Here is a 144,179-nt window from a genome sequence, read left to right as displayed (position 1 = left end):
TCATTTCCAAAATGGATATGGTAATTACCCGCCTCTCTGGCAGCAGCAGGAGGAGAGGAGATACCTGCTCTGCTGCCATTGCCTCAACGGTGGCAGCACCACATCCCCTTCCCATTCCCCCTCTGCACCATGTGCCAGGCGATGCTGGCTACTCCATCAGCACCGACGATTGCGTCTGGAGACTTTGGGAGAGGAGAGAAATGCCAGCTCTGCATCTAGCCCTGTTTAAGGTGCTTTTCTGGGATGATGCTTCCTGACCATTACCTCAATATCTTCAGGCTTCTGCCTCAGGAAAACTTCAGGCTCCCCAGACTGGCAGCACATCTGATCGTTGTGTTTCACACACACAGCTGCTGGCAGGCACGACGGGCACTTGCCAGAAATACCATGGGGTCATGAGCATGCACTGCAGGGAAATGAAATCTGTGTGGGTGCCTTTTAAGGAAACCACAAGTCTCTGGGTGCCTCAGCACACAGAGTTTTCAGCTCAGGAGAATCAGTCCCCTGTGTGAATGTTTTTGCAGTGTATTTTTCCTGCATTGTCAGTCTTTTGTGCTTCCCCTTCATAGCTAAGCCATGTCTTCACCCATTCTTGGCAGTGATGACTTCTCACAGTAAGAGAATATCATCAAAACCTAAGAATAACAAACAGAAGTGCATTCTTGCCAATCAGCACAAAGCAATCTCAAATTGACCTTCTGGATAGCGCTTTATGTTCTACTTACTCAAACATAAAATCCTATTTTCCTTTATATAGGAAAGAGGGAAGTGTACAGACAAAGAGGTTTCACTTCAGGAACAGAGAATACCAAAGAGGGTTCACCAATTCAGTCTGCAGGCTGAACTCAGCAATTGAAATTATCACAACACAAGTAGGAATCTATATGTCAAATAAACACTTCAGCTGATCATCCACCTACTTCAGGCAGGCAATCCATCAGGTCTGGCCACTCTGACTTTTGAAAACTTGCGCAAATAAAAGCAGTGCAGCAAATTAGACCTTGAGGCAGGTGCACCTGCCGTGGGCAGAGCTACATACCTGACCTAAAAGCTCCCAGGCGAAAGAGGGAGCTGTCAAGTCTGAGCTCAGAGAGTAGCACATATGACGGGGCATAGTGTTAAACTCCAGGTGTGCAGGTGCTTCTAAACCTCTCAGACACAAAAGGTACCATCAAAGCAGCAATGCAGCAAGCAAGAGGATGCAGGTCCCCTTGGCTGCAGTAGATGCAGCTCATTCTGTACAGGCTCTCAGGGAGGTGCTGAGTGAGGGACACTAAATTAGCAGGAATGCTGCAGCACACTTATTAACACATCCTCTGAGCTGCTGGACTTACAGAAACTCCACAGAATGTGGTGGAAACAGACTCTCCTCAGCTGTAGATCTGTTTGCTTAGCCATTCCAGCTCTTATTTTTCATCCATGTCAGGCTTATCTTGTAATAGGAAGCACCATACAGTGATGGTGCAGTGGTCCTGAGTTTTTTTGCCACAAATGTAACAAAGAACAGCCCTGGAATTTTAACTCAGCCCATGGTGCTGCCTCTTGGGTGTCTGCTACCAGTGTTTTTTTCTCATCTGAGCACTCAAAAAATTGTTTGGTTATCTAACCATGCCAAGATACACAAAACCATGGGAAGATACTAACAGTGGAGAGAGGAGCTGTAGTGATTAATAAAGACACTAGATCCTTCAGACTTCCATTAGGAAATAAAGCAGAGACCTGAGTCACCGGCTGCTCACAGCGTTTGCTGCAGCAGTGGCACTCAGCAGCACCTTGCAACACCTCTGCTGGCTCAGCCACCTCATCTGCCTCAGTTTCACTACAGCCCATGAGAGTTATGCTCCGAATTGTGCTGGAGGATTGAAAAATTGCCCAAACCACTGTTTCTTGACTAGCAGACTGGTTTGTGGAGTATGTGCCTCGAATCTCATACCACGTGGAGAATGTCAGGGTACCCAGACCAGGGAGTCACAAGAAGAAAGCTACTGGTCATTAAAAAACCTCAGGGTTTACCTGCTAGGCAACATCCTTCTTCTCTCTGCACAGTGTTTGAAGCACCCCATGCTCATAAGCTCTGAAATTGCTGTGGTTTTGTCACTCAGAACTGCCATCCTGGCTCTGATAGGTCTTTCCTTCTGTAGCCTGCCTCAGGACTCAGCAGTGGGTGCTGATGGAAAGAGAGTGAGAAGCAAAGTATGCACTGCCCAGCCCCTCTCTTAGCAGGTCTTTTTTTCAGATTTTTTCTCCTTTTTCCTACAAGGTGTGCAAGGCATTGGTGCTCACAGATAGCTTATCTCTCCAGTTCATCCTCAGTCCTGGGCCCCCAGCTGCATGCACTGCCTGCTGGTCAGCAGCAAACCTGCAGGTTTCCTTGGGCAAAACATAAAGGGAAAAATAAAAGAACATCAGCCCTCAAGACTGTCAGCCCATCAGGGTGACTGAGGCCAAAGGGTCTCCCAGCAAAGAGGCAGCCTGCCCACTACCTGGCAACTCCCATTGCAAATATCCTTGCAGCAGAACCTGCTGTTCCTTAGCCAGCCACAGGAGCAGATGTGGGCCAGAGAAGCAAGTGACAATATCCCTGCTGATTTCAATGAGAAGCAGCAGGTCAAGCTCCAATGCTTCAGATATTCCCACCAGACACCAATGCAGATTTTTTTTCAGAGTTGGTTCCTGTTGTAGTAGAAGACACAGAGCATTTATCTGGATTCTTCTGGCATCCAGAGGACTCTCCTTAGAGAGAAAGGATAAGTAATTTGGTAGTTATTTGTGCAGCCTGGTCTTATGCTGCTCACTCCTCTCAAAAATGACAAGTGTGGTGGAGGTGGGCTAGGACAAAGGCAGAGTCCTGGGATGGGTCTGACTCAGCAAATGCTGCCTAAAACTTACCACAGTCCAGGTCTCAAACTTCTTCAACACCAGTCTCTCCACAGTGTCAGTTCCTGTTTTGCTGACAGCTGCAGCTGTGGAGAGCCTTTTGCTGATTCACAGGCTTTGCGAGGGTTATTATTAGCTTATTGAGATGAAATGGCTGTTGATTTGAAAAGATTTGGTGCAAAACCAGGGCAGGGTGACCTGAAACTGGGAGGATTTCATTTTCTTGATGGCAAATGTCAAGCCCATCATGCTTTGCCTGTATGCACATACAAGCTGATGTGGATTAATGCACAAGTAGTGAACTATTGCCACTATTAAAACAGCAGCACCCTCCCCCTGAAGAATAAATGAGGAAAGAGAGAAATCTTTTTACATGGATCCCCATTCCCCTAACAAACAGGGAGCCAGGACTTGGGGGTGACAGTTCTGGGGGATAAGGGAGTGGGGCTGATGGTCACTGACATGAGGTGTTCACCTGCTCTGGCTGGCTGTGTTTTATTATGCAATATTGTCTCCTAGCAAAAATGCCCAGTGTCTTTGCCCTCCATCTCCCACAGTCATCTTAATCCTTCAGAGCAAGTGCTCTTGCAGCAGTAGGTGGGAAATGGAGTCAGATGTTTCCTGTACTGTCCTGTAAAGTTTCTCTGCCCGAGGGTTCAAGCAGCACTGATGCTATGGGAGAAAGCAGGAGTGGCTACACAATCCTTCTACCACCACAGCAAAATGGTATAGGAAACCAAAGAGAATAATACGTCCTGTAACCATTTATTGCACAAATCATCCAACTCCAGAAGCAAATCCAATCACTTCCTTGGTGCCTAATAAAGGTGATTTGGTCTACCTGATACACATGGGAATAGGATTGGTTGTTGTCACAGCCTTGACAGACTTTTCAGGGCTCCAAACAGGTTCTCACTTGGCTCCCTGTGTGAGTATCAGAAGGAAAGGATTGCTTTTAGTAGCAGGTCATTGAGGAACACTCTTTGACCGGCCACTGCACCAAGAGGTCAGAGCTGAAGTCCCTGCTGGTGTGGCACCCCAGGGTCAGCATTTGGGCTAGTGTAATGCTGGGCTGTGCTTGACACACACCAATCCAGCTCTGCAGCCTCCTGCCGAGGGAAACAAGGGCGCTGCAGTGCTCCAGGCAGGCTCATGCTCAGCTGCATGCATCTGCCTGATGGATTCAGCCTGCGGAGCTACTCACACAGCTCTCCTGAATTTCTGCTCATCTCAGTGAAAGAAGAGAGATCAGCAACAGAACTGACAGCTGAAGCCAGACCTGTTCAGATCTGCTGCCACTGGAGAGCCTGATTCAGGAATCTCCCTCAGAATTTCCATTTGGACCCACAGAATTAGTTTGAGTACAAGAGGGCAGCAATAACGCACCTAATTTGTTTCACCCTGGAATACATCATCATTTAAAAGCCTGGAATATTTATCGTTGGCAAAGAGATATTGATTGCTTAGCCACAGGCAGAGTAAAAATCATTGAGGGGAAAAAAAAGAACAAGCAACAAAACAAACCAGAAAAATTGCTCCGGTGGCTTCCTGCCACGCTAGTGTGCGATGCGCTTGCCTCAGTTTTCACTGCCTTCCAGCATCCCTCAGCCCTCACAAGCTTCCAAGGCATAAAAAACGGCCTTTCCCTTTGAATTTATTGGAGAATGGTTTCCAGCAGCTCCCGGGCACTTTATCACCTTCCTGCAGGGGAACATAAAACAGGGCCCTTGTCTCTGCCTGTGCCGTAGGAACAAATAAATAAGGGCAGCTCCCCGCAGCTCCGCCACCAGCTCATCGCCACGCAGGAGCTGCTGCATTGTACGGGCGAGCTCAAGCTGCGCGCTTCACAGCCAGCCCGGCTCTCAACTCCCCGCCGCCCCTGGATGTTTGGAGCCGCTTATTTCCTTCTTAGGCTTTGCCCAACAGGAAGGCTGCTCCCCACCCCTAAAACCTGGTTAAAAGCTAATGGTCCATTGTGGCTCTTGTAGAAGATGGATTCCCCTGCTAATGGGGGCTGCCTGCTTTCTTGTGGTGGCGGCGAGTCCAGCAGGACGCTGCACTTGGGTGCGTGCGGCTGGAGCGGTTTCCTTAGAGCAAATTGTATTTTAATAGTGTGAGGGCAATGGTTCTCCTCACTGGGGTGCTGCAGTGGCCCTGTGGCAAGCCTCGCTGCTGCTCCATTTGCCGCAAAACCCCTCGCTGGCTTCCTCTGTGGCCGCTGCTCAGGCACGGTGGCACCAGCGCCTTCTGGGAGAACTCCAGGCCGGGACTCACCTGTGAAAGCATGGCTGATCCTGCGGGCAGAGGCCTGGCCATTCACTGGCACGTGGGCTGGGATAAAACCTCCTGGGCGAGTGGGCAATGGTGGAGGGCTCAGGGAATGGCCGTGAGGGCTGGCAAGCCGCACGCTGCTGGCCGGGGCCTGCTGCAGCCCCAGCGCAGCCATGGCCGCGCTCCCTCAGGCCCGGGACAGCTCTGCACGGTGGTGCCGCTCCGTGAGGCAAATGTGCGGCTGGCCCCCTGCTCCGGCGGCCAGGCCTCTGCCATCTGTCCCCTGTCCCCTGCCCGTGGCCATCCCAGCACAGCTGGGCACGGGGATTGGGCACAAGGACTGCGGCCATGCCAGGTGACTACGGCCATGCTCAAAGAGCGAGGCCGAGCGTGAGGATCGCGGTGCTGCAGCCGCTCCCACAAGCCCAGGCATGGCAGTGAGAGACTGAGATGTCAGCGAGGTTGTGCTGGCATCGAAGGGAGAGCAACACCTGGCACAGACGCGCTTCCGACTCGCAGCCGGCCTCTGCTCTTCCCAGTACTCTCCTTGCTGGAGTGAGGACCACGTAAGTTATTGCCTGCGTGGGTTTTTGCCACTCGCCTCTGGAGATCTGGTAGGCGTTCCTCAAGGTTTGGATTATTCTAATTTTTTTCTCGGTTTTAAAGGAGAAAAAAAATAACATAAGATGCCACCCATATCTCAAAAAGAAGAAAAGTGGACTAGCCTGTCAGTTCATTCACAAGGAACAATTTGTTGTGTTCTCATCAAGCCATACTATTCTTTCTTTTTGTAAAATTAAAGTACTGTCTTCTCTCAGCCTAACATTATTGATTATTCCTTCCTAAAAGCTTTAGATAATTATTTGGTTCAACATTTATCACTTAAAGAGTAATTCATGTGCTAATATGCATAACCCAACAGCACAGTGTAATTGCAAGATCTTAGCACTACAGTTGAACTGCGTTGTTGGGTTTAATTTCTCTTATTCTTTTACGGGCTCTAATTAGCCCCATGCAAATAACAGACTTTCTATATGTTAGCAGATCTGAAAGCCTTTAGCAAAAACTACTGGGGTCCAAATGTTTTGTTCTACTGAAAACACAGAGAGAACTTGAACGTGTAATTTCACTTACAAAGTGTAATTTCACTTACAAAAGTATTTCATAATGGAAAGTGGTTTGGAGTCAGGTTTTTTTAAAATAACTATTTCAGGAAGTTAAAGCATTTTACAAAACAAAAAGTCATCATCCTCCAAGTCTGTCTCTGCAGTGAAATCACCAGCTGCTGAAATATTTGTGCTGGTATTTTCAAAATTTGGGGGGAGTGTATGGATTTCTCTGCTTCCCTTAGCATCACTAAAAGGAACAGAAATTGAAAGTACGCAAAGTAAACATCTGCTTACGAAAGACCTGAGCAAGGGCTCCAGTGCCCCAGATCATGTCTGGGCTTTCCAGTCATGCCACGTGAGATGGCATCTCTGCTGGAGACATAAGACTTTTTTTCCCCAAACAGAATAGTAGCATTTTCAAGACAATCTCAGTCCTGTCTAAAACAAACAAACCTGCTTTAAGGTTCCTAAAGTCCATGCAAGATCAATCACTTGTCTAAAGTGCACAGAAGCTTGGAAGCACTTGGGAGTGCTGTTGATGCCTCTGGGCATTTTAAAAGCATCTAAGCGGCGTGAGAACATGGTGGTTTGTCCTTATGTCTTGTGAGACAATGAGATCCATGATACTTTTGTGATAATTCTGCAGACTGACAGCAGATCCTGGAGTTGGCTGTGACTTGGATGTGGTGCTTCCTTGCCCGGAGAGAGGACAATGAGGGAGGACAACTGAGCAATCTGGGACAAGATGGATTTACTCTCTGCTGAACTCTACAGCTCTTGCTTGCACCCAACACACTACAGACTCCTCATGAGCACCAAGACAACTTTTTTCTTTCATCCTCTCTGCTTCTGTCTGCGTGAGAAGCTGTGTACCAGAGAAGCACTGGCTGCATGCAGATCATAGAGGTCTCTCATTTCACCACCTGACACATAAAAGCAAAAAAAAATCAGAAGTCAGAAACATTATCACCATGGAACTGTTCTGGATGAACTTTGTCTGAGATTAAAACCAAACCAGGAGCATTTTCAGCATGGCAGGCATTTTCCTTAGCTTCCAGTAAAGAAAAACATGAGTCAACATGCTAAAGAAATCTCAGAAACAGGTGGTGAGAGACTCTGTATGGAGTTCAGTATTTGTGCAGTTGCTCTGGTTCTTACATAGGCTTGTTTTAAATGAACCAAAATACCACTCTGTGTTTATGGTTGACATATATATACTGCCTTACAGGCAATGGGCATCTACCATAGCTTTGCTGCAGTGATGTTTATTCATAAGACAGTCTCTTAAATCTCCTCTCTATAACCTTTAGGAAAATCAAAGTGTGACCAAATTAATCTCCTCTCTACAACTTTTAAGAAAATCCAAGTGGGACCAAATTAAGGAAAAAACACAAAACCCCACCACACTGTTTCAGGCTTGGTTGTTTTTTTTTCTGGTTCTTTTGGACATCAAAGAGAACAAAACTAGGAAAATCCTTGAGTCCAACTGCTTCTGTATCCCTCCTAATTGACCTGCACGGGAGTCTGTTTCTATATCACTTTCAAGTTGCTTTAGCTAAATTGCTTCAGGATACAAGAGGTTAAAGCACCCTGCTGGGCAGAAATCTTTTACTTTATAGGTCTAACAGCCTTTTCCTTAATCTGCAGAGTGGAGCTGTGTTCATACAACAGCTAAAGTCATGAGCTTGTTAATGCTAAAATGACAGATGTTATAACAACAGGATATTTATTAAGTTTCCCATTAGCCTGCTGGGTTGTCAGACCCTGATTTCTTTCTAAGACTGCTTTTTGCTTTTTAATAACCAAAAGTTAACTGAACTCTGTTTCCAGCCTTCTAATAAGAAGTCATGTGAAACAAAAAAAACGAAAGACATCTATAAGCTCTCTGTCTCAGCTTGACTTCTGTTAAAGGAGGAAGCAGTACTTGTAATTCTGTCTGTCTTTCTGCCTCATGTTATGGTACAGATTTGTTATAGAGTAGGTATAGTTCTAACCTTTTACCTAAACACTATACAGCATTGCATGAAAAGTCAGAGTCCATGTGATTCCGAAGTCCTGGAGACTTCAATATCTGTTAATTATTTAGTGAAGCACTGCAAATTCTCTCGTGGTGGGTGTTTTTCCTCATTGCCAGATTAGAAAGCAGCCAGCAGCCCTGCTTAGAGGATTCCTACCTCTGTGATCAGTGCTATGCTGGGAGGCAAAAACCCCTGCCCAAGCAGGGCCTGGAAGTTACTGTGGAAAAAGCAGACAGCTTAGAAAAGCCACATGCACAAGGAAACAAGAAATGACCAGCTTTAAGCAGTTATTTCTGGATAAATTGAGTTTCAAGACTCATTCACCAGTTCTAAACTCAGTAACAGTGTTAATCCCAGAACAACTGGGAGCGGCGGCCCAGTATCAGAGTTATCACACCACTGGTGGTGCCATTTCCACCAGCCATTGCTCCCTTTACTCATGCTCTGCATGTGGAGGCCTTTCCTATAGAGACAGGGGACGTTTCAAACATTGAGGGGCAGTGCTGTGCATGCATTTGTTGGTACATGGGTGTTCTATGACAGGAGGTGCTCAGAGCACAGATTACCTGGCCTGCAGGTAACTGCAGCTCATGGCAGTCATACCCTCACTTCTCCCCTGTGCTGTGGCCCTAAAATGAGTGCAGCACAGCCAGGACCAGCCAGGAGCAATCCAGACCTCTCTGAGGAAGACTGTTGGTTTTCCATTCCTCAGCTTGGGTCAGTTTGCAGTTCAGTTCAAGAGAGGATGCCTTCTTTCCTTAGCACAGCTATAGTCCTGCTGAATGCTTCTTGAGAGTTGTACAACCCACCCCCCACCTCTATTTCCAAGGTCATCCTTAAACTGAAATTTTAACTTTTGGGAGAAAATGAAGTCCATATGGAGATAAATGAAACCCCTCAGAGAACCACAGCTTCTACCATGGTCACATTTTCGAGTCTCAGCAAGAACTTTGTATTTCTCTAAGCACTATCTAGCAGAGTTTGAGGGATGAAGAGCATGACAGAGGCCAGAGCCCTGCATGTATTATGAAAAGAGAGCACTTTTCACCTGTTAAGAGTTCCCACTACAAGACAGGCTCTTATATTCATAATCTACTTATCAGAGATGAAAAGTGAGATGGAAAACATGTTGTAAGGGGTCCTGTAACAATCATTACCATCCTATTCAATTTACTTAGTAAACATCTTGGACATACCAAAACGCACCTCGGTGAAATTTCAATTAATAGTAAGTTTTCCTCCTCTACATATGAGTGGCTCTGTTTAGTGTTAGTCAAAGATGCAGAAAGAAAAAAAAATTAACCAAAAAACAAAACAAACAAAAAACCAAACCAAATTTTAAAAAAACCACAAACCACCAAAACGCAAGAGCCCAACTTTTCCTAACAAAGGCTTAAAGTGTTGAAAATTAATCCAGCCTTATCTTCAGCACTTTCTTCCACATTTCCAGGTCTTTAATAGCCTCCATCCAGCTTAGCTTGTTTCAGAGTCTTGCACTCCTACTGAGCACAGGAAAACACAGTGCCACTGCCCAGCACATGGCACCTGAAGGCAATGTCACATTGTCATTGTACCCTGAAGCCAACTCACTTAAGACATCCCCCTTCAAAAAGAATCAGAACAAAGTTTCTGTCAGAACCAAGTTGTTTGAAAAGTAGGATGGTCATATTTGGGTAAAACCCCCAACAAACTCTCACATTATTTAAAAGAAGGATCACATGTACTGGAAGGAGTAGGTGAATGATGTACAGTCCAGAATTGCATCTATCATACTTTCCACTCCTCCCCTACTATACTTTAACTGGCTGGATAAATCAGTGCATAGGACAGGATCTAATTTATGATATTTATGGAATAGTCACCATCACATCACCAGTATCTTGAAGGGTTAGTTTTTCAGAATGCTATGTATAGTACAAGCCAAAATGCAACTTAGGAACAGATGCATTTTCTTCTGTATCACTAAAGCAGCGTCTTCATAGTGAAGTTCAAGCAAACGTTTTTCCACCCTAATTTATTGCTGTGGTCCCTGTTTCCACAGCACATTCTACAGCTACTCAGAGCTCTGCAAAGTGCTGAAGTACTTGTTAGTGGTGAGTGACCTGCTACCAAAATCGTGTGGTTAGCTCCACATTTTATGAACTGACACTTCCTCTCTTTTTAGCTGATATTCAAGAAAAATAACATGTTAGCAAAAATTGGACAGTTTTTTAAAAATTTATTTCAAACATATATTTCTATGTTATGTGGATTAGAAACAAGGATGCAGACTAAGTAAATAATTCATTAAATATTTTATCAGAAGAATTAATTATTTAATTTGAAAATATCCTTAGTAAAATTAAAAAAATACTTGCATTTGAACTTTAAAAGCATATCAATACTTATGTTACCTAGAGAAAATTTCAGACCTTCATCATCATCAAAATAAGTAAGATATATTAAAAGACAGCTGGTTTCAGCAGTTGCAGACACACTGCAGTGCATTAACCTCAAATTTGCAGTGTAAGGTTAAGGTTTAGAGATAAAGGGGAAGGGAAAGATCACAGCAGTCCATCCAGTTTATCTTGTTTAATTTTTGTCCTAGCCCAGACCAATGTTTTTTTCTCTCCAAACCACTGTTTTGAAAGGGGAACTATCATGTTGCATAAGAGCCCTCTGTATTTCACTTTACCTTAAGTCATTTGGAGAAACACTGCTCTATCAGGATTGTGGCCACTGCCAGCAACAAACCCCCAAGCAAAGACATTCTTTTTCCCAAGCTGCAGTCTCCTGCAGAGAGAGGTTACTTCTCATATGCTCGGGTGTGAAACTAAACTGCTGTTACCTGATTTTCTACACCATTTCTCTAGAAGTGAGTTAAGCTTGGTACTTCACGTTAACCTTTCCTGATGGAACAGCTGAGGCTGTGCTGGCTACCTTCTGTCTCAGAAAGAATAAGGTCTCACCTTCAGCTGTGATCTGTTTAAACATGTTTTTCCATGTCTTTCACTAACTTGGATTTCCGTGGACTCAAGTGTAGGTCCCTCAGTAACAAGCTGTTAAGCACTGCAGAGCTATAGAGAAAAAACAAAGAAAACCATTACCCTCATTAAAGCAACCGCAGGAGGGGGAAAATATAACCACTCCAAAATCAAAAACCATACAGAATCCATTGCTCATCTTTCTCCACTGATGCCATAATTTCATTTGCTTCCTACTAAGCAGAGTAACCACCACAGGAGAAGTGACCTGCTTTTTGATACTAGCAGAGACGAAAGAAGTTTTGGCAAAAATCTTGTGGATCAGATTTTCTATTCTTAAAGAATAAATCTAAAGGACTCCAGTGTCTGCCCTACTGTTTTCCAAGCCACGTTAATTATTGCATGCACATGCAGTAATAGTAACTCGGATAAGTCTCTGGGAAGAAGACAGCAAAGAAGAGAATCACAGAAGGCTACTGCAGAAGCTGTAGTCTTGAGTACCTCCCCAGCTTTCAGTAGAGAAATGTTTTGACATTACCTTGTTTTTGTAGATACTTTTAGAAAGGGCACACCAAGTGCAGTGGCCTTCGAACCCTGGGTTCAATGGCACCTTTTTTTTCAGAGCAGCACACAGTGTTGCAAGGCAGCTGAGCTACACACTCTCCCCTTAGCTGTGTGGCTACACTCCTCAGTGTTAAGGAAATGGGAAAAGGGGAAAAAAAAAACATGCAAGTTTTCAATAAATGTTACTGAGGTTTTCAGTAAGACATAGAGCTTGGGTGATGCTCTGGGCTTTTCACATACGGCCCATGATGTCACGCTGCAGCTGTGACATCAGCACAGCTCTGAGACAGGAGCTCTGCCCACGCAGCTTGACTCAATATTTAGTTCTGCAGTTTTCCCACTCCTTCAGAAAAAGATAACTGGGACATTACGGTGCCAAGTGTCATTCCACTTCCAAGCTCAAGCATATGTACCAAACACCTCCTTTTTAGCAATAACTTGCCGACTAACTCGTCAGTGTCTCTACTGTGCTGCTGCTGCTGCATGCAGGGAGGTTTTCAACAAACTGGAAACACACCTACCAGGGCTGGGTAATAATTCTTGTGATAATCAAACACAGTTCTTTCCCTTTTTCTCTTTGAACAGCCAATGTGAAGAGAAAATCACTTCAAACTAGCATGACACAGAAGTCTAAGACCTCTACCAGCATGGATATTTAGGACAAAGTACTTGAGCCTAGATTTTACCTGGTACTTAAGCCCAACCCCTCCTGACACTCAGCTGGAAGCATGCAGAATCAACCCCATCCATTTGGGTCAGAACCTTCCCACATGCCCACAAAGATAGAAGTGAAAATCATCACCCACATTTTGCTAATTCACACAATCCCTTTCTCAAGGAAAAACATGCTTGTCTGCAACTGACTGGGGGAGAGCCCAAGGCAGCACAGGATAAAACAATGGGCTGAGTCTCCAGTCAGTGCTGCCTAATGAAAAAATCTTGAGGGTATAGCAATATGTGCAGCATTTATCTGTGGGAGTGTTGTTCACTCCTGAACTAGGGTATGAGCACCTAGCTCAGGTAAGCAGCAGTGACCCAGTTACCTGCAGACTCGCTGTGCTGTACTCGCTGCACCCTCAGCTGCAGGGATCACACGGTAACATCAAACCAAGCAGTGAAGCTTGAATCCAGGTCTGCAGCAGGCCAGCAGCATCCACTTACACTCAGCAGACACAGTCTGAAGCACCGAAGATTAAATATCTCCCTCGGCTGAGGTCTTGCCTATACTGCAGAATGCAGTTGCCTATAGCACAGAATGCAACTGGAACAAGTGTGGGCCAACCCACAGCAAACCTAATCCAAGAAATTAAATCTAACAAATTCACCTAGTGAGTCCAGGGAAAGATGAGGACAGGCTTCAGCCCAGGCCAGCAACACGAGTACAAATGCAGGAAGCCCAGCAGGTTGCACATCCTGTTCCACAGCATCACCAGGGCTATTCTTAGCTGCAGGAGCTGGTGCAGGAGGGAAACGCTGGGAAGCCGACCAATGCTGTAACTAGAAACAGAGCTTGGGTGATGGGGGATGGGGATTGCCATTTGGTCTCAGCAATACTTTAAGGTTTGTGTTGATTGTTAAAAAAAAAAAAAAAAAAGAAAGGATAAACCAAACCACAAATATATATATAAATGCTAGCCAAAGTTCAGTGGCAAGGCTTTCCTTCCTGCCAGGATTGGGATGCTAGCACAGATCAGCCTGAGAAGGTGCTGCTGAAAGTGCATGTCTGCCTGGACCATCCCACCGTTCTCCGGTGGCTTTAGCTCCTCCAATGAAAAAGCATCAAGGAGTTCTGGGAGCTGGATCTGGTTCTTGTGGTCAGGCAACTATCTGGGGTAGGAGGTCTAGGAATGACATGGGAGAAGGTAGCAAAGGTATAGACCTGAAGCTTCCCTTCCTGCTAATTTAAAATTCCCACACCAGCATGTCTCATGAAGGATGTTCATAGTAAGTTCAAATCACATCTTTTCATGAAGAGGTAGGAACTACTCTGGAAAATGGCAAAGCTCAAGCTCACATGCAGTGCTTACAGCACAAGCAAACACCCTCCTGCACATATAACTAATGATGTGGAATCGCTTTTCCCTCTTGAAGCAGAACTGGAGCTATGCAGAGCTCCAAAATGAACTAATCACTGAAAATTTATATTAACAGCTAAGGCAGGTATCGGTCACCATCCTGCCCTTCTCAGTACTAGCGCTGGCAGCTGCAGTCAGTCCTCTTCTCCCAAAAAAACTCTGCAAACTGCAGTGTTTCTGAATTTACAACAAATGAAGGCAAAAAGCACCAAAGCATCTTCTGCTCTAAAGCAGTTTTCTCCCAAAGACATTGAAAGAACAGTATAGAGTCGTATTAGGAACCCTACCTCATTGACCCTTATGTCAGATATTTAAGCACGACCAATTAACAGGTCAAAAAGATTTTATTATTTTCAAAAGCTGTTTTCCTTTGAGATAAAAAAAAATGTCTTTTGCATAATTAACTCTTCACAATACTAGAACTGAGCAACTACTTTAATTGCACCTTAAACCCAGAGAGTTGGAGGCCAGGAGTGTAAAACCCATTTACTAACCTCCACCTCCTCTATTTGAGTTCTTTTCATCTTTTTTTTGATATTCTGGGAGATGGTGATTTCTACTAGTTAGATTCCTTCCTGGGAGCTGATCTGAGAAATAAAATCCAACTAAAACTATTTGATAGTCAAGAGCTCCATTTGTTTTCTCAGCACTTCAATACTTAAAAAAAACAAAACAAAAAATCCCAAAAAATCCAAAAAACCCAAAAAACAAAAAGAAAAAAAAAAAGAAAAAGAAAAAAAGAAAGAAAAAAAATCTTTATTTTAAAAGAAGGCAAAAAGAAATATCATCAATGAACAAGCTAATTATATTTTAACATTGTTCAGAAACAGAATCCAGGACATGAAAAAAAAAAGAAGCCAAATTAATCCCATGTGCTTTTTGGAGACATACAGATGAAAGATATTTTTCAGCTTTGTGGTTTTGCTTTTCAACTACTTAGACAACACGGTGAGTGCAAAAAAATATAAATGTGAGCCTGCTAAAACATGGTGCTGTACCTCACAGGCAGCTAACCACACAAAGCAAAGGTCACAAGGAATAATCAGACCTTCTGTTATCAGCAAAGCTACGTTTGATTTGGAAAATTGTCAACTCTGGCTTTAGCTCAGGCAAATGGAGCATCCACCTCTTTCTGTCTAGCAGAGAAGAGAAAAGCCAAAGATACTGTGGACCAGAACCACTTAAATGCATACCTAAAAAGGGTGTAACTGATGCTATGCTATGGAACTAAAATAGTCAGAGCATATTTATATGCTTTTAAATATAGTTAGCAGTATTCCCCATTCCCTGCATGTGGAACTTGGAACATCTAGTTACAAAATTCACCCCCTCCATCCCCCCGGTCTCTCCATAGCTGAAGAGATTAGAAAGCGCAGTCAAAGCAGGGGGCAGGGGAAGGAGAATGGCAAGAATCTTTATCCCTCCTCCCCAAACTCCACCAGGCAGTGTTCAATAAATTCAGATGGCCTGACTTCAGAAGCTAACAGCAACATCAGTTTAGCTAAACCTATTAACAAGTCTCAGGACACTCAGTGGGCTTTTTTCCCTCTCTTTTTGGAGAACGGGGAAAAGGAATAAATCCTGGAATTATACCAAACTGACAGTATTTCTACAGCAAATTTAGAAACACCACAGCAGTCCTGATTTTAATACAACCATAAGATCTAGGTACTTTTTTCTTTAAAAGCCAGGCTACACCGGCAGAAGCTTTGGACTCGCTCCCACAAATAATTCCTGGCGTGCAAGTAAGTACTCGTCAGCCCGATGAAACTATTTAAGAATACAGAAATTTTCAGGACTGAGGCCTTGCCATGACTTTTGGGGAGTCACAAGTTGGAGCTGGTTCTTTTACATAACTCTGTGTATGTCCGTACCGCACACTGCGATGTGGCAACTACAGATATTACCAAAGCCCACACTGGGTGTTGAAAGTAATTGAGCTACAATTATTAGGGGTTCCACAGAAACAATTTACTCTGCTAAAAGGAAGACTGATGGTACTGTGGCTAGCCCACTGGGTGTCTGAATCAGTATCAGTTCTGCACTGCATCTCAGGTGCAGATATAATCTAGGAAGTGATTCTAAAATAGCATGTTCCTGGATGAGACATGTAGTAAGGGTAAATATTTCATCCAGTGATGTTCGGTACATCTCTGACACATTTAATCAGAAGCCTAAACAATTTAGACACTGAAGTACAAACTTAATTCTTCCTTAAAATGAGTGTTCCATAATTGTTTTTATTTTAAAAATTCAGGAATGTGATACACAATACAATTAGCTCCCCACCACTGCAGTGTTCATTTACATGAGTTTCACTAGTTTCATGCTTTGTGGAAAAAAAAATAGAGACTGTGCAGTGCTTTTTGAATGCTCTCAGTATTCTTAAACTACGATCTTCTGAACAAATCAAGTCTGTATAACCCCAGACATTTCAAAAAAATGAAGCTATTTCACAAGCTAGCAGGCTACAGTCAGGTCTCCTGCAGCCAGAATGGAGAAACTGTGTTCCTGCTGCTGCACAGCCACCACCTTGACCTCACTTTGTGCTTTCAGGGACATTACCATCAAGGGCTAAGGAGACTAAAGGGCCCTAGTAACACCAGCTGGTGCTGCACGTGCAACAGGGCGCATGACGGAGAGGCCATGCAACTTCCCCTTTTCCCCCCATCATCATCACCACCATCATATCACCTCTGCATCCTGTCCTGGTACTTAAAATAACGAGGGGGAGAGCTTTTTGTCTTTTTAGCTAGCCATTGCCTGCAATGGACACAGAAATAGAAAAATATGACTTCTGACAAAAAAAAATTAAATACTTTAAAATGGAATTAGTGACTACAACTCCCTCTATTCAGATGCATCTACTGAGACTATTAACCAACAATGGTAACTGTTATGACTTACTAGCTGCCCTATTTTTATAAGAGCAACAGGACAGAAGTCAGACTTCGCAGTGCTACCATGGTTTGATTTGTTAGTATTTTTTAAAATAAACTAAAGAACAGTAGTTCTGTGGTGCGTTAGTGATATACGGCAGAACCTCAACAATTCATGCTAATGACTGAGACGAATTTTAAACTAGTGATTAAAATAATTAGTGAAAGTTTACCATAGAAAGCAAGGATACACATAAAAAAAAGTACTTTGTTCATTTCAAAATTTACTTGGTTAATACTCTGTAGTATAATAGCAGTGGTAGCATACTCGGCAAACGTAGTCTCATACAAGATCTCATTTTAACAGTCAACTCTAGATCATATACAGGTAACAGAAAAAAGAGTTCAGATAATTCAGAAAAAACAAAACATATATAAATACTATATTAACATATTTAAGTTAGTTTGTGAGACTATACAACAAGCATAAACACAGAAGAAGGTGAGCAATGCTGGTGGCTGCAAAGCACCAACATCCCAAGCCAGCACAAAGCCGAGCCCACCCATCCACAGCCCACAGCTTCCTGCAGATGCATCTGAGCAGCCAAGGGGCAAAACCCTCAGGCAGTGCTGTGCTGCACCCTGGCAATGTGGCCTGTGATGGGCTCCCTGGAAGTGGAGCCAGCACCTCCACCTTTCCCATGCTTTGGCACCCAGCGCCTGGCCAGAGTGCGGAGTGAGACGGGGGCTGGACTTGGCTCTGCAGACTGCACAGGTAATGCACAACACTGGTAATCCACCCATGGACAATCAAGAGTTGACTGCAATGCTCTGCTGAGAGCTTGGGTAAGACCACTGACATGACTTGGGCCAATCCAAGCAGCAGGACTATTTTTTGTACTATTTAAGAGCAATTATGATGCAAGACACAAATTAGAAATGCAAACTAGGGAGGTGTTCTGTATCTGGAGGCAAAGCTACATTCCCTTCACTAACAAAACATTCTTTTTAAAAAAATCTATATTTAAATACTGTTAAAAACCTGAAAACCACAGCATCAAAGAATTTCATAAGGCCAAAACTATCCTCAATTCCCTCTGGTTGTGCCTACATATTGCAATACATTTGTAGAAGTAGTAAATGCCAGGTAATCTAGTATCTTATCCTCTTTCCAGTGCCTTCCAGTAACAGATCTCAGAACTCTTCACACAATAGTTAAGCCTCACAACACCCCTGTGAGGTAGGTATTATCCCCATTTGAAGATAGGGAAACCGAGGCAAAGTGTTTATCATGTCCAGAGTCATAGAGCAAAGAATGGAAGATCTGAGTTGTTTTCCAGTTTTGCACACAGGAGCAATCCGTTAATCACAAGACATTAGATCCCGTACATAACGTGAGAGTGGGTCAAAAGGGCCAGGGTTTTAGATTAGATTTCTTGCATGTTTTATCTTTCAACTCTCTTCTCATCTCTGCCAAACTCATGGAGTCCACAGAGCAGTTTCTCCTTTCCTAAAGTGTAAGCTGGCAGCACACTGTAACAGTTTCTTTAGAGCCAGTTGTCAATTAACTCAGTCAAGGTTTTAAACCATAGATTCAGATACCAAGTAAGTGAAATCATGTGATACATAAACATCTCAAAGTGTGAAATACAGTGAATGAAATCTTAGTCCCTACACCACTTCCTCAAAAGTCAGTGGAGGGCTCCTGAGGACACAGTGGGGGACCAGGACTGAAATCACTGCAAGCATTTACAGATATACTCAGCTAGAAGCAAAATGCACCCTTATATTACTTGTTGGGGAGCTGCTGTCTATGCTTGAAAGCAGGAGTTGGTGCTTGGCAGATCTTCCCCAACAGTGCACTTATTGGCAGAACTAATTGTTTTATCTTAGTAAACTCAGCATTCGCTAAATATTTATTCATAGCACTGCTGAGTTGAGGGTTCTTTAAACCTCAAAGACTTTCATGACCAGACCCAACTTGGAAGTAAGGGAAAAAAAACAGAAAATCCATAAAATGTACAAGTCTTTGTACATTTATGTGTATGAAGTATAACTTCATTGACCAGTCTCATGTCTTGAACTGCCATTCTGACAGGAAAAAAACCCTTTCACATCTGTTGTTTTCAATTACCTCACTACCTTACAGAAGGAGACAATTTCTGACAATCACACCATGTTGTCTTTAAAATATGCTGTGCGATCAGTTCATTAGAAATGTCTTCACATTTTTTATTATTATCACACAGCTTTAGGAAAAATACATGAAACTGCAAAGTGGTTTCCAGTTTTTAGTATATATTTTTTTAAATGTTCTATGAACTTTGGTTTTCTTAGGGCTTCTAAATAAACAATATATTAAGATATCTACAAATCAAATATTAAATGAAAAAGTAGGTCCAAGAAATCTGTAACACAAATTGAGTTCCTACATGCTTATCCCTCAAATACCTTTTCACTGGAAAAAAGTATCTTAATTTGAAGCACAGCAAGAAGTGTCTCTGCTGAAATGTTGAAACTGGTTTTCTGAAGTGTTACAGCATGGGTGCACTGTCTGTCTCAGTCAAACAAAGTCAACACAAACACATTGTATCATGACAGTGACATATTCTTTAAAACAAGCATTCTATATTTAGCAATATGACAAGAACAAGGACTTCAGCAATTACACTATTTGGCAAAATTGCATCTCAAACGTCCGTCTCTTCCTCTTGCAACACAGCTGTTGACAAAGTCTCCACAACTCAGGTAGCACCCTTCAGGGAGTTACAAAGATGACTCAAACTGCTCGTTCTGATCGGTGTTGGCCTCCAGCTTCACTGAAGGGATGCTCTCCGACTTAGTCCTCCTCGTTTTCGGAAATTCAATGACAACTTCTGAACAAGAAATACTAAGTGACGAGGATTTTTCTGTCTTCTTTGCAGTACTATCTTCTCCTGCTCCGCAACACTGCTTCAAAGCACACTGAGTCCTGCAAGGCAACTCGCATTTCCCTCTCCCTGACTCAGAGCCAACGCTGGCAAACTCAGGCTGGATGGTGGTTGCATGAATCCCTTCATCGTGAAAGATCTCTTTGATGCGCTTGGCCACCATCATGTAGGTGGAAGGGTCAGGACACTTGATGTGAGCAGTGCCAATGATCCTACTGCCTGCTAGCTGCCAAATGTGTAATTCATGGATTGCTTCGACTCCTTCGAGGGTACGTAACTTTGAGTTCAAAGAATGGACGTCTATTTGTTTGGGAACAGTCTGTAGAAGGATGAGGGCTGACTCCCTAAGTAACGGGTAAGTTGTGTAAAGGAGTATACAGACCATAATCAAACAGAGAACAGGATCTAAATATAACAGCCAGCAGGGACCAGCCACCGTAATGCTCTCTTGCTCAGATTTGTTAGCTCTGAAAAGTGCTCGGGCTAAAGTAGCATTTTCCATGCAATGATCATCGATACATGGATTAAAGCAAGGCCCATCTTCAGGGCATGGATTCCAGAAGCCATAAAAGAGCAAGGCATTCACTACCACAATTACTGAACCTAAGGCATCTCCAAAAACATGCAGAAAAACTCCACGCATGTTAAGCTGTGCACTAGAGTCTTCTTCAACTTCCTCTTCATCCAGAGGATAATGGCCAGCATTCCCATTCACTTGTACGTCACTCATGTCATCTTTCGTATCACCTGACAAGAAAATAATAAAACAATTAGGCATGAGCTATAATACAACATGTTACTGTATCTCCTTATAAAAATCATATCCAATGGTAAGCATGGCACACTGAGTATGAAACCAAAAAGCAACTCAACCCACACACTTAGCAACATCATCTCTGGCTGAGGAAAATTCCATTTTCCCAATAAGTGATCTAAATAATCTAGAAGGCAACTGTTTCTACATGGAGATTAAAGATGTAGAGTGGCAAAGAATGAAGATGATCACGTTTTAACTTACTCTACTGAAACATTACTTTCACCTTTTCCAGCTGTTTAACCATTTGCCTATTCACTGCTTGTTTCTTAACCAAAATGCAGAACTACAGAGGATATGTTAAAAAAGCTGGTTTAAGTAGCTCAGTTAGTTCCTTCTTTTGAAACACCAATAGATTGATCACATTGTTAAAATCCATCTTTAACCACAGGACTGCATTGCTGTTTCATATTAAAATTTGAAGCTAGAAGCTCAAAAGTTGTATGAATACAGCTGCGTAGCAGCTTCTTTACAGGTTTGCCAGTGCCTTTTCAAAAGGCTTCTGAATTAAAGGAAAAGGAAGTTCTTCCAAGATGGTGCATGGAGTTAGCAGGACTGTGAGATACAATCAGCTGAAATTTTAGGTCTAAAAAGCAGAATTTACCAGCAGAACTGACTCTAGGGCAGTGTAAGTTATCATTGAAACTGTCTGAGGATATGAACTACTGTTATTTATATTTCAGAATAAATAAATAAATAGTAAAATTATATTTTTAACGCAAGAGACATCTAGATGTTGAGTGATATACAGCTTGTGATGTCCAAAGTCATATGCCATGGACTGTGCAAAAATTAACATTTTAGTACCCTCCTTTATAACAACTGTCTCAAATATTTACCACTCCAACACAGCTAACCAACTATATAGGAATAAATACACACATTGTTACAAAGAAGAACCCTTTCTGAAAGAAAATCATCTCCCAGTGTTCACAATGGAGAGAACTGTACATGATTAACCTCCTGTTTTTACTCAGAAGTTCTTCTTTGGATACTTCCAGTGCTAAAGAAATGCAACAGGCGCTGGCCCCTGGCCTGACAAACTGAAACAAGGAGCTCTTACTGCTTCTGAGGTTATTGAGTTCAGGGCTTTGTAAACATTAACATGCTAATAAGACGTGCAGCTTCTGCTGTTCTGGCCTTGTGGCTGCAATTCTGCAATTGCAGAGTGCACACAAGTCCTCTCCTCTCTGAAGAGGGAGTGGGCTCCTACCAAGGCTGAGTTCCAAGCCCCAGCTCATTACCTCATCCAGTACGCTTCTGCCCTGAAGCTCCAGCTACATTTTCCACGCTAGCTCTGGGAGTTATGGAACATGGGATCTGTAACTTTCCAGAGAAGTAAATACATTAGAGGGAAATATCTCAGGTTACAGTGTTCAGATCTCAAGGTCCATGATGAGAGCAAGGAAAGAGGAACACTCTACTTTGTAACAAGTACTTGGAAGAATGGATATCTGAAATGTCAGTACAGCTATCTATAACAGGATGGGTAATGGGAAACATAGTTCCAGAAAGCTCTTGAACTTTTTTTTAAGGGCAAATGGTTAAAACATGTCGATTTGAAATAGGTTCATTGAAATCTAACAATGAACCAATTATTTTACATGAAGTGCATCCACAGAAATGCCTGTGCAGGACTAGCCTCTAAGGCTAATGCCTACTTTTCCACCTTAGGAAATCAGGACTACCCCACTCTGCCATTTCCAATAAAGGCACAGGACCACCGCTGTCTTCATCTCTGCATCTCACATCTTCTCCCAAGCCTCCAATCACCTTTACCTGTAACTTTTCCACAGGCAAACTATGGATAGCTCCATCCATTACATAATCATGACAGGGCACAGAAGGAAATACAAACTTATTTCAAAGTTTCACTGTGACCAAAATTATGCCCTATTACCACCTAAATACCCACAACAAATTATTTGTTATTGCCAGAAGCACATCCATGAGACATTCCAGACAAGTTAGCTCACAACAATATGCATTTTCATCCATGCTATAACCTTTTGCTCTAACTAGTCCAAAACTCGGCTAAAAGCACAACTTTTCACCATTAAAGAATAATTCCCAAGCCAAGATATGCACGAGACCAAGGGTTAAGAGAATTTTACATCGTTTGAGATTAATTATTGGGACACCTTTGCTGGAACTAAACCAACATTAAGAGCTTATTACATGGTCAAGAAAATGGTGCAGTACATTCAGAAGAACTATCCTATCCTTTTGAAAAACTTTCCAAAGCCAACATGGAGTTGGAGAAACAGAAACTAAGTTTCTCAAGTGTGTATTGGAACCTCTGACCACAGAAAACCTGAAACTGTAGTGAAGTTCACTCCAATCAAGTAAAGTTCCCTTTAAGCTAAAACAATGGTCTGCAGATGTCACCCTGAAAGAGAGAAATTGGTTTCAAAGCCCGAAGTCCATTCCTTCTGGTGACAAGGATGCCCTAGGAAAAGGGAATTGGCAGTCACACCTTTCACTCTGCTTAGCATGCAATACTTGGCTTTGACCAAGCAGCTTCAAAACGAACTATCCAGGCTTCTGGATCCACTAAAAAATAACCCAAGAAGTTCCTACCCATGAAACAGTTTAACCACAACTGGGAAGGGAAGATTTTAAATGTATGTCTGTGTGCAGGTGAGTGGGAAGGCGCATGCTTTAGAAAGCTAAAGAAATATTATTCCAAGACACCACACATGTGCCCTGACGCCAGCATGCTCCACATTCCGGCATCCACAGTTCTGACTGGCAATTTCCAAGACTTCTTCCTATTAGTACCTACGCTATGAAGAAGCACAACATTATTGCAGTGGAATAGACTTCATTTTGTTTGGTTTAGATGGAGAGCAGCTTCCCAAGAAGCTGATAACTGACCCAATGGAGCAACCCAGCTGCCGGGACCGAGGCACTGAGCCGCGCTCCATTTGATGTGCAGCCAGTTCGGATGGCATTAGGAGAGCGTCTTGTGACAGCCCGTGTCGCTAGGCAAGAAACGCTTGTCATGTGCCTTCCCAGAACCAACTTTTTTCCCAGGGCAAACTGCTTCTCTTTTACACTCTGACCTGTCTGCAGGACAAACATGCAGCTCAGGGCATCCGAAGGAAAGGCGTGAGGAAGAGGCGCGACAGCCATGTGCCCCAAGAGCAGCTAAGAAAGTTTCTCGCCTCTTTCCCAGGAGTGGGGACAGAGGTGCTCACAGAGCCCGCACCAGGTGCGACCAGGACGGCCACCGCCCCACTCGGGGAAAGGACCCCTGCCGCTTCTCCACGCGTGGATGGGGCAGCGGCGCTGGCCCGCGGGGCTTACCCAGCTTCTCCTGGCTGACTCCGTTGGAGCTGCTGCAGTTCTCCACCAAGGTGCTGGTCTCCTCGCGGTGCAGCGCAGCCTCCACGTCCCCGGGCGGCTGCTCGGGCTTGGGGCCGCCGCGGGGGTGCTGCTGCCGGCCGCCGTTCGAGCGCCCGGAGCCGTGGGCGTGCCCGTGGCCCCCGGCGCCGTGGTGGTTGAAGAGGCAGAGCCCCAGCAGGTTGATGATGAGTCCCGCCACCCCCACGGCGATGACCACCAGCGGCTGCTGGATCTCGTGGGGCTCCGTGAAGCGCTCGATGGCCTCCAGCAGGATGGTGAAGCAGAGGGCGGTGAGGAACACGGCGTTGACGAGGGCGCCCATCACCTCGGCCCGCACCCACCCGAACGTGTTCTTCTTGGTGGCGCGGGTGCGCTGGGCGAAGCGCACGGCCACCAGCGCCACGACCAGGGCCATCACGTCGGAGAGCATGTGGAAGGAGTCGGAGAGCATGGCCAGCGACGACGTGATGCGGCTCACCGCCACCTCCACCACGAAGAACAGGAAGGTGAGCGCCAGCATGCACACCAGCCGCGCCCGCCGGTTCTGCCAGCACCGCGGCCCGCCCGGACCCTGCGCCGCCATCCCCCCGCACATCGCGGCTGCCCCGGCGAGGGCGCGAGGAGCGCGGCGGGCGGTCGGAGCCCCGAGCGCTCGGGCGGCCGCTGCGCTCCGCTCCCCCCGCGCCGCCGCCGCCGCCGCTCCCTCCGCAAGCGCCGGGCGAGCAAACTTTGCACCCGAGCCCCCTCACTCTTTTCACACGGAACCCGAGCGCCGCCTCGGCCCCGCCCCCGCCCGCGCCCCATTGGCCGCCGCGCCCCGCCCGCTCGGCCATGCCCTCCCGCCCCCGCGCCCGGCCCCGCTCGCCATTGGCCCGCGCGCCCTCGCGACAGCAGGGCCCCGCCCCCGCCCGGTAACGCCCAGCGAGCCGCGGCCACCCCGCTCCGCCCGCCCGCGCCTGAAGGGCGGGGCCACGAGTGACGCGCCGGGGAAGAACGGGCTCCCATTGGCTCAGCCCGCCGGCTTTCCCCTCCCGCCCCGCCCCCGCAGGCCCCGCCCGCGGCGAGCGGGACTCGTGCAAAAGGTGCGCTTCACACGGCCCCGGCCCCGCGCGCGCCTGGGGGCGGGGCTCCCCCTGCGGGCCGCGGGGGCGGGGCCTGCGTGAGGGGCGCTGTGACGTCACGCGCCCGAGCGGGGAGTTCGGGTGGGATCTGCGCTTTTTCTGCGACTTTTCTCTTAATTCTTTAATTCTTCTCCTCTTCCACTGAGGGCAGCAAGATAAGCGCGGACGCGATCAATGACAACTGATGAGCGGCGAAAAAAAACTGGAAGAGAAGTTTTGCTTGGAGTTTTGAAAGGCTGTATCATACAATAACATTAATAAAATAATCATTTCATAATGGCTATAATATTAAATAATAATTATTAAATTTTATAATAATCGTTTTATAATAATGTAGAAAAAGAGATGTAAATGCTATGTTAAAATGCATATGGAAAATATGTAAAAGGTCAATCCCTGGACACTGTTTGGTTTGTTGTGCTTGTCAGGAAAGGGATACCAAGTGTTGTGGGACATCCAGAAAAATCACAGAGCGTAACCACAAAATAATAAAAAAAAATAGCCAAAGTTACAAAATGGCGGAGCTGACCTCTTACTTTGCCCACTGTGTTCCAGGGAACCAGCAAACACGGCAGCGAGAGAAAGAGCGTGCAGGAATATTCCAGGAGCAGGACACGGAGAGGAGCCCGCAGCCCCAGCTCTCTGCAGCTGTAGAGGTGTAGCCGTGCTGTGCCCATCGAGGCAGGAAGAGAAATGGTGCCTTGAGAAGGAAGGCCTGCCAGAATGCAAAATGCTGCTCCTGTACTTGGGGATTCCAAAGGGGTCTGGATTCAGGGTCTGTGTGAAGGTTCCTGACTTCTTTTCGGCAGTAAAATGATGGAAGATGCTCACATGTCCACAAGGAAAGCATTATCACTGAGAAACACTGAGAGCAGTGATTCAGGACAGGCTTTCCCCCTGCGCCCACACTTGGATACCAGACTTACCCATGTGTGCCATCCCCTCACCTTGCTTAACCTTCCTCCCATGGCAGAGCTGGCCGTGCTGACCTGTGACCCTGAACCCTGTTTTCTGTGAGACTATCCTTGTGCCAAAATCTCGGCGTGCTGTGTGCCGGACCTAGCGGTAGCAGCCCACACAGAATTCTTTATTGACCATTGTAAAGAGAGTCAGCAATTAGATTGCTGTAAACTTCTCCTTGCCTGCCTGGCTTCCCATATGCCCTAACGTCACTTGCTAAGAAGTAAATAACCAGGAAGCTGAATGGCAATCACGTGTTGTGTCGTCCTCACTCCCACACAAGGCCATTAGTTAACAAGGAAGAATTGCTCAAATTTAGGATATATGGGTCAAAGAAACTGGTACAGATCAAACCTCTTTTAATTCCTGCCAGTGAAGTGGGTCATCATTTTACAGGGATTGCTATTAATCCAATGGAATTCAGCTAGGAAGGAAGGGAGGACTACAAACTCGGTGTCTCTCATTGGCTCAGCTTCAGGAATTAGTGAAGCTGGGTTGTAGCTGGTTGCCACTGGGGTGTCATCAAGGTTTTCTTGATTAAAAGTACTCAGTTCCCTCCTGAGAGAAATAAACAGGATATCAATATCAGTAGAACCCTGATGAATAAAACTTCATTATAAACTGTGTCAAGAGCTTTCCTGATTAAAGGAGGAGAGTTAGGGCTTTTTGGACTTCTTTCTTGGTATGCAAACAACATCCAGATTAATTTGTGGTCCTTTTAGCATCTCTTCACTGTGAGATCTGATCTGCTCAAGGATAACCCATATCACTGGTCAGTGTTCTGCAGCCTTTCCCTTACAGGATGGCGTCTTGTTGAACCTTAGCCATGTCCAGGGACAGCTTTTTGTCCTGCTATTCCAGGCTGAGTGCTTAATTCTACTTGGGGCCAAAAGCCACAAGACATGGACCATATACCCCAGGAGAATGGGAGGGTGTGGTTTCTTCCCAGGCAGGGAAGAAAAATGGATCCTGAGGCCTTCCAGTGCTCCCTGATGAATAAGGCTGGGCGTATAGTTTTGACCCAGCCACTGTTGTCTCCATAGGCTTCAAACACAGGGACTTTGATGAATGATCCCCTGTTCCTGCAGCCCAGTCCTGCTGCCGGACGTGCCGGGCATGGACCGGCAGCTGGACCACACAGGAGTTCACACTGCTACCTCTTCCCCACACTCTTTCTTGTAAACCAGTGGGCTGTACGTTGTAGTTTCCAGGCTTTTCTATTGTGTTAGCATACACCAGCAGCCAAGAGGAACAGGGATGGTTCCTAAACTTAGGGCTGTCCATCTGGCAACATCATCAATTTTAAGATTAATGGGAAAGTGCCTAATACAGGTACCTAATGAAACCATAAATGGTGTTTTACAGGAGACACAATGTTCTTGCTTATGCTTTTAGGGAGAATACTCTGTCTTCAGAATAGGGAGGACTCTGGATTTTTTGTTGTTTTTTTGTTTTTGGTTTTTGATTTTTTTAGGCTTCCAGGCATTGTTCATGACTCAAAGAATTCTTTCTCAGCTCAGCTTCCGGTCCACAGATGTGGAAAGACCCACATCTAAAATCTGTTTACTTACCATAAATGCTCTGTGTTCTGAGGGGAGAAGTAGCTGTGGATGTCTGGCACACAGCTCCCTCCCCCCAGAGCCAGGGAGCCAGGTGACAGGCCTGAGCAGAGAGCTGCTGCTTGTCACCTGTCCTGCAGTGAAACGTTTTGTACCGGGTCCTGCTGGGCTCTCCTGAGCCAGCCGAGAGCTGTGTGAAGAACAGGACTTTGGCTGGGTATTTCGCTATTACTCAGCATGTTTGCTGAGTAAATAAAGTCACCTCTTTTTCCCTTTGAATTTCTGCGCAGGGCTGCAAGTGGAGAGATCTCCACCCCGGAGGGCTCTTCATCACTCTGTGCCTTTCCACTTGGAAAAGGTGAAACCCTGCCTATAAACCACGAGTGCAGTCACATATTACAGAGCACACTGCCTCCTTTTAACACCTAACTCTTCCCCTTTCTGTGCAGTCATCAGACCTGTCGGCTTTTAATGAGGGCTTGTGGGACTGTGGCAAACATGTCTCCATCTGTCTGTTCCACTTCAAGGCTGTCAGTGCTCATTTTAGGCTGCGTTTCTCACAGGCAGTGTCTCTCTCTCTCTGGTAGCTGTCCTTACAAGGTTTCTTCAAATCAGATGCAGTCGGCAACACCAAAGCCAACAGAAGTACTCACTGTCCAGCTCCCTGCATCAAAAAAAAGGTTGTTCCTTGTAATGAAAAACCACACAAATGAAAAGTGAGTGTTACTGTTCACACAGCTCTAGGTTGGATTCTCTGTCATGCACTGATTCAGGAAAGCAGCTTTATCAAGGAAAGGACATAAACGTGTGTTTGCAGTTAATTAAAAGCCCTTCTTTGAACAGAGGCAAGTTAGGCATGTGCTTACATGCTTTTGTTTGTGACATGTGAAGAAAGACTATAGCAGTAATTGGCAGGGATAGGAAATGAAGGGCACCTCGTGCTATAAAGAGATTTCTTCTTCTACCTGGTTACTGTGTCTGTGACATCTGGGCTTTTTGGAAGTCGGTGGCAGAACTCCAGGCAAGTTGAGGCTATATATATCATCTGCTATACTTCTCCTGAACATTGCAAAGCAGATTAAAAACATTTCCTCCCTAATGAAGAAACAGCTGATTTTTAAAATATGCCTCTCTTATGTCCAGTTTTGATCTTTCCTTTATTTTGCATTTTTACTTTTAAGCTGTTCACTTGATTCAATGGCATTCAGTATTCTGTAACTGCTCCAGAACTTTGGGCACAATTAACTGTGTGGCCAATCTGTAATTGTTTCTAATGAACAGGTGTGCCCTTTTTTGGTGAATTAAAGAGCATTTCCTGGCTGCCTTGATTACCAATTTGTTTGCTTATGATACAAATAGTATTTTCCTAAAATCCACGAGTATGCAGGCAAAATAGTTGCTCTAATCAGCTGTGAAATTAATACTGATAAGGTATTACAGTTAATGCCTTATTCAGCCAGTGCTTGAGTGGATCCAACTAGAAAAATCACCACCATATTAATCATTAAAGGAAAAAAGGCAGGAGAACTTGTGGTTACTCACTTTTGCACACAGTGTGGCTCTCTGGTGGAAAGAGCAACAATGATTCAGCAGAGATGGGAAAATTCTGTAAATAAGGAATTTTGGAATGAAAAAATGTCTTTGCATCTGATCGGTTCATAACATTTTTATTTATTACCGAAATAAATTATTGTCCTTTGTATGGCATTTTTAATAAATCATACTGTTAAGCTCTGCCTTTTATTATCTTTAGAAAGAACATGAGAACAAGCCAATTCTCTTGGAGACATGGTAATGAGTATCAACGAATCAATGGGTAATTGCTGAGGACAGACACTGAGAGAGATATGTGCTAATCACCGAGGTGCCTGCTACACCTATTTACAGTATCAGCTCCTTCCAGAGAGCTCACAGTACTTTCTGGTGCCCGAGCTGGTTAACTGGGGGCAGGGATTTCCTCTGTCACGGTAGGATGCTGGATTTCATTGGTGAAGGATCTCTGGATGGTCTCTTGTTGGAAGCAGATCACTCAGGTCCTTTGAGGTAAGTCCCTAGAGGAACAGTTAATACTGTAGGAACTCATAAACGTGCATGTACTGGCATTGGAAAAGGCAGTTCAAAACTAGTTCAGCAAGTGCAGCTCTGAGTCGTGGGAGGCTGCAGAGCATGCAGTGCTCCATGTAGTGCTGCAAGGAAGCAGTGCCCTTTGGTGGCACATTTTGCCCTGAGGAATGGAGCTATGCTGGTTTTATCTCCGTGTCTCCTGGGAGATCAGTGACATCAAGGGCACCCTGTGCAAAGACCTCAGTCCCAGCGACTGAGCTGGGCTCTGTAAGAACGTGGCAGCAGAAGAGGAAGATCCCCAGGCAGATTGGAAAGGAAGCCATCCCCCTGGCTCTGTATATGTGTATATCCAGGTTGCTTCCTGGAGCAGCCATGAGCACAGGATACAGCACATCCTATGGTGTCTGCTGTGGGAGGCAGGCTTGCCTGCAGCACGGCAAAGAGCGTGGTGGCACAGGATGTGCAGGGCATGCTCGGGCCCCTGTGCAGCACACCTTGACAGGCTCCTGCTCTGACCTGGCGCCAGCAGGTCTGGAGGGCAGCCTCAGGCTCACCTTCCCTGGCAGCCCAGGTACTCCTGGTGTTCCCAGCCAGCTCACCTACCCACACACTGCTCCTGCTGCCTCAACACACCAGGCAAGAGATGCAGCCTTCTGTCCTGACACAAAGTATGTAAAGTCACTCAAGTGGCTGAACAATAGCATACTCATCATTTTACCATTTATGTATTGGATATTTACTGTGTCAGCTTGAGGTGGATGAATTTGCCTTTATTACACAATAAATACTGATGCTTTGACTTGGAATGTGCTGCAATCCCAGAGTTTGCAATCTCAGATCCAATCTGAGACCTGCTGGACACTGCTGCTTTTCCCAGACACCACATGTGCCCTTCACATAAGGATGGAGACATGAAGGCCTCTTTTACAGGATCAATTATATTTGATGTTTGTCAAATCATATCCCAAGGCAGTAAACATAGACATGTTAAGTTTATGTTCTGTGACTGCGTCTATTAATTTTCTGAACTGCCTTGTACAGAGGCCATTTTGTTCTCAAGTTGAGCTGGTCCAGCTAAAAGCTGGTGCCAAAAGGGGCCACTGCAAGTCCCTTTCAGAAATTATATTCCTTCTCCCAACCAGGCCTCAGGTCTAGTAATTAGGGCATGTGATGCCATGAGGGCATCAGCTTTGTCTGCCAGTGCAACCAAAAACCAAATTATTTTTCATCTTCATTGCCTTTCAGCCAGTTCAGCAAGTTAATCCTATTTACCTAGGGCAGCAGGATTGCTACAGCTGACACACAGGACCGTGTGATTGGGGCAGGGAAAAGTGTGTGACTGTATACTGGCATCCACTGATGCTGGTCATGAAACCACAGCCTCAACTGGTCTATAAGGGAGGAATTCATGTTTGGGAATTGGTAGCTGATACACAAACATCTTGTGATCACCAGTCTCCCTTTAGAGTCAGCAGAGATCTAATCAGCTTTGTCAGTGGAGTCTGCAACATGGTTTATCTCCTCTTACAGTGCTGTGAGCTTGATTAGATGAGTTCCATCCTTAGAGTGCACATCTCTGTCCTGGATTATAAGGAAAGCCTGGTGTGAATTGCTTGGAGATTAGGTCAGTGGTTAATGAAGTGACTCCTGCCCCCACCTTTAGTTTTGCTCACTGTAAAACAAGGATTTTCCCTATTCTTACATTAAAGAGTGTGAGCTAAGTGAGTTCTTTAATGACACAAACTGAGTAATGCCAGCAGGAAGAGTAGAATCCAGTGGCCTGTCCTGCCAATACCAGTGGTTATACCAATATGCTAGAAATGTGATGTTCAAGGCTGTGTCTCCAAATTAAAATTCACAGGCACACAGGCACAGCAGAGGTGTTTTGATTTAATCAGTCCTGGGCAGTTGACAGTTCCCTCAGAGGCAAACATAAGGGGTGGCTGCTTTTGGAAAGCAGGTCATTTATGTAGGTGATTAAACATGGTGGAGCCTCACTTGGGGCATGAGTTTTCAAAACACCTTCACCCAGATCTCAGGAGCTAATTCCATACAGTTCATTATCCATGGCTATTTGCATAGCAAAGTAGTGACTGTGAACATTGCTTCTTGCAAGTTTTGTTTGTGTTAACCTGCTTTATATCTAGGCAGATGTTTTTGCCTTAATGTTTGGTGAAACAAGGGTTCAGATTGGCATGGGTGGATTAAATGATGTTCTACAGTAGCTGCAGAGCCAATGGAGGGAGCCCATCTCCATCACTGCTGAGATGACAAAGCAGTTATTAAATCCAGCAGTTACAGTGGCTGTCCCAGGGAGGACTTGTCAGTCAAGTTTCTAAGTAATCTGTTTGTGAAATACGTGTCCCGTCTCCCTTATTGACTAACAATGTATATTATCTGGTTAGTTAACTGTGGGGACAAAGGTCTTTTTTCCTGTCATTTGTCAAGCTCTTGTGTAAAAAGCTGCAGTTAAACTGTGTATAACCTTAGGATCCTGAACAGTGCCAACTCATGTTCTAGGAATATGCTTATTCAGTTTTTTATTAGCCACATAAAATAGATAAACTTTGTGCCTTTGCCAATTAAATAAACCAGGACTTATCTCTTTCTTGGAAATTCTGCTACAGAAAGATATAAAGGGGGAAGTACACAAATAAGCAAAATATGTATTTGAGGAGCAGTAGCACAGCATGCCAGTGTTGTTAAACCTCCAGTGTATGATTTTTTAGCACTGTAGTGATATAAAATCACCATAGGCATTATCAAAACACTTACAGATAGATACTAGCTGTTAAAAATCAACGAATTAGGAGATATTTTTCAAATTGGTCTTCAGAGCTTCTGTGTGGCTGATAATTATACCCAGCACCTTTGCCTCTAATCCTAAGTAGGAAAAATGTTTCATGAAGAAAGATTCACAGAGACTTGGCTACAGCCTGTAAGCACACAGAAAGTCAGCCAGTAGTGTCTGTGTGCTCACATACCCCCAAGGAGGTGCAGCACAGTCCTCCATGGGAGCCAACCATTCCAGTGGATTGCCCTCTAGGACACTGTGTGGGTGAACAAGGACTTGGGTGTGCACGAGTGGCCACTCCTGAGATCTCCTGTATGGCAACACACAGGCACTGTGTAGGCTGGGGAATGTTACAGGAGGCAGAGGAGGAGCTGCTTGATCTCTGGCATTATAATTTGCCATCGTCACACCTGATGGATTCCTGGCATTGGCTCTGGCCTGATCCAGCAGTGGGAGCAGCAAGAGCCCAGCACTTCCTAGCAGGGCGTGTAGCATGAGTGAGCCTTCGCTCTGCTGAGGTGATTCATCCTGAACCCACATACCACAGCATCCTCCTGACCTTCTCACTCCTCATGGTCTCCTTAGTCCCTCTCTGACCTGCTGTAACTGTGTCACACAGCCTGCTGGTGCTGGGTGGGATGGTGACACAGATCCCAACCTATGGATGTGGATCTCAGGCAGCCAAATCCCTGCGCCCGTGCTGCCCATGGCAGGGTACAAGCAGTTCCAGGAGCCCAGTGCTGTCCCCTCTGAGTGACAGCCCCAGCGTAGCCCCAAGCTTGGAGGCAGCTCAGTTTTGTGTTTCTGTCTTATCTGCTGCACCCAGCGAGGGAGCCCTCTGGGCCAGCAGGATAGCTCATGTGCCTGGGGACCCTCCCACCTGCAGCACTGCTGCCAGCTCCCCTTCCCCACTCCTGCCCTGCTGTTTATCTGGGACAGCTGGAGCCTTTCAAGGGGACTGGGCACCTCCAGCTCCTCCTTTCAAGGCTGCCTGTACAGCTTTTGGGTGTGCCTGAGTGCCATGATCTGCAAGGTCTCCACACAGCCTTTTGAAGCCACTAAGGTGCAAACCAGCTAATGATTAAACCTGCTTTCTCAGTTTTACTGCTGGAGAAATGCTTCTGTGGCAAACACCGAGGCGAGTACAATGCTCCTTTCACATCAAAAGAATATGCAGACACCCAAGGTAAATACTGGCCTGCACTGAGCACACTTATTTCTCTGCTGCTATCTATTTACCCTGATGGTTTCAGTGAACAGAGCTCCTCAGCCCTCTAAAGAATTCTCAGCACAGTGGTCAAACAAACAATGTAATTTTCTGGGTTTTATTTGTTCCAGTACAAAAAAGCAACAACAGTGTGACTGAAAAATACAAAGGAAATGGAGCAGACAGTCGAGAAGGAACAAAGACACCAAGAGGGAAAAGAAAATCAAAAGCAAGTAATTGGCAGAGTTAGAATTAGTTATTTCTGTTAATTCCAAAGTTCTTGCTTCTTTCTGCCAGCCTCATTTGATTGCTGGGCAACATGGGCAGTTTCTACAGGTTTCCCTTTAGTTAAAATTATTTGTTTATAAGACGTATTATTTGTAATAAACATAAGGGTATCACTTTGTAAAAACATTCTTCTTCAGGAAGTAATAAAACACTTGCTCAGTTTAAAGTGTGTCCTCAAGTGTTTTTGCTGGATGGGTGTTATATCCATGTGGCTTTTCTCCACTGAATCATCCCAAGAGAGAGTAGAAATGAGGGATCGTGGGGAAAGAGATTTGGAAACAAATAAACACTCTAAATCAAAAGGACAGGACTTTGTGTGCAGCCCAGGCCACAATAGCATCAATGGCTCCCACAGGGCCAGAATTCCTCCTGCATTTACCATCCAAGGACAAAACCTAATAATCTTGCCCTTGCTTTTCCTACTGCAGCAGTTTTCCCTGGTACTTTGCAAACCTCAGTTCATCAGTGTCTGACACAGGCAGATGTCTCCCAGAGCTGTAGAGTCCACACATTGTCATTCTTCTGATGTCACTCATGCCTCAAACTTAAAGGACTTACCAGCAGGGGATGGGGGAAATGCATTTGTCAATGCATTTTGCTACAATAGTTCTTAGTAGGGTTTATATTTTGTGAAAAAGGACAGGTTTTCTTAGGAGTTCCCCATCCTTTGCAGATGCTCTCTGGGAGATGAAAGAACATTTACAGAAAATCTCGAGGGCATGTTCTGAAATTATTGCTCAAAGGCTGATCATTAGGAGCTGTGGCTTTGATATCGCTTTAAACCCTGACCAGAGATTCTCACATCAGGGACTCCTGCCTAAATGGTGTGCTGTCTTCTTGAAATCTATCCAGCAGTGATGGAAAGGTTTTGGGCTGTGGGGAAGCCATCTCATTCCTCAGTATCTCAGCCCTGCAGTCAGGCTATCTCCTGGCTGCTGGTGTCTTCTGGCAAGGGCAGCCCCAATCACTCAGGTCCACACACTGGAAATGTTTCAGAAGTAGATAAATAATATATTAATGAGGATCAATATAAGAGAAAATCCAGAAATAATACACTGCAAAGAGATGACCCTAATAAACAGCTAAAGGGGTCAATCAACTTTTTATTATGATGTTAAGTCCAAATTTTTATAAAAAGTATCTCCATAATTCACAGAGGAAGATGTAATTGTGAAATGGGTACTAAATTAGAATTCCCAGTTACAACACATGCCTTGCAAAGGCAATTACATGGAAACCCTTTGCTTCCAATGGTGCTGAATTAGGGTTAATGTTTCCACTATCATAGGGAAATGACAGTGGAACCCCAAGTATCTGTAAATAAACTACTGTTGTGTGAGCAACCACTCTCCCTCCCATACCAAGGGACAATTAGCTTTGACAAAATTTTAAATATGGAATGCATATTAAATAGTATATAAAATCTTTTGATACCTCCTCAGTAATCTAGGTAAAATTACCTAAAATTATCCTTCCTCTTTCTTGAAGAAGTAAACATTTCATAAAACACATAAGCAAGAGTGACACTACTCTGAGCAACCTAGACTAGGAAGGAGAGCACTGAGTGCATGTACAGACAGGCTCACCCTGGTAATTCAGAGTGAAATTCCTCTCATCAGTTACTGGGCTTAACTTAAGTAATAAAATTAGGCGGTTGGATGTTGCCACAGAGAAATTTTCAGTTTACCTTGTGGCCTGTGTTGGTGTGCTGAGAGGGACCCAATAGCTGGCAAAGACAACATATCAGCATGGGGTTGTTTCTTCTGGCTACATGCTTAAAACAGACCAAAAACTCACTGCCAGGTAATGCAAGTCCTAAATAGGAATTTCCTTAGAATAACTCCCAGGCTGAGAAATGTCTAGCACATACATTTATTTAATTCTTTATTATATTACATGTTTACATTACTTACATGTATCTATTAGATAGACATTATATTTTGTATTTTAATATTTGCATGCATATTTTCTGTATTTATACACAAAATTTAATAGTATGTACTATATATACTCATGCTGATTAAATGCATTTATTATTACTTCTTACTTGCCAAGGACAGGAAGGGATCTCAGTGCTAATCGTGGTTCTTGATGCCGTTGGGGATATGTCCTGTTCCTCAGTGCTGCTGGGGCTGGCACAGCACAGGAGGATTTACAGCATGGCAGGGAGTCCTCCTGGCATTAAAGAAGTGAGCAGCTCCTATTCTTCCAGGCTGAGTCACCAGGGAGAATGAGCCTGTAAGTGGGGGAAGACGGTCATTGTTCTGTGTTTGGGTACTAACAAGGAGAGTTTACGTATAGTGAAAGCTGTCCTCACCACTGCAAGGACTCGATTTTTTTCAGTGCTTTCCTTGTCCATACTTCTGATGTTCTGTAAGAGAACAATTGGTGATTCTACTGTAAGATCACTAAATATATTAATTTGTAGCCCGATACTATGGGATACTGGATTAGGACTGAAGTTGGCAGCATATTTGGTAGTACACGTTTTTCTAATAATAATAACAGTAATAAATCATGCAAAACATGCACAGTTTTTCTCCAACTTGTACCAATTGTTTACATCTTATCCACTACTAACTAGGAAGAGTTAAATAGCAACATTCAGTGTGTACAGATCTCAAAGTTCTTCAGTTCAGCATAGCAATTTCTTCAATCCCACTTTCTAAAGGTGAAGGGTTTGAGGGGGGAGGGAGGTGGCTCTTTTTTAGTCAGTTGGGTTTTTTGTTTTGGATTTAGGTTGGTTTTGTTTGTTGGTTTTGAGGTTTTTTGGTTGGGATGTTTTGGAGTTTTTTTGAGAAAGTTGTGTTTTTCCAAGCAGAAGATGAGGAGAAAAAAGCTTGGTAAGGGATGCAGGGGCAGGACCTGCCTTTAGAATCAATTTCCATTTCTGACAGCGAGAGTTGCATGCAGCTGAGGCAATGCAAATATGGCAGGCCACGTGCAAATGCTGCAAATCACGGCAACAATGCTGAGCAGAACTGACCTAGGCAGCAAATGCTACTTCCAGGAAAGTGGCTTTGAAGATGGAATATAAACTGAAAAAAAAAAAAGAAAAAAAAAGTTTTAAAAAAGCAAGTGACCAATAGAGCATCAGCAGCATCAGCAGCAGGAGCGGTGACTCTCCTGAGCACAGAAGGATTTGGGCTGTTCTTCTCCCTTTTTCAGCTTTGGGCTATGATATTTGATGTCTTGGCCAATACAGGTGTAGGGGATAAGGGGATAAAGGCAGGGTTTTCCCCACTCAGCTGTCCTCTTCCAGCACCAGAGGCTTTCTTTCACAGCCCAAAGTATGCAAACAAGAGTCAGGTGCTGGTGAGAAGGCAGTGGGTGTGCCTTGTGGCCCCAGTGCAGTCCTCACATCCCCAGGGATGCCTGAACAAAGGATGGGCTGGCAGGGAGCAGCATCCACTTGATGAGCTCTGCCTGTGTCCCGCAGGAATGCCGAAGTACAGCCCTCCAGAGCGATCTGCTTCCACTGCTCCCATGGCCATTCAGGGATGATCCAGTCTCCCTGGAGTGCCAGCACCTCACTACATCAAAACATCACCACTCAGCCTGTGAGTTTGAAGGAAGGGTGTTAGGAGAAAGCACTTTTTATGAGGACAAAACACTTTATTCATGGTCAAAAAGAAACTTTATGCTTTTAGTCTCCTTTCTCCAAGGCAATCTTTTTGGGTCCTTGCTCACCAGCTTTATTGCAGTCAGGAGGGGGTTAAGCAACCCAAAGAATGAACCAACAGCCCCTGTTTCAAACTGCAGCAGCCACTCCAGTGACCCTGAACTGCCACCCAGGCACACGTGTGAATGTGAAAAGCAAGTGGGTTGCAGGGACAGAGGTCTCACCCTGTGGAAGCTGGGAGGAAATCAGAAGTGGCAAAAAACTGCCCAAATTGTTCATCTTCCACATGTAACTCCTGCAAAATGACCAGGCAGAGCTAGACTCGGGCGAGGTTCAGTTTGGAGTGCTTTGGTGCACCCTGGCATGAGAAAGTGAATCAGATAAACTATAGTGTGTGTTGATAGGAAAATGGATACCGAAGGAAGAAAAGGATCGTGGGACACAGGGAAGTCTCTTGCCTCTCCTTTCTATCCCCAGGAGCTCCTCAAGTAGAGAAATGCCTCCCCTGGGTTTACACCTGACACCTCCCCAGGCATCCACCCCTACTCTCACTCGTGTCTGATCCATTCTGTGGATTTCATTGGCTAAACTAAGAGGAGTCCCAGCATCAATCAACACAGACCACAAAGAGATGAACCCTGTACAGTGATTAGCAGATTATAAATCTCACTTCAGGGGGAGAATTTGAGAATTGTATCTTTCAGGAGTTTATAATTTACTCTAGCAAACCACAAGACACTAAATATAGGCAATGAATTTTAAATTAAAAAAGCAGGAGGCGTGAGAGCACAGGGATCGATAAACCACAGGCCCTGGACCACAGGGATACCCTGTAAGCCATAAACGCCTGGCAATCTGTGCCAAACACTGAAGGCTAAACCATCAGCCCTAAGCAATAACCACTAAAGCCAGGTGAAAACCTGGAAATGCTGCTACTGGTGTTTTACAACTTTTATTGGAGGTGGAGAACATGACAGAGACCAGTGGGTTCTGGCTGTCAGATAGTGTTTTTGAGAAGTTTTATATACTATTACACCTAGACTTTGTTAACACCCCATGAGGGAAGGGAGAGTACTGGATCTCTGGCACAGCATCAGCTCCACTGATGGCATCATGGTCCCCCCACATATTTTCCACATCCCTTTGTTGGAGTGGGTGATGAGCAACAGCCAAAGTTCTGCCACAGTTGGAGAAATGCAGATTTACCACCGTGAAGAAGACCCTTCTGGGGTGCAGGGGCCACACTTGCCACAGGGACCCAAAGAGACAGACACTCAGAAGTGGAATCTCCCACTTTTATGAAGAAGTTTGATGGTCATCTATATTTATGTCTGATTTTCATTCATATTTTTTATCTGCCCAGCACTTTCACACTGTTCAACTGGCTGCAGAGGGGACAGGGCCTGACTGCTGAAAGTCAGGAGACTGGTCTGCATTTTTCAAAGATGCAACTTCCCCTCCAGGCTCTCCTTGTTATTCTTCTGCATATAAGACTTCTGCAATTTCAGAGGTGCTGACAACTAATCATGTTATTAAAATTCCTGACATCTGTATTAAACATTAATTAATTTCTCTCACAACATTCCACAGTGTACACCATTATTATCATCCTATAAGGGTTAAGCTGTACGATATGCGTATGTACATACTTCCCTAAGACATTAGTATATCCATCAGCATGATGATGGAAGAAAATATTTTGGAAGCACTCCATAAGCAGTCACCATTCCCATAAATGTTGTATTTGTGAATATTCTATTCCCTGAATATGTTTGAAAATTGCATCCTGAGTGTGATTCCAATGCTACACACGTTCTATTGGAAAAACAATTATGTCCTTGTAGGAAAATGTGAATTTTGGGATTCCAAAGCAAAAATCCTGAGAGAGAATGAAAACCTTCTTCAGGATGCTTTTCACTATGTTTGACACATACTGGTAGGAAGTTCTTATTCTAAAAACCTCAAGAAATATTGCATTTATTATACTAGAGTGATAATACTTCAAGAAGACACTGTAAGCAACCCAGTCAAACAGCTTAATGCTACAGCTGTAACCTAAGCTGTTCTCATTTATTACTGCCATTGAGACTGATACAGTTTGCACTTTGTGGCATTTCAGATTCATAACAGTGTAGTTGTTAACCAGGACTTTGATTCAGCTATTTTTATAATGCATGCATAAAAGATGCAAAATGACAAATCTGAGATAATTATAATTAATTGCACCAGCAAGTACTAAAGCATCCGTAGCCAAAGAAAGTCAGCATCTTGCAGGAACGTGCTTAGAACAAAACAGGTAAAAATAAATGTAAATGAGATACTAGATTTTGGATGAATGTATAATAAAGTTCTAATAAATGACAAGGCAACAGTGCCATCTTGAGGTTACTAGAGAATTAAAGAAAGAGGAAAGCCATACAGTGCTCTCTCAAGGATTTTTAGTTTTAAATGCAGAAATGTGTGTTTCAAGAGAAAAAAACTACTCTCAAACAATTTTCTTACCTTGGTCGTGTTAGCAGCAAAGCATTTGTAAACACCAGGCCTTTCAAAAGACAATTAGAGGGATGGAGCATCTCCTCTATGAGGAAAGGTTAAGAGAGTTGGGATTGTTCAGCCTGGAGAAGAGAAGGCTTTGGGCTGACCTAACTCTGGCCTTCCAGAACCTGGATGGAGCCTACATGAAAGATGAGTCTGTTTACAAGAGTATGTTGTGACAAGGGAGAACGGCTTTTAATGGAAAGAGGGTAGATTTAGATTAGATTCTAGGAAGAGGTTCCTTGCTGTGAGGGTGGTGAGGCACTGGAACAGGTTGCCCAGAGAAGTTATGGGCATTTCCTGGAGGGTCCCTGGCAGTGTTCAAGGCCAGGCTGGATGGAGCTCAGAGCTGCCTGGTCTGGAGAAGTGTCCCTGTCCATGGCAGTGAGGTTGGAACCACATGATCTGTAAGGTCCATTCCAACCCAAACCAGTCTGTGACTCTATGAATATGGTCTTTCATGAATGAGTATTACTTTATTTCCTTGGCTGCTTGTTTTCCTCCTTTCTCTGATACCTGCATTTTACAGACAAAACATTGTTGAATCCTTTGTATTTTTCCACCTGTACTAACACCACTGCATATCTTACCCTTTGATGATTTATGGGTTAAGCCATGAAGATCCACATGAAGGTCAGAACTGCATTGCAGTGCAGTGCAGTGATTGAAGCACAGAACAGAAAAACCTGAGTGTGCAAACATGGTGAAAAAGTAGGGATTTCTCCTCCATGTAAGTGTGAAAAGCTTCAGAAATATGAAAGAATGCAGAGAAAAGCTGCACCAATCCACATGGCACGTTCCCACCACATCTAGTGCTGGGGAATGAGCACCAAAATGTTGGTAGTTTCAGGTTAGAAAATGAAATAGTCATGTCTAGTTCTTTTAAGCAACCAGCAACCACTCTGCAAGCTAATGCTAAATTCTGCTGGGTTGTTAAGAATCTGCTAGAGCAGACTTGTTGTTGGGTTACACAACAGATATTTGTCTGCAAATCATAGAATCATTTGGGTTGGAAGAGACTCTTAAGGTGATCTAGTATGTCAAATTAAATTGATATTTCAAAGAAGATTCTCTCTTATGAAGTAAAAACCATCTAGAATATATCCTTAGATAACATTCATAGCCCAGTAAGGAAACAAGCTATTTTCTAAGAATGTATGTTTTATGGCATTTCAATCCAGAGGGGAAAAAAAAAATCTTTATATAAAACATACGCCAGACAATACAGTTTCAAAGGATATCATAAAATTCATGAGTCTGAGTGCATGAAACTTACACTACCTTAAGTAAGCAACTTCTACACCAGCAGAGGATTGTTAAGGGTAAGATGGAATGCCTTCTAAGCTTCAAGAAAATACGGACTTCCTATTTAAAAGACAACTGCCCTGCCCCAAAGCACAGACACTGCTATGATGGAGAGTGTCTCATCTTGGCCAGCAGTCTCAGGGGCTCAGTTTATGACACATTTCCAAGGCAAGGCAAAGAAGGTGTTATTTCAAATGCCATGCAGGCCTTATAGGATGGATAAAGCATTCAGCTGCTCAGGCAAAAAGGTAATTCAGAAATTATGTTATTCTGACCCATCACACTCATTTAGTCAAAACATAACATTAAAAGTAACCTGCTTTGATAGGGCACTCACTTAGTAGGAAGAGATGCATAAAATCTTTGTGTTCTTTTGTTAAAAATATTTACAGGTGCAGAAAAGAAGGCACTGTTTTCCCACATATACAGAATATAAACACTTCCTTTATCAATAACTGCATTACATACAGCATAATTTTACCCTACAGACTGTGAATCTCTGCACATTTTTCATCTGAAAAATTTTTCACATCAGATTTTAAACAAATCATTTATATATATTCATTCTTTATATTTTCAGAAGTATGGTAAACAGCAGGACCAAAATATTTTTCTTTAATAATACAATTAATTAACTTTGTTTTATTTGGTATGAAAAGCACCTATTTTCATAATATAGCATATTATATCATAAACTACCTAAACTAAGAGTTTGTACAACTGTTAAAAAATAATTTTTCAGTAGGTTCTAGCTTAAGAGAGGGAGGCACAAGTATCTGCCTATACATTTAATCTTCTTTTCAAAGATAAATATGTTACAGTTTCAGCGCATGCCCAGGATTTGTCTGCTCTTTAGTTGATAGCTTTTTTCCAGTTCAGCCAGAGCTTGAGCCCGTAGATTTGCAGCATATAGACGACTTTTGAGATCAGAGTTTTTTCCTTTGGAAAGGAAATAGTTTTCCATATTATGAGGCACAGCTTTCTCTTCACTTCTATCAAGGAGTGAGCTCTTCTTGGTTGTAGAAAGGGGAAGCGGGAGTACGTTATCTTAAGAAATCAAAAAGTACTGCATTAGTGCATCTTCCAGCATTTCTTGCTTTTAACCCCGGTGCCCATTTTGTCATCTACCTATGGTTTTAAGTGATTTAATTAAATGCATCTAAGTTAATAGCAACAATTCTTTTCTATTTTTTTTAAATGATGGTGGTAAAAGGATATATGCCAGAGTAGTTTTTAGGGTGCACCTCCCAATACTTAGTATTACTTGATTAAGAAGACATGATGTTTCGTCTGAAGGACAGGAATTAAATAAACAGTAACATAATCCAGTTCCAAAAGAAAATGCAGAATGAATTTTCAGCTTTTCATTTTTTTTCAGCTACTGAAAAAAACCCTCTTTGCTTCACAGCAGGGGCAAACAACCTGTCCAGTGGTCTTTGTACTTTACCCCTATTGTTCCCACTCTATCCTAGTATTAAGTCACTGGGGTACAAATTAGGCTCTGACTTGAGGAGTAATGAGTTTAGGTGAATTAAAAATTAACAAACTACTTTCACTGCAGCATCCAGAACAGGAATTTTCATAGTGCATCCTATAGCATGCCACTATCAAAAGGCAGTTAATGACACAAGAGTAGAAAAAACTGCCAGCACAAGCTATTATAACCGCTAAGCTGCCTCATGTAAGAGCCAACTTCACAAGGCCAAACTTAAGGTGTGATTTTTATTTAATCAAAGGTCTAACTGTTCTAATCTTAACACTGAAGCTTTAATTGTCAAGTTATGAGGCTACAGCAAAAATGCAATAAGCACAAAGGAGCAAGAAGGAATTTTAAAAGCCAGCAAAGATTTCAGCATTTTTAGCTTCATTAGTGTAAGTCAGATCTGTTTTAACATTAAAAAATAGTTCACTAAGAATCAGACAATCCCTGTAAAAATAGGGCAGTGTCTAGGACACGGTCTTAAAACCCAGGATTTTTGGTATTCTATTTTACTGTCAAGTGAACCACCCAATAGACTTCTAGGAGAAGTTAGGGATCTAACAGATGTGTGAGACGCAATCCAGTTGTGAAAAATATAGCAATATTTGAGCAACTGACAATACAAGCAAGCAATCTTGGTACCACTATTGGAGAAACACTTGGTCCATTTGTATGAAAAGAGGCATAATTTTAGAAACAGTGTTACAAGAGCATCATGGAATGAAAGGGAAGAGCAGGAAAGCACATGCTCTACAGATATTGCAAGATTTGGTCAGTTTTGTAGTAACTAATGTTCACTTTGCTGCACACTCTAACTTGAGGTATTAACCACCCAAACTTATTTTGCCTATGCTCGAAAATTAGTAAGCCTGGTAAGGTCAAAATATCATGCAAAGGGGTGGGAAATGCAGAAAAGAACAGAAGTAAGAGCTGAAGCTCATATGCCTTCAGTCATCCAGTTTTAGATGCGACATCAGAAAGCCAAAAGCAAGTTTATTCTCAAATTCTTTAATGTGTCAATGTCAGACAAGATGTTGAAAGACGGGTGGAATTCTCAAAGTTGACAGAAATCTTACAAACAGCCCAAGGAGCCCTCACTGTCTAGGGGATTTAAACTTGTGTCCTTTTCTGCTTTGATAGTCACTTCTTGGAAAAAAAAAAAAAAAAAAAAAGCTGCTTTCAGTTTTATTTGCTTTGGAGGCAGTGACATGCTTATCTTGCTTTATCAGACCCAAAACTAAATGGAGAGTGTTAATGCATGTTAAAGAGTGTTCACATGTCTTTGCTCTAGAGTACTTACTACTTCTGACCCAGCCCTTCACTATTCCTACCACTATTTAAAAAGGCATTTCAATACTTGAATATTGTTTTTAATAATACAAGATAGGAGCAATTAACTGATGATACCCAAGATATCAACCAAGGGCAAAGTGAGTATAAAATACTACTAAAACAGATTGCACTAGAGGCAGTCAGGAAGTATTTTGATACATTTTCAAATATAAGTTTTTCTTTCTTCCTATAACAGCAGTGTATATTATTCATAGTTTATATAATGCACCCACCAGTCACAGCTGGGTCCTTTGCAACAAATAATACTTCCCATGTTGAAGCTTTTGGAAGTTTAATGAAAGCTGAATTTATTAGACATGTGCAACTTTATTAAAATTAACTAAATCAAAGGTCTTTAAAAAGACATCCATACATAAAAAAGTGCAGTTCTGAGAAAGGTTTGGGTTACAAAGAGGCACTTCCCTTAGCTCACCACAAGAGCCTAATTTCCTAGACAGCACAAGACTGCAGTGCAAACAGTGCTAACTCAGACTTAAGGCTGAGCATCACTCATTAAGTCCTTTTGCAAAGCAGAAAATCAAAAGTCTCTTCTCAAGCATGCAGGCATAACTGGACTGTGCCTTGCCCCAAGGGGACTGTGCCTTGCCCCAAGGGGACTGTGCCTTGCCCCAAGGGGACTGTGCAAAGCACACTGAGCACCAGGGGATCTCTTCTGGTCACAGCAGCCTACATTGACCCGTGCAAGCGCCTTCTTGACTATTTGCGTACCTGGTCCTTCTGCGCATGTTACCTCCTGCTTGCGGGCATTGTACCTCTTCATCAGGCTTTCCGCTCTGGTTTGGGAAGAGAAGTTTAAGCTTTTTGTGGTAAGACTGTAGAGTTTCTAATATAGACTATAATAGGTTAGTAAGATACCTAGCAAGTTTGTCCTCTGCCAGTCTCTCCCGAATACAGAGCTCCCGTTCTCTCTCTGGAAGTAGAAACACGGTAGTATGCAGTGTGAACATGCAAATGTTAGAGTGACTGTGCATGGTTGCCTTCTCTTACAGGGGAAAGACAGCCAGTCAGATGCACCCACACTTCTGATTCTACAGCTCTAAATAAAGGTAACTGCTGTGTAGATACACCTTTAGCAACGCACTAATAAAACACTGACAAGTACTCTGAAATGCCCAGCACACTTCTGTCCCAAACGCTGATGTGTCTGCAAGAATGAAGAGATAGCAACTTTCTATTCTGCACATTAACTCATGGCACACATGACACCAGATTTAAATATTTATATACCAGATTTATAATTCAGCTATGACTAAACACTCTGCTTACAGCAGTAGCAGCTGTTATTCAGGCACAGATAAAAAATACGTATGGTTAAAAACTGTATTGCAGAGCCTCCTGCATATGCAGGAAGATACTTTATGTGGGCAGGAAATGCCAACACCTGAGGACCAGCCACCTACAGACTCACAGGTAAGCTACCTGTGGAGTGAAGCTTTTATAAAAGCAGTTGACAGTTTACTTAAATAACTTTTTCTACAGCATCAGGGTCACCTTAGGTTACATGTTACTATAGACACTGTTTATTTACACAGTAGGTGAAAAGCAACCTACACTCCACAGTGCAGACCCTACGTTTCTCTATACTTTCCTAATTGCCACTCACATTTAATAATCTTCACAAACCATATCTAAACTGCCAAGTCTATCTTAGTAACTTAAAATAGAAGCTAGTACAGTGGAGTAAGCCCTGAGTGTTCTTGGTTTGGTCTTCAGACACATTCTAATGGTGAATGCAGGACTACAGTATCCTAGTGCACTAAAATGAGGGTTGTGAAAACTGTCTACTTTTTCCTCCTCCAACTGAATCAGAATCCCATTGCCACCCCCTTCCTAAAATGGAATAGCATACGCTCCAGACGTTGTTCTCTCTCTTTAATGGCTTGCTCTCGCTCCTGTAATTGTTGCTCCTTCCGTTTCAGCTCATTCATTGCAGCTTCTGAGTATTGCACTCTGTCTGACTCCCATGATTTCACGCCTCTTCTATCCAAATTTTGTTTTTGTTCTTCTGTCACCACGGCTTCTATCAAGGGGTGCTGCAGAATATCTTCAACAGAGGGTCGGCAGTAATCCTAAAGGAAAGACATTACCAACAGGCTGTAAGAAGAAACATTAAGGTCAGAGGTTCCCAAGCAAGAACAGCTGAGGTGCTACTAAATGAAGGAGAGACTGGAAGAAACTGGAGTTAGGAAGGAGTAGCACAACTGGATGATAAAAGCTAAGGGAGGAGGCTGCTACCAGCCTTCAGATCCAGAGCTGCAAGACTCTGTCTCCCAGCCCAGGGACCCTCTCCTTGCAGAAGAAGGGGGTGGATAGCCTGAAGAGGCAGCTGTCACCAGGTTTCTCAGCTAACACTTTGCTGAACAATCCATTCCTGCAGGAGGCTTGGCTGCTTGTTACAGCTTTGTTGTCCCACGTCACATTCTTCTCAACATCCCCACACCAGCCATGGGGAAACAAGCTATATATTAGCCATATAAAGCAAACCCCAAAATGAAGACAAAACAGCCCTTCCAGCCTCCAAACACACTGGAACCATTTTAACCCTGAAATTATAAGGCCTTAATAAGCATGCAGTCAGGAAATCCCATGTAAGCAATACTGGGGCAGCCTTTTGGCATCCTGTGACCCTGGCATGACACTTGAGCTGCTGCCTTTGTTTGAGGGACTCTGAGCACAACTCCTCCTTCCTTCTTCTGCAAGCAACAAGGTGATAACAACCACTTCTTCAGGTTGGTTCGCTTCATAATTGAGAAGAAAAAAATTAGTACTTCAGTACTAGCTGAAATTATAGGTGGAAAAGTTAGTCATTGGTTCTTACCTTTACATTCAGCATCTCCTTGAGAAGGTCGTTCAGCTCATCTGAGTAACGATATGGTATTCGCCTGTACCTCCCTTCCTTTATCTTTTCTGCCAGCTCCTTTTGGTTGGAAGCTGTAAATGGAGGCCTGAAGAAGAAAATTTTTCTTGGATTCTTCCACTAGTTTTACAGGATTTATTTTCAGAAAAAAAAAGAAATATCAGACTAGGAAAAAACCCTGCAGTCAAGGCTTGTTTTGACTAACTAATGTCAAGGCCAATAGAGAAATAAAAATCTAGGACTAGTCTCTGAAACCTTTAAGTTTTCATCTATACAAAAATATAATCACACCTACATTAGCAGTCATGTTTCCACATTTGTTATCACACTACCATACTTACGAGAGAGCACATAATTCATACATGAGGCATCCTAGTGACCAGATGTCAGATTTTTCATTGTATGACATGTAATTCATTTGTTCCTAAAGAAAGAGAACAATCTTAGGTTTATTAACAAACACAAGGTTCCACTATTGCAGGATAACCAGCTACTTCTCAAACCTGAAATAAACCATTGCATACTGGAGCAACTTCTAATATTCCATCTTAATATCTATATCTACTCTTACTAGAAGGATTTTAACTATTTGTGGCAGTACTACACTGTAGAAGACTGGAGTGTTGCATCAGTCTTTAATCGATGCAACTCTATTTCAGTCAACATTAATCTTTCCCACACAAAGTGCCCTGTATCAGGGAAGTAAGTAATTCCTGCTCATTTCCACTACAACTTAAAATCCTACCATTAGGAGATAATTTAACAAGCTCTTTACCTTAAGAGTATGAGGCATAAAAGCTCTCTAACTTCCCTGTTCCTTTTCAGGAACAATATATTCCAACATCTCCAACGTCCCAAGAACATAACAAAACTTATACAGTGAAGAGCAACTGTAATTAGAAGGAAGTTGATTGTATGGGGAAGGAGATGAAAATAACTGCAAAATAACCTTGTCTCCAGAATATACATACTCTGTTTAAAAAGTCATCTGCATTTAAGACCAATAAGGCTTCATTAAAATCTCCCAAGCATTCATGGACTCTGAGACCAACACAGCACACCTTGGAGGGGCAAAAGGGAAGATAATATCTAGAAGGCAGGTCTTACTGGAGACATGTAATATGGAGTGCCAACAAACGTTGTGGCAAAGCTGGTGTCATGGTGCAATATCCTAGCCAGTCCAAAATCTCCAAGTTTCACATTCTGCTTGCCATCTAGAAAGACATTTGCTGGTTTCAGGTCACGGTGCACAGTGACTCCACCATCGCTCCGTCTGTGACACTCCTTCAAGGCCAGTGTTAATTGAGCCAACACTTTGAGAACAAAGCTCTCGTCCAAGAAGTGCCTGAAAAAATGAACACATTGTTTAATGGATTTTCTGGGCACACATCAGTTTGATTAGTCACTGCCAGTTTTAGCTCCATAACTTTTTAATACTACTATCATAAAATACATCAGCAACAGGCATCTATGTATTCTACTTTTAAAATTGATTAAAAAAAAAAAATCACTGCAATTATATTAGAAGACATTGATGCTTTCATTGTAGAATCCCTGCAGTATTTCCTTCCTCCCGCAAATCACCTAACAAACACATAGCATTTTCATTATTTACAACACAAATATCAATTCGATGCTTTTGTGATAAGATCTGTCCCTTTGATCACTTAAGATACCTTGTCACCTGTTAATGATGAGCAACATACAGTAACAGCCAAAACAGGGCTGATTTTTAATACAAACGTTCTTAAATGAAAATACTGATGCTGGCAGGCAGCTGCAGAACTGTTTTAGACTACCCTCACAAAGTAAAAGAGGTGGTTCATGTACCTGTTTGACCCTAAGAATGTGAAAACTGACACTATACTTGACTAGGATGCTAAGTCTAAGATTAGACCAAGGGGAAGCCTTATTAACTTGATCTCTATCCAAGCTTTATATATAGGCAGATGAAACAGCTTTTCACAATGCGTTCAAAATCACTGTTCCCTTCCACACATTTTGGTGTTCTCATAAAACACAGGGTCCCAGGAATTTTACTCACGGGGAAGGCCAGCACCCACAGACCAAACTGCCTGTCAGAAAGAGCTGTGACCACCTGGCTTATTTTCTCAACCCCATTCATAGCCAGAAACCCCTTAACAGCTTCTGCCTCACAGGAGAGCTCTGCGTTTTTCACTGCTTCAGCACCAACATCCAATCCGAGGATGCATTCAACAGCCCAGTTTCCATGGCTGTTTTAACTTTGTACAAAACCTTCCACATTCCACAAGAGTTGTTGGGCCCGAAGGGCTAAACCCGAAATTGCTCAGAAATTACAAAATAAGTTTCCCTTCCTTCTGGGTTGCCTAAGACTCGTGCAAGACATTCCAAACGCGCCGCAAGCGCGCTCCACGTGCCTTTCCTTGGCGCACTTGGCGATCAGGCTGGCCAGGTCGCCCCCATCGCAGTACTCCATGACGATGTACAGCGTGGTGCTGCTCCTGTCGATGATGCGGTCGTAGTAGCGCACGATGTTCGGATGCCGCAGCTCCCTCAGCAAGTTCACCTCCGACACGAGCATCTGCTTCTCCGACTCCGTCATGGTGCCATAGTCCAGCTCCTTCCATACCAAGATCTGCGGAGGGAGAAACACCCTGGGCAGTGACTGTGGCCGCGCAGGGGGAACAGAGGCGGCCAGAGTCGCTCGCTCGCGTCTCGCGGGGAGCCGGCAGCACCGCGCAGGAACGCACGGCAGCCCCAAAGCTGCGCTGCCCCCGCTTCCTCCTCCTCACCTTGCCGTCGGCCTTGCGGCGCACCTTGCGGCACTTCCCGTAGGAGCCGGCGCCGATGGTGAGCAGCACCTCGTAGTCGTCGGGGCGGCTCGGCATGGCAAGCAGCGCACAGACCCCGCCGGGCCGCGCAGGCCGCCGCGCTCGCGCCGCGCCGTTCAAACGCACCGCCCCGCCCGCCCATTGGCCGCGCCGCCCGCGCGCTCCGCCCGCCCATTGGCTGCGCCGCCGTAAACAGCGCCCGCGAGGCCCGGCGGGTACGGCCGTTACCGCCGGGGGCGGGGCCTGCGCCCGCCGCGAGACAGGGGCCGCCCCGCCCCGCCCCGCCCCGCCCCGCCCCGCCCCGCCCCGCCCCGCCCCGCCCCGCCCCGGCCGGCGTGAGGGAGGTGCCCTCCGCCGCTTCTCCCTCTGCTTCCCTTCTGCTCTTTCCTGCGCCCTGGTTAGCCAAATCACCCGACGTGCAGGTGTCACATATTCATAGCTCCTCACGACAGGGCGGGATTTTTTCCCCCATTAAAAAGAACAGTAAATCGTCGCCTTTCCTGAAATGTTTACATCTGTTGTTTAGATAACGACAGAAAGTCGGGACGCCTTAGCACAATTTTTTACTATTCAGAAATGGTAAAAAAAAAAAAGAGCTTAAACTGTTTGAAAGAATGGAAATCCAGCCTGGATTTATTGCAGTGTACAGACGCTTCGTGAGGGGAGGAGGGGGGCGGGCGCTGATCTCTGCTCTGTGGTGACAGTGACAGGGCCGAGGGGACGGCCTGAGCTGTGTCAGGGCAGGTTTAAGGTGGGTGTTACAAAAAGGTTTTTCACCCAGAGGGTCCCAGCTGGGCGCTGGCACAGCTCTCCAGGGAATTGGTCACAGCACCAGCCCGACAGCTCAAGAACCATTTGAACAATTCCCTCAGGCACAGGGTGTGAATTTTGGGGTGTCCTGTGCAGGGCCGGGAGTTGGACTTGATGATCCTTGTGGGTCCCTTCCAGCTCAGCATGTTCTGTGAAAATTGTCCTTTAAAACTGGTGCAGAAAATGTCTCATAATTCTAAAAAAAATCAGTCATGAGCAACTACCAAAGGCATAGCAGCTCTCCTGTCCTGCCACATACGAACATCCATGCTACATCCTACACAAACCACCTGCTGAAAACAAACCAAAGAATGTCATGGCTTAAAACATAACATTTGGGTCCACATCCAAACAAATACTGTGGTTGCATTAAATGGCACTGAGTAACACCACAATATACTACTGGCATTATACAAATTTTAAGAAGAGTGTTGTGTATTGTTTAGCATCGTTTATGATAAGGAGTGATGGCAAGGTGCAGTTCTGGATTCAGTTTAGTCTCTGTGTGGTAGTAGCTGTGACTGGAACAGGAACTCCTTCTGCAAAGCAGTGTAACATACTCATAATAATACAAAATCATCAAAGTCTGGGCTGGAAGGGGCCCTGAAGATCATCTTGTTCCAACCCCCTGCCATGTGCAGGGACACCTTTCCTGAATCAAGTGTGAAAGGGAGCAGTTGTATGTCCTGACCTAGAAATTCAGCAACAGCACAGAGTAGTTCCTCATTTTGCATCTCCACATGGTCTCAATTATTTCCCAGTTTTGTTTCAGCTTTGAAATAGGTTTGAGTAGGTGTCATGCTATGACTGAATATTTATTAAATATTCTTCTATTAGTCTTTAGAAAAATTGAAACCTTTACTTTTATCATCAGGAGGCACAAAAACTCCTGCTGTCCATTATAAAAATTGTATAGACTTCTATCTGTAGAGAATGTATGGTCATCAAAGGAAAAAATGAGCAAATGAATTCTACAATGTAAAGACAGTTTTGTAATTAATGAGTAACAGAGTGATCTAAAGGGTTTGTGTTTATTACAGATTTCAATTACCTTGAAAGAAAATCCTCACATGCACCATTAGCATAGTGAATAAATTATGGCATTACACAATAAAAATGACAAGGAGTACAGTATGTATTATTCGGGCCGTAAGCTTCATTACTGGTTTCAAATATCTCCATTTCAAATTTCTGTACTTTCAAATTAGCAAAAGGTCATCGTACATTCCCACTGTTATCAATGGGAGCCTTTCTATTTATATTTCAAAAGAAATAGAGTAGGATTTCAATACTGTGTTTTGTCTAGGGACTATCTTAAAAGTTTCTTTAGAAATGTTGGTTTGAATCAGAGAAATGGCAAAATGTCATACTTCAAAAGCCAGCAGCAGAGTAATTTTACTTTTTATTATACTTATTAAGGGCTGGCTAATTTTGAGAAAAATGCATTTCTAGAAGTGGTTATTAAAATTTTTAACAGGCACTGAATTTTCTTTCTGATTTTCACACTTATAAAAAGTATAAGAATTTTTTCCTTTTATATTTGGACAAGTGAACCCAGACACGAATAATTCCGAATATATGTATGAAGTTTGAAACAGGGGCCTCTTTTGTCATGTCCTGTATTTTCAATTCTGGTCTCTAGTTCAGGAGCGACTCTCAGATTTCTAGTCCTGAAAATACATGTACTGACTTCAGGCTCTGGAAAACCACCAAATAGTTCTCAATAACATACTTATAATATTGCTTTAATCTTACATTCTACCTTTAAAAAAATCAAATTTCACAAATTATTTCCCAAAACTTAAGCAAATAAAAGTACTCTTTGGTAGTTGCCACCAAAGTTTTTCATTGTTGGTGATACCTCTCCTTTGTGCTGTAAGGAGTACATGTTCTTTTATTCCAGGACCTAGTTATCTGACAAATTTTAACTGCTGAAGATAACTAGTGTGATAGGCAGTTTGATATTTCTCTAAAGACACTTTCTTTATTTCACGTGGAAATAGGTGAAAATAAATGTGTAAACCTTTGCTGTGAAAGCCCAACACAATATAATTATACAGATTGATGGCAAAAAAAGTGTGGTAAACTGCTGAAGGAAATTAAGTTATATTTCTGGCAGCTTGTTTTGTTTTCCAATCAGAGAAGATTGCACAGGTTCAGAAAGTGAAAATAAGCTCAATAAGAAAAGTAATGAAAATAAACCCATGAAAATGATTAGTAATGAGAAATAAATGCACTTTATAAAAATAATTAGAAAAACAACTGAGAAAAATGTTGGTTTTTTCTTTTCAAAGAGGTGAAAGACATGTAAAGTCATGGTCCAGGATCTCAGAAATGTGCTGAAGTCTTCTAGCAAAAAAAGGAGGAGTTGAATATTCAGTATTAGACAGGTAAGAGATCTTAGAAATATTTTTGCAAGAGGACTTATAAATACTGGAGTGACTGAGAAAATGAGTGTATTATTTGAGTTCCATTTCACCACAGAAGTAGTCTGGGGTTTTTAATACTCAGTTGCATTTGTCCTTACATGTCTTTATGCACATTGGGTTTTTCCCCTTCACTTTCTCTCATCTGGTCCGTGCTCAGACATTTTACGTTTACCCAGGACTGTTGTACACAGATAACATAATTTTTTGGTAATTTTATGGTTACTGACTTTAATGACAAAAATCATACACAGGATCAACAAAAACATATAAAATACTGGGATATTAGAGAGAAACACTCTAAAAAGTACCAGAGGATAAAATTTCCCTCTGCTGCTTTGTGAGGGAAACAAAGAATACATTCAGCGAAGAAATTCTGCACAGCACAGCCATGGATGGGACAGCAAAGGGACAAAATTTAGCAGCATTAATTATAGTACTTGAGACCATGCTGTTTTCCATCTTGTGCAATGCTTGGATTCAAAGGTGAATGAGACTCCAAGAGCAATGGGTGCAGCAAGGCAGGCTCCAGTGAGGAGTTTGTTGCAGCAGCTGTACCTTGAAGGTTTTGAATTACAAACCATTCAGATGAGGAAAACATAAACCCCCATGAAATCAATTCAGCAGCAGGTCAAGTCTTTACACAAAGGGCTGTAAAATCGACAAGCTAAGAGGATGGGAATCAATGAGGAGGAGACTGAGGAGAAAAACCACATTTTTGCATTCAGAGAGGGGAGCATATGAATTCTACTAACTCCAGGTTTTTTATTATCCATTCCTTATGTTCTGTGAAGTAATATTTAAATACCATGCACAGCTGTACATTTTGAAAGTATGTAATTACTTACCTCTTTTTCTTGTAATGAAACTAACAGCCCTATATGTCTTCATATATATGCTAATTTTCAAAATAGTATTCATTAACCTTAAGAACAGAAAGTGCTTCAGTTGATCTTTAAGACCACTATTTAAACTGATTAAAAGACTGATTATTTGACGTGTATAGAACTTCAAAAGGGAAATTGTGGAGTGTCCTTAAATCTTTAATAAGTCAAAATGTAAAGAATTGGGATTGTCTCTAAGGAAGGATTCTAGTATGATAATCCATGATTTCTGTTGGTTTGCTTACTAAGTCATTCCTAGGAAAGCAGATAAGTTTAGGATCTGTCCCTCAATTTATCCTCTTTTGAAAGGGAAACTTTCCAGATTAAAATTTATATCTAGTTCTCAAAGTGCTCAAAAATGCTTTAAGTGATACAGTAAGTAAATTTTTTGCTAACTTGAGCTGCTTAATTTTTTAAAAAGCAACAGTATTAGAGTTTCTTATTGTGGAACATCCAGTCTCAAATGCTTTTTCCCATTACTTTATTTGTACTTACAGTCCCTTCAGATATATTGGAAGAAAGTTTTTGAAGTATAACCATCCCCAGATTTTTTTGCACCATTATTGTCACAGACATTTTCATTACGAGGTCAGTCACTATTTCTCTAACTCTCAATGTCTACAAATCCATTATATAATCCCAATAATAAGATTCCTCCCTCCCTTGTTTCTCCTGAGGGAGAAAAAATGCACAGAATTCACATTAAAGTCACATCATGAGCAATGATGGCAGAACCTCTTCCAGGTTCTCTCCCATGTCATCACACCTGCCAAATGTTGGCAGCTCCAGCTTTCCCTGAATGCAGCACCTTTCTGTACACTTGGAAGGGATGGTCCTAAGGCAGTGTGGTAGTGTGCAGAGCCTCTGATGGCAAATGTGGTCACCTGCCTTTGCTGGGAGCTCCAACGAGCTTCCTGGGGGCAAGAGGCCTTCATTTTCAATCACATTATGATAAAGTTGAAAATACTGACATAAAGAATTATTGGAAAAAAGAAGTGGCTTGAAATTGTGAAATATTTTTTGAAGGTTTGAAATGTTGTGCTTATTATCCTGTCACCAAAATTCTGAGATAAATTGTAGCTAGGGAAATGTTAGGAATTTGACAGCTTGGGAAAATCACTGACATTTTATGCACTATGTGCAGTGTTTTGCCTTTTATATTTTTAACAAAAATGTGTACTTAGCTAAGGACGATTCTCCTTGCTTCCACAAGTGGCAGAGCAGTGTTAGGGAGACTGTCATCAAGGTTTTATTTGTTTCCAGTAAACAAAGACTGATATTCATCCTTCTGTTAATCTCTTCTGCCTCCCAGAGTCCTGTAGTTAAAGAGTCTTTTCCACTATACTATATCTGTCATTAAGCTTTCAAATAAATTGTTTTATGCATCAGTGGAAAGCTTTGTAAATAAAAGAGAGAATTACAAGAGTAGGAGGAACAAAAAATGAAAGAAAGCTTTCTAGCATTTTAATGTTGACAACCTATGTTTTCAGGAAAGTACATAGTAAATGAAGCACTTACACTGCATAACATCCACGAATACTTTGTGGGTTTCTTGAATCAAAATGTTAAATCAAAAATTTGCCACATGCCTCAGCAGTGTGCGGAAAATCGCTGTGAAAGGTCAGTGCCCACAAAGGAGACGGTGGAGCCCTGCAAGAATCTGCCTTGCCTTGCCTTGCACTTGGAAAGGGTGAGCCACAGTCATACGAGTCAGATCGTGGGGCCACTTCACATGGCAAAGATTTATATCCACAGACTCGAAGTCACAGGGGAATCTGGGCTGCTCATTTCTTAAGTCTGAGGTTTTGCTGTTTTAAGGTGGGCGAAGAAAGAAGGATTTCTTACAGATTTTTTTTTTTGAGTGTATAAACAAGAACATTCTATATGTATGTCAATATTGGCGTTCTTTCTTCAGTTGTGTTGAGGACCTTGAGATCCATGACACAAGGGATTTTCTCTTAAAGTCAGGGACTAAGAAAATATAGGGACAAGACAAGGGAAAAGGGCTTTAAGCTGAAAGAGGGCAGGTTTAGATTAGCTATTGGGAGAAATTATTTACTGTGGCAGTGGTGAAGCACTAGAAAAGGTTGCCCAGAGAAGCTGTGGAAGCCCCATCCCTGGAAGTGTTAAAGGCCAGGATGGATGGATCTCTGAGCAACCTGATCTGGTGAAAGGTGTCCCTGCCCATGTCAGGGGGATTGGAACTGGGTGATCTTTAAGCCCCCTTCCAACTCAAACCATTCTGTGATTCTCTCAGGATTGTTTGGGTGAGCTCATGAGCCACAAGGTCAGCACCATCAGTACAGGGACATTTGGTCAGAGCTCTTGGTTACATTCCCTGCTTTCAGGTGAAATCTCCAAAGAGGCCTTGGCACCTCTATGATGAACTGAGCAAAAAGTATATCCTCTGACCTAGTCAATGGCAGTGGCACCACGTTTGTGTCCCTGTGTCTGCTGGCAAGAGAAACTGAAGTGCTTTAACAGTGCTGATACTCACAAGGCTTCTAGTCACCTGCAAGAGGAATGGGGCAGCTTGCCCCTCTCTGAGCGCCTGTGAACTCATAAAACCTTCCTACCATGGTGACACAATAGTTGAAATTCTGTTTTGCTGGTCTCTTTGTCAGAACATATTTTGTTTGATTTTTTTGTGCTTTCTGTGGAAATTGTTTGACAGTGGCAGCTGGCTAGGAAGTCTTCAAGTGGTCCATAGGGTCTTAGGGAGCAAAGTTTCAGTCTATGGCAAATGAGCGACATCAGTACATCAGAGCCTTCATGGAAGAGCTGTGGCTTCTGGGAATCAAGGAGACTTCCTCTTTTGCAGCTGTATTTGCTGCTTTTCAAGCTGGCTTCACAGTTAACCAGGATTTCTCTATCTCAAATCATTTTCATGACCTTTTTTCATACCTTTTTTTTTTTTTTTTTTTAATTTCAGTTTAATTGAAGTGTCTCTCAGTTTCTAAGACTTTCTGTTTTTTAAGATACTGAGAGACTTTCTGGGTCAGAAGGAATGGAAGTAACAGAAGGGAGATAACTTGGTTGCATGTAACTCTTTAAGGAGCTCATCACATCCCTTCTGTAAGGCAGGCCCCATCAATGCCTCTAGAACATTTACACTTGACAGATACATTCTAGATAATTTTGTTTTCCTGCTCATATATGTTTAAATATTTCCAACTGTCCTGATTTGAAACAATCAGCAAACACTGTGGTTAGACATAAGTATTTAAAGAGCAAGGTGGCTAAGGACATCAGAGATGGGGGAACTTCTGCAGTTTCTGTAGCCACAGGCATCAGACAGGTTCAGCACTAAGGTCACAGCACTGTGGCTCATGGTGCCTATCACAATGTGCCAAACACTGAGACTCAGCTGCTGGTGACAGCACAGGAAGTTCAAGGCTAATTTTCCAAGTAGAAGAGGAGAAACAGATCATGATTTTCCAGGTCACTGAAGCTGTTCCTGTCATGTTCAAAGGGGAGCTATTCTGGCACTCAGCAAATCCAGCAACAGAAAATGTCAAAAGCTACCTGGAAGTATCTGGGACCAGAGGGAGAATGTGCTGCATGGAAGATCTACTCAGGACTTCCCAGGGGAATTACCTGTCAGTTGGATTATTTGCCCTTAGTCCTGTGACAGCCCATAAGGGGTAGTTCTATACTTTTATCTGGCTATCTTTTGTCTGGCTTTCCTGGAAAGGCTGGACTACACTATCAGAAATTAGAGGCACCTCAGAGGGCTTAAGGAAAATGCCCAATAGGAACAGAACTCAGTTACAGGTTATAGCTGTGCTTCATTTGTCTGTGCACAGAGTGGACCCTCAAACAAAGCAAGGGCACCTATAAAATGAGCAGGACTGCCTAAAGAGGCTAAATTAATCAGGAATGACTGAATTTTGAGTGAGGACGTGCTCCTAACACAGCATCCTAAACCAACACCAGTCCTGGTCTTTCAAGGCTTAATGTTTGAGAGAGCATTATGTCAGAATCATATCTGATTGTTACACCACATTCCAAACCCACTGCTAAGGATGACTGGGAAATGTGAAAAGCAGTTCTGGTCTGGCTGACTGTGCCTTGAGCCAGCAGCACTCTGGGGTATGAGCAACCACTTGCTGATAGTTTTGTTCTCGTGGTGCTTGCCAAGGCTTTTCCTAAAGAACACCACAGATCTTCCTGTGTCCAACAAACTCCACAGTAGGCCCCTTCTGCAGTTTGCAGGGATACATGACTGGCACTCCATCAGAAGTTGGCTTGATGGGAGCTGTGGTTATTGTCACAACCCAAGCTCTTTCCTACAGGGTACTTCAGCTTATTCAGAGTGGGACACAGCAAAAAGCTTTGGCAACACACTTAAGACATTTCTATTTCCGAGGTAATAATTTGTGAAAGCTTCTGCAAAACACAGAGAAAGAAAGAAGGCAGGCAGGAGGGAAGGAGGGAAGGAGGGAAGGAAGGAAGGAAGGAAGGAAGGAAGGAAGGAAGGAAGGAAGGAAGGAAGGAAGGAAGGAAGGAAGGAAGGAAGGAAGGAAGGAAGGAAGGAAGGAAGGAAGGAAGGAAGGAAGGAAGGAAGGAAGGAAGGAAGGAAGGAAGGAAGGAAGGAAGGAAGGAAGGAAGGAAGGAAGGAAGGAAGGAAGGAAGGAAGGAAGGAAGGAAGGAAGGAAGATCCTGTCCTTTTGGGGAATTTCTTCTCATTTAAGTAGTTTTTATTGCTGGAAAAATTGGTAAGTTTCTCTTATCAGGATTATTTTGTGTTCTGGCAGAGTCCCTTTAAATGTTGGCAGAAATTTCATTGCCTTTGCTGTCTGCCACCTCCAAAATACTCATCAGCAACTGCAGCTACCTATCAGCTGTCACACAACCATCTGTGCAGCTTTTGATTGTTGTTTTTATTTTTTCTTCCACATTGCTATTATCCTTCTGGAAAAAGATAAAGGGACAAAATGTTACAGTGATGCTACACAATAGGGTGAGCCATTGTGAGTAGCTACAGTATACATGAAACAATTTAGGGTAATGGCTGCTGACGCCTCGGACAGTCCACAGTCCCCAAATATGCAAAATTAGGGTGAAAACAATTATTGTGGTATGTGACAAACAAATGCTTAAATCCATGGAGAACTGCTCTTTCTGGATGTGAATTCTGATTTCTGTGATACTTCATTCAGTTTTGGAGGGGCTGAAGCTCAGAATCTGAGACTATTTTGCTTCCATCTTGGTGATTTCAGTATTGTCTGAATTTATCGTGAAGCCTGGAAATCTGTGGTAAAAATCCAGATTTGAATGAATTTTGTGGATCACATTGATCTGTAATTGCCCTCTCTTTTTCTACTTAAAACCAGGAAGAAAACATTACTTGCATTGTTGGATAAAACTCATTTCAAACACCCTGATTACTTCTGTCTACCTTTCTGTTAGAAGCTTATCTCATCATTAAAAAAGATGAAGAGACATAGGCTCTGAGAATCAAAATTAAAGAGCAGTCATGCAGATCACTGATGAATTAAAGCAGAAGAAACAGGGGAATTTTGTAGAAAATAGATGCAGAATTTCAGGGAGAAAAGGATGCAAACTCTAGGTTTGCAATGTCAGCTAAAAATAGCATAACATTTTTGTGGTCAAATGCATGTTTAGTTAATTAGATAATTTGATTCACAGAATATTAGTTTGAATAAATAGAGGGCTCCAGAGCTCTCTGGAGCTCATTCCCTTTTGTCCTTAGGGAAGTATCCACATGGTGTAATCCTAGTGAAGACAGCAGCTTTGCCTGGGTCCCTGGGGCATGGTGCTCATCCCTCAGCGCACATGAGTGCATGAAGTCCCTTACTGCCTGCCATCCTGAGAATCTGCTAATTCAATTTCCCAGCGATTTCCAGCATTCTCTCTGATCCTGTAAGTCCTGAGAGTTCAAGGAGTTAATGTGTTCTCTGCAAGAGATAATTATTGTATTAATTAATCATGCTCCAAAGCTTTTTATGGATAAGACTGAAGCGTTTAAAAGTCAAGAGTTACAATACCACCTCCTAGAATTATGTGTAAGTGACCCCACAAATAAAATCTTAACTGGGATTGCTCAGGAAAAGCAATTCTTCCTCTGGCCACAGGGAGCCACACGGTCACCGCTGTGAGTCCAGGGAAGAAAGCAAGGGAGAGGGCACAATCTGTCGAGTCTGTAAAGTCCCTGCCAGAGGAGTTTGCAGCAGGGGTTGTTCTCTCCTTGAGATTACCCCACCACTTACACCTGTTTTCTCACCAGCACCTGCTGGGATCTTGCACTGTTGTTAGCCTGGCACACAGAATGCATGGATAGCAAAATACTTGTACACAAACAGAGTAATTAGTGCAGACTGTCATTGTAATTTCTGAGTTCCTTTTTAACTGCAATTTTAAGGTCACTTTGCAAGATGGAAAATGACCATTAATCTGTGAAGCCCTAAGTGACAACAGGAGAGAATAATTCAGGTTTTGTGTGACCACCCCAAGTATACGACTCTTAAACATTTAATTCTCTCTGTACCAGTAGCATTCTCATCAGTATCATCACAGATCAGAAGGCCTGATCTTTATTCCACACTCCAGAGATAGTTCTGGACTTCATGTACAGGTCTGGTAGCGCTCAGCCTCATTGTGTTTTCTAGACAAGAGGGTCACATTCAATTCCCTCAGCTCCTTCAGCTTCTTTCTCAAGATCTCTACCTGGCTTACAGAGACAGACTTGCCAATGTCTCCTTCAATGTATTTCCACAAAATTTCAATTTGGTAAGCCTGGAGATTCAAGAAGAGCTCCTGTAGATCTTTTCTTGTGAAGCAAAGAAAAAAAATTAAATGAACCAGCAACTTGACAAAAAAGCATCCAGTGAATTATTCAGGTCCACTGAGGGATCAGCTTCCCTTGTTTTAAGCCTGTCCTTTCCTTTTTCTTTCTCTAGACACAGTTCGATGCACTACAAAGATAGAAACAAACTTATTTGGGGATTTAAATTGTAACTAGGCATCTAAATAGATTATCTTTCGTTTATTCAGGTCCTTAACACTAATTTCATGCAGTCTCACTTACCAGTGTGTTGAGATATTGCCTAAGAGCTCAAACATTGAGATGGTTGGTTTGGACCAGAAGGTCTGCTGCACTGATTCTCACTGTGCCAGATTAGAGGAGGAGTGCTGGTAATGCCATGGACCTGCCTGGTGTCACATGCCAAGTTAATTGTTGGTCCAGAAACTGAGGCTGCTAATGCTGTATTTCTACTGTTCTTTGCTGCTTCAAATCAGAAGTTTAGCTGCTTGGAGGTGCAGATTCAGCCTGTAAAATGAAATTACATTGTCTCAGTCCAAACGTAGCCTCAACTCTAAATTTTGTCTGAAAGCTGATACTTCCTAAATGAAGAGCTCCCTCTGTTTCATATATCTAGTGGAGAGAAAGTGTATGCAGCAAGGACTATTCCTTGGAGGACTTAAAAAATGCTCTCTGACCAAATGATATTTGACATTTCCTTTGCCACTCTGCAAGGCTCCTCGGAGGGCTGAGCTACTCTCATTTCTGCCACGGAGGCAAAGCCACCACTTCACTTCCCTCAAGCTAAACAGTGTATGATGGGCAACAATTCAGAATTAATTTGACACTAATGGAGTTGACAACTATTCCTGTGAGGTATTTCTGCTATGAACATTGTCATCCTGTCCTCAATTCACACATACCTCACATCCCCCCTCAAATTTTGGTGTTACAAGGAATCTCTGAGCAGCAGACAACCCAATACACAACGTACACACATATACCCTGCTGTCCAGGCACAGCAGCAACTTTGGACTTGGCTTCTTTGGATACAGCAGCTGTATCTTGGAGGTACCAAACAGCCCCATCAGCAAGGGGCTTCAAAGTACATAAGACACACAGGTCCATGGGAAGGGGCAATTCCTCCGAAACAGGAGTCAAGCCTAAAATCATAAACTAATTTTGGTTGAAATTAATTTGTGGAGCTCATGTGGTGCAACACCTTTCTAAAATCATAGAATATCTTAGGCAAAAATGCCTATTATTTTCTTTCTGGCTCTCTTTGTAATTAAAATACCCAAAAGAAATTGGTGGTGGAAGGATGCATTCTGTGTACATGACTAGAAAAAACAGTGCAGGTTGAATTTAAAATATGTGCAGTTCCTTTCTTTCTAACACAGGTATCAGTGCAGAATGAATAGCACTGAGGACAATATAATTATAAAAACAGACACAACTGGCTACAATCACTACACAGCATCAGAGTGGATCCTCTCCCTGTGTGCAATGATTTGATGTATTAACACCCACATTGTAATTTGGGTCTTGAACGAAGGCAAAGTCCTGAAATAATGAATGGCATAGGGTGAAGTAAACTGAGCAGCAGTCTGTTTATACTGCACTCAAAACCACTTCACTTCCCTGGGACTTCTCTTCCCATTTCTCAAATGAAATGTGATTTCAACCTGCCTTGTGGGAGCTTGGTTCCTGCCATGCCGGATATCCCTGCTCAGCAGAGCTGCATTCCCCCAGCCTGCAGCACTTACCCACAGGAAGCACAGCACAGAACTGCTCCAGGCTCTCTGCCAGTGACTTGGACAAGGCTTCTCCTTCATCCCAACCTGCCACACATAATGACTTTGTGCCCTTCCTGTGGAGAGCCAGGCAAAAGACAGGTGCTGGAGCTGGTCACTGAAGAAACCCAAACATGGCAAAAATGCCAAGATGTGTGAGGACAGGCATTGCAAGCAAGGAGAGGTTCCCATCCAGCTGATGAAAGAAATTTACTTAACCTTTAATGTCCCAGCAGCTGAATTTGTAAAATTTGAACCTAAATATCTACTAAGGTATTAACACCAAGATAATTCAAGTCTATAGGAGCCTCATCTCTGACTTCACTCTGAAGAGCTGGTGTAGGCTTATTTTAGTAACTGGCCCGGTATCACAGCAACTATCATAAAAATATATCATGTGTAACAATCAGGTTTATGATTTTTATCAGCATGATATTTGGAAAGCTTCAGGAAACAAGATGATCCCAGGAGAGTTCTGTAAATGCAATTTCTACGAGAATAACACCACCACCTACTTGGTCTAATCTAATAAACAATGTTTGCCAGTTCCAGCTAGCAAATATCTCAGTAGGCTCAAACAGAACACAGTCAAGTCCTTCCTTTGCTTTAAACGCAGACAAGAAGAACATCAGTTTTCCCACATGCTGCTGATAAAAATGGGGTGGTTTGTTTTTACTGAAACCCTCCCTGCTGGTTTCCTGTGTGGCCATGGGCAAGGCAGGCACAGGGGCTGTGTGTCACTTCTGCTTCTCTGGAATGAAATGAGCTCTGCTACCAACTTCTCAGGAGACAGGTAATGATGAAGATTTTGATCTTTTGATGAGCTGGAGCATAGAGCAAGATGCTTTCATTATTAATACTCTCATACATTTATCCTGTAGTAATTTATCGCACAAGACAAGAATTATTCCTCAAAGAAGTGTAGAAGACAAATCCTCTCGAGCTGTTCTACAAGTGACAGAGCCAGGGAATGCTGGATTCCTACAAATTTGAGGTCTTTGTCTCCTGAACCCAGTTTCCTCCTCCCCTAATAGCAGCTCTGCTGCACGTTCCCTGCAACATGCACTGAGTGTGGAGAGCACACACTGCAGTCACCACAGCCATCACAGACTGGCCAGCTGACAAGGGTAAGGAAAATACCTCTATTCTGCCCACTTTTTTTCTCACATGGGGGTCGTTAAGCTGAGAAGTCTGCACATTATTGGTATTATTTTTTTCAGTAAAAAGCCCTCAGGATCACACTTGCAGGATTTAAATGAAGGCAAAGATGGACAATAGACCTGAGGTCTGTGGGGCAGAGTAACAACAGGTGAATCAACCAGAAAAATCTTCTCCTTTTAGGAAGCTGGGTATGTTTCTCCCACCCCTCATGTGTGGGATGGAAATGTAATATCAAGCCTCCCAGACAACCCTCTGTTTTATGGCAATGAAGTGCAATACAATTAGCTGAGGGCATTTTCATCTTTTGAAGATAGTTTCCCTATGTTGTCATGGCAGGGTTAAATCCCTTTTCATGTTCTAGATAAGCATTTGACAATCTTGTATCTTAATATAATCATTATAGATTTTCAAACTATATAAACTATATTTCCCCAAACTTCTTGTTGTGGGGATAATTCTTATAGCACATTTTATTGAAAATTGCTGGTGTGATGGAGTGAATAGAGACTGTAATTTTGTCTAAAATTTCATAAGGCAAAATGTCACATATAGATAAACTACATTTCTAATGCCACGAAAATAAAAAGTATTGAGCCTAATTCTAAAGCTGTCCTTTTTACAATTGAATTTAGCTTTTTGGCCTTCAGATCAGTATTCCATTTAGTCACAGGCTGATGAAAGTTGTCTAGGTAATAGGAGAAGCAGCAGCCTGTTCTTTGGCCTGCCTAACTGCAGACAGTCCAAACAATTATTTTAATACATCTTATTCTGCTAGGAGAATTACAGTGTCATTCATTTGTAGTTACAGCACTAGCAAGGTTGTAGGTAAGCTCAGTTTTTTGTTTGAGTGTGGTTTTACCTGAGCTAACAGGAGCACCCAGGAAAGCAGACAGGTGTGAGGACACCAACTATATTGCAACTACATGGATATGACTCAACCAAGATTGAATGAGGAGACTGTATCTTTTCTTGTTCAGTCCAGAAAATACAGTTCTTTTACCAAAAAGCCTTCCCTAATGTCTTTAATGGAAAAACATACTACATAATTATGTGACTCCTAACAAGAGCTGGCTCTGAATTCTTCTGTTTAAGATGTGCTGGCCTGCACAGCTCTAAACTGACAGGTTTAACTCAGTATCTTCAGTAAGGGTGTGACCATGTGCTCTGTGCTTCTCAGTGGTTGAGATCACTGACTCTGCACAATCCCTGTGATATCCATCAATCCTGTCTCCTGGTGGCTCACACAGACAGCTTAGTCAGCTCCATGAAAGGTTTCATTTTTTAAATGAAAAATTCAGATGAACACTGCTGCTGTCTGTGATTCAACTGCCTGTGAAAAATAGCAATGTCCTCTAATATTCATTGTTTGAATAGTGCTGGTGTACTGGAGTGATAATCAAAGTAAAATCAATTGTAATTTTGACTGCAAATAAGGTCTCTGTGATTAGATGATCTGAGGACACAATTTGTGGTGCATGGGACATCCAGAAGAAAAGAGGAAGCTTAGGAGACATACCACAAAGTGCAGAACCCCAATTTAAACCTCATTTGAAGCGGAGTTGTTACTCCTGTGTTTGTGAGGTTAAAGTCATGTTGGTCACATCCAGTGGGAAATGCTGATCCATTACCTAACCTCTGTAGTTTCACTTTAGACAGAATCACAGCATCTGGTGTCTCTTTGATCCCACCACAAGCTAATTCAGCACATCATGCTGGCAGAAAAGAGCTAGCTTTGGTGTGAATGGGCATAAGGTTTGTGTCAGTGCTATTCAGTGCAGAACACAAAAGCACAGGGAGGCAAAGTGACTTGGTAGGCCAGAGGGGAACGACTTCCAAAGTTTTTCCAATGCCAGTCCAGTAGAGTGACCACAAGGCTTCATGTGTTGCTTGAAATATTGAAATGGCCTCCAACATTTCAGTGTCAAAATCAATAGCATCCTGATGAATTGGGACATTCATTTTCTTCTCCCTCCCCCCATCCCACATTTTTAATCTGTTTCTCTCTGCTGGTATACTAAATTTGTTTTGAGGTTTCAGACAAATTTGGAACATTTTAGCTTTTAATTTTAATTAGCAGACATAAGAGGACCTGACCCCTTTTATAATAACTGGAAGGATTGAATAATCAAAGTGTGAGGAGTCAAGGTCAGAACATATTTCTTAATGTACATCTTACAGTTCTCTAATACCAACTCTATACACCACAAATGTTAATCTACAAAATCTTTAGAACCCAAATATTTGTTTTTTCTCTATGAACAAATTAAACAAGACACAGTTTTACAATTGAAAATTATTAATGTCACAGTTGCCTAACATTGCATGTAGCAGCAGTGCATCTGCTCGTATTTGGGTCTGTTCACATCAGCAATAATACTCAGGATAAAGCTGCTTCTGTCTTTAATACAGGATCTGTAATGTCACAGGAGGTTCAATGTCTGCACCACAAGCACAATTACATAATGATGCATCACCCACGGCATCTATTGGTGTGCATTTGTCAACAAGGACGAGAGGCATATGCTTAGAGGGATCAGTGTCCCTGTTAACACACTGCATCAGAGGGATGAGCAGACACCCCGTGGAAATGGATCCCAGGAGCAGGTCGCCTGGGTTTCTTCAGGCTTTGTTCTCATTCTTCCTGAAAGTAAGAATGAAATCGTCTCTGCTTGGTTATGCTAATCTGTTTCCAAAGCTTGATACAACTTGTCAGAACAGGCTATTTCACCATTATAAAAACTCTGAACTCAGGGTGCTGCTCCTGCAGCAATGGGTTAAAGGAGAGAAAAGGGGGAAATTGGCCTCCACACAGAGCTGCACAGCATCACCAGTTCATGGCAGTGCTTACAACACTACAGCTGGTGCACTTGGAGACCTAGGAAGAAGCTAAATGAGTGTGCTTGCACATGCCTGAGCCAATTAACTAAACCATGGCAAGCCTGTATGTAGGTACACAAGATCTTTTTCAGCCTTAATGATTCTATGACGATTATTTCTACCAAGCTGCTTCCTATGTCTAACATTCTAAATAACTGCTTCAGCCACTTAATTCTTCAGCTTTTGGACAGAACAACCTAAAAGTAAGGTGCTTTTATCAGAAAAGAGTAAAAGGCAGGAAGAGACAAATTGTAGTAAAATACTGAGTCCCCTAACAAGGAACGGTTCAAAAGAGGGCAGGTGGGGCATTTCATTGCTGCTGAATGTACCACCAACCCTCATCATGGTGAGTGCTGAGTGCTTGTCCCATTACTTCATTTTCAGTGGGAAGTGCACCAGACCCTTGTCCTGAAGTCTTTTTCTGTCATTGAACTTTCCTTCCCCTCCTCTAGCTCTGTTTGGAAACCTCCTGGAGCAGTCCTGTGAGAGCTAATGAGCGCTGTTAGTCAGCCCTCTGCTGCCTTGGTTCTTGGTCTGGTGTGTTCACAGAGACTGGAGTCAGAGCCTGTCCAAACCAATCAGCCACACTCTGGATGGAACATCTGAAGGCAGAACAGCTGCCTACACCTTTCGATGTAGTGGTCACCACTGGCAGAGAAACTGAGAGAAGGTAAGCTCTGCATCTGCCACAAATAAATCAGGAAATGACCATGAAGTAAGACCCCCAGTGCTCCCATCCTTTGGGAAGCCTGGGAGAGGCTGCTCCAGATACTGCAGTGGCAAAAAGTGTGAAAAGTTTTACTATAGTTTGTAAGGACAAGAGTCACACTTTATTTTTCTGAATCCAGTCCTGGACACTTTCAAGGGTAGGTGTAAAGCTGAAAAGTGAAAATGCTGTTCCTACCCACTTAACCTGAGTTGGTTGCAGGTTCCAGGCCAGGCTGCATTTAAAGAGAGCCCATGGGAGAAACAAGCTGGCTTTCTATCCACAGACTTTTCTGATTTAATGATGCTTTAAATGCCACGTGTCCCCTTTCCCATCTCCCAAGATGTATAAAGTTGTTTTGACTTTCCCACTGATTTGATTTTGTCTGCCTCCAGCTTTGCAGCAATGCAAATGTCTTCCTGGCAAGAAGGAAACCCCACCTCTGATGTTTGATTTAACTACCAGCAGCCAGTGCACAAGGCAGGAAAGAGAGTAAGCAAATCCCAGTGCAGAGCCTTTGCATACACAGAACATATGATTGACATAAGCATGCAAGTCAACTCCTTATGGAAAGGAGTTTTCCTTATGGAAACCCTGCCCCAACAGCTCCTTTTTGCTGGTTTGTTTTTTGTTTTGGTTTTTTTCTTTCTCCTTTTAACTGTTTTAGCCTTCTTAGCCTTCAATAGCAGATGATGCAGCAATTAGAAGAAATAAGTAGGGTTAAGCACTAGCAAAATGTATTTTCTCTCCCTCCTGACTTGCAAACACACTGAAGTTAAAAAAAGAACTAAATTTTGTCATACTAATTTCTGAGGTGGGTGCCATGCTTATACTTTACCTTGTCACTGCAATATGTACATGTAAGGGTTATTGCCCTAACCTGGAGACTTCCGTGCAGTCCTCTAAGTAAGGAATATTTTGTTCCTGCAGTTTTGATAATTTAGCTGCAGCTCTGGCCTGTCTTACAATGCAGCTTATTCCTGATTCATCTTCTGAGCTTACAAAATACCAGATAAAAATAGATTATTGTTCTATCTAAATTCCCATAATCCTTGTGCTCATTAAAAATAAAGTCATGTAACTGTTCTTAGTCAGGATTGCACTAATTAGTACAACTGGCACTTCTGACCTTGTGATTTCTACCCTTAATACACTCAGGTTGGCTGTGCTGCCTGCATTAACATACCCAGCATATATAATACCTCCTTACACAACAAAGTGCTGCAGAGAGAAATGCAAACCAGAAAATAAAGGTCAGGAGCCTGTATGGAGTTTCTCCACAACCTTATCCTTTGGTTTCATTGAATATTTTTGTATTTATTTCCATATAATAAATTAGAAATTTACAAATAAAAATCAGGGGCCAACTTTTCATAGATCCCTTAGGAGATAGGGCAGCTCCCCAAAGGGCTCTTGATCAGTGGTTCTGGTTCAGGTTAGCAGTTTGTTGGTTCTGTAACAGCTCCTAAGATCTCAAAAACTTCAGGGAGATACCAGCACAAGCTTATTAAACTTGATCTCATCTGACTGTTTTGTTCTTTCTTTTTAAAAGAAAAACAGATTAATATGAAGGAAGCAACTTCCCTGTTCTCACTTTACCTTAGGGAACAGCTTCATCTTTTTAAGTCTTCTCCACTGTGCAATAAAATTAAATGTGGGTATTTTTGTGTAGGAAATTAAAAACTGTTGGCAGCAAATTTTTGTTCTGTAGCTGCTAACATATTTATTGTTTGATTTATATGTGTCACTGGAGTCAGGAAATTACTAATCCGTTAATAAATCTAATCCTCTCACCATCAAGCTGTATGGATAAGTATTTAAATAAATTATACTGATAGGACAATCAATTCTCTGAATGTTGTAATAAAAGCAAAAGGAACTTACCTATGCAGGTGATGGATCTACGCCAATGAGAACAGAAATTTAAATAGTTCAGAGAAATAGTTGTAGTAGACCAACAGAGGATATAAAAGCAGGAAAGGTACAGGGGGAAAGCTACATCAGGGTTTTGGAGTTTTTAAAAATTTCTCATAACACAAGAGGAAAGCAAGAACCAATGCAAACCCAGAAGATTTATAAAGAATCTTTTCTGAAAAAAGTGGACTTCTGATAGATTTTCCAAGTGGCCCGCAGGACTCATTAACCTTCCCAAGGTCAAAAAGCATCAGGTCAACAAAATAAAACCAAAATCTCAACCAGCAAACCCTGAGGAGGAGGTAAACTAAAAGTAAAACAAAACAGGGATGTAAATCTCAGTGGGCCAGACCATAAGCCAGCTTCTAGTGGAAGGGTTAGGAAGAAAATTTCTATATATAGCAAGGTTATTTGATGCTTGTCCACTCCAGGGATCCTTACAATTTTCTCTGAGGCACTTGTCCTGGCTATTCTGGGTGCAAGGATAATGGCTCAGACATATCTGGAGCCTGATTCTCTATGCAGCTGCAATCTGTGCTTATATAAGAAAGGAAGACATTTTAATAGTTACTCCACAGATGCAAATTATTAATCTGAAAAATCAGCATTGTATCTATTGCTATTTCTTGCAGAATTGGGGTTTTGTAAGCCTGGAGCAGAAAACAGAAATGTTGCATTGAGAAGGTAAAAAGCATAGGAAAAAGAATTTGCCATCTAGCCGTTAATAAAATTCAGTTTCACAGACGTTTGGGCCAAAGCCCATGAATTATTTAGTGTTGTTACCTGCATAACGTAGGTCACAACCTCTCTCTGTAATTAGGCTAAACATTACCTACTTCTGTTTCAGCTCTGTAATAAAACATTTAAGGCAACAGTTCTGATTTCAGGACTCGAGGGATGGAGAACTGAACACATGCCCAAGCTGGGGCTTCCCCTCCCTTCCTCATCCTGACCTCAGCTCATTATATTCTGCATGGAACTGCTGCCTCTCCAGACTTCTTTTTTCCAGCCTGGAGTCCATGACTGACAGCACTTGAGTACTGTACATAACACAGTGGTATTTTACCTGACCCTTGGAGAAGCTAAGAAGACAAGATTCCCTTCTTTCTTTAAGTTTTTCCAGATTAACTTTGTAGCTTTAATTGTTTCTGCTCGGGGTCTTTTAGAGGTTGTGTTGGTACAGCTTCACTTTGTCTGTAAGGCTTACTCAATGACTCATGCTAAAAATCAATCTTGACCTAGATCCTTCTCTCAGCACCACAGAGACTTGGCTAAGGGCCTCACTGGAGCAGGTGTTAGAGGCAACCTTTGGTGACTGTTCTCACCTACAGGTGCTCCTGCCCACTTAGCAAATCCTAAACTGCCTGTTCTGAACTTCAGGGATCAGCTGTGGTGCAAACATGGAACATCAAACTGCATCTTGTGAGCATTTCCCTAGGAGAATGGCTGGAGTAAGAAAAGCCATCAGCTGCCACCTTAAGTGACAGTGGAATCAACACTTAGTATTGGAATAAACAGAAGTGAGAGAAAATTTTTTTGACAGAAATGAATCCAGTGCTACCTGAGCAACATTGCGTCAGCAAATACTACTCTAGGCCTGTGGGCAATTAACAGAGCTTAATTTTAAGACTCTACTAAATATGAAATATTATTCACACCTGTTTTTGTCATCACTTTTGGATTAGGAATTTCCTGGAAAAGCAACCCCACCCACCTTACAGGATACAAGGTTCAGTTCTGAAGGCTGTTGAAATTTCATGTTAGGAGAGGTCCTGTAAATCATTTGGCCATGGCTTAAGAGAGTAGAGCACGGCCCATAAAATGTTCCACTGGTTTTGCCAGCTGCAAGAGAGCATTTAGTCACAGCAGTGGCAAAAAACCAACCAACCAACCAAAATAAAAACTCCAAACAAAATCCCCAAACCAGAAACAAACCAAACCCAAAACCAAAAAGCAAACCAAACCATCAGCTCTGTTCTAAGATTCAAAGTTTGGCATTTTCAGTGCAGGAAAATTACCGTCTCATCCAGTGAAGGGAGTTTTCTCTTTCAGGATGCCTGACATCTTGTGCACTTCGAGGCAGAGGTGCAGGACAGCCCCTGCCTAACAGCCCTGGGTTTCTCCCCTTCAAATCCTTGCTGATGAGGAAGACTCAGTGTGTCTGCCTAGGGGAAATGCAGAGAAAAGGGAACACAAGAGCAATATCAGAAGCATCTTCAGTGTTGCCAAAAGCACAGAGGGAGTGGAAAACCCAACAGCTTCACTCTGGGGGAACGCAGTACCAGGCTCTTCCCTTCTATCTTGCCTTGCCATTTTGAGTCAATATTCAATAAATGGTCTCACTAATGTTGCAGAGGGAAGTCCTACTACTCTCTGCTCCTACTTGCTCCTTTTATTCACTTCTATGTATTTATTTACAGCAGAAATGCCGATGCAGCCCTCAGTTGCCAGAATCTCTCAATTCTTGTGTTTTCTGGGGTAATTTCTTTTCCTGGGAGACATGCATTGCTTGTGGCTAGATGATGTTCCTTTTGCTCAGAATGAAACATACACTGCACTGACTTGGACCATTCAGCAACTTGTCCTCATTAGTAACAAATTGGTTATAAAAAAAAAAGTATTTTATTTCATATAATTTATGAAAATATTGTACACAGTTGAACAGACCTGCAAATTATATTAGCCAACTGCAAATGAAAAATTTCCTCTTCAAAAGTAATTCAGTATAAACTGACCTTTTAAGTTTTTCTCCTTCAGGTTCTAAAGTGAGATTACAAAAAATCAACTCTTTTGTGGCATATAATGAACCACATTTGCCATCTGATTTAGTCCTGTAGTTTTGTTGAGCAAGACTAGTGTTGATTTTTCCCAAATCCACACAGGAGAGCTCTACTGAGGTTACCTTATTATTTACTCTTTGTATAGACCCAGAGTTTGATCTTATTGATCCCTTTCACAACATCCACTTTTTTGGAACTTCCAGTTTCCCAAGGTAAACTTAAAAATCTGCACATCACCATCCAGCAAGCTCCTTGCCACCTTTAATCCACTCTCTTATCTGTTCTTATCAGCCTTTAATACTTACAGTCATGCTATTTACAACGAACTAGATGATTCATTTTTAAGCAAAAATATTGGCAGTCTTTATCCAGCTGCACCAGGTCCCAACACTAGCTGCTCTGAAATTCCTGATGCACCACTACTCCAAGTCCACAAAACAAGATTGACATTAGAATGGACAACTGACCCAGGAGACTTCTTCCTTATTCCACTGAGAGCCCAAGGACATACAGGACCTTTAAGTTTAACAGCTTCTAGCGATAGAAAGCTATTAACAAGAAAACCTCTTTTTTTTTCTCCCCTAGGAGACACCTCTTCTTTGCTTTGATACTGCAGCATGTAACACCTGACCACCTCACCTGCTCGTTTTTTTACCTGTAGCCTTTCATTATTTGTCACAGGATGAATTTTTTTTCTGTTAAATCAAGACAAAAATGGGTTTTTGTAAACCAGAGCAAGTACATGTGACATCCACACACCTTTTTTATTTGCTGTTTCAGCTGAAATTAGCGCTCTTCAAAAATGAAGAGCATCCTTTCAGAAAAGCTGAGTTATCAGAACAGCAAAAATACAATCGAGTCCTGAGAGATAAAAATTTATTTATCTGATCAGCATGTCATGATATGGTCACAACTCATACAGCTGACATTCTCATAGCCAAGAGGGATGTTTTTTTCTTTTTAAAAATACATTTTTCTTTCCAGCAGGAAGGATTTTTTTTTAAACAAACATTTCATACTAGGCAGGAATTAAAAACAATGGCTTTTTCAATATGACAACACAGCTGGTAAGCACTGGATTCCCCACCAGTGTCTTAATATTCAGATTTCAAGTTTTCCCTCCCGCTCCCCGATTCTCCCCACCCCTCACAGAAAACCACCACACAGAAAAACAGGACAAAACCCAGATGGGAAACAGAGGTAGACGTCACTACAACCACGGTGCTGTTTTGGAAATTGTGGAGATGTCTCATGATACTCTGAGTTCCTTTTCTCTTCCTTAGACATTGCAGAACAGTTCACTGCAGGGCCTCAGCAGTGAACTCAAGAGGTGACAGGAGCCAAGAACCATCCCCAGCGAGAGGTGCCAGGGCCACAGAATGACTGGGGCTGTCCCACCTGGCATTGCTCTGCCAGCTGGAGCTGCTTTAAAACAGATCCCTCTTTAAAACCTCACAATGACGACAGCCTTGCTCCCAACAAGGCTGGAATCACGTCCTTCTAGGAGGCCAACCAGGGTCAGGGGGGCTCAGGTTCTGCTCCTGGCACGCCCTCAGCTCTCAGAAACTTCAAGAAGACTCACTGCTACAGTGACCTGCAGAGGAACTCTGCAGCCTGGGCACTGGCACAGCTTCTAGTGGTGCTGGAGCAATTGAGGGCTGCAGAAGCTGCTGTTCCCTTTCCCCCCACTGCTCCACTCCTCCTCTTGCCACTTCTGGCACTGAAACACTTGTCTCTGTGTCCTTCCTAATAAACCAAGTCATCTATCACAAATTAACACTGCAGCTGTACAGTGAACCAAAGCGCTATTTTACTATTTGTTGTGTTTATGGTAAACACAGTAAAGGTTGTGTAACCATTGGTTATAAGCACAATAAATACAACCATCAAAGAAAATCTCCTTGTCTGTTAAGGATCAGAAGCATATTAAATAGTTTTGAAAAAAAAAAGCAACTCTATTTTTGACATAGAAAAAAAAACAGGAACAAAAAAACCCAAAAACAGACCAGGGAAAAGATACAGAAATGCTGCTTCTGGTATCTGTCTACATTTCTGAAAGACATCTGGAAAGATTTTATTAAAAAAAACCCCAATGAAATAAATTCAGCAAAGTAATTCCAAACATGACCAGCCCTTCACAAAACCACTGACAGTCACTCCAGGCTTCCACATCCATTTTATCACACAGAACAAAAATGCAGGTAACAGGAAGGAAGGAGAAAACTGGAGGTGAACTGGTGTAAAAAAAACCCCTGTTCATTATACAACATGAACATCATGGTGAAGTAATTTTAAGGAACTAACTCATTTTAATAGGACAGTTGTTCAGTGAATAATTACTTCATTATCTCATTATAAAATAAAAGGTCTAACTTTAAAATGCATAGAATCCTTCCAATGACTTCTATCACAGCCAGGCAGTCTACAGCTCTTACAGAAAAAGCAGAGCTGCTCAGAAGCATTTCTAATGTATGCAGACCTTTTAAACCAGAATATGGTTTCCATTTTGCTCTTCCCATGGTTGCTTTGTATTTTTTAAAAGAACTGTAAAAACTATCAAATATGCAATTTTGCAAAATAACCCTTTATTTCATATGGCTCCATTATTTCCAAAAAATACAGAACCCCAGATGTATAATTATTTTGTGTGATTGTATCAGATCACCACAAAATCTCCAGCTGACTGTCAAGAGAATGCATCCAACCCTGGGCTCGTGATTTGGAAATCCCAGTTTTAGGTACCTTTGGTCCCAAAATTTATGTCAAGGCAAAGCGGAGCAGTTGAATCCTGTCACACACAGTGATCGGTATCTGTTATTATCTTGTACAAACAGGTGAGAAAAGTTAACAGCACTTTATGGCAGTGTCACACAAAGAAAAGTTACATCATCTGCAAACCAAGTGAACAAGGAACAGTACCACAGTGATCGCTTTATTTTTACTGCAAGAAGATGCACCTTATTTGTGACGCTGGGGGAGAAGGGAGAGGGAAGCTTTTATGTTCCAGGAAAGCAAGGTAAACTGAAATTTCACTTTTCAACAGCTGGTGACAGCAACTTAAAAAAAGGGGGATAAAAAAGAAGAAAAAGAGACACCACAGTTGCAGGACTCAACAGAACCACACGTGGAACCCAAGTGAGACTGAAATGACAGCATGCTCACCCCAGGGCACTGAAGAAGCTGCTTGGTGAGGAGGATGGGCAGGTGCTCTTCACATCATGGGATTCACAGAGCAGCAAAGCTAAACCGTGAGGGCTGACAAAGCTTCAACTGTAACAGCTTCTTTATGAACAATTAAACATAGAAACCTAGAGATGTTTTGTGGGCAATCCTGGCAGAGAACCATCTTTATTCTTACTATTCTTATTATTTGCAATGCACTCAAATTGCTCTGTTCTCATTTTTATGTGCAACAGCTTTCAGAATTTTTTTGGTGAATTTTTCATTTTTGATCATTTGACACATTTTTCCATTATTTTTCCCCAAATCTAAATTCAATGTGATAATAATTTGTGATCAACTGTATGGTTCATTAACATCACCTTCTATCAAAAGACATTTTGAACTCTCCAGAGGAGGCAACCCATGGACAGAGCAGCAAAATGCCCACTACATCCAGAACTGCCAGAAGGTAGAACCGAACTGCAGCCAACAGGAATTCATGTTTTACACACATTTTACATTTTTCCCTTCATGGCAAAACTTCTTTTATCCCATTTACTCTATCTCATGAAGCAACATCCAGGATCATGCTGGGAGGGTCCTTTGGAGCTGCTATCCAATGGTTTATATTCTGGTGTCACCCACAGCAACTTGGCCGTACGGAGCCGGTGTCAGGCGCTCCTCTCATTTCCCAGTGCAGGCAGGAGAAACCTGGGACCTGACACGATTTCTTCACCCTACTGAAACCACAACCAGTGCTTGGAAACAAACATCTTGCAAGAGTAAGAACTACAGAGGAACAAAGTGAAAATGAACAGGACCAGATCAATCGAACGCTTGTCTGAAACATTTTTGTGCAGTGTTAATTTCTTGAGGCAGCACGTGAACACTTGCTATTGACTGCAACCCACTGGGAAAAGAAAATAAAAATACTGCATTTAACAAAACAAGATGCTCTTACATGGAGTTCACAGGGTCTATAAGGAACAATCTCCTGATGTGAGTAACTGCTGTGCAATCTGCTTATACAAACTTCCCTTTTTGCATAAGTCCAGTCTGTCCTAGCTCAAAATAAAATGAGCTGTACTCTGGGCATCTCTGTGGTTCTGATCAAACTACATGGGGGAGGACAGCGGTGAGTAGCTTGCCACCTGCCTTTTGCAGTTGTAAGAGTCAGTCCCATGGGCAGCAGAAATAACCACTTAAACATAACAATGCTGGGCTGCCCCAACACCTCCCTGTCAAATGGCAGATTAAATACATTCATTCCATCAGCTGAACTTCAGCAAGAGCAACTTGAAACAACAAATAACTCCACAGGTTCCCTCTCTATCATGGCATACCTGCCTCTTTTTAATGGTTACACTAGAATTCAGGTGTAGAGATGGTATTTATAAACAGCATCTTGCTCAAACATGAAGCTATTGGCAACCACTGTACTTTGCCTCCAGCCTCCTGTGGAGTCAGGGAGGGAGCACACACTTCAGGGGACCTTACTGTGGTGCGTCATTTTGCATCCATCCCCACTGAGCAACCACTGCTGCATGGGGAGGGGCAGGGATGGCATATTTGACAAGGTATTTTTCCAGAAAGCCAGAGAAATTGGCACTGCCTCATGTTTTAGCATGGTCTTTGCTCTTCTCCCCCCCACCCCCCGAAAGGGAACACTGGCAAGGTTTTGTATTCTGCACACCACCTCCTGTGATTCATGTAGCAGCAGAGGGAGACAGAAGGGGAATCAATATTGCTAGCTCAGAGCCAAAACTACTGAGGGCTTACTTTGTTCTCAACAAAATTACTCTGTAAAAGGCAGTATGCCAACATCTGAAGTTCTGGCTACCCTGCCTGTATTTAGAGAGATTAGTTTTATTTTAGGAACAGTTCTCGCAAATCTGTGCATAATCACATAAACACAATGCCAACCAGACCTGCCAGAAGTGCAGCTGTACATCAACATCCTTCCAAAAGGATCCTGCCCTACACATCTGAAAGGGTCTTCTGTCCCCACCTGCCCTTCAGTTCAACCCACCCTTCTTCCACCAAGATTTTAGCAGTAAGATTTCAGTGGTGAGCTAATTAATACTGCCCTCCATGTAGTTATTCAGAATATTTACCATACTTATTTTTTCAGTAGTATCTTCCTACAGGCTTATGATAGCAACTATACCTATTTTTCCTTTTTACGAAACTAGTTTCTTCTATTGCTCCTTAGCAAAACGTTAAGATGGTTGGCATTGAATTTTAAACTCTCCCACAAGTATATTTAGCACTCTTTGCAACTAGCGGGGAGAAAAAGGCCTCTATAAACCACTCCAAGGTCACCTTGGTTGGACTGCAGTATACAAAATACAAAGGTGGCTAAAAATCACCAGCAGCACCAGCAGACCTTCAGAAACAGCTAGAATTGCTCTGCCTTCCAAGGCGTGACAAACAAAGCTTCCCTCTGTTCCCTAAGTTTTATGTCTTTCCTTCACTGACTTTTCACCTTTGAAAGTGCATTTTCAAAACTGATGATGAGGGTTGAGCTGCATTCTGAACAAAAAGGGAATTTAACCGAGTGACTTTGTATTTTCCAAGTTTTCCTATAACACGAGACACTGGTAGCACATGGAACTCGGAGAGCTGATGGCAAGACCACAGCAGGGATGGGCTGATTCATCCCCTGTGGATAGCTTTAAATCACACTGTGATGCTGCAATGCTTGTTTGAGGACCAGCTCCTCACAGGACAGACCTGACACTGGATCTTATTTGGGTGTTGGGTCTAGATCAATGTGTCTGGTACAACAACTGCTGACTGTGTAGCCACAAAGACACCTCCACCAGCTCTGTCGAGGATCTCTGACTCCAGCACAATGAGCTGCAATAAAGTACACGTTGTGCAAATGAGGAATCTCTACCACACCAATGCTGTACACACTACTGAAGAGACAAGTTGCTGAATTTTCTGAGCTCTAACTACAATGCCAAGAAATACTTGTGGTGACAAAGCTTTCTTGTCACAGACATTCTTCTACGGTGGTTGTACGATTGCACCTTTTGTCCAAATGCTGAATTTGCTTAAGTGTGGGTGAGAGTATACATTTTTAAAAATACAGACAATTCTTAAAATAATACATCATCAGGTCACTATGTTACTGATCTTCACTTTTAGTGGAGTTTAAAATTCCCCCAATGAGAGGTAAAAGTCCATCCAGTATTTTCCTTTACTCTTGAATATTCACATTTGCACATACAACATGATACTCATTTGCAAGAGCCTGGATTCCCATTGTGTCCTCAGGTCCCATTCCACTTTTAAAATAGGCAATGGTACAAATACTGAAAGAGGCAGTACCACATCCCTCCTGACAAAAATGCAAATGATTGTATGGCAACCAGCCACAGGTTACTGAGGGTCATCTCCCGAGAAATTGCTTTTGTCTGACCCTCGGGTGGTGGAAAAGCTCCTGCAAGAGAAAAGGAAACACATTTAATGCTTTGCACAGGAATGAGAGATTTAATGCACAATTCCTTACCACCACTGTTTGTCCCAGCAATGGTGCCCACACACAATTAACTGGGTGCTGCTCTATGCTCTAATGCTGTCAAATTTATGAAAGATTCTCCAGAATCCTTCAAGAAAATAAAAAACCGCAAACCAAAACACAACCCCTTATCTTAATTAATAAGAACAATTTTAATTTCCTTATAAACTTCAAGCATTGAAAGCATTCCTTACAAGCTGCTATCACTGTACTCAACCTTTGCAGAGAGATCCACCTGTCAACTAAGTTTTGTGTTATTTTGGAAGTTTTATTAGTATCTCCATGACCAAATTGAATGGATCCCACGTTAAACTCTACAGCTGTTTGGTGGTGATACTGTATACTGTGAAGAAGCAATACACATACATTCTTGAGGTTCTCTTCAAAATGCAAACACACACATACATTCTTTAAAGAACAGTTTCCACATATTGTTTGAACACTCAGTCATGCTGACTAAGGAAACATCATCATTTGCCATGGAGTTTTCCAGAAATTCTTTACTGGCATCCTTGCTTAGATGGGAAAGAGATTCATCTGACAATAACATTTGATTTTTCCATGCTTTGACTTCTTCTGACTTGCAACACTAAATTAAATGTGCCTGAATACATCAGAGCTTTATGATTACAGGCAAACTATTTGCATATATTTCCATCAGCATATTAAATCATCTGTGTTACACTGAACTGAGATGCACAATGACTCGATGACACGAAGCACTTTTGTTGCTGTTAATCCTGAACAGGGGATATGAAACTGAATATACCACAGAAGATGATGTACTTGCTGAAGCATTATGGAGTCTCAACTTCTCTTAGAAGAACATGAAATTAATGATTCAAAGAGTAAAGATGCAGCAATGTCGATTTTTAATCTTGGGAACCACACAATTTGGGCAATTAGATACCATCAGCAGCTTATCTCTGTGCAATCACTGGAGGAACTGCAATCAAGCATTTGAGACAAAGCTTTTCTTCCCGCATGAATGCTCTTAATTAAAAAAAAAAAAAAAAATCCTAAAAACACCCTGAGTCCCATCCACCTCTCCCTGATACGTATTTCACGCTTGGGCAGATTTGCCACATCATTATTCCCCAGTAACTCACAGCTAAGCTTCTATCTGTCCACACTACACTGGATTTGCTCTTCCATGGCCCATTTGTTTTTCTGTACCAACACTGACCTCTGGTTTAAATACCTTTTTCCCTGGTAGGTTCAGAGTGATGTCTCTTCCCCCTCTCCCAAGCCATCTTTGACCCTTCCTTCTCCCAGCTGAGACAAGCCAAGTACTTTTAGTTGTCCTTTTGCAGGAACAACTTCCCCTTAATCTTATCTCTGATTATCTGTCCCTCTTCCCAGTTCAACTTTTATTCCTTAACAGGGATGATCGACCTGTATGCAGGATTTCCACATGAGGTTTCAGATCTGCTACAACAAAGACTGCTTCCATAACATTAGGGATGTAATTCCTTACTTTTTCTGTCACCTCACACCACCTGGCTTCTGAGCACAGGGAATGAGAAGCACGATGAATTCAGTACAGCATCACTCATTTCCAACTGCTCTAGTTTGTGGTTGAGGTTTTTTCCTTAATTGGTCCCCGAGTGTTTTTGTCCTGCTAAATGTAATCTCACTTGTCTTACTGTGGGCTTCAAGGTTATCTTGCTGAAGAGTTCAGAGAAATCAAGAACTTGCCAATACAAGTTTTCCACTAACTGTCTAAAACAGGAGTCTGTTACCTACAGCTATTAACTTGAAGTGGTTTTAATTTTATAAATGAAGTGCATAAAATGCACTTGTAAAAAAATTACAATTTCATGTCAAATTTTAGGCATACTTTTCTTTTAGTTTGATTTCCAGAGGTCTAATATTACAGGTGATTTAAGTTCTTGACACTTAAGAATACAGCAAAATGGAGAAAGATGCTCTGGGCTTTGTTTCCTTCTCTTCCCAAATAAAAACAAGCCAAGAAAATGCATTCTTATCACCAATACTGTCAATGCAAACTTCTAAAGTTTCATGGAGCATTAAATATTACTCCAGCTTTATGAAGCAAGCTTTATTAAGAGAGAGAAGTTCCTATGCAGTGTGTATTGTAAAATAATATAATGGCAACAAGAATAGTAATGATTAATAATAAAGAAATGGCCCTGAGTCTTAAAACCACACCCACTTGTGATGATGAACCATGTGAGTACAAAGCTGGCTCTTGAGCAGCCTTGGGGATTCCCCTCACAGTCAGCCTCACGACCTTTCCAAGGGGTTTCCAAAAACTGTAGCAGCACTATTTCAGTAGGCCAACTAAAGCAATGCAAGCAAGTTCTCAAAAAGTATAAATGGCAGTAAGTAACTTTAAATTATGCTAATTTATGCCTAATAAGGTCCTATGTCAAAGCATTTACATTTAAAATATGTCTTTATTAATTCATACTGATTGCACTGGCAAATTATTACCAATTATCCTATTTTGGAAGTGCATTTTAATGAATAAATCTGATTATATTAATTAATACTCTCAGAAATTCTGGACTAGTTAGACTTTCTGGGGATGACATTTCAATAGCATAAAATAATGGCAGAAAATCAGGAATTCTTTACAATATACTTGCTACACTTGTATTTTTAAAGACATTCACAAAGTTATTTGTCTAATAAAGTCCAATATATGCACTTGGATGTGATTGATATAGCAGAGTATGAACTTTGCCATCAATGATGGCTGAGTGACAGCAACATTTCATAAAATGAAATACAACTCTGGCTTGTTAAAGAATTCTATTAATCTCTTTAAGCACTTGGATTGATAAATTAAGCACTCAAAACTAGATTAAAGCAGCCTTTACAATAAATCATTTCTCAGAAGAAGACCTTCATTTAACACAGTCACCCAGGAACACTAAACTCAGCTGATTTGAGACACTGAACACTTCCCACCAACAGCTGCGATGCACTGGGCTGCAGATCACAGCCCCAGAGACTGTGTGCCATGTAGTCCTCACAGGTCCTTCCAATCATACTTTCAATCATGGATCTTTGCCATGAAATCCCAGAGCAGCTCAACAGTGTGTTACTGTTTTCACAGCTTCCAAACACTACCCTAATTCTAATGTTGCCCAGGTAATTTACCTTTCCTAGATAATTCTTTAATCATACTTTTTGCCACATAAACAGCAGCAAAAATAGCAATAATTGTACCTCCTGTACCCATGTGAAGAATGCTTACACTTTCTTAAACCATTTTGAGATCCTTGTAAGGAAAGTCATTAGCAAAGCACAATTCTCTTTGCTGGGTATCATCCTACCTGTTTCATAGAAATGTGTCAAGAGATCCTCCTTTTCAATGAACCGTTGATAGAGCCAGTTTGTGAGAGCTTCAGGCTCTGCAGGTACATCCTTCACTGGAAAAATCCTATCAAAGAAACAAACACAAATTGAGCCTAGTAAATGTATTCTGCATGTGGAGAACAAAACTCTTCTGTCACAGCCCACCACAATACAGAGAGAACAAGACATCTGTATAAATCTAACTGCATGATTTGCACTCTCTCCAGCTCACAGATCACAGAGGCATTAAGCATACAAGACTGGGAAACTCTAGGCTGCCATCCAGAACCACACAGAACACAGCAGCATCATCTCCATCAAATGCTGTACTGCAGCTTTTGGTAAAAGCTACTAAGGAACTGGTTTCGGTTTTGGTTAAATAGAATACCATCACACTGCATTACTGTCCCTAAAAAGAATACAAACCAAGGAGGAATGAAAGAAATAAAAAATGAGAAAGTTCATTCACAGCTTTGAAGAAACAATTCAGCAGGCAGAAGCCACATAATGACATCACTAAGCATCAATAGCTCTTCCACATCCCAGAAAAAAAGCTCTCTGTGCTTTTCAAAGGATGCTGGCAGCTTTGTCTGAAATTTCCAAGGCACACTTTACACTGAAAACTGACCCTGTATTCAAATATTGCTGCCGTATTTTAAAAACACCAGTGGAAGAATTGCTAGTGTTTTGGTACTTCTATGCTGAATATTAGGTCTGCTTAGAAAAAACAGACACCCAAGGCAGAATTCACTGTGGTACACAGCCCCTGAAACTCCCAAATAACCCACCATACCTTATTTTCAAAATAGAATTTCCAATCTTACAGTAACTGTGAAACCTCCACAGCAGACCCTCAGTGCCTTTTGATACACACAAGACCTTACACAACCACTGTGTTGTACAGGCAGGCCAACGCAGAAGAGATTTGTGTACCAGGCTAACCTGAAAAATTCACACTCTCAAATGCAAGACCTTTACTATAGGTTTGTCTTTCCAGGTGAGCTCCCACTTAGCCTCTCATTCATACCATGCTTCTATTTTCATTAGTGGATTTTCATTTAATTTTTAATACAGTCTTAACTGATCATGCTGCAAAGAATTGGAAGTAACACCGCAATCATCTGGGCAGTCTCTGGACAAATATGGGAAAGTCAGAATAAGAAAATAAGGCACTTCTGAAAAATGGTTTTGTTGCTGTTACGGTTTTCAACATCTTTGCCAGCTTTTTTCATTTGTCCTTCCTCCTTTCAGTCTGATGCATGAAAAAATAAGCTGTAAGTGGCAGAATCAAGCAGCAAAGTATTGCTCTAAGGAGTGACTTACACATCACGGTGCTTTGGCATACAGAGACAACTTCAACACAAGGAGATGAGAGACTCTGTTTACACACTATGGTGTCAACATGAACACAGTTATCTCTCTGGCCTTTGGAGTAATTCCTCCTACATCTTCCTTGCACTGTGGAGTTCTCCATGCTCCAGTAAACCCAGTCTTGGTAACCAGAAATTAGCAACTGCTATCTCAGATAAAACAGAGTTTGAACCAAAGTCTTTGGCCAAAGACAAATGTTATGAAATGGTGCTTCAGTAAGCAGCTCAGGTTTCCAGCCTGAATATTAAGAACAAAGACAAACAATAAAGAACTCTTTTATCTTGAAGCCCAGATGCTGTACAGCAGGTTAAAATTAAACCACATAGCAGCAAGTAAAAAACACACCCACAGAGCAAGGACCATTTTGTTGAGAGTAGAACACTAAGAAAGACTTACTCTGTGTCCCCAAATGCAACTGAGCTGCCAAGCACTATTTTTACTCTCTTCTGCCTATCTGCTGTGAAGAGATAAAGGGCTCAGCAACTGAATATTGTGTTTCACAGAGTATTTCTGAAGGACAGATGCTTGCTTATGCAGGTTTTAAGAGGGTTCACAACTAAGAGAGCGTGTGCTGCCTCAGGACAGAAGTGTAGGGTTACCTGGCTTCACATGGTCTCCACTGTAGACGGTAAGATATTCTTCACCTCTGCCTTCACTTCTCCCTGACCTAATGGGTAGCAGTTCTGTTTTGCCAAGAACACTCCTCCTAGTCTGAAAACATCACAGGAACTTACAAGATACCCGTAAGAAACAACTTTTGAGCTGGCACTTTAAAATGGAGCAGTGAAGTAGCACAGGTGATATCTGCACTGGGAGAGACTAATGGAACCACTACAACACTCTCTGCTTGAATCCATCCAGGCTCTTGTGTGGATCAATAATACTGCCAGAACGCTCGAATCGCTGGATATAAACTGCTGCTTAGAAGTCTGAGAAGCAGCCACTGCTACACCCAGTTTGAACAAATATTAACAGAGTGAAAAACAACTGGTTTTCCAGTAACACTGCACTGGCTGCCACAACTTAGCAATGGTAAGTGCTAGTGTATTTAAAAGCATTTTCAAATGTATTTTTAGATTATCCAGAGTTATTTTTACCAGCATAACATTCTTACTAATGACTGATCTAAATTAGAGATTATATATTTTTTTTTAAATCCTCAAACTTTGGAAAGAAGCCCTTTCTGTACTTGATAAGGCAAAGCTAAACCCTCCTATATTTAAACAAACATACTGCTAATGCCATGGTTCTCTGCCCATCAGATGGCTCGGTTGGCATTTGTGTTTCAAAAGAACACCCTCTTGAAGGAGACTGGGTTCAGGAAGGTGAGTGCAAAGTCTACTATTACAAAACTCCCCACACAGGTGATCCAAAACAGCAGCAGAGAGTCATTGCTCCAATGGCATGAGCATCACCTTGGCTCTACTCCACCTTTGGGTATGCAGGATCAGGAACGCCTTTAGAGGCAAACAGTTTGCTCCTCTCCTCAGGAAAATAAAATACCATCACACAGAACTGCCAAGGCAAGGAATAAGATCAACATCTGAAGCTCCTGGAGTCTCTGGGGCACTTGGATCTTTCTACCTTTTGGGCAAAACTAACCTCACATTGCATTAAAATAAAAGTATCTTTGTTCCTGGTGTGGCAAACAAGGAATTTAATAGGACTGGATAAGAACTTGGCCAGAAAATTCAAGCAGAATGGAAATACCTTTTTTTGCTTCTCATCACAGGAACACCTGATATTCTGTCCCCAGGAAAAGCGGGGAAGGGGCTGAAAGCAGCGGCAGCACCAGCTGCACCTTGGGAAGTGAAATGCAGTGGTGGAAATAAGGACACAGCTCAGTGGAAATCCGGGAAGAATCATTTTCCAGTAATGAAGCATTGCCCTCCAGCTGGAGGTGCCCTCTGGCAGCTGCAAGGTGACAGCAGCTGCAGGACACTCCGGGTACCTGAGGGACAGCAACTTCTTAAACCACTGCACAGATTTGTGTCTATATCCCAAATCAGATTATATTAGAAGAAATGACAGTCCAGGAAAGAAGGAAGGATCTTAAAAAAGAGGAGATGTAACTGCCAAACACATGCTGGCATATGTGAGAATTGTGGAGAATAAGCCACTGATACTGTTTCTCAGAAGACACCAAAGGATTTTCAGAAATATAGCACATTTAGAAACTTTTATCTCTTTTAAGTGGTCCTCACTGGAGAAACAAACTCTCATTCTCTATTTAAATTCTGAAGTTCATGTCTACCACTTTAAGTACTAAATGCCTTTTATCACCTGTCTTACCCTGAACTGAAGTTCTGAATTACTTGCTACTCCATATAAGTCATATTATTTGCTGCTTCAATGGCTCTAAATAAATCCAGGACAGTGGAGGCTGTTAGTAGATGTCAGGCACGACCAAAAATAAGTTACTTGCGTAAAAAAGTACATTAAAATACACTGCCAAACGGGATGCCCTTCTGCAACATTCATTCAGCAACCACAATGCATTTCATCTTATTTATAGCTCGGAGCCTGGCTTATTTCAATAAATCTGTATCAATGCAGACACAAAAATAGAACTTGCTCAGCAGCTGAAAGCTCGTTTCAGCAGCAGCACAGCACGAAGCTGGGAGGGAGAAGAAAGGTGGCAGAGCTGGGAGCAGCCTGTGTGTCACTTCATGCACGGCCACCTCTGCGTCAGCGCTGACTCGGGCTGGCTCTGACGTCAGGGCTGCTGCACCACAGGCACTGTCACACAGCCCAGCATTCAAGGGCATCACCCTGCAAGGAAACCAAGGCAGAAAAGCCAGCCTCACACCATTCCTGACTGAGGGGATGCTAAGCACCGAGCCAACTTCATAGCCAGGCTGTTTTGCATTTACAAGTCTCAGGTTTTGCCAGCAGAACTGCAGCACCTGAGAAATTACTGCTGGAGAAATGTGGTGATCAGCTAAGAAACACCCAGCCAATCAGACTAAACAAGTGGTTGGTCTAAAAGAAAAGAAATAAACCCCAAACTTGACTCATGGCACAGAAATGCAGTGGGAGCTGAGAACAGCAGCCAATCCGTGGCCTTGCCACACGGACACCAAAGCACTCAGCTTATTTCTGCTGAGTGGAATTGTAGCTAGTCTGGATTTACAGTCAACACACACCCCACAATGACCTAAGCATAAAGCCAAACCATTCCAGAAGAGCAAACAAACCTTTCCAACAGACTCATTCATCACAAGGCAGGTCTTATCGTGATGCCTCTTGTCTGACATGCCTTGCACCAGATGGATTGACATCTCCCACAAAAATCCCAGTGCCAACTGCAGGAAGCTCATTAGATATTTTCCTTGAGTATTATATTTCAGAAAGCAAACTGAGTTTTGCAGCACTTTCCAGTAAGTTCTGAGACAAGTCAGTCAGGGCCAAAAAGCTATTCAATAGATGGGTAAAGTTCTCACACCTTGTGTTTTTAGATTCAAACTTGGTCATTGTTCTTTTTTCTAGGCAAGTTTCTTTTGACATTCTGAGGAAAATCAGGCCACAGTTTAGCCTAATTATGAACTTCTGAAAATTGTGTCATTTGTACTGAAAATTGAAGTTTGAAAAGCAAGGTTCAACTCATTATCAAAATTGAGCTTTCAGAAAAAAAAAAAAAAAATTACTGGATTAAACCAAGCTTTCTCTGCCATTTCCACCAGCTAGAAAAGCACCTAAAAATGATAACATAAGGCTCCTTGCTGTGTTCTCTTCTGTTGCTCCCTGAGCAGGATGAAAAAGAAATAATCCTGCAGCAAAGGCCCAGGCTATGAGAAAAGGAAATCACCAGATCTGGAAGTCTGTAAGGCAGAAAGAGACAGGTGGTGATCAAGGGGCACAGCAGAAGGGACTGACTGAGCCATCAGAACAAAAGCAGCTCTGCAGTCTCTTCTGCTCCAGTTTGAGTGGCACAAAAAATGTTCCTTTTTCCCCCACTGCTGTCATACATCAATACCTCTCTCTGGACTACTCTAAAAGGGAATAAGCATGTTTAAATCCTGGTTCTTCTTTCATACAGCACAGATGGCATCTGGAGAAAACTATTCTTTGCTTTTTCCAAAGGGGTGTTTTTTTCCTCCTATTAACTCAGTTAAAAGAAACTACATAAGAAACTATTGTATTCTCTTCCCAGTTATTTAAAAATTACCTTTAAAACGTATTTCAAATGTTATCTCCCAAGACATTCCAAATTACAAAAAAACCCCAAAAAACCAAAAAAAACAAAAAACAACAAAAAAAAAAACCAAGCAAGATTTTATTGCACTAAATGCAGGAGAAGTGAGGTGTAATACCAATGCAGGCAGACTTAATGTACATTGAAAGACAATTTCAGAGCACATCCATGTACCAACCTGCACCCACCTCACAGTGCAGGTGCCATGTGCCTCAAGAACTACCAGGACTGGAGGTCAGGCTGAGCTCCAGCCAAACCCAGCTCCCTGTGGTCTCATTTCAGAGCCATCACACCCCGTGCTCGGCCGGGGCGAGTTGTGGCGTGACTTTCCATTTGGGACACACTTCAACTGCTTTTACAGGTCAGCCATGACAAACAGAGGTTATCAAAAACATCCGTAAAGTAGTGAAATAGAGAAGCTTGCCCCTGTCTAAACCAGTGACTTAGACCCTCTGGAAGACAATAACAAACTTACACCCAAAAATAAAAAATTTCAAGTATTTTTCTTAGAATTTCAGCACCACAAGAACTTAAACATTCAAGTTCAATGCAAAAAAGGTTACATCATATTTATGCTTGTGATCAAAAATAGCTCTGAATATACATTTAGAAGCAGGAAATGAAATCAGCTTATGTTAACATACTGTTGTTTTTAAAGAAAGCATTTTTGGAAATACTTTTCAGAAGAATTCTAAATACATTCAGCTTGCAATTATCCCAGAGATCTGAGAAAGTACTAAGGTGACCTGAATAAAGCACAATGGATATAATGCTATCTTACATAAATCAGGGTGCAAGCATGTTCACCTTCAGGGAAACTTGGAAGGTAGCTTTCTATAAAAAGTAAGGACAGATTTAAACACGGCTGTGGAAAGGAGCTCCAGCGAGCAGCCTGTACTCTGCATCACACAACACTGACACTGATGATGGAGAAGGTCATTCCCACTTAAACTGCCACCCAAGGGATCCACACAAGGATACTTGAAAGCTTTCTGCAAAAGTCTAAAAGCTCTCCAAATAATCAAGAGGGAGTAAGACAAAGTAATGTCATCTGGGGATAAACTGCAACAACTTATTTAGTATAGGTAAAGTGTTAAAATACTCCTGGAGATTTCAGACTTGCAGTTCACCGTAAACTGAACGCAAAATGCAACTTCTCTCTCCATCAGTTTAGGTCTAGAGACAAAGAACTGCTGAGGAGAAAAGTTTTAACAGTCTCCCATCCTAGCTGTCAATGGGAGCTGCAATTTTTTCCAGCTGCTTGTTCCAGTTGCTTTGCTCAACCACCTAAAGTATTCTTTGAATGAAAAAGCTGGCATTTCTTTGTCAGAAAGTTAAATATAATATTTTATTAGGAAATCTGTTTATTTAACAATGGTGATTTTTAATTAGTCATTACCAAAAAAAAAAAAAAAAAAATTCAAGTTGGGTTTACCAGTACCTCAATATTAAAGTGAAAAAGATGACATAGCCTTCAGATGTATTCCCCACAACTGTATTCAACCACAGGACATTAGTCCAAAACTTAAATGTCCCAAGATACAGAAGAGTTACTGAACTTAAAAAAAAAATGTACTGTGTTTAAAAAATATGAGTTGCTCCCTGTGTGAGGCACAAAACACCCCACTGCTCCTGATCCCCCCTATCCTGAAATGACATAAGTAATTTGTGAATACCTGAGTTCACTGTAGGAGGAGCAGGTTTATTTCCTACCTGTAATGTACATGTGTCACTGTTGGTTGTCGGTAGCCAAGAATCCAGGTTTGGATGTCTATAGGTTCAGCTTTGGGATATGCAATGGTTGTATCTATCACCCACTGGAGGCCTTTGGATTTGCTCTCTAGGAACAAAAAGAAAATTCCAGAGTTATTAAATTTTTATATTACTTCATGAGTTGAGGCACAAATAAGACCATCAAAAATCAAATCTCGATTTCATTACAGAGCACTGAAATAATCTTACAAACTTCAGCTAGACCTAGATTTTATTTCATGGTTATTTCTGTTGTTCTTAGGTACCATGGTACACAGAATAGAACAAGTTCACTCACAGGACATCTTGGCCCCAAGGTCAGGTGCTTCCCCCAATTCACCAAAAAGAAAAATCCCAAAATAAACATCCAAGCTCCTTGGTCTGCACTTCAAGCACATTTACACCTGAATCTTTCTAAAAGTCCACTGATGGAGAAACAATCATGCAGATTCCTCAAAGGTTCTTAAAAATATGAGTTGCAAGATGAAGAGGAAAAATTCCACTTCCAGGATGTACTCAGAATAAGAAAGCAAGAAACAGAAGTTGGTCAGTTTTCACAGTGGGGAAGATACTGCACCCACAAGGTTCCAGGAGAGGCTGACACCAGTACATGCTCATAGGCTGTTCAGCTCACTTAGAAACTGAAAAAAGGATCAAAGGAGGTGAAAATATTTGCTATTAAGATGAATCAAGAGAATCAAATCTGTGGATCCTTTCCAACTCAGAATATTCCATGACTCTGTATAAAATCTGAATATAGGTTACAACCAGCAATAGTCCAGGTCATAAATCAACCTAGCCATGACCCCTCTCTGGCATGTCTTCAATTCACAGGTTTGCAGCAGATCTGTAGAGCAAACCAAGAAGGAAGGGCACACTGCCAAGATGGCACTTTGAGTTTAGCCTGTCCATTTTCTCTCTGTTCTGGAGCTGTCTTGTGTTTGAGGTCACATTATGCCCAGGCCAGCAGAGTAATGCTCACTTACTGCTTGAGACATCAGTACAACCATATGCTCACACCACATCAGGCAGTATCTTTAAGGATTAAAAAAGCTGACTATCAGAAACAGCCACCCATGGCCAAGAGCATGTAAGAAGTGTTAGCTTTCAGTACAAAGTACAATACTCTTCAAGCCTGCAGCTGAGAAAGCTACAAAAGAAATGTAACAGAGGTTCACAGGAACACTGTCAGAACCAAGAACATGTCTGGGGATTGACTGTTCACCATCCTTCCCAACACAAGAACAGACACTCAAAATTCAGCCAAGAGGAAAAGTTTTCATAGCAAACAGAAAAATGATTCTTTGTTCAAGGGGAGGGGAAACTATGGGGAATCTCTTGCTAAAGGATGCCAAAGGTGCCATGAGGATCAAGAGGAAACTGAGTAAGTACATGGAGGGTTAACTAACCAGGCAGAAACCCCCACCTGGCTTGGGAAACCCACCACACAGGAAACTACCAGAAGCTTGGAGAATCTGTGGGAGAAGTATGGTGCTTGTTTGCTGTGTTCACACTGTTCCTCTGTAATCCACGGATAAGATGTTGGGCTAGACAGATGTGTGGCCTTGCCCAGAGTGGCCACTCTAATTTTACAAAAGATTTACCACACACTTGAAGAAATCTGCAGCACTCAAGCCTGAGCAGCACTCTGAAAGCCACATTTACTGACTCCAGCCAGAATGTACATGCAAAGACTGGTTTGCAAGTTTCTACCTGCATTTAATTTCATTTAATTTGCATTTAATTTAATTAACTGTGAAAAGAAAATTACAGCAATGCTATCACATGTATCTATCAATTATTTTAACAAGCAGTGTTGTCTTGGTGTCTGATCATCAGTGGAGCTGTACTGCATCTTTACAAATGCACTTCTCCAACAGGGCTAGACAGCATCTCCTAAAATTCAGATTGTGACTTCTCAGCAGCATGCAACATGCTATTTCAAAATCTGACCCAGGGCAAGCTGCATAGGTCAAGCTGATTCAGTGTTACCTTCTGGAAATACAGTATTTTAAATCCCTAACAGATATGTGAAATGAGAACTGGAGGCTGCAGGTTTGCCAGCATCATGACAGAGTGCCTGTCAAGTCTCTCTTAAGAAAAGCACTAACTACAGAGTGCTTCATTTTAAAAGTAGCAATGAATCAGAGAAGAGCCAATATGAAATTAATATTAAATCAAAAGAAGTATTAATTTAGAAAAAGATTTTGAAACAGTCGTTCAAGTTATTATTTTCCCAGATGCAGAGGAGAATGGAAAAAGACAAGTAAATTGCCTAAGTTAAATTGCCTAAGTGAGTAAGCAACAAAGATCATTAATTGCAATTAAAAAGTGCCAGATGATTATGGGCACATTCTCTTATTATTTACAGTAAAGTGTTTCAAAATAATTTATTCAATATTTAGCTGTATTTAAAGCTGTTCTTTGGGAGGATAATGGTTTGCACTTCATTAAGGGAAGACTCCTGTAGTTCTCTGCTGTGCTAATCTCCTACCTTCTGCTTTTGTGGAGAGAGCTGCTGCAGCACTGGATTCCTCAGCCCAGTTCCACACTCATCTCCATCCCTTTTCAGGCAGGGTGGGGAAAAAAACCAGACAGCACACCAGAAACCCCAGGCCAGGAAAAAAAAATTCTGAAAGTAACATCAGCCTCTACAGACCTCTTTTAGAGCAAGCAGGTGTTAGTGCAGCTACCTCCACGTGCTCTCAAATCACAGTATTTGTGCATGCTCTGGTTTAAAATGAGCCTTATATAATCATCCAAGATATCTGACTGCCAAAAAAACCTACATCACCAAGGATTTAGGAAAATTAGTTTTGAAATACATCTTGGTAATTTTTTGGGGGGGGGGGGGGGGGGGGGAGGGGCAGCGGGGTTAGACTGTGTTGCAGCCTGCTCATAAGAAAATTTATTTTAAAACCAGGGTGCTCCGACAGATCCTGAAACTGGAAAAGAAACTGGCAACTGCACAAAACACAAAGCAGTGGCACCTAAATATGTCCAATGATGCTGCTTTCAGGTCTAAGCAGACCTTTGACCAATTTTTAAAATTGAACACATTAACAGGAGCTCAAACCAAAGACTGCTGCATTTTTTATAACATGGTGTGAATCTCAGGTCTGGCATTTGTACCTGAGAAATCAGGAAGCTGCACATACCTGTGCTCAAGAACTCCTCTCACCCAGCTTGGCTTGGCCAACTCAGCCACACCTTTCTGACAGCCAAACTCTTCCAACTTTCTACCCACCATTAAAAGACACTCTTATCTTTCATTTCTAGTACTTACTGGAAGACTGAGCAGCCTGACTGTCAGAGACTTCAGCAGAAGAAGCTGCTGCAGAAGCTGTACTAAAGCTAATCTCTCCAAGCACTGGTTTTTCTTCTGTGGTGTCAGTCTGCTTGCCACTTCCAGCACAGGTAGAAGATAAGGATTTCTCAAACTGCTTTAAAATGTTAACAGTCTGATTCTTTTTGAATAGCACTTAAACCTTCTGAACATGCCCACAGACACCTGCCCTACACAACAGCACCAAAACCATGCAGCAATGATGTACCTTAGTGTAAATGGTACACACTTGCCCTGTGAGTGCTAAGACAAAACTGAACAATCACATGGAACAGCAGCTTTCTGGACTAGACCGAAAAGAAAAAAAACCAAAAATAAAATTTCAACAGCTTCCTAACTCGTTCATTGTTTGGGGTTTTGGGTTTTTTTCCCAAATCATCAGCAGAGGCAAATCTTCACAACTGTCTTCTTCACTGTGGACTCAGTGATATAAAGCTGCTCCCTGTTTACTTCAGAAACAGCTCATGATCAGAGTCTTCAAGGCACTCGAGCTGTCTTCTCAGATGTCCTTTCACAGCAAATACTTGACTGTCTACAATCACAAGTTTATGAGGGTTCAGAGCTTCTCTTCATTCCCCCTCTTTGTCCTCCTTGGGGTTGCTGTTTCCTGAGGTCAACTCCTGCCAGACACCAGACCAGATGGTGTACAGAACCCCTCAAACTCACCAGCAGACTGTCAGTATTTGTTGCTGAGAAAAAGAACAAATCAAACCACTGAGGAAAAAAGACAGATTTCAGCAGGAAATCTGGATGGTGTCCCACTGCCAGACTGGATTCAGAGTGGGAAAGAATGCACCAGGCCAGGTGTGGAACTGAGGGCTGCAGTTTGCACTTGAAAAAGAAAGCATTTGCTCGTCTTCACCAGCACTCAGGTGTGTTTCCCTGAATACTTGCACCACTCTGAATGCAGCCAAAGAGGCTGTTGGCTCTCCCTGCATAGCAATCAGTTCTTGCAACTTGTCCCTCGTTCTCTACTTGTCCTTGTGTGATCAGTTGGATCACTGACCCCACAATTAAGTTTTTTCTCCAAAGATTAACTCTCAGATTGAACATCTTACTCATCATTCCAAGATCTGGACGCAACAAACCACCTGGAACAAAACAAGAATCCTTTTTTTCCAGGGGGAAAAAAAAACAACCATCAGAAGCTTTCTCATGAGTTTTTCAAGTCACATTCCTCACACAACAGTGAATCAAAAAGTTTGATTTAAAAAAATCAATTAGGAAGTTCAGTGTACAACCCTGCACAAGTGAAAATTGACTTTCTCTGAGAAACAGCATCAGAACTGAATGTACTCTGCTGCATTTGAAAACAGAAAGATAAGATTTCACTATGGCTCTAAGTAAGCTCATAGCAATCTCCTACCAGACAAAAAATTGCTGCATGATAAAATAAAACAATTTAAAAAACACACTAGAGCAAGTTTGATCAAAAATAAGCTCTGGACTGTGCATCTTTGAAGATCAATAGCTCCAAATTCCTTTGAATTGTCATGTTTTGGCACTTAGAACATTTTGATAGTTCTGAAACACACAAAATCAATTCTTATTTGCAACCATGTAAAAGACTAAGTGTTGTGGTAAAAAAATTCAAAAAACTGTAAAACAGTCCTGTGAACACACACCTGGGTCACTACAGGGTTAGGGTGATGATGGCTATTCTTCAAGTATTTTTATACTGCCTGTATTTCCATTCTGCTCTCAAATCTTGTTCTGGAATGCAGGTGCTGGCAGCAGTGCTGGCCCATCTGTCCCATCTGGAGGCTTTCATCAGACACCTGAAGTACCTTAAACTCTCTTTTCAGGGGCAGACACCACTTAGCTACATTCTGTACATTATTAGCTTCAACAGTGGTCATGCTATCGAATAATTGTACTTCCTTTCTTATGTTTTTCCATCCTTCTATTAATTTAGGAATACAGTTACATAATTTTGTTAAATAAAGCAAGAGTTTCAAAAGTTAGCCAAAGCAATAACCATTTCATTAGTGTTAATTTAGTATTTACCAGCAATAAGTTAAACTTCATTCCAATGAAGGCTGGTACTTGAGTTTTTAATATGAAAGAAAACTGTTAAGAGGGAAAAATCAAGACAAGAGAGGCTGCTTAGACTGGAAATGTCACTGACAAAGAACTGGTTAGTTTAATACAAGAATTATCAAACAGTAATTGTCTACCTCAGGAACATTTGTTCTTCCTGTCACTTTACAGAGGAAGAATCAGCTACTAAACTGTGGGAAGTTCATTACAACTATAAAAATAAATTGAAAAGGGGACTGGGTATTACGAATACTAGTATCATAACTAAGACAAATGAGTTTTTGGGGTTGTTACCGAACCTTGCACTTCTCAACATAAACCCACCTCTACCAATAAGATGCCATAAATCAGATTCAAGACCTTACAGCAGGACAGATGATGTAGCATTGAGCTACAATTAGCCCAATTCTTCAACTAGGACTTGAAGGCCACAGCTTCAGTGACATGTACATAAATGCCAGCTGGGCTGAGGAGCTGGGGTGTGACACAATCAAACAACTGTATCTGCTAGGTTTGTGTCCAACTGTGATAACAGTATATTAAGAATGAACCGTCTTTTATTATAGTTGCCTTTGTTATCTCTTCTTCTTTCACCCAGTTTTACACATCACTCCAGCTGAGAAAGCAGAATCAAATTTACATTGGTATAAAAGCCACAAGGATAATTTAAAATGAATTAAGTACTAATAAAATTACAGCAGTCCAGAACAGAACTGTGTATCATGACTCAACATTAAAATAGCTACCCAGGAAACTCAACAGGACATAATTTTTGATGAGAACTCTTAATCTGTAAAGCAATTTAACTAAAATCATGTAGGAGAGGAAGGTGAATTCCCATGAGCATCAATAAAGCTTGGTGAAAACAAAAAGACAGTGAGAATAATAAATAATGGAGAAGAAAGCCTATTATAGTAAGTTGAATAATTTGGCAACCCAGGACTCCAGGAACAGTGTTAAGACAGTACAGAGCATAAGAAGTGCTGCAGATGAAAAACGTGTCAAGCAAACCATGAAGTTCAAGTTGAAGTTCAGATGTTTCTGATAAAGAAACCACTTCCCAAGCAAAGGGGAAGAGTTATAATGTACAAAAAGTTTATAGGTAGTCTCTGTGCAAGACCCTGGCAAAACCTTTACTTTATACACTACACCTGGCTCTAGCACCCACAGCTCAACAATGGTCACCTGAAGAGGAGGGAAGCTTGATTTCACTGACACGGGTTTTTCATGTGATTAAAAAAAGGGAAAAGACAGAATAGTTAAAAGTAAAGATATTCACTAACTTTGTTAGACTTCTAACTTTACATTATAACCACAGCAATTTATATAACTGTATTTCATTCAACTGAACAAACATTTTCTGACATGGCAAGAGACCAGTAAAACCATTCAGAAGGCAACAGATTAGAGGAAAAATCTTTTATACAAGGTACAAATCAAGTCCTAATATTTATACATCTCTGAAAGGGAAGTTTTACAATGCTAGGAACAGTTTTGTGTGCTTAAAAGAGAGGACATAAAACACCTCAGTGCCACTATCTATCAAATACTACATTTTCCAAGCATATAAAATTTACTTTCACTTTTCTTTTCCTTCCTTTTTAGTACATTTTCAAGCCCATTACTATAGAAAGAGTGACAGCTAAACCCACGCATTTCATTCCTATTTTTGCCCAATTATCTTTCCTTGAGTAGGATGGACAATATGGTTTCATTTTATTTCAGAGAGAATTCCTTTATTTTAGTACCCACCTAGGTCAACTACTGTCAAATGCTCATTTCTCTACAGTCTGAATGATGCCACTCAAAGAGGGAAAATAAAAAAAAAGGAAGCGAGGTTGGATGTTCAGCTAAGCTGACAGCAACCTATGAATAGGAAAATATAAAACTGGTATTTGACAAGCACTTTTGGTCTCCCTCCAGAACCAGACAACTTAAAATTAATTTGGGGAACTTCTTATCTCCATACCTTTTTAAGACAGAAAGAAATAAAATGGGACAGGCCAAACTTTTCTCCTCAAAGAACCCCAAACTTTTAAACAATGACCAGGGTATTCAGTTTCTCTCTTTCAAACCTAAAATGGTTAATGACAACAAGAGCTTTCTTCAGCCTTTCTTTTCTGAATGTAGCCTGACAGGAAACACTCTGATACATTCCATAGCTTGACTTTTCAGCTCCTTTTGAAATCCTACCTTCACTTTTGCAAGAACATCATCTCAATTTATTTCCAATGTTGACAAGAATAACTTTAAAACTAAAAATCTTGAAGCAATTTCTGTACAAGGGTTCTTGCTAACCCTGAGACTTGAACTTCAGACAGAAAATAATCCAAAGTCCTCTGCACATGTGGTTTCATTAGTAATGATCTTTGTTTCAAATTGCGAAATGATTATCACAATTTGGCTGTGGAAACACCAGCACCACCCATCAATAAACTATGACAACTCCACAATCCATTGTTTCTATAATAAGTAACAGAAATCCACAAGGAAGTTAAGAAAGATCTAACCCTGCTCTTGACATGCCAAGAAGTTAATTTTACAAACTGAGAGATTAAAGCACCACATCCCATAACTACAGATACTATTTATATCCCAGCTATACCTCCCCTATAGCCCAGGCATCCCAGAACAATAACGCTGCAGGAATATTCTTATTCTCTCGTAACTCTTCTGACAAGACAGCCAAAACAATCCTTCAAATCTAGTGATCAATGACAGTTAACTCCAGCAACAATGGGGACAGGCAACACAAAGGCCTGTACAGAACAGAAGAACTTGAACTCAGTGGAAAATAGTTCAGGAAGGGGAATAGAGCATACAGCAGTGGATGCAAATAAACTTTTAAAGCCTGGAATAAAAATAAGAACATAGCTAGCATATTCCAGAAATACTTTTATTATAGCTCCATGCTGTCACTAACCAGTGCAAACCATCAATCTTGCTGAAAGGAGTAGATCACCTTCTTGTTCACCCTGAGAGCCTATTCCAGTATCTGCTTCTCCCACTACGTAAACCAAGCCAAGCACTCAGGCAGCTATATCATAGATTAAATCAAATTAAAACTAAGGTGTTTTTTTTTTCCTCAACATCAAAAATAAAGTTAGCAGAACTATAACTAATTATGAAAACATTAATATAGAATACATTATAAATGTACTTGAGATTTGAAGAGACCAATTCTACACAATGTTTCCCTTAACTCAAATTTCTGACACTTAATTTGCTTTACAGCCATATAGTGAAGTGACCTTTACCTTTTCTCACAGCATCTCCACCTGATGGAGTTCCATTTTCTTGTGGCGCTACAAGCGTTTTCAGAATTACTTGTGTTGCCCCAATTCTTGGCAGGGTGACATGTTTAAGAAATGGCAAATTGTTTTTCTTGGCAAATGCCTGGCTTGTTTCTCTTCTTTTCCTAAGAAAGCCACCCTCTGGAAATAAAACAATCCATTTCCGATTGCGGCTCCTGTAATATTTTTCTAGATGTTCTTTGAGTAACACAAGCTGCTGGTCACGGTGTGTTCTCCCCTGTAAGGATAAAACATTATCTAAATAAAATGATTGCTTAGAAGAGGTAACATCAGACATAATTATTCTGTTTCTAAGGTTTCTCTCTTTTCAGAGATAGAAGTAAGCCCCTGAGACCATAAAAGCAATGTTTTGCTTGGAGTACCTACTGCAGGCCTACAGACCAGGCTTCAGCTGGTTAACCACAGACCTTACTCAGATCTGCACTGCTCCAATGACTCACCCATTTCTCCTCTTTGATGCATTAGGACAACTTCTTCACTTAAGAACAGTAAGGTATGTCCTTAATTACTGCAGAAACATCTTCGGGAACAATCTTTCCTCTTCCCATCCCTGCATGCACCAAGCTACCCAAATTTTCAGAGGAATCTCTTTACATTAATTAGCATTTTTGAGAGCTCCAAAGTGTCTTTGTCAAATCACTCAAAAGACGCAGGAGGGTAAATTTAAAGGTCTCCTTAGCAGAGGTGATTTTAATTCTCTGAAATGTCTACAAAAATGCCACAGACATGGCACTGTTTGGTGGTTAGTTGGATCTTTTTATTTGTCAAAGGAAGGAAGAGGGAAAGGGTGGGGTTGAATGAAAGACTATTTTACTAAAGGTGAGTTTTGTGAAAGTGCTTCTCCTATGTTTAAGTCTCACTATTGCAATTACTTCCAACCTACCACATGAGCGGGAAGGAAAAGGCTCTGCCTGCTCATATTAGTGTAATTATAAAGCAATATAAAAGTCCTCAGTTAAGCCAGTCCTCTCTTATCAGACCACAGGACTACAGGACAGCATAGTTGTTAAGGAAAGAGCAGTGAACAATAACCATCCAAATATTACTAGAGCCTTTCTAGAGTAAGGCAAAGGACCATTACTCACTCAGATGAAGTATTCTGCCACACCCAAAGGCTAACAGCCCAGAAACATTTTATTTACAACTGGCTTATCTTTAGACTCACAATGACATTGTATCTGTGATGTAAATGTCAGCCACTTGAAAAAAATTAGGAAAAGCCTTAGTTTTTGCAGCTCAGCGGTGGTTTGGTTTTGTAACTGGAATTGCAACCCCACAACAAACAAGGTAACAGCCCTTGCCTACCTCAAAATGCGTATATGGTAAATTCTACCTATTGGAACAGATTTATATTTTACAAAGCATCCAACCCTGGTTCTTCCATCCATCCTCTCACAATACACAGTTGTGTGCCTCCAGAGACCTTTGTTTTATCTAATTTTGCCTGATGCTTTCTAACTATGCCTCAAGTGCTAGTCAGAAATCTCACTTTAGCTGTGTACTGATGTGATTAGGTATTTTTAAATTTCATTCTGAGTGAATTAACTTCTTTTCTGTAATGTGAAAATCCATTAATTCTCTCTGTCTCTCCACACATTTTGTGTCCAGACAAAGAAATAAGGAGAGGAAATAAACTGCACTTCACATAACTGGCAACAGGTTCATGCTTTTCAGTGGCCTCCTGAGTTTCTACTTCGAGAATGCAGTTTTATCAACAGCCACCAAACAACAAAAAACCCTACCCAAACTGTATGAAATAATCTGAGGGTCTCACTCTTTAATATTTGAGACGCTGAACTCAACACACATTCTTCCCTGCTGCTCAAATAATAATTAACTTTCAAGAATCAATTAATGACTATTTACACAGGTTCATCACCACCTTAAATTGATCCACTATTATGGCACCATCCTGCCTTTTCTAATTTGAAATTTTGCAATAAGAACAGTGACCTAACCAGAGAGACTCTCTGCATGGCTTCAAGGTCACTTAGGAAAGCTGAGAGATGTGCTCAGAAAGAGAGGTAAAAAGAAATGTCCATGTATTTTGCTTATACACTTCTCTCATAATAGGCTCCCTTCACAATTGGATTGCATAATCATTTGTGTCCATGCAAATAATAAAAATAGCTTGGAAAATAAAGTAGCTTCAGAACAAAGGCCTGCCCAAATAAATATACACTTTACAGCACTGTTATTTCATTGTGCAAACCAATGAGTAAGTCCCATAACACCACAATGTCCCAAACTCAAGGATAAATCAAAGCACTATTATTTGTTTCCATTTACCTGTCTTATAAAGAAGTCTCCATGGATTAGAGACACAATTCCAAAGTTTGTATACTTAAAAATATGATCCATCAGCCACATCATCTGACGGACAACCTGAAAGGTAAAAGTAAATTTTAAAAATGAGTGAATTATCAAGTGCAGAGAATTATGAATTATGTATATACCAGTCACATGCTTGTCACTCTTACAACAGCAATAAAACTAGCAAATAAATAGAATAAGGTCCTTTATGCCTAAAATATAAAGCAGCACAGGTGCAATGCTTCTCCCTCGAGAGTAGGATTAAATACCTGCCTTTTTGTTATGTAATGTACAGTTCTACAACATTAACCATGGCAGAGCAGCCACATGTATCCCTCAGAATTTAACCAAATCCTGCTGCTTGTCCCAGACAAGCAGCACAGTGGGAAGGCAAAAATAGGTTGAGCCCATCAATTCACTTGACCATCACTTCTTACAAGACAGTGAAGGCAGCTACTCCACCTGTTTAGTCCTTTGAGGTTTAAAATAGGAGAATTACTCCCAACAAAGTAAACAACAGAAGAGAAAAGCTTCTTTTCTCACAAAGTCTTTTTCCTCTATCTCTCCTACACGTTTTGAGAGGGGTAAGAAGTGGTTCTCCAATTTTCTAGTCCCTGTGTTATGAGGCCACATCACGACTGCTGCCAGTTCAGTGAACCTGAAGTCATGTAAGACAGTACTCTTCCATTCACCACTATCAAAAAAAGAATATGAAGGACTGTGACATTTCCCTGGTGATCAGATGATCATTCAAGCACCTTCTGCTTTGCATCTTTCTCACGCACTTTGAGGCAAACTAAAGAAAGCAGCCTAAGAAATAAAGGTAACATGCTAGGATAGCATCCCTTCCTGTCTGCCAGTGGTATTCCTTACTAGATGCTACACATCCAAAGGACCAAAGGCACACTAAGTATTTGTGAGTGACAAAAGAAAAATTAGTTCCTAGATACAATTTCTTACTTGAGACAGGTATTGGTGAAATCATTTATCCTACAGCTATCTCCAAGTTTGTGCTAAATAAAAGTGAGGATCTTAAAGCCAAATTATTCTCTGCAGACATTAACATTCTTTCCATTTCAGTAAATTAAAAAGCTTTATAGAAAAAAAACAAGAAAGAAAAGGTGTGCCCTAAGGACAAGAGCTAAAAAAAGCATCACTCAGAGCATCACTCTTGAGGCACTACAATGAGCTCATGCCCACGCAACACCCAAAGGTGACAGGCTGGTGTAGGGAACCACATCCTTTGATAAAAACACCACCAAAATTTCACTAATGATGACTTAGCCTGCAGCAGTACTCAGGCCTGCCAGTGTTCATCTACTGCTTTGGCATTTTGACAACTCTAGTTCTATTGTATCAAGCAGAAGTTAAACCAACATAATCTAGAGGAAGAGAAAAGCAAGTTTAATACCCTGCTTTGCTGGAAAGAAAATGTGTCTTTTGAGGAGTCAATACTGGTCCCAGATGTTCTACGGCAATCCAGGACGAGGAATTCTTGCCTAGCAGTGCTACAGCTTCACCCCTACCATACCACTTGATACTGACCTTTTCTTTAGTTGATCACTGCTCTTCAGAGTCTGACGTCCATCTCACCTTGTTTTAGGTGACACAGGGCTTCTAACTAGCATCCCTGAGCTTCCTCAGTCCTTGTGAGGAGTGATGAGATTTTATCAAAGCTAAGTGTGACACGCAAATTCTAACTAAGACACACACAGTCTGCTGTGTGTGGGCTGCAAAGAGAAACTTCAGAGCCCAGTGATCATACATCTGCCTGTAAGCCTAGGCAATGGTAAGAAGTACAAAGAGAAAGTATTTTTATGTATGAATTAATATATACTCATATTAACATACCAAATCAAAATAGCAGTTCAAAGAACAGGACACAGTTATCTTGTCTGCAATCAAAAGGCAAACAAGATTAAAGGATATTCATTTTATTTTGCTACCAAGGGCAGAATAGAGGACACTGCAAAATTTTGTTGGTAACTCTTCTATGTAGTGACTCTTCTATTTAGTACCCTCAGGAATGAAACAGCACTTACAATACGAGCCTCTTATCACTTGCATTTCAAGGAGGTTTAAACAAAGACATTCAGAAGTGTTTTGAACACAAATTCATAGTTGTTGATGGTTTCAAAGAACTTTTGGAAGCACTTCAGGTCCTTTTTCCTTCATGTTTCCTTGTTAAGTAAGTTTAGAAGCTAGAAAAAGCTTTCACCAACTATATTTGAAAAATCCAGGTGCCTCCTACTCACAGACTCCACTTCAGTCTACACAGATTTCATAAAGCAACATGGATAGACTGATTTTCATCTTTCAAGCACCTCTAACTTAACAATGAAACCTGAGAAAGCACGACTTGAAATCTGCAGGCAAACCACTGCAAGCTGCACTTGTGTCTCCACTGCACCCTTCCTGGTACCTCTTTCTGGTCCAAATCAGAAAAAAAAACCCATATTTATCAGTCCTAATCCAGTCAGAAAGCAGAAACTTACTGATTTTTTAACTCTTATTTTCACAAAGAAATTGGAACAATTTCTCAAACTTTAATAAAAGTGTAATTAGGTCACTTCTGGTTCACCCGAAACTTGGCTGTTTGGCTTATATTATGGTATAAAGTGTTAATCAAGCAATGCCAATCCAGTCCTTCCACTAAAATTCTAATTTTTAGCTAAAGTTCCACTTGTCTAATAAGAGATCATTCTTTTCTTATTCATGTAAGTGAATCTAAAAAATCAAAACACGTGTGCTGAGATATTTCTATATCTTACTGCTTCGTGAGATTAAATTTACTTAAAACAGATAGGCTACACTCTCACTGGTATATATAAGCATTTATAAAATGCTAGAAAAAAATACCATCATGGTTCCTGACACCACTCTTGGGAAACACTGCCAAATTGCAAGACTGTCTCATGAGTTGGCCTCACCACACAGAAAAATCCAGAACTCTAAACTGAACACTTCTGATGTTTAAATGAACTTTTTTTTTTTTAAAGCAGCATTAAACTCTAAGCACTTTCAGATTTTGGTCTTTCTGGTTTTGGTCTGTACTGGCTGGCAGAATCAAACAAAAGTTCTGGACTAGCACAAACTTAACCCTCCTAAGCAAAAAAAAAAAATTTGAAAATTACAATCTTGTTGACAGATGAGTAGCAAGCTTGTGAAGGACTCCATGTAAGGTATAAACTGGATATAAGGAAAGCTGACTAATTTAAGCATTTGCATACTGTATAATGATTATTTCTGGACAGGTAGGCTTATTTTTTTTCCTCCAGTACTTTCACAGTCACGCTAAGTAAAGACTCTTTAGAAATACAAAGTATGCTATTTAAAAGCACCTGATCCAGCAAGTTCTAGCAAAGATAAACTATCCTGATCTTTCTCATTTTCAGCCACTTGTACTACTTATGCTGCATTTTAAGCATGCATTGAAGCTCATACTGTTTTAATTCTTTATTAGCTAAAAACATCAAAGCCATACTAAGCTCTGGACATGTACATTCCAAAAGCAATGACTACAATTATTAAGAGAAAAAATAACGATTTTAGGAATTTTCTGCTTTTCTGAAAACAAGCAAACCTAATAATTTCCATGAAGATTATTTGTGATCTCTACCCTTTTCTCTATTTTTAGCATGACCTACATTCACTGAAACTTACTCTATCTTGACTGAAATGCTTAAGCTATGGGGTACAGGATAAACATGACTTAGATTTGTATCTATAAACTAGTGATCAAGATCATATGCCATACATATCCACAGGACTACACCCTCACAGTCATCTTTACCACAAGATTGACCAATGTACAATTTTGATGAAGGGAATTAAAAAAGTTTATTCTGTCATTCTACTCATTTGGGTAGAATACCATTTATACCCAATTCCCTCAATTCCAAAAGAAACAAATGCAATCAAAAGTACTTTTAAAACAGCCTGCTCTAGGCTAGAGTAGAAAGAAAGAAAGAAAAGTCTGTGCTCCATCTTGAGTAGCATTTTCATACTTTGTGAGGTTGGGTTGTTTAAAAGGTTCTTTTATTGTTTGTGGGTTTTTTAATCAGCTTTGTTGTCACAACCAAGATCTGGAAAACTTTCTTAAAAAATGGTAAATCACTGATAAAGGTAAGTGTACCTGTAACTATATTAATTTGCACTACAAAAAACAAAAAGTGCCAGTTGTGCAGATGGAACAAAAAGCAGTTCTTACTTCTTCAGGGTATGATGAAGGAAACAACACAAAGACTCTTCAAGAAAGAAGACAACACTAAGACACATACAGCTGATGCAATTTTTCAGCTTGACAGGTATGCCTCCCACCCTTTGTAGCCTAATCATGCACACATGTCCTTCTTCCTGATTTGAATATAAATTTTATCTCTTGTTTAGATCCTATGCTCTTGTTTCCACTCCTTCAATATGAATTTTCTGAACAGCAATGCATGAAACAATTAACAGTAGTTACACTTCTCAACAAGTGCTTATGGGCTTGTGAAATAAGAGCTCAAGGAATTTTGACCTTAGCTGATGGCTTAACTTTGGCATGCCCTCACTCCTACCAAAATCCTATACTATACATGGCTTGCTCTAACTTTGAGAAGAATTCCATGCTGGAATAAAGTCATAACCAAAAAGCTAGAGCTGTGTTGGTCTGAGCAAATTTGGCTTGAGTTGCACAAGAGCATGAAGTGAGAGGAAAAACTCAAGTGCACGATTCCTGAGAGGAGATTTGCTTCCCCGTGCGTTAACCCTGAGCGGATGTACAGTGACTCAGCTCACACCTGACCTTCTCCAAGGACAACACTCAGGGTCTGTACCTGCTCTAAACTACTGGTGTCACACTGGTCCAAACCCAAACAGAAAGCTCCCAACTGAGATGACCTGGTGGGTTGACAGCCCAAAGTGAGCCATTAGGGCCAATCAGTCCCGAGGGAACCCAGCACACACAGCAGCCACCCCCTGCCCCGGGTGTAGCCTACCGTGCCTTTATCCTGAAGGCACATCATCAGCGTGCAGACGTCACCCGTCGCTTGGTGGTTCACCAGCACCATGGCTTCATCTTCTGACACTGCTTTAACATCATCACCCCATTCCACTACTATTAAAAATAAAAAAAATAAAAGGTACATTTAACAACGAGCACATGAAAATTTTTCTATCAACAAAAAAACCCAAAACGACCCCACACCCAGACTATAATCATAAAGAAACCTACACCCTACATGTCAATTTAAATTGGCACATAGCACCAGGCAGGAATATTAGCAAGACTGTTTTTCCAAGCAGGGGGTATCCAGCTTAGTTTGAAATTGCATGCACAGAATAAGTACAAAACAAAAATACTCTACCAGAACATGTGCAGAGAGATTGATCTTTTTGTGTAATTATACCGTTCTATATTTAGGCTCTGAAAATTACATAAGCATTTTGACCCAGCTTTCGTATTCATCTATCTCACCTCATTAGATTAAAAAGAAAATTATATTATCAACAGTGGGTTTTGTTGGCCAGGCTTGTTTGTTTTTTTTAAACTTAGCAAGTCTTTTTCATTTCTACACTCACTGTTATTATTCTACTGCAGTAAAAGCAAAACAAAAAAATCTGTATTTGGATCATTAGGTTTAAAATGCTACATTAAACAAACTCATTCATTCAAATCTAAACAAGTTAGCTATAGGCAAGGACGTGGGTTCAGAAAATGCTGCTCAGATGACAGAATCTATTAGTTAATATTTTGTAGACCAAAGACCAGATGCTCCAGCGGCAAGAATGATCTCAGAAGGAAGATACAGTTGTTTATCATCCAACACACTGACTACCAAAGCCATACTGAGATAAGAAGAGGGTTTAAAATTGATAGTTCCATCATCATAAAGTAACTAAGTGGAGAAAGGCAAGATTGCCTCCCAAAGAAGATAGGATGGGAAACTAGGAAATATGTGCTGTAAACTAAAGACCAGAGTATGTCTAATGCTGCTGGGGCAAAGAGACAGGTGAGTAGAGTCTGTCTTTCTTCAGTGAGAGGGATGGGCACTGCAGTGCAGGGTAAAGGAAAAAGGCAGAGGAGCTCTACGAAGTTCCAAAAGAAAAATAAGATGCATTGCCTGTGCATGTAGGATATAACTTTTCTGTGTTTGTTCCATACCGTAAGTGGTTCCTACTGGCTGTTGTTTTCAGTTCTGACAACAAAGGAAGTATTTCACCTGCACTACTGACTCTTTTGTACTGTTAGAAGTGCTTCAGGCAGTGAAAAACTCTTGGCACAGGCCAACTACTTCACTATCTGTCTTTTAATAGATGGTTTAACTGATGCAAAGGTAATAGGCTACGCACTGAAGACAAGAAGCAATAACCCATGCATAGCTTCCCTGTCCTTGAAGAAATCAATTGGTATCACACTTTAGAAAATTGCCACTTTATTACTTCCTAACAGTTCCAAAATTAGTACTGAATTGAGACTTCAACACAAAATAAAAAAATAAAATGCTGTATTTGGTCACAAGTAAATAAAATCAAACTAGAGATATGAAGGTGAAGAGGACTACTCATTCCATTATGTTTAATCTACTTTCCTTTCTCCAGGAAAGCTAAGCACGGATATTTCCTTATTTTTCCTCATCATGAATTTGGAAAATCTCCTTTATCCCTCCTCCTCACTACGCAAATTCCCTGCAATGCCCTCTCTACCTCCACGAAAGTTGGGAAATGTTTGGCCATGGCATCATAGTTGACTGCACACCTTCCTTATCAAGTATTTCACATATCTCACTATGGCAGCATCCCACAGAGCAAGACACTAAGATGAAATGAGAATTGTTTTAAATGGAAATGAATCAACCACATACTGACTTGGAAATTTTTACTGCAGTGTTTTTATTAAGCAGCTAATATACAGTAGTCTTACTGAACTGTGGTTTTCTAAAAGTAATAAAAACTAAGCACTAAATATATCAAGTATCTACAAAATCACATTTCTCACAAGTAGCTCTAATTGTTTCCAAATAAAACTACTTTATTTCTAGATCATCAGAGAAAATAAATGCATTCCTTTACTACAGATATTTCCCTGGAACTTAGCAATTTAATGCTAATAATTTAAACTGTAGAACAGTTTAAAATGAAGCTCCTCAAAAATGATTCACAGATCTAACTTTACAATGGATTAAAATAAAGTTCATGACTGAAAGATACAAGCCATGAGAAGCAGCATACAATTGAAAACAACTAAAGAGCACTTAAGAAGCTTAATTTGCTATTAAAAAGGTACACTTTTAACATACATGACTTTGAAACTTTGAGATAGGCCCAGTCAAAGAGATACAGGGGAAAAAAAAAACCCTTATCTTGTTACTGATTTTACCTACTGCTGTCAAATACAAGAGGATATAAAACAAACAAGTAGCTCACAATGCACTAAAACGCTTCAGCTGAGAAGTAAGAAAAAGGTTAGCTCTGTGATCCTACTCCAAATGCAAGGCAAAGAAAAATGAAGTTGGATTTAATTCTTCAACTGATTTACTCCACTCATTTTACCTATCAACCAGCCAGGCTAACAGGTCAACTTCTGCAACTCAGCTGACAGGTAGAGGGTTATTTAATCCCAGTGTATCAGCTCAAGCTTCTTCTATTCTTCCCCGTGTGTCATTCCTCCTGAGGCAATCAGGCTGTCTCTTGTGCTTAATAACGCTTTATGGTCAATTGATTGACCTGATTATCAAGGAGAAAAGAATCACTTTGTGCAAGTCCTTCACAGAGCATTTCTGGATTGAAAAGAGAACAGCAGACCACAAAAGTGTGCAGAAAAAACACTGCCCTCACTGCAGTTTTTTTAAGAAGAAAAACCCAAACCCTCAAGTCTCTAGAATCTGAAGATCACGGTGTCCCTTGAAATTCAGTAGGGGGAACAAATGCTTCTCTTCAGTTCTCTCCCCACACAAAGGACAACCTTTTGCTTTAAGAAATACCTGCACTATTACATTCCTCCACTGCAGTTGAAACACTGAAATCAAAACCTCAGCTGCATGGCAGCAGAACCAACAACACTGCTTTGCTCCACTGTAAGACAAAAAACAGCCCAAAGACAAGTATTTGTCACTCGGGGACCTGAGATCCAGCAAACTTTCCTCCACAGCTCCTTTCTATTGCCAGAGCACATTTTCTAAAGACAGCAATTCTGTCTACAGCCTGAAAATAGTCAGATTTCTGCAAATGCAGTTTAACATAGTAAAATAACATAAAGGGAGGAAAGACAGAGAAATTATTTTAATGTTAGCTGTAAGAGAGACTTCACTTGTGACTTCAGGTTATGAGCAAAAGGCTTCACCAGGAAAGGGTGAAGAGAAGTTTACTTGTAATTACATGAGCCCCAAGACAGAAATATTTATCCTTCTCTCATAAAAAAGAGTCCAAGATGTAGAACATCAAGAAAACGTTTCATCTAATGAGCTGCAGACTTAGCTTTTTATGAGCTAGTCCTTATAGAGCTTCAAGAAAAGAACAAAAGTAATAAAAAATTTTCCATCATTTTACTGAACTATTACTAGCTGTTGAGAGTTCTCAGAACACTTGGCTACTTTGCAATCATGTCCTTAATGTAACTGTCTGCATGCAAGTAATGCTATGAATAAATACTCAAGCATTTCAATTACAGTATGTTACTAGGCTGAGCAAAGGACTATTAAGCTAACTAAAAATTCATTAGATTTACTTTATTTATTTCATAGTTCTGAATATACCTGGAAGAATGGTAGTCTACTGGTCTGTGCAACTGCTCAGACATTAATATGAACAACTACATTTTGCATACTGTATTTTAAAGCTTTAAAAATGCTCTGAAATTTTCAGCATCTCTTCTTTGTTACAGTCAGTAGTTTCACCACAGTGTGTGCCCTATGAATTGGCATAGATCTCCTTGGACTCATAGCAACTTAAGTCCTAATTTATTATTTAAAAAGGCACAGAGTTTTTTAAAACTGATATTTTATAGCAAGGTCAGGGAATTGACCTTAAGCATTCTAATTACAATTGAAATCTACTGAAATACAAATCACCTAAAAGTTGAGTATATGTAAACGTGACTGATTTCAATATCCACTTTTTTTGCTATCTAGACTTGAGTCCACACAATATTCACAACTTTCTCTTGAAATTGGGAGAAGTTAAGAACTTCCACTCTGGAACTTTCCACAGAATCACAAAATGGGTGAGGTTGGAAGGCACCACAGTGGCTCATGCAGCCCAACCTCCCTGCTCAAGCAGGGCCATCCCAGAGCACACAGCACAGGATTGCATCCACACAGTTCTTGAGTATCTCCAGTGAGGGAGACTCCACAACTTCCCTGGTCAATCTGTTCCAGTGCTTGGTCACTGCAAAGTAATGAAATTCTTCCTCATATTTGAGTGGAAATTCCTGTCCATCATTTTCTGCCCACTGCCTCTTGTCCTATTGGTCAGCAGCACTGAGCAGAGCCTGGTCCATCCTCCATCATCTCCCTTCAGACACCTAAGTAGATTGATGAAGTCCCCTCTCAGCCACCTCTCTCATTTTCCCTCCTCAGAGAGATGCTCCAAGTCCCTGCATCATCTTTGTAGACCTCCACTGGACCAGCTCCAGTAGCTCCACATCTCTCTTGTACTGAGGAGCCCAGAACTGTACACAGCACTCCAGATGTGAGCACAACTGAGGGGCAGAATCATCACCCTCAACCCCTGGTAATGCTTTCCCTAATGCACCCCTGGACACTGCTGGCCTTATTGGTACAAGGCACTGCTGGCTCAAGGACAATTGTCGTCCGTCAGGACCTCCAGGTCATTCTCATCAGAGCTGCTTTCCAGCAGGTCAGCTCCCAGACTGTGCTGCTGGTACACAGGGTTACTCCTCCCCAGGTACAGGGCCCTTCCTTTTCAGACCCAACCTTAGTTTATTTTCCCTTCTGATCACTTGCATCCATGTCACAAGACCTCATGAAAACTTGTTTCAAGAAGCTGCAGACTGGCAACTCTTAGAACTGAACAGAATCACCTTCATTGACTGCCTGGAAACCTTTAGCAACAAATAAAGAGCATTACTGAGGAACAGCCTTCCTCAAAAGTCACCCTGCTATCTAGCAGAAAGAATGTTATTGTTAGGTATTCAGCAGTGACTAATGCCTGACAACCAGGTCTCTATGTTTTAAACATTTCCCCTCTTACTCAAGCATTCATGTCTGGCAAGTTGCAACCCTGCTTTACTGTTATTCATAAGTGACTCGTCAAAGCATGCTTCAACTGGAGTAACCATGTAGAAGTTGTTCAATTCATTTGTCTCTCCTCAATAGATGAGATTCTTTGATAGCTGACATTACGAAATGCCAAAATCATGCCAGAGGTTAAACACTACTTAGATGTTTTTAACCTTTCATTAAAAGGTTAAGGTATTTATCTCTGGGAATTGGTTGTGTACAGTGAAAAAAACAAAAACAAACAATAGACTAAGCTAATTATCATACAGTTAGTCTTTTACACTTATTAAGTATGTATTTTAGGGTCAGAAGATATTCAAAAACACCTACATAAAATCAGACATGTACTACTGGAAAGAGAAAAATAGCTCCTCCTATCCCACCCATTCCTTCCAAAATTCCTACTGCCAAGGAAGACTTCATATCTTGTTTTTAATAGCTAACAAGAGGTACAGATGATGAATAAAAACACAGCACAGAAAAGGAGGGAAACAACATACATACAATATCATTAAACATGCCTTCACTTAACATACTGTCCTTCTCCTATTAAAGAATGCACCATTCCCTAAAGGAAGTGTTGTTGATTTCAAGGCTATCACAATATCCGTATCTTTAGGTTGTAAACATGTAATTTCAAACCAGATTTTGCCAACAAAAAGAGCATCCTTTACAGATAACTTGATTCAGAATTTTATTATGATAAAGGGGAAAACTGCCAGCACAGTCAGTTTATTTCTATGAAGAAAAACACTTGAAATAGAAAATTCGGAGTAGGAGCAGCACCTGGGGAAGGGAAGGTTCCAAATAAAGAGAGGCTATTCCTACAACATACGTTAATAGACCAGGGCTGGGTTTAAGATGTCCCAGTTACCATCCTGTTTTTTGTGATCAACTGTTTTGCACATCTCTACACTTCATTGTACCAAACAACACAAATTTCTTCTTTTGCTCTCAGTTCTTCTTAGCTTCCATTCCTTCCTTCTGCAATTTAAAGCCAGATCTGCTTTGTGGACAAGAGCATTTTAGTAGTATTTATCCCGTAAGTCAACTCACCCTCTTACTTCATTTAACCAACAGTGAGAAGAGTTAAAAACAGGAGACAATTACAACAGAGATGCCCTGGCTCTGTCACCTTTCTAACCAACCCAAGAACCATGTTTTTCCTAAAGCACAGCAGTTCCTATTGTATAGGCTCCAGCAATGACTGCTTTTGAAGACTGACATAATTTTCCTGGAGTGCACGTTCAAGACCTCATGGGTACAGTTTACTTGAGTTCTATAATTCACTGGCACAAGAGATGACGCTCGTGGCTGAAGAGAGGGCTCCATTTACCCATATGTGAATGAGAATCAATAATCAGCAAAACCTTAGCTCACCTTCAAGGAAGCAAACTTCTTTCACTGACCTCAGTACTGGCAAGAACTTCAGCATTTCACAGTTGTATTAGGCAAGCAGTTGATATGATGAGAAAACTTAAAATCAACAAATACTGTCAGAATACACAAGCTATGAGCACAGCAGATATTTAAGGAAGAGTTCCAATGTATCTTAAGCGTTACAAGGACACATCTTGCATAGGACATACTCCCCACATTTTCTGGAGGTCTCAGTGATTTTATGCTGCTCCCACAACACTGCTTGAAATGTAGAGACACCCAAGCCCCACAGCTATTAGTTTGGATCATCCAAATTGGAAGCCCAGCTGTAGATGGTGGTTCCTGCTCCCAAGGAGTAGTACAAGCTATAATGTTTGTAGCCACACAGGTAAATGGGAACTGTGAGATGTGAAGATTACCACTGATGTCAGCTTTCATGACTACAGTGGTGATGAACTGTAGCAGCTGAAAAGGAACTCCGCTCTCTGTTTTGCTGCTTCTATTCTTAGAAAAGCAACTGCAAGACTGAAGAAGGAGATGGAGTGCTGAAATCCTTTTGAAGTAGCTCACGCTCATGAGTCAGAGCACTTGAAGAAGGAGCAGGCTGAACAGCACATTCCTCCCCAGTGACAGATAAAATACATTAACCACCCAGAAGAACATCAATGCATTCATGAACTAATATCCTGATGCTCTAAAACCGTACATACTGCAGATGTTATAATGGCCAGGAGAAAAAAAAAAAGTCTGTTTGAAGTCTAGAAGGAGAAGCAAAACAGTCGGGTAGTCTGGCAAGTTTTTCTCACCATTAAAGACTATTTCAAAATTAAAAATCAGCACAAGTAAAGGTTATTAAGGGACACTGCAATCAAATGATCAGGCCTAAAAGTTGAAAATTGTCGTGACAAGTTTAGAAGTATGCACATAAGAAATTACCTGTTTAGAAGCACACTATCACCAAGCTCCTAAAAAGGCAGGTGAACCTGAGCCAAGAGTAAATACCCTTCGGATTAACTGCCACCACTTCAGTTTATGTGCAAAGCTGCCATCCTGTACCATTCTGGTCATTCCCAGTTACAGTGTGGAAAGAAATAATGCCAACCTATGTTCAAAAATGTCTATTTCCAACATGAAATAAAGATGAAATTTACAGGACAGTCTTTAAGATTACCATAGGAAAAAAAAAGGATGTAAGCTAAAGATGAACTTTTGCCTTTTCCTGGTCAAACGCCACTGGGGATGATCAAAAAGTTTTAACGCCGTAAGTGACAGAGGCAAAGAATCATATTTTCATAAAACAAATATCTAAGAGATGCTAAATAGAATGCACAATGGAAAGAAACCTCATTTGACAATTACTGACCACAAGACCTTTTGTATGAAAAAAATGTCCCATGGAATTTTGATCCAGAGATGTTTTAGTTCTCCTTAAAGAGAGAGTATGAATTTGAAAATTCTAAGTGACAACCAAGACATACAATTTTTTTTACCACTCTGCACTCTGTGATTCAAGGCCAAGGGCAGAGACTATGATGGAAACACCTCAGACTATCTCTCATCACAGAAGTCAGCAGTTTAACTAGACTTGTTGTCAGACAGGCTGTGGGTCCTGTATTTTGGTCTCTTTATCCATAAGAATAATTTTTACAAGTGAAAAAGGATTCTCACCAATTAAGCACATGACTTTAAATACGGAATTTGCATAATACTTTCCCATTGTTTTAAAATGCAAGAGTCAAAATTTCAGGGTTTCACCCATAACACTGATGTCTACTTTTAACAAGAGGCAGATTTGATGTTGGACTACCCTAAGTTGGTATCTTAGAAGTCCTTTTCTCTAGTGTACTCTATATTGAAACTACAGTAATTTAACTATGGTTACAATGCAAAACATATCCTGATTGAAAAGAAAAACCCTATCTGTAAGACTGCTTTATGAAAAACAGCCTGGCTTTTCTAGAATTAAAAAGAAAAGTTACTTTGAAAGCAGCAATTCTGGAATACACCACCACCACATTTCCACCATGCTTTTTTGCAAAAGGTTAAGTACTACAGAGGAGCACGAGAGGAGGAAAGAGTGTTGTTTTTCTCTAGTTAAAAAAACATACCAGTGCTGCTGGGTAAGGAAAACGTGCTACAAATACAAAGCCTCCTATTATTGTTACCCTTATCACCCTTTCAAGCAAATAACAGTTGGCTGAGGCTCTGTATTTTTAATAACTTAAACCCAGCAGGTTGCTACAATACTTTACCCATACTCATCTGGCCCATCACTACTGCTGTGCCACTAAGCAAGCAGGAACAGAGCTGACAAACAAGGTCTGACTCAGCAAACACCAACAGGCAGGAATACAAGTGCTACGGTGCTTTTGTCTTTATTTTCCCTTTAAAAACTACTGTTATTTTATAAAAAAATACCCATCTGCTGCATGAAGAGGAGAACTTGTTCCCTCCTGGATTCAAGTCAGAAAATACCATACGACTTCATGCTGTGTGTATAAAGTGGGGGGAAGAGGGAAGAAGCAGGATGTTTGGAGTGATGGTGTTTGTCTCCCCAAGCAAACACTTGTGTGATGGAGCCCTGTTTTCCCAGGGATGGCTGAACACCTGCCTGTCATGTGGAAGTGGAGAAAGACTTCCTTGCTTTGCTTTGCTCGTGTGCCCAGCTTTTGCTTTCCCTCTTAAACTGCCTTTCCTTCAACCCATGGGTTTTTTCACTTTTACTTTCAATTCTCTGCCAGATCCTGCTCAGGGGAGGGCGACCCAGCAGCTGTGTGGGGCTTGGGGGTTGGCTGGGGTTAAACCACAACAAAGGGCCACTGAGATGATCAGGGGACCAGAACATCTTTCACAGGAGGAGAGGCTGAGGGAGCCTGGACTGTTCAGCCTGAAGAACAAAAGGCTTCAGAAGGAAAACCATACCCATGTGTCAGTACCTGGCAGGGGCACAGAAAGAGGTGTAAAGATGACTTAGCCAGCCTCTTCCCTGCAGGGTCCAGTGACAGCTTGAGAGGTAATAGGGACAAATTAAAAAAAAAAAGGATATCCCACTTCAACACAGGACAAGAAAACCCCCCCAACAACCAAAACATTTTTACTACACTATGTTTCTAGGTTGCACAATGAGGTTGTGAAATGTCCATCCTTGGAGTTGTTCAAACCCTGATAGGACATGAACCTGTGCAACTTGTTCTAACTGACCTTGCTTTGAGCTATATGATCCTCAGAAGTACTTTCCAACCTAAACAATTCTGACAGCCTGATACCAGGAGGAAAAACAGTGTTAACAGAACTCTTAGTGGATATGTACAGCTACAACAAAACCTACAACTTCATCCTGCAGCAGGAGAAGGAACAGCCTTTACAATCACAAAGCATATGCTCAAATAAAAACTGGCAATGTTTTTCTGTCTTACTGCTGCAGAACTGCAGTAAAGACATAAATCTGAAAGATAGTTCAAATCTTAATATGAAAGAATCATCAAACTCAGGTAAAAAAGTAGGACCAACCCCAGAAGCTTGAGGCAACAATACATTTAGCCAGAATAAGCCATCGTGTTCACAACTAGGAAATCTTGGTATCTTCATCTGAAGATCTTCATTTACATATTTTTATCTTTTCATTTACATATTTTTATCTTTAGTTATATTATGGAACAGTGAACTCCTCTACTGAGACTTCTGTTTCTGCATGACAAACATAACACACATAAGCAGTGAAAGTGAAACTGAGCTACTTTAAGTTACTCAAACACCAAGATATTCAAATTACTAATTAATACTCAGATACAGCTAGTGACACCTACTCAAACACAAACTTAGAGTAATAACAAGTAAACAAAAAACCCCAACAGGTAAAGTAGGAAGGCCCTAATTATCTCCTTTATCTTTATCCAAGATAAATACCTAAAATAGTTACCTAAGTTGCTCTTACACTCGAGAAGCAGAAGAGAGTCATGGGACAATCTGTGTTGGTAAAAAAAACAAAAACAAAAACAAACAACTGGAAGGAATAAGCCAGCACAATCAGGGCTATCAGAAGATGGCATGATGGGGCAGCAAGCACCAGTTGAACCAGGATGAATCCTTACAGAACTGTGGTTTGCTACGCCGGAAGACCTGCTGGGCAAGTCTGGTCGGCCCAACAAGAAAAGCATAACCAGTACGAGTCACCCAGGTTACCTTCAAAATTGCTGTGAATTTTTTTTTTGAAACAAACTTGTTAGGCATGTTGTGGTCTCTAATGCACAGCAAGTGTAGAGTTTTGTTCTTTTGAAGAATATGTTTAGAACATGCTAAATACCTGCAACCTCCCCACTCTTTTTTGTAAGCTTTATTGTACAAGAGAACGTTAAACATCCTTGGTACAAAATTTTTGTAGCCATGTGTCACAGACTACAGAGACACTATTTAGGCAGGGACAGGGTGACAGCTGCTTAAATTTTAGTGGGCTTTGGACTTGTTTGGGGAAAGCAAATCAAATAAAAGTTTTTCTCCCTAAGAGAGCAGTCTGAAAGCACGCACTGTCACAGTTTAAGTACTGCATCCAAGCCATAACCTGAGCTGTCTTTACAGAATCAACGGACTAGACAGCAGAAATTACCCAGAGGCAGTACCAAAAACTACAATACCATTACTACAGTTTCCTTTTGAGTCACTAGCAATGGTATGCATTACTAATTTGATCCTGCTGCTTGTCTTTCCAGATGTGAAACTCCCCGTGATGCCAAAAAGACTCATTCATAAAGTACTTCACTTGCCTCAGCTGTTAAGGTGGCACAAAAAGTACAGCTAACACATCATACAGACTTCAAAAATAACAAACACAGGACTAAAGCAGTCAGACAAAACCCAGTCAGGCTCCAGGGGAGACCATGCCCAGAAAAGAAAGCCAAGGTTTTTGGCCCTAAAGTAAAGGATACATTTCAGATTGTGTGACTGACACCAAAAAACAGTATATCCAAACCAAATGCGTGAGAAATCCCATTAGGATAATGGTCTGTGCAGAACAAATGACTTGTGAAATTGCAGGTCTGTTTCCTCCAGAGAGAGAACTCTCTCTTTCACAGTGGTAGAAAGCTGAAACCTGCTCTGCAGCCTGACCTGTTCACTCTGAGAATCCTGATTTAAACTGATCAGTCTAGAACAAGCTGGCCAAAACCAATAATCAACAAGTCACCATACAGGAACACAGCATTCCCACAGCTCCCATTCAGCTGTACAGCTGGTTCTGCAGAGGTGCACACTGCAGGACTCTGTTAGGGATCAAATTTTCTTCTTTATATAACAGAAATAGGGTCTGCACTGTGTAGACCAGAATAATATAAATAATGGGGAAAGTGGACAAAGAATCACTGCACTTGCAAAGCAAAAGCAAGGCTTTAAACAAATCATTGGAAAAAATCTGTAATGCGGTTTCAAGAAGAAAATAAAACATGAGCAGAGTCTGATGGCTAAAAAGAAATAAAGATAAGAATCATCTATTACCATAGATAGGTAAATAGGTGGATGCAATCCACCTATTTTTCTGCTTTTGAAGTGGACAGATTCAAGTCCTGGTTGCTTCACGTAAGACTTGAGGGAATTTACTAGAGAAATTTTAAGTATATTCACTGATAACTGTTGAAGTGCTCAAAATCAAATCTTGATAAAGACTACATAAAATTGTCATTGTTACTTAAGAGGGAGGAACCTCAACCACAGGAACCTCAACCACTACAAAGTTCTGCAAAACCTGCTGCTCTTAAGGGGTGGGGGGGAGAAATGGACGTATTTTGAAATATTCCAGCCATACAGAAAATTCTGCTCTCAATTAATCTAGATCCTCCCAGCTCAAAGAAGGGTTTTAAAGAGCAAGTAACTGGTGGCAGATATCAATGAACCTGCCCAGGAAGAGACAGCCATTTCCTCTTCTTTTACAATTTGCAGATTGCAAGCTTCCAATATAATAACCAAAGACACCAGGGCATCTTAAAGCTTCTCAGATGTTTTTCCCAAAAAACAGAGCTACAGAAATGACATGACATATGCAGCAATTTTCCAACAAATATCCCAAGCCATGCTATACCAAGTCTTTCTGGGGACAGCAGAACTCAGCCAAATTTATTTATTACTTATTGCATGAGGGACTGGAGGGTGGCCAGCAGCGAAAAGACACTCGCTGTCTCACTCACATTTTTCACAGAAAGTTTTAAGTTACTGTATGATTTGAAACCACAAACTTTTCAGAGCATTACACAAGAGTCACTTTGAGGTAAATGGAAAAATGCAGAAAACTGTCACTGGGTTGCAAGAAGAGAGAAAGTAATTTCTCATAGCAAACTGATAAAACACAGCTATTGTAGTGCAACTATATAATAGTTAGAGGTAACTCATCAAGGGTTTTCTGGTACCCATGAAAATCTCTGAAGTGCCTTAAAGTTTATGAAATAAGGGAACCAGAAAACTGCAATCAGACTGGAAGTGAGCAAACACTGTTTTTAATTTATGCAAGATGTGGAACTCGCCTGAAACTCCAAGTGAGAGTTTGCATTCATCTCACTCCACATACAAGCCCTAATTAACAGCATGGTGAAATGGCCTGATCAGCCCTCGAGCATTCAACTAGCAATGAACTGTGCCTCTGGAATCAGGTGCAGGCAAGGGTTACAGCAAGAGGGTTCACATCAAGAAAAGCTGCCAGAGTGAAAACAGTTAAAGACTAGACTTTTCAAAATCTAACCTATGTTAAAAAAACCTAACTACACTACTAAGTAAGGAAACCATTTTCTCAGTGTTCAAATCAGCTGGGCTCAGAAAAACTTGGTATTTCATACATCCTTTAAATAAATCATATTGATTAAATACAAACAAATGAAACAGGATCTTAATTTGCTTTTCCTCCTCAGGAAGCAAACTGAATGGCTTTAATCACTGGCTGAAGGTTCAAATCAAGAAAACAATACTATTACTGGAAGTCAAGATTCTAACTGTGGTAAGATCACCCTTATATCCCAGCTCTGATCATTACCTTCTGTTTACCTAAACCAAGTTGACACCTTGCAGTTACCTCTTTATATTCTTCAGTTCTTGCCTAAGTCAGCACAACAAGACCTGATGATGCCTCATTATACAGCTAATGTTTTTTCAGCCCAGCTCATTGTCCAGTACAAATAATCACCACACAAAAGTAGTGCCAGATGTATTTGGAAAACCCTTTACTTTTAAATTACCTTGGTTAAATAGCCTACATGGGAAAGGCAAAAGGCCTTTCTGTGCATTTATTTGTTGTCTCCTTACAGTGACCTCAGAACTGAGGAGCTTGTCTCCACTTGAAGGACTGACCACTTACATCTTTTCAACTTAGTCAAGTCTGGACAGAACAAACAGCTACTGAGTGCCTGAATCATCACATGAGCAGACGTAGCATAATCTGAAAATCAATATCCTCAAGCCATAAAACTGGCTACTAATAACAGCTGCAGCATTACTCTCTTCTCCACCCACACGCCTCTGTGCCATCCTCCAGCGGGGCCATATAGCACAGAACACACCCAGGCACTGGACATTCTCATCCATGCTAAAAATTACAGTCTTTACAACAAGGAAGTTGTAACATGAACAAGAACTGTGAAAACACTGCCCCTTGGACTTGTTAGATACCAGGATAATTTTTTCCAAATAGCGGATTTTATAAAGGCTGGGAAAAATGATGTTCAGTTGCCACAAATGTAATGAAATAATCTAATCATAAACCAATCAGAAGCTAACAATGCAAATAAATATAATAGCAAATTCCTGTATTTAGTTTTATGTTTCTGTTTATGCAAATTCCCTTATTAAAACAAGAGGCCACGGTAAGATTGAAAAGCATGCTGGAATGTGTATGACACCAATTCTAGCTGAGAACTTAAGTATACTTTTGTTGGTATGACACAACAAATGATTCAAGAGAACAAAACCTCTTATTAAATTTGCCCCAGGTTATCCTACACCAGTTCAGTGACTTTAAAGAATTAAGTGTGTGGCCAGGTTTCAGGTTGACAGTAAGCAGAAGCCCATCATAACATCAGAATTAACACCTTTAATGGCATAGTAGGTTATGACAAATTAAGTAATTAGTAGGAAAAAACAGCCTCTCTCATTATATTGTTCTACCTGATGTACCTCAAAGCAGCAGCAGAAAGTTTACTGTTCCTAATTTTACAAAAAGTTTAGCTCTCTGGTATCTGTTATTATTACAAAACAAATAATCCTCTTACACCTGATGACAACTGCAAGAAGTACCTTGGATTTGCGGCAAACACTACTTGGAACTTCAGCAGTACTTTTTACTAACATAAAATGGTCACTCTCTAGAAACAAATTGATTCAAAATTTCTGAGTTGATGATTCCAATACCTATCCTTCATCCTTGTTGCACAGAACAGTACCGAATGCACCTTTCAATGAAATACCCAGGCTCAGATTGTGAAATATGTTGCTGCAATGACAGCAATTGAAGCTTCCCTCTCTTTTCTTTCCTTACATTAAAAAAGAACTCCACAGCTCAAATAAAAAGCAAGTTTCTATAGATTTGGAACAAATGGTGAAAGTGACAGCAGAAAAATGTTGGGGAATAAAAAAAGAAAAAGAACAGACTTCAGAGTACTTCAATTAAAAACTACTCCAGTGCAGAGCAGATTCTCTGCAGAGCACCCATGAACAACAGAGTTGTGAAAGAGACTGTGGAAATGGGCTTCTCCATTTCAAATACAGAAGGGTGCCACAAATGAAAGGACATATGATGACTCTCAAACTTCTACTTTACAATTAAATGATTAATGTGAATACTCCTAAGTCTGTTGCAGCAATGGGCACTGTAAGCGCTTTAAATGCAACTTGTTATGATCTGTGGCTACCAGTGCTTTGGCTTACTCTACTCCTGAAACTCTTGCCAAAAGTCTTACAAATGGCTTTTTCTTCAGACAGAAAGAAAACTAGGTAAAAAAAAAAAAAGCTACATAAGTCTAGCACTCCCACAGAGTACAAGCTTTGGTCAATACCATTCAAACATGGAATTCTACCTATCCAACCAAATCCTCCATACTTCACTCAAAGAAACAGCCTCAGATCAAAACCAGTGAGTGACCAGGCAGCCACATTTACCACACAGTTCTTGAAACTATCAGGAAAGGGTGGTAATGGGACAGGAAAAGAAGACAGGAGGCCACCTGCTAGGGTTCTTTCCCACAGCAGCCACCCAAAATAACCCATTGCCTTCCTAGAGTGACGTACAGTGGCACCACTTGTGGTTACATGAACTCAGCTCTGCATTTTAGCTTTTAAAGTTCAGTAGAATCTTAAAACAAATCAGGGAATGTAAGTAACAAAGGGAGAAAAAAGGTGTATCTCAGTATTTTCTCCCTTTGAAAGAGATGAGGAACAGAAGTGCTCCTCCAGCCTACAGGAATCTTGTCAAACTCCAGAAGCCCAAGATAGGCAAATGATCATGAGTGTTTCAAGACGTGTTAACCAAGACAACAGATTTATCTGGGCAAAGACCTTGCTGTTGTCCCATTCCCTTCCTCTGTTACTATTCTAGAAGACCAAAATATTAGGTTTGATAATACAAATGGAAGAGCTCCAAATACAAAAAATATTCATCTGTTCATTTTTATGTCATCCACTCCATGCAAGAGGTTTAACAGACATTTATACTAACCATGTCTGCATCTGGAAACATTTTTACAAATGTAAACTGAGCCTCAGAGGTCCTTCACTCTCTATTAAGGTATACACAGGCTATGGTTCTATTTATTTCCAAGTAATGCTGTTGACAGGAGCAACAACAACTGAATTTCATGCCAGAGACAACCACAGGAAATAAAAACGGGTAAGAAAGAAGAATGCATTTGGAAAGCAAACTGGCAGCTATCGGAGTTGGAGATTTGCCAGGCCATCCATATATATTTATGCATATCAAAACAGGACAGGTTCAGATACAAAACTCAAGAGGCCACACTTCTAACGCGATACCTTCGAGGGTGGAGCAACAGTGGTACAGAACCCTTCTTGACAGACTCTCAAGCTGCTTACAGCCCACACCATTGCCCTCTCCCAAGTTTTCCCAAGTATTATCAAATACACCTTGACTGTCATGTTTCTGCATGTCCCTGGGTCAGATTCAGATTCACAACTGATTTTTTCTTTGACTCTGAACTGTCTACAGTAATCTGAGCACCACTGCTCTTTCTTGAGAGCTTGATGTAGTTTCAAGAGGAAAATTGACACTATCCTAGCCAAAATCAGGATGGAGTTTCAGTCAGGTTATGTCCTTCCAGTCCTCTTTTTAGGAGGCTACATGAACTTCTGTTTAATATAGAGCAGAAGGTATTGAAAGCTCAATATATTAAGTTCTTTTACCAGTTAGCCTTTACCCTAATATTAAGAGTAAAGAGTTTTCTGCACATGCCTTTTGGATCCAAAAGACTATGATAAGCAAGGTTTACTAAACCCCACAGGAAAGAATGCTGCTTCCAGCACCATCTGCCACTGCCAGGTTAATGTGTTGCTCCAGAAGCACAAGTAACAAATGCTGATTTCCAAAAAACCCACTGTCTAACCTCCTTCTCCCAACAGGACGGACAAGATATGCTGGCACTGTGGCAAACCCTGAATCACTGATGCACTGTTTGAACAAGCAGCAGATGTCAAACAAGACATACAATGGCTGAGTCTGCTGCACTGCCCTCAGCTGAGGCACAAACTTGGGTCTCTCTCCTCCACTCAGCTGTCAACTTTCACACAACTCATGAGAACACAATTATGCCTGAAATCAGAACCATCTGGTCAACTGCAGACAGATTTGCAAGAAAGCAAATCAGAAGTGTGGGAGAGGTGAGAGAAAGAATAGCTGTTAAACAAGTAACTTAATCTCATCAGGAAACTATACTTAAACATGGTCACATTTATCTACATGGGTAATAAATACCTAAGTCATAAAATTACACTAAAATAGTGTTTGATGGCCCACCTTAAACACCACACTCAAACATAACTGATGCTTAAATTAACCAAAAGTATGTGTTCTTAATACTGATGGGGTTTTCTCTCCCCCAGTTCTGGCAAGCAAACACAGACACTTTGGACTTTCACAGAAACTCCACATGCTTGTAAGTACAGGATGTTAGAAAACGAATTAAACTAAATTTTAAGAGAAGTCAGACAAACTCCTCCCTTTTGCTACCAAAAAACCCCCAGATCCACAAGCACTTATGTCACTGTCCTAAAGAGTCAACTTTTCTGAACCCATGTCCTCCCAAACAGCAGCAGCTCTGTCCCTTGCTCTTAGAACACCATTTCTAATTTTAGTACCACAAAAGTGAGAAGCAGTAATAAAGCTATGAATCTTTCCTCCTTTACTTAAATTACAAAACTGAGGCGAGTCTCTAAGCTATGAACTATTAAATTCCTTAAAAAGGGACAATTCCTTATCCTTTAGAACTGTAACATTTAAACAAGAAGTTTCATGGTTATGTTGTATGAATCAAAAGAAGTAACACCATTGGCATTATCTGGTAAAGCATTTGTGAAAAGGTATAATGGAAGTATTTAAGAAAAAAATTAAACACAACCTCCAGGTATTGCTGTCTTATTAAATCTCATAGACTTGCAATGTTCTACCTTTTAATGGAGACACTACAAATTCCCTTCTCCTTTACACAAGAGTCAAGGAGATTGAATCTTTTCTATTCTGCCCAGGAAACAGGGTCACTGATTTGTCCAATTTGGTTCTACTTTGAGTTCAGATATGAGTGGAATGGTTCTGGTTTGATTTCAACCTGGACTACTGAGGCTGATGACCCTCTTAGAGAGAGGTCTTAATTCTTCAATAGCTTTAGAACCACTGTGACAAAACTACTGAACTGTGAAGGTGAACCACTGATTTTTTTTTTAGCATTATTCTCCATTCTGTTCTTTACATATCTTATAACAGAAGGTATAGTTGTTCATTAGGACAAAACTTTCCCTAAGCTCTCCACCATGATACTCATCTATTTCCTAAACTGCTACTTTACTTTAATGTTTATTACTTTATATTGTTCAACACCAAACAACTTCTGCATTGTGTTGGCTATTCATGCAGCTTAAGTACTTTTGAGTTTTCTACAATTGTCTCTAGCTGACAAATTCAAATAGTACACATACAAAACTTTAGAGAAACCCCACTGCTGAGCTTGCAACAGAACCACTGGTCTCCTTATTTCTTTATGAACTAAAATTTTAGTTTTCGGTTTATCCTAGTCATTTGTTCTCACCCTAAACTTAGTGTTCTTCTCTAAAAGAATTTGCTAGAAGGCACTTTTCCAGTCTAAACTACATCAACCAGTTAAGAAAACAGTAAGAAAAGATGAAGAAGTCTACTTCAGTAACATTCACATACTAAAGCCCTATCCTGCATAGGACTGCTCTCTTGAACTGAGGTCATAAGCGGTAGCTAAAAACTACACCAAAGCTGGTGCTGCCACCGAAAGACGCACTTCCTTCCTCTTTGTCTTCTCTCACCACACCCACAAACGGAACTGGGTTAGGGACTTCTACATCACCCAGCAAAAAAAGGGGTGGATGGGTAGTTTCAGCATGGGCCAGAGCTGGCTGTGATCCAGATCACCACACATCATTAAATATTTGGCCAGTAAAACTGAAGCAGTGGTAGGATGAGTCTGAAAGGCTGGGACTGGCTTTCTTCTGTGGCACTCCCTACTCAAAATGCTTTGTGGGGGGAGAGGAAAAATACAAAACAGCCTCATACACAGAATCCCTCACTGCTGTCATGGAACATTTTTGGGAATTCAAACATATTAGCCTTATTTATTTCAGTGAGTGCAAACACAAGTGGTTGGACTATTATCTGAGCTGTGCTGGCTGCAAGAGCAGTGCAATTCCATGCCTGTGCAATCATGCATTTGACATGTCATTCCCAGCATCAGAGTTTACATCCCACTCCAACAAACACGAGCAGATTACATATCTTGGAGCTGTACTTTGGCTCAGTTCACACTGGAGAGTTACACCACTAAGATTGTATTCCATAAAGGATTTACTAACTACCCTGTCTAATTAAGGTTGCACAAGTCTTCCATTTTTCAGCACCTTAGAACCTTGCCAAACTAACCTTTGGCAAGACTTTTCTGTCCCTCTCACACAGGACAGAAAAAGGGAAAGTGATGTATTCTGTTAATCTGTTTGAGCCTCATTCTAAATGAGTAATTTTCCCAGAACAAAACTTCAGAGAAAATAAGTTTTCTTCTCCAAATTAAACATTCAATTTTTTTCTCCAGCTTTCTTGAAAATCTCTAAAAGTTCCATGTTTTAGAACAGTTACATTAAATGAGAGTTAGAAATTACATCTTTGACATAAAGGCATCATCTCTGACATGTTCCAATACACACAATGACACTGTTCAAGTGCAAAAAAAAAAAATTCACTGCAAAGAATCTGTGGACAAAGTATTTAACTCTGAGATTCTGCTTGTCCAAATTAGAGCTGGACAAAAGTTTTCCTGCAATTATTTCACAGGGTTCCTAAAAGCCTCCCATCAAGGAAAAGAACAGGAAAAGAGAACAGAGACACATCTCTCAGGTATTCTTAGTTATATCCCTTCAGTAATAAAGGGAGAAGTAAGAAGACTAATGTGAACAGATATGCTAAAAACAAAGGCCCAGATGAACTAAAGGGGGGATAAAAACACATGCTAAAAAGAGCAAATTCAGCCATAAGAAGGAATGGAACCCAGAATCTCTAAAACTCTGTTTTCCTTCGCCTATGAGCATATGAGCTAATTTAGAAACATTCCACAGCCATTGCTGGACTTAAAATTATAGAATCACACCCTTCTGTATATGTATTCATCAATAATTTCAACTTTACTATGCTTTGGTAGGCTTGCAATAGTTCTTGTATTATCTGGAGTAGGTGAAACAGGAACAGAGACTAACCTGCTCTAAAAAAAGGAAAAAAAAAATAAAAGGAAAAAAAACCCAAACAAACAAAATTTTAGAAATACTTAAATAGCAACAGACAACAAAAACAATAGTGTATGCTTTTACTCTAAGCTTTGTGCCAGAAGGCAGCAGCTTTCTGAAAAAAAAAAAACAACTCAGAGAATATTTCATTATCTAATCTTTTGGAATAACCCTTTACAGCGAAATGATACAATAAAAATGAATTATAAACTTTACTGCTTTTGACATGTTAGATTACATTTGCTGGCATCAGAGGAACTACAAAGAAGTACAGTAGTTGTAACCCATGCCCCCAAAAGGAGATATGGGGATTTCCTGATGTGATTTCTCATGCTATTAGAAAAGGACAAGGGTCTTTGGACAGCACTCTTCACAAACACATCACAAGCACAGAGAAGTTGACACCAAGTTCACTGCACACCTTCCCTCCTCTTACGTAAAGCTGCACTGGCACTTTGCTCTGAGGCCATGGTGGAAACGGCTCCAGTGTCCCCAGCTCGCTCAACTCTCTGACCTTTTCTTATCGAGACAGCTCAAAAGGTAAACAAAAACTTCCTCTTACAAGCAGCAAAATGAATGCCAAGAGTCCTGCTTGATCTCAGCATAACCTACACATCAGGGAAAGCTTCATTTAAGTCAGAGATTGCCTAGGAACTCAGCGCACGCCCACAGCATAAACTAGAAGTTCATGTGCAGTACACTGCTACCCAAATCTACTGAGTCACATCAGATACTTTTGCACATTCTAAGGAAATGTTAACAAGAACAATTTTCCTTCTCTATTTCACATGCTGCCTGACCTCAAAACCAGAAGTTGTTTCCCTGTGTGTCTCCCTACCTAGTCCTGAGTAGTGACCAGACCGAAAAGCAAAATACTGCCAGTGAAAAATCACGCTGTAGGAACTGAGGAGAGTAGAACCAATGGCAGGGTTAGAGGCATAGACAGGTCTCCTGAAATAACAACGCCTGCCTTATATGGGACAAAGAATTTACTTTATCTCATCTGCTGTCCTTCAGCTTCTGCTGCACTTCCTGCCTGAGGAGAGGGGCCAACCTGTCACCAGAAGTAGCACAGACAGCAAATGTTGTCTGCACCAAGGAAGTGTTGTCACAGCAACTCCACCTGTATCTTTTAAAGCTCTGGAAGACAAAAATATTTGCATTCTTAGGAGATTAGACGAATTAAGGCTGTTGACTGGTAAAACGAAAAAAAGATTTTGCATTAGAAGGGGAAAAAAAGGTATGGCTGCTGAAAAAATATAGAGTGGTCACATCCTAATCACATGTATAAATCAGCCAGTAAAAGCTAAATCACTTTAAAGGGGAAGAGATGGGGACAATTAAAAACCAAAATCTCCATCTCAACTTTTCTTTACTTGGTTGAACAGAAGGAAAGAGAAATTCTCCTCACTTGACAAAACCTGACAATTCTTACAGACACTCTTTAAAATGAGTCACCATTCTGGCTGACATATAAGAGTAACACCATAGGACTGGTTCACTTTAATTAAGCACTGCATCATTATACCAGCAAGCATAGTCACAGCCCTAAGAGCTTTCAGTGCAACATGTGTATTACTCTCTTCCACTGCTGACAGCCCACTGGCCTACTCAACACTAGTGCAAGACTCTGCGTGTCACTGAGAGGCTGAAACACAAGGTTTTGTCAAGGTGTCCTCTTTGCTGCTGCAGTATGAAATACTCCAGGCCCAGTTCTGAAGAAATCCCCTCCCCAGTTGCACATAAGCCTGCAGAGCTCAGGGCCTGTCTCCCCTGGTGCTGAGAGCAGAGCTGATGATTGCTGCAGCCACAGGACAATCACTCTCCACAGCCAGAGGCACAGGCTGGGCACACGGTGGGACCAAGCTGCCAGGAGTACATCACTAGCATCCTGAGTGTCAGCACTGCACTGCCAGATGATCACTGTGCTGGCCTAGGGACTCCTCACTGCAATACTGCAACAACCCCATCACAGGCTCCCACTGCATCCAGACAGCAGGAGAGGCAACACAACAGTTTGTTTATACGCAATTAACTAAGCAAGCTTCTCTCTGGCAGTCCTATTTTTGGTGATTTGATTAGGTACAAGGATATTACACGTAGTCTGCAATACTTGAGAAAGAAGATGAAATCTGCAAGATGATTGCTTTAAAATTAGTTTTGTAGGTGAGCAAAAGGTCATCAGAAATTCACCACCACAGATATGCTCCATCTCCCTGCCATCTACTGCACTATTTAGTGCTATCTGGTGTACTCATATGCTAAATGACAAATTATAGCACAGGGGAAAAAGGTACTTGCCAACAAAGGATCAAGCACCCTTGAGTCTGCTTTTTTTAGAATGCATCTTCCAACAAATGCAGGAAAATATTTAGAAGTATTATTCAAAGGTGCCTTTCAAATCACACTAATATGTAGATTCCAAGTGACCTGGCTGAACAACTCCTACAAGAGCAATGAATTTATTTCAAAAGTCTTTAAAAAAAGAAAATTTAAAAGAGTTATAAGAAAGCCTTTCTGAAATCATATAAAAATAAAATAACATTACTAGACTGTATGTAGGCTCTTCATAAAAAGATACTCAGTTTTCATTTTTGTAAGAAACCCTATGGAGCTCAAGAGAACAACAGAGATATTTATCATACTCTGCCCTTTAAAAATCAAAGTAAACCAATTATGCACAAGTTCTCTCTCATACTTGCATCTTAAGAAGAAAAAGATTAGGGAGAGAAGAGTGACCTTTACAATTTCTTTTCCCAGTCCTTTCTTTATTTTGCTTGTCCCATCATATGCTATCTCTTTACATAATATCAAGTGCATCTGCAAACAGAAACACCTACATTTATTAAAAAGCACAGACTGGAGCTACTGATACAGACACAGATCAGATAATTTCTGTGGAAAATCCTCTATGATCCTAGCAAAAACCCCCAGGTTTAGACAGAGGAGAAGAAGAGAAGGGCAGAGTAGTGCAGGAGTTCTTCCTCAGCTCTTCCAGCTATATTCAATAAAATATACCAGCAATTATGCAACAGCAGCAAAGCCCAGAAGGATAAGCTAGCACTCACCATATTCTCTTCATTTGGTGTCGAGCTTTCTCCTACACATTACACACAAATTACGGGAGCAAAAAAAGTCCGCCCTGAATCTATTTTGCAGGCTGAGTTTAAGTCACTAATTACGTAGCTTCTTACCCAAGAAATGACCCAAGTTTGGAAAGGGAAAAAATAAATAAACTAAAGAACTAAAACATACTTGCAACACAACCAAAGCAGAGTACTCCCTTCAATTAAAAGGCAAGTAAACTTATTTATCTGGTTACCCTCTTAGAGATGAACAACGAAAAAACCTCTCACCAGCTACTCTGCTACTCAAAGAAAAAAACTTTAATCTTTTCAATGAACCCATGCGTACCTACTATCTTGTATTTACTTTTGCAAAGATAGAACATACTGAAGCCTACCTTTGACTTAGTTTTTTGGAATTTAAAACAGAAGAATTCCGGAGCAATGTCTCTTTCAGACGAACCACTGCAAGTCTTGGACAACAACTCTAATAAAGCAGTATTTCAGTTCTGAGTTAGTTACGTCTTTCTGTATAAAAAACAGGGGACCTAGTAGCAGCTTTTTTATAAATCTGCTAATCTGAAAAGAGACACACAGATTACCCTGTCTGCTTATGCTGAAGCCGGACTGAGACACTTTTCAGGTTTGTTCTGCAAGTGGTAGTGAGCAGTGATGAGGTTAAAGAAAGGACAAAGAAATAAGCTGCTCTTGCTAATTCATATAATTTCAGTAAAAAACACATTAACACCTTCACAGCAAATAAAATGCATTTAAACTAAACTTTCACACAAGCATTTGCTCAAAATCCTCCCCAAAAGCCATGCTTCATAGTGAAAAGCAAAAAGAAGGGCTTTCTTACCCGTACACCATCCCATAAAACACTACTGAATAGCAGTTTGTAAATACTTCAAACAAATATACTAAGACATTTCAAGACTGTAAAAGAAATTATTTCAACGTGTCAAGATACATCAGCAACACCAACCAACAGAGGCTTCAGGAAGACTCTAGGATATGCAGATCATGCTAAGACCACCTTCCAAGCAATAGGCAAAAGAAACCACACAGTTCTGCAGTCAGCAGTAAAACTACCCTGAGGAAATAGCTTTCAAAAATTGTCATGGGACAATGAATTTTAACCAGCACATTCAGTACACATAGTGAATCCTCGGGGTCATGAGCTGCATGACTTTAACATCACTATTACGTCCATAAACTTTCCCATTTCCAATTAATAATACACAAGACACCTTGAAAGTCAATCCTTCCTTCTGGAAGGCCTTTGTACTTTATGACATAAAGCAGACTTGTACAAGTGTACCTGCCACTGCAAACACTATGTGGACTTCTTTTAATGAGCAAACACATAAAAAGGTTTTTAAACAGCGTATCTGGATAAGCTTGAGCTGTACCAGGCAAGGCAGTTTTGAAGCAGTGCAACGTTGCGACAGTTCTAGCCCAACAGATCAGAGTCTAGCTTGCTGCTGCTGCTGCCACCATCTCCTTAAGAAGAACAGGAAGCTCACCTAGAGTATCCACAGAAAGTTTGTGCATCTTGGAAAGGCACACGACAGGGTACCAAAAGCCACACTGGCACAGAGGCGTCAGCTCTCGTTGCCTAACAAGACTCCGTCTGGGTCAACACTGACTTTCTGACTAATCAGGAGTCTGACCAGACTCCAGAGCTGTGTGCTGCCATTCCTTGTTTTTCCTGTTTACACAAGACCTGCAGATGCAGCCTGGGCAGAAGAGAAGGAAAGAATTTTAGGAGGGCTGCTCATACTTTGCACTCAGTAGATTCATTTCTTCCCTTTCCAAAGCACATACAAAGAACTGATGGCTGCTTTTTTGCACGAAGTGCAGCAGCCAAGATGAAAATCAGTGCATTCGAGGACAAGACCAGAGCCTTCCTTAATATTTCAGTTCAGTCCATCACCTTGATGAGCCTATGAATACTAAACGAGCAAAAACAAGTTCAGTAATAACCACAAAGCAAGCATGCAGAGGGGAAAAACCCTACAGATACTGTAATTAGCTCTGCTAACAGTAAATGAAGAGTCACACGGTTGAGAAATATTCCGTATCACTACTTGAATGAAAGAGGTTCCCTCTGTTTCCCTCCCTTCGGAGACGGCAGAAAAGACAGTCGCTGTTGCAAGGAATAGAAGACCTACTCTTCCAACAAGAGCTTTGTGTCAAACTTCTTAGCCTTGTCTCCTGATATTTCTAAGGGGATATGATTTAAGGATGCACACACTTAATATAAGAAATGTTTAGTTCTACCAGCTACATGCACAGTACGAATCAACTCCCTTTAGAAGAAACGTATCTTTTTCATGAAACGTGATCAAGATACTAAGGAGAAGTCATATTTCCCATTTTACTAGGACAAAATACTGACTGCAAAACACTTGAAACATACAAAGTTTCTAGCTATGACTTAAAAAATGTTTCAGTACACAGCATCACAACCCAGAAATACATCCGTGTAAGACACCTGAAAGAAGAACATCCTGTATATCTACTACATTCAGATATTCCCCTATACCACCCCTTATGAAAACAGTCTTTCAACATATTAGTACGTTTTAAATTAATAAGACTTTCTTACCTGTGTATCCTGCCCACCAGCCCCAGGAAGACACCATAGCTAAAAGCCATTTAAACAACACTCCTTCGATATACCAGAAGCTTTTACTGTCCAATATTCGGAGAGGCTGCAGCGCAATTAAATACAAGACGTAGGACGGAATAGCAACCAGGTTATTGGCGACCATAAAAGCGAACCTGAGGAGTGCTTTTAGGCAGGTATAGCCCACCCTCTGGGCCTGCTCTAGAGTCACGGCCATGCTCTTCGCAGCGGAGGGCTCGGGACCGTCCTGCGGGCAGAGGGAGAACAAGGTGGCACAGGTAGCGCTGCCCGAGCGGGGACAGCCCAAACGAGGTGGCACAGGTAGCGCTGCCCGAGCGGGCGAGGCGCCGGCACAGACCCAGCCCCAGCCCCAGCCCGCCCCAGCCGCGAGTCACCGGGCAGGCAGCGACCCCCGCCCCGGGACAGGAGGGCTCCGGCCGGCGCCGGCTCCGTGCCCGGGCACCGAGGGACGCAGCCCGCGCGCCGGCGGGGCACACACGCGTGCTCCCGGCCGCTCTCCATCTCCCCCTCCCCGCAAAGGCGGCGGGCGCTACGGCGGCTGCCGGCGGCCTCTCCCCCGCCCCGGCGCGGCTGACAGGAGCCCGGGCCCGCGGGGCGGGCAGGCGGCGGCGGCCCGGCCGCGGGACTCACCTCCGGCGGGGCGGCGGAGCGGCGGCGGAAGCGGCGGGGCTGGGGGAGCTGGGCCCGGCGGCGGCGGTCTCGGCTGGCGGCGGCGGCTGGCGGCGGCTCATGGACCCGGAGGTGGCTGGCCCGGCCGCGGCAGCGCTGCTCGCCCTGCGGCTCCCTGCGGAGCGAGAGAGGGGGGCGGGCGGCGTGAGCGCGGGGGAGGCGGGAGCGGCGGGCCGGGCGGGCAGGCGCAGACCGCGGGTTCACCTCGGTTCTCCCGCGCCCGCGGCCGGGCCTGGCACGCTTCGCTTTCCCTTCCCCTCCCCTCTCTTACCCGTCCCCTCCCTGCCGGCTCGGCGCTCCGCGGGCAGGACCGCGCCGAGCCCCGGCCCCGCAAGGACAGGCGGTGCCGCGGGCGGGGGGAGGACCCTGCACCTGCCGGGGGCGGGGGTTCGTACCTCGGCACGGCCGCCGCCTCCGAGCCCCCTCCGCGGGTTCATGCCGGGCGCTGGGGCCGCGCTCCCAGCCCCCGCCCCCGCCGCGTCCGCCGTGACCGCCCGGCAGCGGGGCTGGCGCTGCAGCGAGCGCCGCCCCCCCGGGCAGCGCGCAGCCCGCAGCCTCCCGCTCCCACACACAGAGACAGACCGATAGATAGATAGACAGACAGACACGCAGGGACACCGGGACAGATGCCAGAGCGCATCCCGGGCCGGCCCGCGGCCACCCGCGCCCTGCGGGAGAGGCACAAGCAGGGGCTGCCCTCAGGGATCCTGCACCCGTCCCGGAGCCGGGCGGGCCGACGCTGGCCTCAAGTTGTGTCAAGGGAGGTTTAATAGGGATATTAGGAAAAGGTTCTACACCCAGAGGGTGGTTGGGCACTGGAACAGGCTCCTCAGGGAAGAGGTCACAGCACCAGCCTGGCAGAACTCAAGAAGCGTTCGGACAGTGCTCTCAGGCACAGGGTGTGATTGCTGGGGTGTCCTGTGCAGGGCTGAGAATTGGATTCGGTGGCTCCTGGGCGTCCCGTAGGACGGTGGTTCCGTGGCCAGGGAGCAGCATAGCTCAGCCCCACGACTCCCCCTCGCCCTTGTTTTTTGGTTAAAGTTGGGCAGTCGGGGAAGGTAGGAGAGGATGCTGCCACAGTTCCCTCAGCACCCCCAGAAAGACCCTTTGGGCCCAGACAGCAGCAGTGCATTTTGTCTTGTCCTTGCAGTCATAAGTCCCTTGTGTGTGCTTTTTATAGATTAACTTCTCCAGTTTTCTTCTTTCTGTCTCATCCCACCTCAGCAACCACAAACATCATCACCTCCAAACCAACTCTGTGGTGGTCTCCAGCCTACAGAGACCCCTGGCCCCGGCACAGAAGCAGCTCAGGGCAGAGACTTCACAGCCCCATCCAGAGAACTTGAACCTTCACAAAACCACTCCAGGGTGAGGATTCTTTGCCTTCCGTGTAACTGCATTGTCCCTTGTGGCAATACAGGACTGTTGCCTCTTGTCTGTTCACTGTGCCTGTCAGACACAGGTGTGCTCCTGTCTTCCCTGGAGCTGCTGAAGTGGCAATGGAGGAGCACTGCCAGACCTTCAGCTCTCTCTGGCCTGACCAGGCTGTTCTCTCTGCTTACTCAAACTCTTAAAACACTTACCCTGAGCAGAATGGCTTTGCAAGTGATTTTAACTGTGCTTGTGTTCTTAAGGAAGAGCAGCAGCTGAAACCACCTTAACAAGAAGATATGCTGGAAGGTCTTTTGTGCTGAAAAAAGAAAAAAAATTCAAATTGTAATATGTGGACTGAAATACATATCGCTTTCACAAACTAACCATGCCATGTGTAAAGCTAGTCTACCGTTTCCTAGACAATGAGGCTTCAGAGATGACTGCACCATCAACAAAATTAAATCCCAACCTCTATTCCAGGAAGCAAACAAAGTTGTTATTGCAGATAAATTTAATTTGAGAACTTAAAAATGCAACCAACCAAATAATACCATCATGTTCTATTTGAGCAAAACAAAACAACACTAAACTTCTGACCTTTTTGACAAAAAGGCCACATCTTGCGTAAGTGTTCTCAAGTCTGGGTGGTTTTTTTGCCTGTGTTATTTTTATTCCTAGGTTACACCTGCCAGTTGTGCTCAGTAGTCATTATGCAGTTAGCCAGAGCCTTTCTGAAGTGCTACCAGCATCAGTAGAACTTGAGTTTTATGTTGGTTTTGGGTTTTTTTCCCCATATTTCTCATACAAACAATTCTGGGTATACACTTGAAGTTATTCCCAGCAAAATTTTGCTCCAAAATCCTCAGGCAGGAGGACAATTTTTAGGCCATAATTAAGGATACATTTCAATTTTTTACATCCAGCCGCAAAATGAAGCTTAATTTATGTATCATGCCAAGATTAAAAATATTAATTATAATTATTTTTTAGAAAATTTTATGTATCTTAATTTAATTTACAATGCAGAGTTTGGAACACTATTCTCAAATCTGATGCATCCAGTGAGGGACTGCAGAAATGATGTTAGACAAGTAATGAATTAGGCAATTTATCCTGCAGAAAGGAATTGCACATGGGGAAGCAGCTGTACAAAGCATTCATTCTTTGTCAGTGACTGCCTTGGAGCTTAGGAAGCTGTGGTTTAGCATTCTGCTGAATGAGCTCGTAGCAAAGACCCACCCCTATTCCTCATTTCCTGGCCTTGCCATGGACAACCCAGGTCCAAGGAAGTGTGCACAATGAAATAACCCTGCTGCTCCTGAGAAGCCAGCTGTGCCACCCAGTCAGAGCCTCTGAAGAATCCTTTCTAGTACAAAGTTGTATATGTGCCATTACTGCAAACAAAAGGAAGGAGACAACTAAAAATAGCAGTTTTTTATTAGGTCAATAGCCCTAAGCCCAGAAGCATCACAAATTATTTTTGGTTTTGATTTTAAGAAAACAAATTCTGATTTCTGGAAACCATTCCTCAATCTCTGAGCTTCATGAGCTTTCATTAGGTACAGTTTGTCTTTTTGCTACTATAAATGCAAAAAAAGGACAAAGTGTTAATATAAGCAGCTCTTACTGTTTCATAATTCATGGCCTTTTTCATAATTTCTCTAAAGTTTACATGTTTTTTGACTGTATACCTCCCCTATAACTTCCTCTTTTCAGCCTCACAGAAATGCTGACAGGGATGTCACTATTGATCATCATAAAATACATTTTAATATGGTTATTAACTGGTAGCTACAGAGATGAACATTGGTAAAATTAGGTGATTAACCAATGTCAGTGATTGCTGGAGCAGATAAATAGGTATTGGAGTTGTCTCCCACTTACCTTCATAAAAACCTACACACCAAAAACACAGAAGAAGGTTAGGCTTATTCCTGCCAGTAAGAAGGGAAAATATGTTATAGGTGTGAATGTGACAGTAATAAACAAACATCTGTTTTATTTGGTTACTTTAACAAGTTATCCTGAAGTGTACACAGGTTACTGCACAGGCTGGATCTAAACACTGCATCTGGCTGCACAGTCAGGAGTCAGTCGCAAATTCCTCAAAAGCCTTTTGAGGAAGTAACGTTCCTCATGCCTGGGTGCACTTCCAGAAGTGATTAAGCCACTGTCATTGTCATACTCGGCCCTTCAATGGCACATCTTTGCATCCCTGCTTTGCATCCCAGCAGTTAGAGCTGCCTGCAAGCAAAGCTGTGAGGAGGAAATGCAGCGCAGACATCCAAGCAGTCCAGGAGTCACAGCCACAGTGCAATCCAGGCCTGCAGCTGTAAACACTAGCTAGCTGAAGGATTGGTTTCTGGAGTTAGGAAACAGCAAGTTTTGGAATGTTTTTGAACCTCAGTCTGGGTCAAAGATTGGCAAATCAACAGCTGCTCATTTGTCACGACCAGATTCAATCAGCTCTCCCTGCTTTGCTTTCATTGTAGCAAACTGAAGCTGCCAATGCCATATGGTTGGAGAAAAAAGGGTTAGGAGGATGCACTCGTGTGCTGATGACAGTAAAAACAAAATGGCCTTTACAAATCATAAGCTCTGTCCTGCAGACAGCAAGAACAAGAAAATAAATTTTCTGAGAAATCTTGGAAATTCTACAGAGCAGAAAACAACTCCTGCTTCCAGCCTCTCAGAAAAAACAACTGGCTACTTGGGGAATTACATGAAATTTTATTTTATAAAAAAAAAGCATGATAGAAAACATGAAAGTAGACTAAACTGCCATGAGGAACTAAATAGATGGGAATGTGCAGAGCACAGGCTGCTGGAAGATGTATCATATGAAATAGGGAATATACTCAGGGGAGCATAAATACAGAAAGCATCTCGAGTTAAGTAGTTAGCATCAGATTTGGAAAAGTCACAGTGTAAAGAAGCATCAAGAACATATGTCTTCTATAATCTGCAATAAAGAAAGGGGGGAAAAATATAAACCCACACCAAAACGCAAAAGGAAGGAAGTTTTAGGATCTGAAAAAAAATAAATTACATTTAACCTTCAATTCTGAGCTGCTTTACAGTGTCAGATACCCGAGTGTGAAGAATTTTTGCATTACTGTCTTCAAAACATTTAACATTTTCATTACAACTAAGCCTTCCAAAATACTCTGTAACAGTAGCTTCTACTGAAACCTCTGTAAGAGAGACAAAATAATTTCAATTCTCCAAGTAAATTTTTAAATTTAAAGGACACTATCAGTTACTCCATCTCCACCAGCTGCACCTCAGGAGGAACCATGCTTGTCAAAATCCCTTGAAGTTAGTGCCAAGCTGATCTCATGTTCTTTCCCATAGTCATCCAACAGCAGACATGCTCTTACAAAGATCTATTTTCAGTAATCTTTCAGACACACGAGTTCCTTTTGGAGGCTCACCTTCATTTATCACACACAAAATGTAAAACCAAGGCCACTTGCCTCTTGTCATTTTTCTCCAGGAAGTAAATGTTATCAGCCTATTTGACCTTCTGGTCAAAGATGCTTTTGCTTGCAACTTTAGTTCTTTTAAGGACACTTCAGGGTAACATGAAGCAGAAGCTAAAAAGGAAGTAGATTGTGGCATTGACTTTAACACTTGTCACATTCCTGAATTTATGTGAAAAGGCTTTAACTGAGCTGCTGAATGTCAGCCCCCTGACAAGTTCCTTTCCCTTGCTTGCACCTCCAGATCCCTTCACCAAGATCAGCCAGCTGCAGCCTTGTCAGTTCCCTTGGCTCTAGCATAGAGGGTTGTCATTTTTGCTTGTTTTCTCTAGTACTTAAACCCTTGGATGAAAGGCTAAGTTTTTTCACATTAAAGAAATTATAGGCCTCAGAGAAAATGTCACAAGCATAACCAAAAATTTCAGGTTCACAATAAATGCACACTTTTCTTCACCCTTCGACTAGCTTGAGTTGGCATCAAATCTTAGACAGGGCTTGTTTAACAAGACTGCAGGATGCCAGGTTAAGGGCTTGAGTTGTTTTAGGGCCATTTTTTAATCACTACTGTAAGAGAGACTAAACAAAATATATTTTTTCCTGAGTGAATAAAAAATAGGATTTAAGTAGCAGCATTTGACCTGAAATAGGTTTTGGTTGCTGTTTGTTTTGGTTTTTGTTGTGGTTTTTTTTTTTTTTTAAATCAGGAATCGTTAAATATTATGCAAGTTGGGTTGTTAAACAGCTCTTTAAGTTAATCTTTCATGCCAAAAATTTTGTAAGCCTAAATGCAACCAAGTAAACATTTTATAACCAGGCATTATTGTATTTGTAATTTTGCCCAAGGGACTTTTATACAGTTAGACACAGACAGAAGAAGAAACTCTGGCTCCAGTGAGGCAACTCCAGTGCAATGCTTGAAGTTCTGTGCAACATAAATGAAAAAATAAAGTTTGACACACAGCTTCTGGGGTGTTCTCAGAGCAAACCAAGGCATAGCTGAGAAGGCCATGCAACAGGGAAGACACAGCTACCAAAATCAGTGCACAAAAATATCAGTGTACATAAATATTGGGGAAGGGAGAAGACAGCTCATGTCTAATGCTGGGGCTGGCTGTGGTCCCATCACTCCATCTACTAGGTCCTGCATCAAATTAGGTCTTTATGCAGTGAGATTTTCAAGAACGTGTTCTGCATCCTCCCTGCTCTCCATCTCAGATGGAGCCCAGCTGGTGGATTGCAGCTTCTCAATTTATGTAATTGGCCAGCACAGTTGGGCTTTCTCTATGGGAAGATATTTTTGTCCCATTCAATACCTGATTTTTATTTATCATGTGCTTTCCAATTGTTTGCTGAGTCCAAGGCAGTGTCAAAATAGATGTACTGGTAATGGTCACATAAAACTTTCTCAGGTGGAGATTATGCTCTAATATTTAGAAGTACTCAGTTATTTAGGATTTGTCAATGGTTGTTTGTAACTATTTTTGAATGCATTTACTTCCTTTGTGGCACAAGAGCAGTGTGATAACCAGCATCTGTACTACTGCCACCACAAAGAACCTAAAGAGACTCTAAGTGTAAGCTACAGAGGGGTACAAAGCCATGATGCTTCAGTGAAGGGTATATTAATCTCCCAAAAGAATTTGGGTACATTAACATGTGAATGTACTTATTCTTTCTACAGCATAACAGAAGCAAATCCAGGAATTTTGGAGCTGATTAAGAACAGTACAGTCATCTTGTTCATGACCTTCACTATTTGTAAGACAGGCAAAACTCAGAATATATCACATTTGAACAACTTGCCAGCTAGTCAAGCCTAGCAGAAGGTAAGGCAGCTGTAGCCATCACTCCCTTTCTCTACCAGCTGTATGCAAATTTCATAATTTTCCACTTAGGCAGAGCTTGTTAACCTTCACACAAGGCCACTCTTGGATTTTCCATTTCAATCTGTTTTACATAAGATGTACGCATCATATTTATAATTTTTTGGGTTACTCTTGGTCCAGCGTATGGGGAATACAAGACCTCTTATTGCAGCTACATGCTCTGTAACCCGTATGCAGACCTGGTAAGGTTACTCATAATGTATTTCACAGTTGGCCAAATCAATGTAATCTTAAAAACCAGAGAGGTTGTTCCTGCTATTACAATGCCTTTTCATACCGTAATAAAGCCTCCATTCCAATCCCTGTAATTGTGAGCTGAATAATTCAGGTGTTTTGAGGTGTCTGATTTCTCATTAAAGCTAAACTGAGGACTTTGACAGAGGCCTCTTATCAAAGACAGGTAACAGATACAGCACAATGAAACCAGGTGGTCAGTGAGCAACATTTGCTTCCATTTGCTGCTGTATGGAATGTGTTCCTGCCATGCTCCCTGTGTCAGTCAATGGGCAGCTTAGGTAGAGGACAGCAAAGCTGGGTTCTTATCTCAGTTACGTGGGTGCTTTTTTCACCCCACTGACACTACGGTCACCAAGGTAAGTTTGAGCTGAGGGTTTGCTATTGGTTTTTGTGGCATCTTGTTTTGTGTTGGTTTGTTGGCTTTTTTGAAAGAAAGGAGCTCTAGAGTTACTCCAGCTAATTAATCTTTAACGTCTTTGTTAGCTTGGTTATGAAATCTTCTTTCCATAGCATTGATTTAATTCAGTCCCATCTACAGAATCTTATTACTTCAGGCAATGATATCATGCTGATTATATATAAGCTTGCACTTTGCAAGATTTTTTTGTAAGCCCATTAAGTTTGCATAAGGAAGCATGGAATAAACACAGAGATGAAGCCATCTTTAGGCAGATGGGACTCCTAACATTTTCTAGTTATCACACTGTTTTGTGATTAGCCATTTTAAAGGTATATATATAGAAAAAACAGGAATTTGACTGCCCTGAATTAATCTCTAATATTTTTATCCATTTGTACTGGCAAACTAAGCACTACTCTGTATGGCCCTGATCATAAAGTTCGTATGTTGCACAACAATTAGATCAAGCTCTTATTTTCATTCAAGTTCACTTCAAGTCAACATTTACCAGACTGATCTACTTGGGTTTTGGTAAACTCTTAACACCAAGTCAGTGTTTGTAGATTAAGCCATAAATAGAAGAGAACTAAATAAATACTTACCACTGTTATTAAATTTGATTATCACACTTAAATCGCTAGTAAACAGCTTGTTACAAAATTAAAGAGTTATTCACACTACTTTATCCTGCTTATGTTTGTTGATTTCTGTATCATTACAATCTAAAATTAATATTGATGTTTCAGGAAAGTGGCAATTTTCAAGTTCAAAAAGCAAGTCAAGAGTCCAATGTAGCAATGACAGCTGCCTTTGTGGGGAGTCTGTTTGTCCATGTGCTGAATTCCAGTGAATTTCAAATAGCCCTGGTCAAAGTGCAAAGATCCCTCCTCTTTGAGCTGACTGAAGACCTGGGGACAAACTAATCAGGTCTGATCCAAGGTCCACTGTGCATTTCCAGGGAGCAACTATTGTCAAATAAATGCCATCATTGAAATCTGATCAGGACAGAGGTCTATTTAAAAACTCCTCATCTTCCCTCCCCCGGTTTATCGCAGCATGCAACCTCCTTGTCTTATGATGCCATGTGCAGCTTTGCAACTGTTTTGCTGATCTTCCTCGAGACTATTTAACTTGGTTACCAAAGAAGGTCGTGAACACACCCATGTTGCAAGCTGCTTATACAGTTTTTGCACAAGCTCGAGCTGACTGAAGAAATAATGCAACACTGGGAAACCCAAAAGGAGAAGTCACACCATAATTTGCATTCAAGCTACCCACATCCTCTGCAGCCTCACTACCTGGCTGAAAAACGCTGCTGCTGTCTCTCTGCTGAATGTAGAATAGTGATGTCCACTGTTAACAGCAATTAATCATTTATTTGGGAAAACTTCAGTTAAAGATACCGTTGGCACTGGTTAATAAATAATCATTAATTAAAGTAGACAACACTATGAGTTTAGGCATTAAAAGGTATCCTGTTTTGGTTTTATTTCCTCCCAGGAAAGATCATAGAATCACAGAATGGCTTTGATGGGAAGGGACCTTAAAGATCATTTAGTCCAACCCCTTTGCTCTGTGCAGGGACACCTTTAACTAGACCACACTGCTCAAAGCCCCATCCAACCTGGCCTTGAACACTTCCAGGGATGGGGCATCCACAGCTTCTCTGGGCAACCTGTGCCAGTGCCTCACCGTTCTCACAGTAAAGAATTTCTTCCTATTATCTTATCTAAACCTACTCTCAGTTTGAATCCATTCCCCCTTGTCCTGCCACTACATGCCCTTGAAAAAGCCCCTCTCCATCATTCTCATAGGCTCCCTTCAGGTACTGCAAGGCCACAATTAGGTCTTAACTGAAGCCTTCTTTTTTCCATAGATGCAGGAGAAGGTTGAGTTCCAGAAAATCCTTATACATCTTGTCTGTAGTTTCATATTATCATCCTAAGCCAGGGGCAGGCCCAATGTGCTCAGAAGGAGAAGGGAGGAGGCACCACATCCTGTCCTATGATTGGCATTAACAAAAAAGCCCCTTCCTGTCCTCCCCACAGTCAATCCAAACCACTTTATCCTGATTTACACCAGCCAACAGCACAGACTTAAGCAACAGTCATCAGTCAAAGAGGAATTTTCATCTAGATGATAGTAATGCTGTTATGTATTTTTTACCACAGACATCCAAGACGAGTTTCCTTAAGACTGTGCCACAGCACAAACGTGTTTGTAAGGGACAATTATTCCCTATTTTCATGCCACAGAGTCAAGTGCTGCCCAAAAGCTCCATAGGTTGGCATGTGCAGTAAGAGCTGGAAATTGTTCTTCCTGAAATACCACAATTGTTTATCATTAGTGCTATTGATGCATTTCAACTTAATAAAATGTTGTAAAATCCATTACACCATTGTTAACTGTGGCTAAGAAAAGCAATCCTAATGGCATGGATGAGTCCAGTCAGACCACAAGGGATTACATAGTTTGATTTGTTCAGCCTAAGTCTCGTAACAAAAAGGCAGAAGAAAATTAAAGTAAGGTTTCAAAATTATACTATTTCCTAATCAAAAGATATAACTGTAATACTATTTTTGTAATACTATGTATTTAGGAAAAAAATTATTGAAGAAAATAAAAACACAATAGAAACTCCATTTGTCAAACAGAAGTGATGCAAGTGGAAGATAAAAACCCTTTCAACCATCTGCTGAACTCTTATCCCTTTTTCTCCATATAGAAATATCAGTAGTCCCAGTTTCATTGAGCTCCTCTGGAGCCATAATCCTCCTTGTCAATCCAATCTATAAGCCCAGGCTGAGGTTGATTGACGTACCAGTGTTTTATGCCTCATCTCACAGTCTCAAAGTTTCTCTAAGGTCCCAGCCTTCACCTCCCTGCTCTACAGCCAATGGAAGCTGGAGGCTCTGAGCAGGACACTCACCATGTTGTTCAGGTGGGGACCCATCCCCAGCTTCGAGGGTTTGAAAAATGGCATTAAATACAGTTTTGAGATTGATATATGAAGTCTCATTATTAGTAGAACTTTCTACTTGCTTCCCCTTACAATTGGCAAGACTGACAGACATCAGTGGAAGCCACTGTAATTAGATTTGGAGGGGGGGGAGGAAGGAGAAGACAGAAGAGGCTGATGTGTTGAGGTTCTAAAAGATTATCAAACAAGATGTGCCTTGTGTTAATTCCCAATGATACATCACAGCAAATTCAGTATCATAGAACCATAACTGCTTATCACACTCAGCTGTATGGTCTACTGACTTAATTGAGGTCAAGAATTAATTGCATGTCTTTCAGATAACACTTCCAAATGGCAGCATCTGTCTGAAGAGAAGACATCAATTCAAACCTTTTAGGCCAAACATTTACAGAGAAGCAGCAAGTCCCAGTCAGAGCAAGAATGTGAAAAAGTAAGTAAAATGTTATCTTGTCATAAAATGTGTCTTGATTGGCAAACTGTAAGTATGGATCAAAGCAGTAATGTGCTGGAGAAAGAGCTAGATACAGCAGAGCTTAGGCTTGAGTATTTAACCTACTATTTAATGTTCTCTTCTCTGTATTTGTGTATTCTAAGGAACTTGCATCCAAAACCCAGCTTTGCATCCTCTTTTCCATTGTTAATACTTAGTGATGACTGAGTTAGATTCTTACCAAGGCAAAGCTACCAAAGATGAACACAAAGTTGAAGAACGAATTATGTTGCATTGGTGACAGCTTGTCAGTAAGGGTTCTCAAGCTTGACTGGTGAAGAAACAGGACATACCATGGGGTGGTACTTGAATTCCAGACTATCTTGGTGCCTGAGATTACCAGCTGACAACCTAGCAGGGAGCAGCCCTGGCCAGGGCAAAGTCTCAGATATGAGCATCTCCAGGAGTGTCTACCATGCCCAGTGATAAGCTCTTTCTTTTCCTGAAGGCAGGGAGGAATGGAAGCAGAGGCTTGACACCTTCTAGTTCCACACCAGCTATTGCTTTCTCAAGCTGGGGTGGAGGCCAGTAATTTGGAGTATGTAAATTATATTGCACATTCCACTCCCTACAACACATTCTCATTGTGGTAACTTCTGTCTCCAAGTGGAGGTTGTATAGGAGTTGTGACATTCCTTAAATATTGATCATCTCTCCCCCAAGGATGTGGTGAACATTAAAAAACAAACAAACAACACCCCCAGCCAACCACTCCAAACCTAAACCAACATCAGTCGTTAGATGAGTGCACAAAAATGTTCCCTGGGCTCTGCTCTCCTAGACAGCAGCAGCATCTAAGTCTGCGAGCAAAGATAAATTACACGTGTCCAAATCTACAGCAGAAAGGCTCACATTCCAAGTGAGGAATCTCTACCATTCATTATGCTGCCAGACACCTTCACACTTGCTCCTGGCCACTAAGTTTGCCCTGTGAAAGGTGAGCAAGGAAGGGAGCAGCCCTGAGACATGGTCAGGCAGAGGTTGCCCCTGACTGTGAAGCAGTCAGGGTGATCTGTGCTGCTGCCCCACCACACACATGCACAGCATTGCCCAGCTCACCCTGCTCCTCCTCCTCTCTGACAGGA

General features: G+C 41.7%; 3 protein-coding genes and 1 long non-coding RNA gene across 7 annotated transcripts; 1 reads left to right on the top strand and 3 right to left on the bottom strand.

Annotated features, from left to right (window-relative positions):
• Positions 1–16,097: 16,097 nt before the first annotated feature.
• On the bottom strand, positions 16,098–24,465 carry SLC30A1 (solute carrier family 30 member 1). The gene is made up of 2 exons (XM_033056080.2): positions 23,810–24,465; positions 16,098–20,433 (listed from the first exon to the last, which is right to left on the bottom strand). Exons 1-2 carry the CDS (start codon positions 24,441–24,443, stop codon positions 19,523–19,525), a joined length of 1,545 nt encoding a protein of 514 aa, XP_032911971.1. The 5' UTR covers positions 24,444–24,465; the 3' UTR covers positions 16,098–19,522.
• A 17,661-nt stretch (positions 24,466–42,126) lies between these two features.
• Positions 42,127–49,863, bottom strand: NEK2 (NIMA related kinase 2). Of its 2 annotated transcripts, XM_033055725.1 has the most exons (10): positions 49,768–49,863; positions 49,393–49,610; positions 48,101–48,338; positions 47,335–47,417; positions 46,955–47,081; positions 45,986–46,205; positions 44,992–45,046; positions 44,845–44,909; positions 43,882–43,929; positions 42,127–42,350 (listed from the first exon to the last, which is right to left on the bottom strand). In XM_033055725.1, exons 1-10 carry the CDS (start codon positions 49,861–49,863, stop codon positions 42,127–42,129), a joined length of 1,374 nt encoding a protein of 457 aa, XP_032911616.1. The 2 variants fall into 2 exon arrangements, with proteins under 2 accessions (XP_032911616.1, XP_032911617.1); XM_033055726.1 differs by lacking the exon at positions 43,882–43,929.
• Positions 49,864–72,782: 22,919 nt separating this feature from the next.
• LPGAT1 (lysophosphatidylglycerol acyltransferase 1) lies at positions 72,783–132,242 on the bottom strand. 2 transcript variants are annotated; one of them, XM_033055150.1, is made up of 8 exons: positions 132,204–132,242; positions 131,532–131,799; positions 105,249–105,367; positions 100,246–100,341; positions 97,900–98,173; positions 89,218–89,344; positions 81,917–82,023; positions 72,783–78,533 (listed from the first exon to the last, which is right to left on the bottom strand). In XM_033055150.1, exons 2-8 carry the CDS (start codon positions 131,767–131,769, stop codon positions 78,382–78,384), a joined length of 1,113 nt encoding a protein of 370 aa, XP_032911041.1. In that variant the 5' UTR covers positions 131,770–131,799; positions 132,204–132,242; the 3' UTR covers positions 72,783–78,381. The 2 variants fall into 2 exon arrangements, with proteins under 2 accessions (XP_032911041.1, XP_032911042.1); XM_033055151.2 differs by lacking the exons at positions 131,532–131,799; positions 132,204–132,242 and adding an exon at positions 130,447–130,600.
• Positions 132,243–133,135: 893 nt separating this feature from the next.
• Positions 133,136–143,012, top strand: LOC116994247. 2 transcript variants are annotated; one of them, XR_004417439.1, is made up of 3 exons: positions 133,136–133,610; positions 138,780–138,924; positions 142,922–143,012. It is a non-coding gene; the product is annotated as an uncharacterized LOC116994247 (long non-coding RNA). The 2 variants fall into 2 exon arrangements; XR_004417440.1 differs by lacking the exon at positions 142,922–143,012 and adding an exon at positions 140,368–140,660.
• The last annotated feature ends 1,167 nt before the right edge of the window (positions 143,013–144,179 follow it).

Source organism: Catharus ustulatus, chromosome 3, assembly GCF_009819885.2.
Source record: "Catharus ustulatus isolate bCatUst1 chromosome 3, bCatUst1.pri.v2, whole genome shotgun sequence".
Taxonomy (NCBI): Eukaryota; Metazoa; Chordata; class Aves; order Passeriformes; family Turdidae; genus Catharus; species Catharus ustulatus.
This window is presented reverse-complemented; position numbering and strand designations above follow the sequence as displayed.

Excerpts from the sequence above, each read along its gene's own strand:
- LPGAT1 (XM_033055150.1), bottom strand. The coding sequence starts at position 131,769 with ATGGCCGTGACTCTAGAGCAGGCCCAGAGGGTGGGCTATACCTGCCTA. Across the intron at positions 98,174-100,245 it reads GAGACTTCTTTATAAGACAG|GGGAGAACACACCGTGACCA; the intron begins GTAAATGGAAAC and ends TTATCCTTACAG. Across the intron at positions 89,345-97,899 it reads TGGAGATGCTGTGAGAAAAG|AGAGCAAATCCAAAGGCCTC; the intron begins GTAAAGGTCACT and ends TTTTGTTCCTAG.
- SLC30A1 (XM_033056080.2), bottom strand. The coding sequence starts at position 24,443 with ATGTGCGGGGGGATGGCGGCGCAGGGTCCGGGCGGGCCGCGGTGCTGG. Across the intron at positions 20,434-23,809 it reads AGTCAGCCAGGAGAAGCTGG|GTGATACGAAAGATGACATG; the intron begins GTAAGCCCCGCG and ends TTTTCTTGTCAG.
- NEK2 (XM_033055725.1), bottom strand. The coding sequence starts at position 49,863 with ATGCCGAGCCGCCCCGACGACTACGAGGTGCTGCTCACCATCGGCGCC. Across the intron at positions 47,082-47,334 it reads TATGAATTATGTGCTCTCTC|GCCTCCATTTACAGCTTCCA; the intron begins GTAAGTATGGTA and ends TTTCTTCTTCAG. Across the intron at positions 42,351-43,881 it reads AAGTTTAAATCCCCTAGACA|ATAACGTACTCCCGCTTCCC; the intron begins GTGAGGGCTCCT and ends TGATTTCTTAAG.